At 43.4% G+C, this 144179-nt stretch overlaps 1 protein-coding gene across 3 annotated transcripts; it reads left to right on the top strand.

Annotated features, from left to right (window-relative positions):
- The first annotated feature begins 47781 nt into the window (after nt 1-47781).
- On the top strand, nt 47782-131514 carry WARS2 (tryptophanyl tRNA synthetase 2, mitochondrial). Of its 3 annotated transcripts, XM_043513013.1 has the most exons (7): nt 47818-47929; nt 56923-57108; nt 90819-91076; nt 121358-121438; nt 124507-124592; nt 127767-127885; nt 129569-131514. In XM_043513013.1, exons 3-7 carry the CDS (start codon nt 90828-90830, stop codon nt 130015-130017), a joined length of 984 nt encoding a protein of 327 aa, XP_043368948.1. In that variant the 5' UTR covers nt 47818-47929; nt 56923-57108; nt 90819-90827; the 3' UTR covers nt 130018-131514. The 3 variants fall into 3 exon arrangements, with proteins under 3 accessions (XP_038227852.1, XP_043368948.1, XP_038227858.1); XM_038371924.2 differs by lacking the exon at nt 56923-57108 and having other exon boundaries at nt 47782-47929; XM_038371930.1 differs by lacking the exons at nt 47818-47929; nt 56923-57108 and adding an exon at nt 88323-88382.
- The last annotated feature ends 12665 nt before the right edge of the window (nt 131515-144179 follow it).

The following is a 144179-nucleotide window of genomic DNA, read 5'->3' as shown; positions in this document are numbered from 1 at the left end:
ATGCCTGCCCTGCCGGAAGCAGAGGGGCAGGACAGGAAGTATAAAAGGCAGGCCTTGCAGCTGAGTTGGGCTGGAGGTGCAGGAGGAGAGAGATGCCTCCTGCTGCTGAGGTTTGAACCTGAAGAGGACCTCTGCTGCACTGAGGACTTACCAGAGCTGCCAGACTAGGGCACCAAGGAGCTGCTGAGACTGCTGCTAGCCGTGTACCCCAGAGAGAGAGAGAGGATGATCCTAAGCCACAAGTACACTGCAAGGGGACTGTAGGAAGTAGCCCAGGGACACCCGACAATAGTTTGGTTTTGTTAATGCCTGAATCCAGGTCAGCGTGTTTAAGGCAAATCCTAGCTGACCCAGTGGTGGAACACTCTGCCACTTTTAGGGCCCTGGGCTCAAACCCGGTGGAGTAGGGTGGGCCTGGGGCTCCACTCCTTGTTGCCATCCCCACCTTAGGCCAAGAGGCCTGTGTTTGTCTGCTGTCTGACAGAGCTAGGACATCAGACTGTTTGTGCTCTGTGCTGCCCCAGGGCCTGATCTTCTAGACTGCTGGGTGCTCTGCCATGTCTGATGGCCTGAGTCCATAGACTCTTTATTGCTCTGCCCTGCCTGTGGTCAGGGCCCTGGGCTACCTGCCGCTTGGGCCCACCTAGAGGGTCAGAGTCATAGAGACTGCTAATCTCCCAATAACTCTTGCCTTATTAGGGATCTGAGAGTGAGGGGGCATGGCTTCTCTCTGAGATGGATAGGGAGGGATGGCCATGCACTCCTACAGACAGACACAAATCACCGTCAAGCAAGCTTACACATGGAAAAATTTAGTTCAAAGGGTGGATATTTCAAAAGATTGTGAACAGCTTAAAACAGGGGCTGAATAAGAACATAAGAATGGCCATACTGTATTAGACCAATGGTCCATCTAGCCCAGTATCCTTTCTTCTGACAGTGGTCAATACCAGATGCTTCAGAAGGAAAGAACAGAACAGGGCAATTGTCAAATGATCCATCTTCTGTTGTTCAGTCCCAGCTTCTGGCAGTCAGAGTTTTAGACTCCCAGAACATACGGTAGCATTCCTTACCATCTTGGCTAATAGCCATCAAGGAACTTATCCTCCATGAATTTATCTCATTCTTTTTTAATCCAGTTCACATAACATAAGAACCTGCCCCAATGAAATTAATAGGCAGGAAGTTTAAAACAAGCATAAAGAATTATTTCTCCATACAATATATAGTCAACCTGCTCTCACAAGGAGTTACACAGGTTGACTATGCATTGTATGAAGAAGTACTTCTTTATGTTTGTTTTAAACCTGCTGCCTATTAATTTCATTGGGTGACCCCTGGTTCTTGTGTTATGTGAAAGGCTAAATAACACTTCCTTATTTACTATTTTCACACCATTCATGATTTTTAGGCCTCTATCATGTACCCCCTTAGTCATCTCTTTTACAAGCTGAATAGTCCAAGTCTTTTTAATCTCTCCCAATATGGAAGCTGTTCCATACTCCTAATAGTTTTTGTTGCTCTTCTCCATACCTTTTCCAATTCTAATGTCTTTTCTGAGATGAAGTGACCAGAACTACATGCAGTATTCAAGGTGTGGTCAAACCAAGGATTTATATAGTGGCATTATGTTATCTGAAGATCAAAGCTGTTACGAACTTGTAACTATAGAAAAAAACTCTTTGTGGGATTTGAAGAACTGGCTCCTACCAGATCCCTTATTAGAGCTGGGGTGAGCTCTACCATCCAAGAGAGATGGTGGCAGAGGAGTTGGGTGCCTAGACTGGGTGAGCTTGCTGGACAACAGAGCAGGACTACAGGTGTGGTTGCCAAGAACTGTTGGGAGTAGTCTGTTTGAATAAGGCCTCTTTATGATAAAGCAGCTTCTAAGTTATACTATTTCTCATAACTTCTATAGTACAGAATGCAGAGAGCTCCAATACACCACATTGGTAAAGGCTATTATTATTATTCATTATTTGTATTACTGTATTACTCCCAAGCATGAGGGGCAGCATAGGTGAGAATAGGAATTGATTCAGGGGCTGTGGCTCTGTGATTTCTGAAGAGATGTACAAACTAAAATGTCCTAATGGAAAACAAATAAACCAACATAGTTTTGAATATTGTAGTCAGTGAGACATAAACTACTGGTTTGCCTGCAGGTCAGTGTTAATTATAAGGATATCTGCTTATCATTATAGTTATTTGTGACTGAAGGAAATGGGTTTTCAGCTAATTTACAGATAATAATAAGAAAATGTACTTGTGGTTGATGCTTATTCCAGGTGGACAGAAGTAGTACACATAATGAACTTCTGCTGATTAAAGCATTGAGGTATAAGTTTGCAGCATATGGGTTACTTGAAGGCAAAGTGTCAGATAATCATTCTCAAATTGTTTCTGAGGAATTCGGTAACAAATGCTAAATCTGCTACTTCAACCCAGCAACAAACCAAGAGTCAGCTTCGAATGGGGAAGCAGAATGCTTCATGCAGACACTTATGTGGACATTAGAAGCAAATGAAGTCAGAGCCATGCAACACTGTACTGGAAATGTTATTATATGAGACTACATCACACTCTGCCACTCTGAAAACAGACTGACAGTTACATAGCTAGAAACACAACAAATACAAGCAGTAAGCTGCGGCACTGTAAATCAGTTTCCATGTCTACACTAGGGGGTTTCCCCAGCATAGCCACATCAAAGTAGCTATACTAGTGTAGACAAAGACTGATTCTGGGAAATCCAAGGATTCAGGAAATGCAAAGTTGGGTGAAAACTCAGCCTTAACTCTCCCATCTTGTGCTTCTGAGATTTATGCTTTAACTGAGATTAAATTGTTCTTCAAGAGTACAATTCAGAGAAGGATCGGGATATTATACAGGAGGATCTGGATTACCTTGTAAACTGGAGTAATAGTAATAGGATGAAATTTAATAGTGAGAAGTGTAAGGTTATGCATTTAGGGATTAATAACAAGAATTTTAGCTATAAGTTGGGGACGCATCAATTAGAAATAACGGAAGAGGAGAAGGACCTTGGAGTATTGGTTGATCATAGGATGACTATGAGCTGCCAATGTGATATGGCTGTGAAAAAAGCTAATGCGGTTTTGGGATGCATCAGGAGAGGCATTTCCAGTAGGGATAAGGAGGTTTTAGTACCGTTATACAAGGCACTGGTGAGACCTCACCTAGAATACTGTGTGCAATTCTGGTCTCCCATGTTTAAAAAGGATGAATTCAAACTGGAGCAGGTACAGAGAAGGGCTACTAGGATGATCCGAGGAATGGAAAACTTGTCTTATGAAAGGAGACTTAAGGAGCTTGGCTTGTTTAGCCTAACTAAAAGAAGGTTGAGGGGAGATATGATTGCTCTCTATAAATATATCAGAGGGATAAATACAGGAGAGGGAGAGGAATTATTTCAGCTCAGCACCAATGTGGACACAAGAACAAATGGGTATAAACTGTCCACCAGGAAGTTTAGACTTGAAATCAGACGAAGGTTTTTAACCATCAGAGGAGTGAAGTTTTGGAATAGCCTTCCAAGGGAAGCAGTGGGGGCAAAAGATCTATCTGGCTTTAAGATTCTACTCGATAAGTTTATGGAGGAGATGGTATGATGGGATAATGGGATTTTGGTAAGTAATTGATCTTTAAATATTCAGGGTAAATAGGCCAAATCCCCTGAGATGGGATATTAGATGGATGGGATCTGAGTTACTATAGAAAATTCTTTCCTGGGTATCTGGCTGGTGAATCTTGCCCATATGCTCAGGGTTTAGCTGATTGCCATATTTGGGGTCGGGAAGGAATTTTCCTCCAGGGCAGATTGGAGAGGCCCTGGAGGTTTTTCGCCTTCCTCTGTAGTATGGGGCATGGTTGACTTGAGGGAGGCTTCTCTGCTCCTTGAAGTATTTGAACCATGATTTAAGGACTTCAATAGCTCAGACATGGGTGAGGTTTTTCATAGGAGTGGGTGGGTGAGATTCTGTGGCCTGCGCTGTGCAGGAGGTCGGACTAGATGATCAGAATGGTCCCTTCTGACCTTAGTATCTATGAATCTATGAATCTATGAAAAGCAATCTGATTTGGGGTACAATTTCAAAACTGTCACTGGACTGTAAGCTGTTAACTCCCATCAACTTTAACACAATGCTTTGAACATGTACCCCATTGAGAGGGTGTCTCTGCCTGTACCAGCAGAGTCTTTTCTACCACTTTTATGGCTGGGTGGAATAAAGGGGTATTTTTTTGCTGCAATGAGAGTTAAACAGTGCTCTGATGCTGTTTGACAAGAAGGGAGAAGAAAATGGTGGGAGTTGGGGGGGTGTTAGTAGACTATTGGGCAGTGGGTAGAGTTTCTGTTTGGCTTAAGTAGAAAGGAACATTTTGGGAGAGGGAGTTTTCTTCTTTGCTTTCCCATTTCAGGACTCTAGCTTACTACCTTAGCGTCTGTGATGTGGGGGCTAGGAATGTACAACAAGAAGCCAGTCCTGCTGAGCGAGAGCTCCATGGGGGTTGGGCTGAGAGTGATGGAGGGAAAGAGAATGGAACATAACCCTGCATACAAATTTGGGAGTCCTGTTTGGGACATATGGGGTTGCTGGGATTTGGCCTCTGCTCGCCTAATTGTTTTGAAGGCAGGGAATTATTTACAGTTGGTTTTTTATATTGATGGCATGGCATTGCATTCTACCCTGGAAGTTCTTGCCCTGGAATTTAGCTCTGGCACAGTGCTCATTCAGTGGATACTGTATAATGACTAAGGGTTTGTCTACTCTTACAGTGCTGCAGCTGTGCCACTGTAGTACTTAGTGAAGATGCTACTTATGCTGACGGGAGAGATTCTCCCCTTGGCGTAGGTATTCCACTTCCACAAGAGGCGGTGACTATGTCGATGAGAGAAGTCCTCCTGTCACCATAGTGCTGCCTACGCTGTTGGTTAGATCAATATAACTGTGTCGCTCAGGGTGTGGATTTTCCACACTGCTGAGCAATGTAGTTATACGGACATAAGTTTGTAGTGTAGACCAGGGTTAAGAGAGTTCAATGGTGCTGCTGCAGATTGGGGATGTGGAGCAGCAGGAGGGGGTATTGGCTGTGCAAGCCTGTCATGACAGGAGGCTAAATGAAGTGGAGAGACCTTCTTCTAGATATAAACCAGGTATTGTCATTTAGCATCAGTCCCAATGATCTAGTCAGCAATCCTATCTCTGATCACAGGCCATTGGATCTTGTTATACCTTGTCTGCTAGATTGAAAAGCCCATTATTAAATATTTGTTCCCCCCGTAGGTATTTATATACTGTAATCAAGTCACCTTTAACTTTCTCTTTGTTAAACTAAATAGATTGAGTTCCTTGGCTCTACTCTATCAATATAAGGCATGATGCTTATAATAATCATGCTTGGTTTCAGAGTAGCAGCCGTGTTAGTCTGTATTCGCAAAAAGAAAAGGAGTACTTGTGGCACCTTAGAGACTAACAAATTTATTAGAGCATAAGCTTTCGTGAGCTACAGCTCACTTCATCGGATGCATTTGGTGGAAAAAAAAATAATCATGCTTGTGGCTCTTCTCTGCTTTATCAACATCTCCTCTCCAATTTATCAAAATCCTTCTTGAACTATGGACCCCAGAACAGGACACTGTACTCTAGTAGTGGTCATAGCAATGCCAAACACAGAGATAATGTCATCTCCATACTCAATATTTCCCTGTTTACACATCCAAGCTGCATATTACATATTCCAGGTGCCCTGTGCAGTGTGTGCCTAGTTGCTACACTTAAATACTAGTCTGACTCCCAGTCACCAAACTCCTGTGCATTTCCCCATCCCTGACCCCTAAAAGGACAATAGGCAGTTTTCACACCTCTGCTTGATCAGAGAAATCTTGAATAAATTCCCCTCTTCTGTTCAAGCAAAGGCTCCTGCCTCTATAGCCCGAGCCCAGGGATAATATTACAAATGCTTTCTTGCATGAGAGGTGAACAGAAAGGTTGGGCTTGCTTAAGCCTTTGCTTTTGTAGTTTGTTGAGAAGAGTGAGGTAGACTTAAGTGTCGGGTTTCACAGTGAGATGTCTCAACTCAGTTCATTACCTGCCAATCATGTACCCTTTCTTCTCCACAATAAGTAGCACCACTTCAGCTCCAACATCAGAACATTCCCATTTATCCCAATCTCTCCTTGACTCAAAATAAAGGAGGAAAGAGATAAGCACTTTGTACTTTACTTGTTTTTGTGAAATGACTTAAAGTTGTTAGGTAATGAGGAGGATACTAATCTGGAGTTTCTAGGGGCAGCATTTTTTTGAAATATGGAAATTGTTCCTGTGAACGTAGCTGTCTCTGTGGATAATCTGTGGAGAGAAAAGGGGTCTCTTAGCAGCTTGGGCCAGTCCCATAGGGGGCTTTGAATATCAAGCCCAAACCTTCAATTATTCAGGGGAGCCAGCCAGTCACTCTTGGTGACCTGGGCTGGTAAGTGAGCTACGTATTCTGAGCCAACTGAAGCTTTACCAGAGTCATCAGCATCATTTCTAAGGATAATGAGTTGCAATAAACCTAGCGGTTATGAATCCATGGATTGCCAAAGCCAAATCTGAATCTCAAAGGATGGGTCCCAGTTTTCTCGTCAGCTGCAGATGGGAGATGGCATTATTAGCCTGTCTAGTTTTTTGGGTATTCAGTAGCGTGAAGGGTCCTGAAGAAGTGAGGCTGTAGACTGGCCTGATGGTTAGAAAGCAGATACCCTGGTTGGAGGAATATATTGAGTTTTTAAAAGGATTTCACCCTTCCTCCTAAAATCCCCCCCGTCTTGCCAGGATTCAGCACTGGCTGGCTGTTCTTTGTCCAGGTGCTGATGTCTCCCAAGCATTGGAACTGGTGCTGGTTGCATAGCAGGTGAAAGAAATGTGGAGTTATGTGTCATGCGCATGCTGCTTACACCAGAACCCATGCTGCCTTACAGTCTTGATCTCTAACTTCAAATGTTTAATGGGGCAGGGAAGAGCAATGAGACTTGTAGAACTCCATAGGTGAGAGGCAGAGGAACAGTTCCCCATCATGGCTTTTTGGGATCAGAATGATTTCAGGGCTTTCTTGTTCAGACCTGCTCTGTCTATACAGCATGTGCATTTGTTTTTTGTATGGCATATTATGAAGACATGGCTATAGTGTGACCAGATAGCAAGTGTGAAAAATCAGGACGGGGTGGGGGGTAATAGGAGCCCATATAAAAAAAAGCCTCAAATATTGGGACTGTCCCTATAAAATTGGGACATCTGGTCACCCTACATGGCTGCCATAGCCCCAAAGCCCTGTGTCCTATGCACTATTATAAAGTATGGGTGAAGTATAGGCCCCTTAAATTGACAAGGCTCCAAAGCTCTATGCCTAATCTCTGTGTGCTTTGTTTAAACTGGATGTTTTCTGAGGCCAGGACTGTTTGTCTTGTACAACACAGAGCACACTGATGGTGCTTAACAAATAATAAAATAAATAATCATTCTAAATGGCAAGGAAACACTAACTGTGGAAAGAACAAAACCAGCCTCATTTTCAAAAGTATCCTGACAATGTGTTTTACAGATTTCACGCAGTAGTTGGATGGCTCATAATCGAGGCCTTTTGTCTCTAACTCAGCATTTATCTCTCAGCCCTTTGAAGCTCATCCCAAGTGGAAGAAAATGTTTGTTTGCTGCTGGCATTTGCGATTATGGCAGCAACGTTCACTTTCTGGAGACAAGAGCCCTTTGTGCTACACCACAGTCTGCTGCAGGAAGCAAGTGGGTAAAACTGTACCTCACCTCTTAGCCCAATTTCACACATTGGCTTCACAGCATTAATAAATTGGTTTCGTTTGCCACACATTTGGCAGGAGAATTTTCTAATAACATTTTTATCCCCTTTGAGAACATGAATCACTCACATGCTGAGTATAAAATTACTTCCCTCTCTGACTATTAAAGGTACCGCCCGTTAACAGAGGTCAGACACTCAGCCTCACCAGTGGCAAAGTCAAAAACAGGGGCCATGGCTTGGAGGCACAATTGTAAAGCTCAAAGCTTTTCTTTCCTAGGGAGGGTAGATAACCTATTTAGCACTTGGAATATATGGTTTTCTACAGCTGTCAATCCTACCTGGTTGGGGTACAGATTGAGAAAATGTGTTAGATATACTGCATGGCTCACAGAGCCAAGCCAATAAATAAATAAATAAAATGTGTGCAGCAGATGTTTGCGTGTTCCGTGCCTACACGGACTTGCAGACGCTTCCTGTTTGGAACTGGGAATCTTCAAGGACAGATGGCCTTAGCTAGGACAGGACATAGCACATCAATAGCTGCAAACATGCAAATATCATGCGGCATCCACTCAACTAGCACACATGTAACACTGAAAATAGAACCCAGGACATCTGGCTTCAAAAGCATAGCCCTCCCTGCAATCTGCTAGCTCTTATTTTCTGAGGCCTCTAGCCACAAGGGGGCAGTGAGGGACACACTAGCCAGTCTGTTGCAAATTGTTTTGGAAAAGTAAAATTTGTGTCACAACAGCAGCTGGTAGAAAAAAAATTATTTATTTTTTCTCAACAGAAAAGGGCCTTTTTAATTTCATTTGACTTTTTCGGGGGGTTTTTAATGAAAAAATTAAAACCATAATATTTTCAGTTTTTAAAAACTAAACAATTTTTTTTAAAAATGATTTGGTTTCAGTTTTTCACTGAAATGTTTCATTGGAAAATTTTGAAAAAAAATAATTAAAAAATTTGCCACAAAAAAGCAATTGGCATTTTTGGCCAGCTCTATGATGAGTAAAGGACAAATTCTACTTGTTTTGAATAGTACTGAGCAATGATCACATGCACAGCAGGGGAGCGCAGCATGGAGGAGGAAGGAAACTTAAGAGAGCAATCATGTCACAACATGCACAATTTGCTGAAAGCAACTATATGACTTTCATTGAGAATGTTGTTGTAGCCATGTTTGTTCCAGGATATTAGAGAGACAAGGTGGGTGAGGTAATAGCTTTTACTGGGCCAGCTTCTGCCGGTGAAAGAAACAAGCTTTATAGCTTACACAGAGTTCTTCTTTAGGTCGAGGAAAGGCACTCAGAGCACAACAGCTAAATACAAGGTGAAAAAGATGTTGCAAGAGACCATGCAAGGTGAAGTGGGCAGTTAACACTTCTACAGTCATAGGACAAAGGAAGGTTTGCAGGTTCCAGATTGTTGTAATAAGCCATAAATCCAGTGTGTTTATTAAATCCATGACTTTTGGTGTCTAGCCAAGTGATGAATTTTTGAAGGTGTTGTGCATGTTTCCTTTGAGGATGAGGACTGAGAGGTCAGATATGGAGTGATCATTCTATGAAAAGTGTTCACCCACAGTACTGATTATTGTAACTGAGGAGATATGTTTGCAGGTTTTGCATCTGTTGTTATGGCAGATATGACAGATATGGCAGCCATGATAGATGCAAAACCTACAGACATTTCTCCACTGCTCTAATGATCTATACCCCCCACAACACACCTTTCAAGATCCATAGGTCCTACACATGCCTATCACAACATGCAGCATATCTCATCTGGTACACTAAATGCCCCAGTAATAACTATCTGAGTGAAACCAGACAAGCACTTTGCTCTTAAATGAACTCACACAAAAAAAATGATAAAAGACAACAAACCCATAATACCCCTGAATGAACACTTTTCACAATACAATCACTCTATATCTGACCTCTCAGTCCTTGTCCTCAAAGAAAACTTGAATGACATCTTCAAAAGATAAACCTAGGTTCTTAAATTCATAACTCTGCTTGATATAAAAACTCATGCCTCAATAAAGACACTAGATTTATGGCTCATTACAACAATTTGTAACCCACTAACCCTCCTTTGTCCTATGACTGTAGAGATGTTAACTGCCCACTTCACCTTGCAATGTGTTAACTCCATATCTGTTCCATCTTGTATTTAGCTGTGGCATTCTGAGTACCTTTTCCAAACCTGAAGAAGAGCTCTCTGTGGCTCGAAAACTTGTCTCTTTCACAAACAGAACATAAGAACGACCATATTAGGTCAGACCAAAGGTCCATCTAGACCAGTATCCTGTCTTGGGGAGTGAGGAAAAGGAGCGAGTGATGGGAGCAGGGCCTTGGGGGTGAAGAGGCGGTACAGAGGTGGAGTCTTAGTGGAGAGAGTTGGAAAAGGGGGCAGGGCCTGGCAGAAGAGGTAGAGAAGGGGCAGGACCTCAAGAGAAGAGGCAGAGAAGGCAGGGCCTCGAATGAAGAGGCTGAAAAGGGCGGGGTCTTGGGGGAAGAGGTGGGGTAGGAGTGGGGCTTCAGGGGTCCAGTTACCAGCAATTAGAAATTCCCCATCAGGAATTCTGCACACAAATAGCTCAAAAATTGCAGGATTGCTCTTGTTCAGATATGACTTGTCCTGTAGATCTTATTGAGTACTAAGAAATAAGCCACGGTGAAAGACAATTGGTTCCGTATGTATAAAATTAAGGATAGAAGTTTTGTTCATGCATAGTAGAATATCCTGCAGAGATACAAATCTATTGCTTAATGGCCAAGAGTTTCAAAAATAGGTGTCTGTAGTTAGATTCCAAAATCCATATTTGGACAGCTAAATGAATGCTGATTTTCTAGAGAGTTGGGCACTCAGCTGAGCACTTTTGAAAATCTTTAACCCACTAACCTTCCTTTGTCCTATGATTGCAGAGGTGTTAGCCCACTTCATCTTGAATGGTCTCTTGAAACATGTGTTAACTCCATCTGCTTAACAATCTGTTCCACCTTGTATTTAGTAGTGACACTCTGATTACCTTTCCCAGACATGAAGAAGAGCTCTGTGGAGCTTGAAAGCTTGTATCATAGGTCTGGTCTACACTACACTACACTAGAACCAGCTACTTGGGAATCTCCATGGCATAAAGGGAATTCCACAGTAGTGTTGGCTTTATGTTCCCTCACAGTGCCTGGCAAGGAGTGGTAAAACATGTTGCAGGAGGGACAAAGGGGGGGAAGGAGTGCAGGGCACTCTGACTCTTCTAGTCTGCTACAGTGGCTCATAAAGCTCAGAAGAGCTTAAAGCCTGGTCTGTGCTATCAAGTTAGATCAACATAAATTGCCTTGAATTAACCTATTTGTGTATTAAAATTAATCTCTGGTCAAAAGAAGCAGCCTGTTACAGTGATGCAGTAAAATCACCTCCCCAGAAGTATTGAGCTGCCATTGACCTACTGAGGTCAACGCAGTGCAAGTGTAGACAGTGTGTGACCTATGTTAACCCTAACAGTTCTCAAGCAGCTGTCCCACAATGCCCCATTCCTTGTGATAGTGACCACTCTGGTCACAATTTTAAACACATCTGCCCAGGGGTCACAGAGACAGGAAGCCTCCTTAAAACCCTCCATGTGTTTTTGAAATGCCTTTTTCTAATTGCCTATGTTTGTGAGCACACCTAGCTCATCTTTGTACTGTGCAACTGCCCAACTGGCCATGTCAGCTTCATGCATACAGAGAGACATTAAATGTGATCCTGCCTGAACAGACAGGAAGTTTTGGACCTCGTGGGCCTGTGGGAGATAAGACTATGCAAGCTCAGCTACAGACCAGCTCCAGAAAGGTAGACATCTACAAGCAGATTGCACAGGGGATGTAGGCAAAGGGGTGCAACAGGGATCAGCAGCAGTGCTGCATGAAAGCAAAGGACTTCAACAGGGACACCCCAAGACCAGGGAGCACAGCATTAGATTTGGTGCCAAGCCACTGACCTGCCACTTTTACAACGAGTTAAATGCCATGCTTGGCAGAGACCCCCACCAGCACACTGCAGACCTCTGTGGGTACCTGAGAGGAGCCCAAGACAGATACCCCTCCTATGAACAGTGAGGAGGAGAAGGATAGATCTGCCACAGGGGACTCCAGCCATGCTACCATGGGTGGCGAGTATAATAGGCCAGGGGATGCCCTCCCCTGGGACTGCTGCAGCCTCTGGACCCTTGGTTGTGGAGTTTTGGGGACAATTTTTTTCTTTATTATGCCCCATGCAGGTCCCGGGGTGTCTGAGGAGGCAGGATGTGCTATTTAGCTTCCTGGGTTGATCAGTAATCTGCCTGGACTCCAGAGAGATTACTGAGGAACCCAGGAAGCTGAGTAGCTAAGTACTGCCTCCTCACCCCCCCCCAACCTGCGTGGGGCAATAGCAAAATCTTTTTCACGAGATTGAGAGCTTTTCTCCAGGGCAGCTTGGGGTCTGGGGAGGGGAGGTGCAGTGCAGCTGCGGATGGCCCGTGGCTCCTCCGGACAGGTGGGGTGGGGGGCCTAGGGGCTTTGGCTGGCCAGGGGCTCCTCTGGGGGAGGGGAGGGGCTTGTGGCTCGGGCCATGTGGGTCAGGGATCTTGGCGCTTTGGGTGCAAGGGGGCTCGGGGCTCTGGCCGAGGGGGGACGTTCAGGCCTCTGGCCAGCCAGGGGCTCCTCTGGCCGAGGGCGGGAGGGGCAGAGGGTCTCAGGGCTCTGGCTGTGAGTGGGGGGAGGAAGGGGCAGTGCCGGGGGCCAGCCTCCCCAAAGTGGGGTTCTAGCCATAGGCGCCAACTTTTCCCGGTGCTGGTGGGTACTCGACCCACCCCCGGCCCCACCCCTACTCCACCCCCGCCCTCTCTCATTCCAACTCCTTCCTCAAAAGTCCTCACCCCAACTCCGCCTCCTCCCTGCCCCTATTGGACTCCTTCCCCAAATCCCCAACCCGGCCCCGCCTCTTCCCCGAGAGCACTGTGTTCCCCCTCCTCCCCCCTCCCTCCCAGCCGCTACGAAACAGCTGTTTCACAGCAGGAACCGCTGGGAGCTAAGGGGAGAAGCGGGGAAGAAGCGCTCAGGGGAGGAGGCGGAGGCGGAGCGGAGGCAGAGGTGAGCTGGGGTGGGGCGGGGAACTGCCGGTGGGTGCAGAGAGCACCCACCAATTTTTCCCCCGGATGCTCCAGCCCCGGAGCATCCTCAGAGTCGGCACCTATGGTTCCAGCCACCACCCATGATGCCGCAAACCAGTAACTGTTTGAGATTCTGCCAGAGTCTAGGCAGTTCTGCCTGGCCAGTGCAGATGAGCCTAATGAAGGGAAAAGGAACTCAAGGTAGTGTGTTCATGCATTTTTCCTTACTGTGTTTAAATTTAAAGAAGGAACCTGGCCCATCCCCCCAGTTAGCAAGACAAAGGTACTGACTTTTTACTGTTTTACTCATACAGAAATGTTAGAGGTACAACAAACAGGGGTAGAGTTGGCATCTGCTTTTCATTCTCCTGTTGGGTTGGGGGCGGGGGGCGCATATGGAATACTTTGTCTAAGTGAATAGCGACATCCTTTTTATCCTTCGGAGAGACCCTGAGGAAACTTTCATGGAGACACTCTGCAACCCTCTCCTGAAGGTTTCTAGGGGTGACAGGTTTATTTTTTCCTGTGCAGTAGACACTTTCCCATGCCACCCTGCAATGAGTTCTGTCGGTATCATTGCAGTAAATAGGCTAGTTGCATACAGGCCTGGGCAGCTCTGGGTGCCAGTAGCTGTGTTATCTGTGCCTTTTGTGACCCTCAGGAATGAGATACCAGCTAAAATCACCACTGACTATGGAAAATGGTGCCAATATTCTGTGCCATTGCCCTATATTTGTTGTCCCCATGGAATAGGGACTGAAATTTTACAGCTTTGTGCAACAGAAAATCTTTCCTCCTCCCACCCCTGGTGGGCCATTGCTCACCATGACTGGGGCTGGACAGTGATGCTATCCTGTGACACTCCAAAGCTGAAATGTTAATTAAATATTTCTTATTAAAAGTATGTATGGGAAATAAGAGAAGGGGGTTTTGAAACCTTCCCATGTGACTGTAAATCCAGTGGTACATCTCTCTGTTTTATTTGCAACTGCTTCTGTTGTGGCCTTGCTGGGTTGACCCTCCATGCCCGCAGAACCCCTAACCCTGAGGAGGAGAAAGAAGAGGACATATTCTATGAGATGCAGCAAGCTAGTACAGCACTGGAACATGAACAAAAGGCTTGACAAGCCAGTATGACTGACAGCATGGAGAAAGACAAAGAGGATGGGGGGAAAAAGCCCAGGAGTCCCAGAAGAACAAGAATGGAGAAATGCACCAGGACATAACTCGTCTTCTGCGGCAGCAAACCCAAATGCTGGAGACCCTCTGTCACAGGGCTGGCCCTTTAAAGGAGTCAGATACCTAGCCTGCCTATGATGGTCTCTACTGAAGGGATTAGGGAATGAGCCAATGCAGGCCCACCTGGGGATAGTTAACTGCCTAAGTTGCTGGAAGGCAGTTAATTTAGGAAGGACCACCTGGGCCTAATAAAAAGCTTAGGAGAACACACTTGAAGAAAAAAGTTCCTGAGGAGAAAGGAAGCTGCAGAGGAGGGGAGCTCTGAGGGGACCTGAACTAAGCCAAAACTGTCTAGGCAGGGAGGCCTGGGAGAGTGTGATGGTTCTTGGAGCACTCAAGATCATGAATGGCAAGATGTGGCCTTGCCTTTGGTGGCTGGGTGTCAGCTCCCTGACAGCATCCGCCATTCAAGCATTCTCCTCTGGGATATGATAGCCATAACATCGTCTTGCATATTAACATTAGGGGCATGCTAGTCTCCAAATCCCCTTGAAGTGTCCCCCTGTGATATCCAGCCCCTGAAGCTGGCTACTCACAGAAATCCCAGATCCCCTGCCCCCAAAGGAGCAGTGTACCCCAGTTTGCCAGTTTTCTCTTAAATCACCAGTCCTATAAACCACACAGCACTTTTAATACAACAAAAGTAGGTTTATTTAAGAAAGAATAGAGATTTAACTAGATACAAGAGAGAGTGGTGGAAACAAATGGTTACAAAACAAAACAAAATCATAAAACAGGAACCTGGGTCTACATTTATCATTCCTATCTAACAGAGCAGATTTCAAGTTCTATTTCTAGAGAATCCAATTATCTTTATTAGTGCACAATGAATATTGCAGAATGAATAGCAGTAATCAAGCAAACAGTACTTGGAAGTGCACACCAAGCACCATACAATTCATAACTTCGGGGAAACACACAGCCTTTGTTATAAATATATACCCAACACTGCATAGTTCTTAGCAGAACTCAAAGCTCCAGGCTCATAGAACAGTCCAGCACAGAACATTACTGTGACTGACCATTAAAGTGCTCTTTCAAAGCCTCCCTCAACTACAAAGATCCACATTTGGTTCTTGTAATAGCCTCCGTGTCTGGGTATTCAAAGACAGCAGACAGCCGCTCCACCTTCACCATGGTGGCAGCTTTTCCCCCTTTTGCCTCACAGATATTATGCTGGACCCAACAGGCAGCTATAACCATTTGGGACATAGGCATCGACTTCTGCTTCCGCCGGTGGGTGCTCAACCGGCCTCTGCCCCTGGTCTTGCCCCTACTCCACCCCTTCCATGAGGCCCTGCCCCTTCCCCACCCCCATTCCAATCCCTTTCCCAAAGTCCTTGCCCCAACTCCACCCCCTCCCTGCCCCTATTCCGACTCCTTCCCCAAATCCCCACCCTGGCCCCCCACTTCCCCGCCGCCTCCCCTGAGTGCGCCACGTTCCTGCTCCTCCCCCTCCCTCCCGGAGCAGCCAAACAGCTGTTTGGCAGCTGTTTGGCAGCGGCTGGGCGGGAAACGCTGGGACGTAGGCAGAGGAGTGAGGATGCGTGCACTCAGGAGAGGAGGTAGGGTGGCGGGGAGGGTAGCTTGGCTGCCAGTGGGTGCAGAGCTCCTGTCCTGGAGCGCCCATGGACTCGGCGCCTATGATTTGGGATATTTTTCTCACTGAGATCCCATCTAGAAAGTAAACATCACCAGTGTCCCTTCAGTCTACTAAAAGCACATTCAACAGATTTTCTGCATCTGCTGTGCGGGTAGTCAGATCTTTCCTTGGTGCTATCGAGGTAGCCAGTGTACTGCTTCATGAGTCAGGGGCAGAAGGGGTAGGCTGGTTCTCCCAGAATCACTACTGGCATTTCAATATAGTCAGTGGTCATCTGTGAGTTTGCAAAGAAAATCCCTGCTGGCAGTTTTCTGACCAGTCTTGTGTTCTTAAAGAAGTGAGCATCATGCACCTTCCCTGACCAGCACCCACTGATATCAATGAAGCATTCCCAGTGACCAACCAGTGCTTGCATCACCATAGAAAAGTAGCCATTTCTGTTGATGTACTCTGTGGCAAGTTGGGCTGGTGACAAAATTGGGAACTGCAGTTTGGGAACTCCATTGCTGCGAATCCATCCACTATATCTTGCTTATTGCCAAGAGTCACAGTCCTGCACAGCAGGAGATGATTAATGGCCCTACGAACTTGCATGACAACAGTCCCCACTGAGGATTTTCCAACTCCAAAATGATTTCCTACTGACTGGTAGCAATTTCATGTTCCAATTTTCCAGAGTGTGTTCACCACTCATTTCTCAACTGTCAGTGAAGCTCTCATTCTGGTGTCCATACACTGGAGGGCTGAGGCAAGCTCAGCACACAGATAAAGTTCTGCAGCAATTGCTCATTATCCCAAACCTGCATTATGATATGATCCCACCAGTCAGCGCTCATTTCTTGGGCCTAGAAGCAGCTCTTCACCATCTGCAGTTGCTCCCTGTACACCAGTGGTTCTCAAACTAGGGTCGCCGCTTGTTCAGGGGATGCCCCTGGCAGGCTGGGCTGGTTTGTTTACCTGCTGTGTCCACAGGTTCGGCTGATCGCGGCTCCCACTGGCCATGGTTTGCCGTTCCAGGCCAATGGGGGCTGCAGGAAGGGCGTCCAGCACATCCCTCGGCGCGCGCCACTTCCCGCAGCCCCCATTGGCTTGGAGCGGTGAACCGTGGCCAGTGGGAGCTGCGATCGGCCGAACCTGCAGACGCGGCAGATAAATAAACCGGCCCGGCCCACGAGGGGCTTTCCCTGAACAAATGGCGGCCCTAGTTTGAGAACCACTTCTGTACTTCTTGAATTGTTTTTTGCTATGTCCCTCAGCAAACTCCTCTGGAAGAAATCCTCATGTCCCCCGTTGTTGCAGTACTTCCTGAAAGTCTGTACATAAAGAAGAAGCATACATCCTGTATCTGCAATTGTCATTGGAATACTGCAGAGCTCTGCAAACTCCATGTTTCTGTCAGAGATGACAGAGACCAAAAAGTGCTGTACGGGTTTGTGGGATTTTTTTTACAAGTGGTGTGAAAATTATGGGATATGAATGGCATGGGATGGAGTAAGTTGCATGCTGGGAACTTAACCCATAGTGCCCAGAGATCCCTGGGCAAGTCATTACTATCCCACAAAACATCGCAAAAATATCCCAGAAGGCATTGTGCTAGATGGCAGTGCATGTCACACTGGGATACTTACCCATGGTGCACTGCACTTGACATCGACACAAGTACTCCTGGTGAATATATGCAGCACTGACACAAGCAGGCAAGCATGCATGCACCCAAATGATATAGAAACTTCAGCGCCTATACACTGACATAGCTTGCATTGACCAAAGTTTATAGTGTTGATATGGTCTAAGTTAGAGCAAACTTTGGGCTCTGGGAGAAAAGTTAGAGCAGTCCCAGAATCCATGAAGTGCAAAGGTGGCACTCATTTCTGCAGTTCCAGGACTGATCTCAGCTCACCCAGAATGGAGAATGAGGACCAGAATCTTTGCTGCTGATGCTTGAACCAGAAAGAAGCCAGCTTCTGTCTCTGGTCCCAGGTTAAGTTTGTGGAGGCAGCAGTTAGAAAAAATAGCATTTTACTTGTGGTCTAAACTAATTTGCTCTGGACTCATGAAAGACAATAAACCTGAAGTCCCACAATGATATGTTTACAGTTACCTTCCAGTGTAGAGCTGCACTTTAACCTTATACTGCACAGTACATCCTGTATGTCTGAAAATATACAATGTAATAAACCCAGTGAATCATGGCTGTATTACAGTATGGAGAATAAGGGAGTTAAGTGTATTATTTTTATTAATATCATATGCACCTCAGCTTACTTGTTTGATATTTGCCTGCCTGCCTACATAAATTTAAATCAAAGGAGGTTGTTAGGGGGCAAACAAGCAGGAAACAAAACAATGGCAGAGCTAAGGCTCCTTAAGGGAACAATGGAGGGAACTATTAACTGAGGAATGCCCCTGCCTGGCTCCAACTAGGCTAGCAAGGTTTACTCTTCCCAGGCCCAAGTCTAGGATCAAAGGAGATATTCAGCCATTAAAGAACCCTGGGCCTAGGCAGGAGAGTCGGGTTGAGTGGATGGTCAGCAGCTGCCAGGGGGAGATGCTGAAAGTGACACATGGAAGGAGGAAAACAATGCAGCAGGGCAGTCTGCTTCCCCTGCCCTGAGATGGTAACTGCACTGAATGCACTTACCAAAGCTAGCCAGGAAAAGTTGAGATTTAGGTAAGGGGAAATATCTATACAGGCCTTTGTTTTAACTCTTGTTTCTGACAGCTATATACATATGGGTGAATGAATAAATGCATATTTTCAATAAGTTGGTTTTGGTCACAGTTGGGTTGCCATCTGTCCAGGTTTTCCCAGGATTGTCCCTTCTTTGAAGTAGCAGTCCTGGGAAATCTGTAGTGGTGCTCAGCATACTCTGCCAGCTGTCTAGTTTTATGGGCTGAGACTCATCCAGGATGTCCCTTTATTTCTACATCAGAGATGGCAACCCTGGGTCACAGGCTCCTGGAGGAAACGGGTTTACTGGTGCCAAACATAGCTGGGCCTGTCAGGTTACCTCAGTTGGTTAATAGGGGGGGCTGCAGTCCAGAGATTCATTCTAATTATGCTAGGACTTCTATCCAGAGAAGGGTGAGGGTAGTGAAACCTATCCCCAAAGAGGTGCAATAGAGAGGGACTCAAACGGGTGAAAAGCACTGCCCTGTAACCAAGACATACAGCATTACAGTAATGACACTGTATTCAAGAGTGCAAAGGACAATTCATACTAAAATGCCTCCTTTTCAGATGTAATTACTTCCTTCAAAAAGCTTGAGTGAAAAGCTTTTTGTCTCAGCCACAGGCGAATAGATCTTATTTATTGTAAAGATTTTTTTAAAAATCCATGCAGCCATTTTCAAGTTAAGAAAGCGGGTTGATGGATGAATTGAAAAATAATGTGATGCTCTTTAAATTATTCAGACCTTTTCCCTCTGAACATTCTGACAGCTGATTCTAAAATGACTTAGAATACATGGGAAATGGCTAGTACTAAGAGAGGAATAGTTATTTGATTAGGTATAGGAAAAATGTGAAGACATAAAATTGTAAACAAAACAGAATTGCATGCTGACAGGTGCAATGTCTAATGGTCCCTGTCAATCAAACTACTAATAATGACCTAAAATAACCAGAACCCAGATTGTTTCCCTCCAAACTCCAGCTGGAGGGGATATTCTATGTCTGCATCTGCCCCTGACCTTGTAAGGGGTAGATTAAATATTTTGTGTCACTGTCTCCCCTGCGCTTGGCCCCATAGATGGCTCTCTATCGTGTCAGTGTGTTCGTTGCCGAGGGTGTGAGGGAAGTTCCCACACTTGAGCCATTCTTTTTTTAAGTAACAAATCTGAAGAACTGTCCCAGAATGAGGCATCAATAGAAGAGGTTTTTGAACAAATTGATAAATTAAACAGTAATAACCAAGACCAGATGGTATTCATCCAAGAATTCTGAATAAATTTATATATGAAATTGCAGAACTACTAACTGCGGTATGTAACCTAGTGCTTAAATCAGACTCTGGACCAAATGACTGGTGGATAGCTAATGTCATGCCAATTTTTTAAAAAGGCTCCAGAGGTGATCCTGGCAATTACAGGTCAGTAAACCTAACTTCAGTACCAGCAAATTTTCTGAAACTATTGTTAAGAACAGAATTATCAGATACAGAGATGAACACAATATGTTGGGGAAGAGTCAACATGGCTTTTGTAAAGGGAAATCGTGCCTCACCAATCTATTAGAATTCTTTGAGATGGTCAACAAACATGTGGACAAGGGTGATCGAGCTGGATATAGTGTACTTGGACTTTCAGAAAGCCTTTGACATGCACCCTCACCAAAAGCTTTTAAGCAAAGTAAGCAGTTGTGGGATAAGAGGGAGTGCCTCAAGTGCCTTCTAGTAGCTTAGTCTACAATCTTTTTTCTTCTCCTGGCATCCCCTATAAGTTGCCACCACAGCAAGGTATATAGCAGAACTGAAGCACAAGACAAAAACAAGAAAATGTACTATAGGGAATAATCTTGCATTGGCCTGCAGGAGGTGGACTGAACGATCTAACACAGGGGTTTTCATACATTTGCCTAGACCACATGTTAATAAAACTGTGTTTGTGGACAAACACCCTCCAATTTGCAATCTTGCAATATCGCTAAAATAAAATCATCTAATGTATTATTTACTGTGATTCGCTCTCCTGACTTTTTATGACATTCATAAAAAGGTTAAAATTCAAAAAGTGAGAACCTCCTTTTTGTGAATCCACATATCTCCAAAATACCTCATCTACTATGCCTTAAACATTCCAGAAATGTTCTACTCCAACCTACAACCCTACCTGTGAAATGTCAGCTTTGGTTTGCCCAGATTAGAAGTGTGGTTAGAATCAGGCTTATAATAACTGCCTCAACTGCAGTTATGTAAGAAACTAGCATCTCCTTAATAACAGAGAGTAGAATGTGTTAGATTGAGACATGATTATCAGCTAGGCAAGAAAGGAAGACAGATAGAAATGGGGATGGGCACTATGTTCTCTTTCATTCCAGATTTTAGGTGCCAGCCCCATCAATGGTTGTACAGTGTGAAATGTTCAATATCTGACTCAACCATCCATTCTTCACCAGATCTCAGTGGGAATGCCTAACACTGAAGCTCTGTGTTATTATAACATATCGGTAGATGCACTGCAATATTTTCCTCTCTGCGTGTCATTGTAAAGTCTGGTGGTGGCATTCCATGTTGGCAGATGATTTTCCAGCATCAGTGAGGTGAAAGGTAGCTGCCATTCTCCCCAGCAGCAGCTGGAGAAACCAGTGCTATGTGTAAAGAGTGTCAGAGGTGTCAGAGCTTCAGGGGCAAAAGAGGGAAGGGAATTGCATGACTATAACAGGAACCTTGTCTGCTTGCCTATCTATCTGTCAGCATGGAGTTCTGAGTCAATAAATACTAGTCAAAATGCACAATTCCTGCTGACCCACAGTCCCCTCTCTGTCTCTGGAGAAAATAAACAGGGATCTTGGGTGCTGAGCAGTTCTGCCTTCTTCAGAGCTTCCATTGTATTTGTATTTGAAGTTTTCAGCCAAAAGCACTCGGTAACATTAGTCTGGTAGTCCCAGGAACTTGGAGGGACTCTCCAGTTATTATGAGATGATCCTTTCACCACAAAATGAAAGGTTCTTTACTGTTTCCAAATCCAACAGATGTCGAGGAGTCAGGATGGGCTGGGTGTTTGATCTAACAAGTAAATCCTCTTACTGTTAGCTGAAGTTACCAGCACATTGCGACTCTCCATCCAAATCATCCAACATGGCAAGAAGTTTTAGTGATTCTGTAGGTGGCACTCTTCCTCTGAATCAGAACTGAACGCAATGTCCCCCCAGCATAATGCTAGAGAACCCAGTGCTGCTGGAGGTGCCTCCTTTCAATGGGATGTGGTAATGAGGCCTTGACCACTTGGGCCCCATAGCACTTTTCAAAAACAGCTACACTACTACTTATAGGCTGCTTGCTATTTCCTGACAACAAAACATTCTGTCTCAGGTCATGAAGGGGACAGGACACTGCCCCTAAGGGTAAAGGAACATATTTTATTCTAGATCTTTGCACAACCAATTGTGATTATTATAATTAATTGTTCACCGTAAAACTGTAGTACAGAGTTAGTTATATATCTCCACCCATTGACTGTTATCTCCATTCTCCTCTCCATATTTAACTCCACTCTGCCTCTGGGATGGGACACCCCCCTTGCCAGAGACCCCTGCGGCCCTACTACACCGCACCCCAGGAAGGAGCAGCTAAGGTGGGTCTTCCAGGCCTGACTAGAGAGGCCTTATGGAAGCAGCCAATCAGAGTCCAGCAGACTCAGATAAAAGGAACTGCAGGGGCTGAGCAGGTCACTTCCTGACTGGAGTTGGGGGGGCAGGGGCAGGGGCAGGGGCAGGGGAAGGGGAATCTGCTCTGGGCAATGGAGCTTGGTGAACTGCAATCCTTGGGGCAAGGGGGACCTGAGAGATCTAACCTTAAGGTCACAGGGAGAGGAAAGGAGACCTGTTGGGAAGAGGCTCTGGGAAGTAGCAGTAACTAATTAAAGGGAGCAGTGCATAGCTGCTGTTTATACAGAAAAGCCTCTGTATTAGGAGAGATTTAAAAGACTGGGACTTTTCAGTTTGGAAAAGAGATGACTATGGAAGGATATGATAGAGGTCTATAAAATCTTGACTGATGTGGAGAAAGTAAATACAGAAATGTTATTTACTTCTTCACATAACACAAGAATGAGCAGTTGCCCAATGAAATTGATAGGCAGCAGGTTTAAAACAAACAAAAGGAAGTGTTTCTTCATGCAATGCACAGTCAACTTGTGGAACTCCTTGCCAGGGGATGTTGTGAAGGTCAAAACTATAATAGGGGTCAAAAAAGAAATGGATAAGTTTCTGAAGGATAGGTTAATCAATGGCTATTAGCCAGGATGGGCATGGATGCAACACCATGTCTGGGTGTCCCTAGCCTGTTTGCCAGAAGCTGAAAGTGGATGACAGAGGATGGATTGCTTGATGATTGCCTGTTCTGTTCATTCCCTCTGAAGCACTTGGCATTGGCCCCTGTCAGAAGACCGGATAATGGACTAGATAGGCCATTGGTCTGACGCAGTATGGCCATTCTTACGTTCTTATGAGGCAGGCCTGGGTTCCTCCACTGGCCTCTGGCAAAGTGGCCTAAGCCCTGAGAAGGGGACAAGTCTCCTTTAGAAACTTGAGTGAAGGGCTGATTTTAAAGGATCCAGGGGCAGGGCTGAAGACCCTGGTGGGGGCAGACAGTTTGCTGAACTCTTTGCTACCCAGGAAAGGGTTCATTTGTTACTGTGTGACTTGGCCAGAAGGCTGAACCACTGAATACATACCTAGTGAGGTTGGCAACCTACACAGGGTGTCAGGAGCAGAAAAAAAACTACAGTACCACACCCAGCTGATAGAAGGCACTCAAGAGGTGAGTGTTCTCTGTCGCAACCTCTTTCCAACTTCCCTTCCAGTCTTCAACCTTGGCTGTGCCCTGAATCTACTCCCTCTGTTCCTTCTCCTGTACTACCAAACATCTTGAAAAAAATCCAACAACCATGCTGATTTCCACCTATAAATATGTCTTGTTTGAGTTCTGCTATGTATCTTGCTTTGTTTCTTCTCCTTGAATTGCTCTATGTTCACAAACTTCATTCCTTCTTCTCCTTCAACTGTGTCTTCAAACTCTCTCTTCCCTCTTGGCCTGCACTCTTGCCAGTTTCCTGAAGGACTGACACCATCTGGTACCAGCTCTTCTTCTCCCCTTATCCCATTTGCTCCAATATCTCCCTTCCCATATGCTGAGAAGTCCCTTCTCTTCTCTTGGAAGTACGAATGATATATGGAAAGGAAGGAGAGAGATCCTAGAGGCCAAATTTAGGCTACTAGGTAAGAGATTAAAGTCCAGGACCTGCATGGTAGCATTCTCTGAAACACTTCCAGTTCTATACGCGGGGCCAGTAAGACAAGCAAATCCGTAGGATCTCAATGTATGGATGAATCTATGGTGTTCAGAGGAGGGATTGAGATTTATTAGGAACTGGGCAACCTTTTTGGAAAGGAGGAGCTGATACAAATAGATGGGCTCCACATAAATCAAAACACAACCAGATTACTGGCACGTAAAATGAAAAAGATTGTAAAGGGGTTTTTAAACTAAGGGCTGGGGGAAAGCCAACAGCAATAGTGCAACAGTAAGCTATTTATAGCCAGTAAGTCATACTGGAAAGACACAGGAGGAGCTGTACCGCCCCCAGCCCTTCTACGCAGCAGCATACCTGTATCTCCTGTCCGGGTCTGTTCAGCAGCCCCGTTGGAGGACAGGCTTAGAGCAGGGCTGGGGGTGGTACAGCTGCGCCAGAGGAGCTGTCAGTGTGAGGCCGCCCAGTGGTTCCACATTCTGCTCCTTTTGTCAGTGCCCTTCCCGGGAGAGCCCTGTGGTTTACAGAGGCAAAAGGAGCTGAATCCCACGCTGGCAGCTGCTCCGGTGAGGCTGTACTGCCCCAGTCCCGCCCCCAGCCCTGTCCGCCGATGGGGCTGCTGTACAGACCCCGGACAGGACTCAGGAGACACAGCTGCTTGGAAGGGCTGGGGGTGGTACAGCCGCACCAGAGGAGCTGCTGGCGTGGGGCTCGGTTGCTGGAGAGTCTGGAAAAAAATATTCTCTGCTGTCAGAGGGAGCTGGTTTGAAGCTCTTCTGCTGGCAATTTCCAAAGAGCGGCAGGGTCATGTGAGGAGTCATGGGGGCGGGTGTCACATGAGGAGGTCATGTGCATTTCCCCCCGTGTCCCCCCCAGCTGGTGCAGCATACTGTAAGAAATGAAATTTACTTGCACCACTGGCCGACAGGTGCAGAGGAGAACACAGTTCAGACAGGAGAGAATTTATTAAAGGAGATTTTCTATATCCTAGCAAAGAGGAGAAGATAGAAGTTGATAAAGTATATGTAGGAACTGAAGAAAGACAATCAAACAAGAGTCCCATTCGGTTATATCATATGAAGGCAGACAACTGAATACTGTCCAATTTTATAAGTGCTTGTATACAAATGAAAGTCAAAACACTAAGATGGGTAACCTTGGATGCCTATTATAAAATGACGATATTGATATAACTGCATGCCTGAATAATATGAGTATAGCAGAAGGAATATACTACAGACCGCCAACCAGGATGATTGCGATGATTGTGAAATGTTCGGGAGATTCGAGAGGCTAAAATACCAGAAAACCCAATAATAATGGAAGATTTCAATTATTCCCATATTGATTGGGTCCATGTTACCTCAGGATGGGATGCAGAGATAAAATTTCTAGATACAATTAATGACTGCTTCTCGGATCAGCTAGGCCTGGAAACCACAAAGGGAGAGGCACACAGGAGCTGGTCCAAGACATGACTATATCTGAAACCGCTTGATAATAGCGACCATAATGTAATTAAATTTAACATCCTTGTAGAGGGTAAAATACAAAAAACCCAACACGCATAGCATTTAACTTCAAAAAGGGGAATGACACAAAAATGAGGAAGCTAGTTAAATGGAAATTAAAAAGAACAGTCAGAAGAGTGAAATGTCTGCAAACTGCATGGAAACTTTTTAAAAACATAAGAGCGGCTCAGAATATATGTATATCCAAATAGAAAAAAAAATCAGTAAGAAGACCAAAAAAATGCCACTATGGCTAAACAACAGAATAAAAGAGGCAGTTAGAGACAAAAAGACATCCTTTAAGAACTGGAAGTCAAATCCTACTGAGGAAAAACAGAAAGGAACATAAACTCTGGCAAGTCAAGTGTAAAAGTACAATTAGGCAGGCCAAAAAAGAATTGGAAGAGCATCTAGCAAAGACTCAAAAATGAACAGCAAAAATATTTTTAAGTACATGAGAAGCAGGAAGCCTACCAAACAATCAGTATGTCCACTGGACAACTGAGATGCAAAATGAGCACTCAAGGAAGATAAGGCAATTGGGGAGAAGCTAAATAAATTCTTTGCATCAGTCTTCACTGCAAAAGATATGAGAGAGATTCCCATATCTGAGCCATTCTTTTTAGATAACATATCTGAAGAACTGTCCCAGGTTCAGGTGTCAATAGAGGAGGTTTTGGAACATATTAATTAAACAGTAATAAGTCATCAGGAGCAGACGGTATTCACCTGAGAGTACTGAAGGAACTCGGATGTGAAATTGCAGAACTAACTATCACTTCATCTGGTACAGAGGCTGATTAGGCAGATAGCTAATGTAATTATTTTATTTTATTTTTTAAAAGGCTCCAGAGGCAAACCTGGCAATTACAGGCTGATAAGCCTAACTTCAGTACCAGGCAAATTAGTTGAAACTATAGCAAAGAACAATTATCAGACACATAGATTAACTCAGCATGTCGGGTAAGAGCCAACACAGCTTTTGTAAAGGGAAATCATGCCTCACCAATCTATTAGTTTTCTTTGAGAGGATCATCAAACATATGGACAAAGGTGATTCAGTTGATATAGTTCACTTGGACTTTCAGAAAGTCTCTTACAAGGTCCCTCACCAAAGGTTCCAGAAAAGTAGGCAGTCATGGGATAAGAAGGAAGGTCCTCTCCTGGATCAGTAACTGGTTAAAAGATAACAACAAAGGGTAGCAATAAATGGTCACTTTTCACAGTGGAGAAAGGTCTGCCCCCCCCCACCAAGGATCTGTACTGGGCGCAGTCCTATTTAACATATTCGTAAGTGAGCTGGAAAAAGGGGTAAACAGGTGACAAAGTTTGCAGCTAATACAAAATTACTCAAGATACTTAACTCCAAAGTGACTGCAAAGAGTTACAAAGGGATCTCACAAAACCGGGTGACTGGGCAACAAAATGGCTGATGAAATTCAGTGCTCATGAGTGCAAAGTAATGCACATTCAAAAACATAATTCCAACTATACATACAAAATTATGAGGTCTAAATTAGCTGTTAGCACTCAAGAAATAAATTTTGGAGCCATCATGGATAGTTTTCTGAAAACATCTGCCCAATGTGGAGCGGCAGTCAAAAAAACTAACAAAATGTTAGGAATCATAAGGAAAGGGATAGATAATAAGATAGAAAATATCATAATGCCACTATATAAATCCATGGTATGCCCACATCTTGAATATTGCATGCCGTTCCGGTTGTCCCATCTCAAAAAAAGATACATTAGAATTGAAAAAAGACAGAAAAGGCAACAAAAATGATTAGGGGTATGGAACACCTTCCATATGAGAAGAGATGGAAAAAACTGGGATTTCTCAGTTTAGAAAACAGATGATCAAGTGGGGATATTCTAGAGGTCTATAAGATCATGAATGGTGTGGAGTAAATGAATAAGGAAGTGCTATTTACTCTTCATACAGCACAAGAACCAGGGGTCACCCAATGAAATTAATAGGAAGTAGGCTTAAAACAAACATAAGGAAGTACTTCACACAATGCATAGTCAACCTGTGGAACTCATTGCCAGGGGTTGTTATGAAGGCCAAAAGTATAACTGGGTTAAAAAAGAATTAGATAAGTTCTTGGAGGATAGGTCTGTCAATGGCAATTAGCCAAGAAGATCAGGGATGCAGCCTCATGCTCTGGGTTATCCCTAAACCTCTGACTGCTAAAATCTGGGACTGGATGACGGGAGATGTCTCACTTGATAAATTGCCCTATTCTGTTCATTCCCTCTGAGCACTGTTGGAAAGCAGGATACTGGACTAGATGGACCATTGGTCTGACACAATATGGCTGTTCTTATGATTCAATACTTGACTCCAAGTTTTCACATCTCCTGATCTCCCTTCCATCCCCCTACTCCATGACCCTTCCATTGTACTCATTCTCAATTTTTTTTCATCTGGCTCTTTTCCCTCAGCCTCCAAGAAAGTACCTGCTTCTCCTATTTCCCTACAAACATTCCCTCAATACTTTCTGACTTCCCAACTACAGCACCATCTCCATCCTCCCTTTCATGTCCAAGCCCTTACTCTTGCAGTTTACTCTTGCTCCCTACTAATTCACTCATTGACCCTTTGCACTCTGGCATCACTCTACTGAGGCTGCTCTCATTAAAGTCACTAATGACCTCTTCCTAGCTTCCACCTCTTTTCCTTCTACACCTTTTCTGAGGGAGAGCTCATTCACTTGCATTGCTTCCATCACCTTCCCAACACTAATGACTGCTTCTCTCTGCCCTTCCTGATACCCATCTGTCTCTCTTCCAGTTTAACAAAATGCTGTCAACAAATTCATCTTCCTCACCTGCCACTCTGACCGCATCATATCCCCTTCTGGGCCCGTTCACTAGCTCACATCTCCTTCTGCATCAATGTCAAACTCCTTGGCCTCATTATCAAGGATCTGTCCATTCCTACAAATTATCACTGGTCACCCACCACTCTCCTGACTGGGCTATGCAATCTAACAATTCTTCCTTTTTCATGTTACTTTTGTTCCCTTCTATAGGTGCCTCTGCACAATTTCCCCATGCTGCCCAATGTCTGGAATGTGATCTCTAGGTCTGTGTAATATTTTCCTGCAAATCCCTCCTCAAAACCCCCCTTTTCCCACAATCCCTCAAACAAAGTTTCTCTAATTCCCTATAAATTGTAATAAGTAATTATTTAAAATAAAATCAAGGAACTAACCTGCTGTGCATGATGCTATCGAAGCAGACACACAGGATCATCTCTATATTTCTTCCTTCCTTCCTCTTTTCCCCATCTTGCCTGTCATTTGCTTCCATCCCACACTTCTTTTTCTGTATGTTGTCCATTTAGATTGTAAGCACTTTGAGGCAGGTTCTTCTTTTACCGTGTCTCTAAAGCATCTAGTACAGTTTGGTTGTCATACAAATAGTAGATCATAGAAGATTAGGGTTGCAAGAGATCTCAGGAGGTCATCTAGTCTAACCCCCAACTCACAGAAGGACTAATCCCCAATTTTTGCCCCAGAATCCTAAATGGCCCCTTCAAGGATTGAACTCACAACCCTGGGTTTAGCAGGCCAATGCTTAAACCACTGAGCTATCTCTCCCTTCATTAGGTGTAAGATCATTAGGTGTCTTCTCTCTTAACCTTTTCAGCTATTGCAGTCACCAACATTTATCTGCATGTGTTAACTGGTAAGTTGTCCTACAGCACATAGGGAGCAAGGCCAGGGCTGCTCCACAAAATACAGGGAATGAGCACACCTACCTATGATGGGAAATGAAAAGGCTTGAGATTTTCCTCCTGCTACCTGTCCAAATCCCTTCTCCCTACACACACTCCCCCTACATACATCCTGGTTTAATTAATGACTTGTAAACATTTTAATTTGTGAAGGTGTATTTGGAGTGTTTGCTTGTTTGTTTAAAATCAGAAGAATAGTCACAGACATTGAGTCAATTCTGACAACAGAGAGATTGAAGAATTCAAGAGTTGTTTTCTCTTCAGCCTGTCTTGGCAGGATCTATTTCACTATTCCTCTAATCTATTTGAGGATATCTTTGTGGCTGTGGCTGCTCCATTCATATCACTTGTGGACCTGAACGCTGTATCTACGCCAAATGTCCTGAGACTTTTGAAAGAAGCCCTGCAGGCCTGAGGAATCTCCCAAAAGCCTGAATCTCATGCCAAAAGTCTGAGGTTAGGCTGGTGTAAGGGTGAGAGAGTGGCCTGAGGTGGATGAGCAGTGTTGCAAGATGCAAGGATGAAGCAATGATCTCAGAGAGACCTACGACAAGGGATCAGGAGAGAGGGTACGACCTCTGAGGCATGGGGCAGTAGAGCAGCCATTGAGGATGCCGGAATGGTGCATAATGAATATTGAATGCAGCACATTAAGAAGTTTATCAGATCTTGTAATCAGGGCTCCATGTTTCCCACGATTCCATAACTGGAATTCACCACTTCCTGCAAAATCATGCTCTCGAATCTGAGCTTTCATTTAATATAATGTTTCTAGTCATTAGAGCTGCAGAGAACATGAACCAAGAGTAAATAAATGCAGTGATGTTTGTCTGTTTAGTCTACTGTAAGCCAAAAAACAATACCTCTGAGAGATGTGAGCTGTTCCATTCATTTCAATCAGGGCCTCATGGACTCCATGATTCTGCTGAGATGGGATTCCCCCTCCTATCCCCGATACAACCGAATTCAGCACTTTTACCATTCACCATTTTGCTGCAGCAGGCTCCTGACATTTTTTATTTCAGTCAGCTTGCAGAGAGGGAGATGGGGAAGCTGGTGTGAGCTAGGCAGCCTGAAGAACACTATAGCAGCTAAGACCCAGGATGATTCTATGGAGATGCGCTTCTGAAGCCAGGTACAAGTTCCCTCCTTCCCTGCCCCATGAGGGGAAGAAAGCTCTGAGCCGGGCTACTTGGACTACATTGCTGGATTTGAGGCCCTGGGAATGGATCTGGGCTGCCTGGCAAGCATTGTGAAAGGAACCTTTCTCAAAAATAATAGTTGTTGAAAACAGTCAACAAATGTTACAGCTGAGTGTTTTTCAGCTACAGGCCACAGATATGTGTGTTTGTGTGGAGATAGGGAGACAGAAATAAAGGGTATTTTCTAGTGATCACATCAATTGTTGCCACACAATGTAGTGGTTGTTGCTGAAGTACTTGGCCCCACTGTACCATGGAGTACACAGGCCCCTGCTTATAGAAGGATGCCCTATTGAATCCTATGACTCAGATCCTTAGCTGGTGTAAAGTATTCTATCTCCATTGAAGTCAATGAGCTACTCATGAATCAACTGAAGTCCATGGAGCCACATTAATTATACCAGCTGAGGATCTGGCCCTATATATGTACTATACATTAAGTGAACATTAAGGTTGGAAAGTTCTCAAAAGTAAGAAATGCCCATGCAACCATAATTCAGTCCCCTTTTGTGTATGCATTATGATAGAGTCTTAAATTACATGATCAATGTGATGCTTTCTCAGGGTATCCAGACGTGTAAGTCACCTTGTTGTTCCTCTCTCTCAGTGAGAGAGAGATTTGCTGCTACTAAACGTGTGTGTGCAGCTTGATGTTCCAATACTAAGCAATAACAACAGGGACAGAAATGGTTACAAATAAAACAATGAAAAAAGAAAAGGAGTACTTGTGGCACCTTAGAGACTAACAAATTTATTGGAGCATAAGCTTTCGTGAGCTACAGCTCACTTCATCAGATGAAGTGAACTGTAGCTCACAAAGCTTATGCTCTAATAAATTTGTTAGTCTCTAAGGTGCCACAAGTACTCCTTTTCTTTTTATGGATACAGACTAACACGGCTGCTACTCTGAAATAAAACAATGATATAATCATGCTTCTTAGAGACTAAAACTTAACTCAGCAGGTTATTATCCTTGTCTAAGGTGGTTTTCTCCCTACAGCCACTTCAGTGTCATTAAACTGTGTAGTTGGGTATCCACCATTCATAGTGACAAAGAACACTGGCCTCTTAGTTCCTCAGTGATGTATAGCTATGGCATTCTCTCACCTTCTTCTTATAGTCCAGTAAACCATTGACATGCATTCTTTTGAAGTGTATCCCCAGATAAAGTTCTTTTCCACTGCTGCTTGTGCCCCAGTGAGCTGAAGCCATGCTGCCTTCCTCACCCTTTTCTCAATTTGCTTTTCCTGCTGAGTCAGATGCAAATATAACTTCCATTGTCTCTGGCTTTAGGCTGACTGGTAACTCAACGTTTCTTTGGTGCTGGGACTGCTCCCATCTGGTCCATTTTCCCTGCAGGCTTGAAATCAGACCTCTTACCATCCAGAATCTCCCTTGTTCCAGGGGAACTTTGACTCGCATCACGTTATGGCTGTGCCTAGTTTTCCTCAGCCAGATCAGCAAAGAGTTCTGTTAGTGTGAGTGTGGTCTCATGCTTTATTTACTGCACACTATTCAATCCCTGATCTGAAGACAGAATTATTAATTTTCTCATGGGATTTTTTATGGCCCTTATCACAGTAGGGCCAAGTGCTTCTCAAACATCAGTGAATTTACCTTCACAACACCCCTCTGAGAAAAGGTAATATTATTATTCCCATTTTACAGGTGGATAAATGAGGCATAAAGATGTTGATGTCAACAGTGCCCACAAATTTTGGGTGATCAATTTGAGATGTCTGTGGCCCAATGTTTCAAATAACTTTATTTGAACACAACTCTCATTGCACAGGCAACCCTAATTCTGGAATTTCCTAACTTTTGAGTCCTTACTTTGCAACTTTAATGTTCCTTTATTCTAGGTTTTTGTGTGTAATTTTCTAGGTTTTTTAAAAAAAAGGAAACTGAAAAAATCGGAATTCCATTGCATGGAATCATTTCAACTCCAACATGGTTCATCAGCAGGGTTAGAATCTTTAAATCCATAGCACAGATCTCTGCCACTTGAGGTAAATGGAGTAACTACTAGCAGTAGTAGGTTGTCATCTTCTGTGTGGACCAGCACTAGAAGGAGATAAGACACGCTTTTTGTCAATTGGCTTCACAGGTATTGCTGACAACAAGGGAATCTAGAGACTCAGGAATCCTGGATTATATTCCAGGCTCTCGAGGGAGTGGACTCTACTGGTGTTAGACCCTGTTCTCCCCTCTCCCTCACAAGCCTGGCCACATCTATCCCAGCCATTCCCCCATGTCCCAGTCCCAGTCTCCATTCCACCACATCTTGGCTTCTTGTGTCAGACTCCCTGCCCACCCTAGCACTCCTCCCACTCAGTTCCATGTCCCAATCCCAATCCTCCATACTCCCTGGCTCCATGTCCCTGTCCCCTACTCTGCCTGCCTTGGCTCCTCATCCTGGGCCTTCCTTGCTGTCAATTTGTCATGGCCCCTTAACTCCACATGCCCCCTCTTTGTTTCAGCCTTCCCACTCACAATACCTGATCCTCAACCCTCTGCATTCCAATCACGAAGCTTACTCCTGCTACTCCATGATACCTGAGGCTATGTCTACACTACCGCGGTAAGTCGACCTTCACTATGCAACTCCAGCTACGTGAATAATGTAGCTAGAGTCGATGTACCTTAGGTCAAGTTACTGCCGACTTGCCTTACTCTTCTCATCGGGGGTAAAGTACAATTTACTAGACCTGCTAAATTGACCGCTGGTGTATTTGATCTCAGAGTGTCGATCACGGCTGTAGTGTAGACCTGCCCCGATTGTCAGCAGAGTGTAGTGAAACAGTCTCTCTGCCTCAGTTCCTGCATGTGGAGCAACCATTCGTGGCCTCGTGTAGCCAAGCGCACCAATTTCAGGGAGAGGCCTGATCAGCCCCTACAGTCCTGAGCTGGAGCATGCCCAGCGCAGACAAAATCTTCAGGAAACTTAACTGCAAAACTATAAAGTCTATATTGAGCATGTATGAACTGAGATTTTCAGAGGTTCATAATGCAGCCAAATTTGGGTGGATGTTGATAGGGGTAGGAGAAGGCATGATACCAGGATGTGAACCCTGCCAAATTTCAAGTCCAAACAAGGAGACATTAGACTTTCTCAACAAAACAGTTGTAAGATTTTTTTTTTAACATGAACAAGACAACCATTTTCCTTTTAGCCTCATTCTGAGAAATAGCAGAACTATTTTTGCAGACTTTTTTCTTTTTTGTTGTTGTTTTTTGGTCAGCCTGAGGCAGACATCTGGCATGGGAAATTTCAGCCGAAATAGTTAGTTGGCAAAGTTATAATTAACTGAAAACAGGGTCTTATAATGGAAAGTGTTGGCCAAGCTTAACTATAGGTGTAGCTATCTGTTCTGCCTATAATACCCATCTCACTTAATAAAAACTTAATTATTTTTGATTAAGTGAAAAACAAATTTGCTCTGCATATTATTTTAATAAACTCAGTAATAATTTGGTGATTAAACATAGCAGAGTTCTTCTTAATTATAGCAATTACAGGCCAATTGTATATGTTAACCTTGGTTCTAAAATCTTGCAAAAAGTTTAGCCAAGCAATTGTTAAAAACCCATTTTTACTTTCTCTCTTTTTATCAGATAGATTTAATAAAAATGTTTGGCTCAGATAGTGTGATGAAGTCTGTTCAATTTCATTCCTACAGTAAGTCAGTGGGCTCATTACTGTGTGGGCAGCATCACTGTCTTCCAATGTCAAAAAGGCATTTGACCACCATGAGAAATGGGGCTACCTCATCCAAGCAGTTAGTTGACTTAGTGAAGTGCTAAGCCTCATTAAAGGAACATTTCAATGAAATACAAAAGACCATCTAAACACTACATCTAATTACAAAACAGAATGAATGAAAATGCAAGTGTTCAGAAAAAATAAAAATAACAATGATCAGGTTGCTAGGAAATTGCCACATTAATAGTCTGACAATGCAGGGGAGGACTCGGGCAATAGATAAATATAAATATGAATATGTGAGAAGAGAGAACTTCAAAACTTGCAAGAAAAATTGATCATTTTTTAAATTAACTAAATGGGCCAAATCCATCCCTAGTTAAGTGCTGACTAAGGAGGAACTTGATAATTGTCTTCAATTTGAACAAAGTAAACACCAAGCAATATCAAGAATTGTTTAAAGTTGTTCATGGAATAATGGGATGGAAATGTTTGAAAAATATCTTGATAGTAAAGATCAAATAGCTGCCAGAACTCTCTGCTTGGAGAAGTGGTAGAAGCCACAGTATTTGTAATCTTTAAAACTGGACTGGACAAAGCACTAGATAATACATTGCAGGGAACAATTCTGCTTTGTCCCAACTCTATCTCTTATGATTTTGTGATCAAAATCAGTACTCATTGTCAATCTCAGACTCTCAGCAGAAAACTCGAGGACTGTTTAGTCCATGGAAACTGACTTCCTCTCTCCTCAGAAGGGGGATGGGGGTATGCCTAGGGCATGGGTGATGTGCTTTGGTGAGGGAGCTCAGTAGCTGTGCCCAGGCTGTACCTGTTTTTTGGATAAGTAAAGGACTTCAGTTTCTAAGTCTGTCAATTTGAAACCATTCATGAGAATCAAATGAATAAAAATGTCTTTAAAAAGTGAATAAAAACCATGTTAAAAGTGCTAAGTAGCCAGCGATTGGTAATTTGGAGCCCAGGGATTGATGGTGGAGAGTGAGCAGGGGGTCTCTTTCTCACCTAGGTAATGATTATATGAGCCCCATAAGGACATAGTTAAATCAAATATTAAGAAGACTGCACTTAAGAAGGGGAAAATATGTCAATCACACTTTGCCTTTGACAAAAGGAAATTCCTTGAAACTGAGAATGGAGAGAGAGCGGGAGGGAAAGTGTCTCCTCATGTGGGTGGCCAGGAAATTGGAGGCCAGAAAAGTACGAGAAAGAAAGAAAGTGTAAGAGACAGGAGGAAAAAAATCTACCAGATTGAATTCTAATCCAAATGCTGTGAGGCGTTCACACCAGGCCTTGTGAGAATATTAACAAGGTTACAGAAGAGGGGCCTTTAGCCTCGGGAATTATTAGTGAATATGGAATTATATTTGCACAAACACAACCAGATGCAAGCAGCTAAATGTTCTGCAGATGTGAAAAGGGCTGGAGTGTGTTACATGAAGCTGCCGCCCATTTGGATTTTAACCCTCCTTCTTGGTGCCTTGCTACATGTTACAAAAGGGCTACATTACTCAAATGGCAAAAGTACCAGAGGTATGGGGGTTTCTTTCTTGTCAAAGCTGCATATATGGGTTCCGTTTTGGGATTGTTCTTTTGCAGAGCCCGCAACACTTCCCAAGTGACATAAAGCTGAAGAATGTGTCTTTACTTAATTCTTTTTCATTGTCTGTACTTTTCCTCATACGCATTTTCTACTATTTTAATTTCTTGTTGAATTTTTCAATTTTTTTCTATAACTTCTATGTCCTTCTCATTGTTGTATTATTGCCGTTATTAGTATTACTATTGCGCCTAGAGCCTCAATTGAGAATACAGGTCTATTATTTTAGGCACTGTACAAACATAGTAAGAGGCATGCCCTGCCCTGACTCCATGAGGAGAAAAATCTAATGAGTCTTTAAACATCAGTTTAATCTAATTTGGGTCCACAAACACTAAAGTGCCTTAATCATAACTGTATGGTTTTCGGATGGTGTCATTCTAGGGCAGAATTAAGGATTTTGCTGAAGGAAAAAACCCCTCAGTTATGAAGAATAATGGGAAAAATTACTGTTAATCATAGAAAAATATTCAAGTGTAACCTATGGACGAGAGTTCACTGAGTTTTAATTATATGGGAAGTTTGACAAGTCTGTGACAGGGCCAAATTAAAGTTGTTTGGCAGCCTAACTGTGCATTTGTATACCTTCATATGTTAGGGCTTCTTTTAACTTAACTGTAAATTTCCTGGATTTGTAATGCTTGATTTCAAGATAATTACCTTAAATGTAGTTTACCCTAAATTACAGTTGATATGAGCTCTCAGTCTAAACTTAATTTTGAAGTATATTTGTCTGGGAATATAGACTATGGAGGCATTGTTAGTAATTCCATAGCTACGACTGAGTTGAGTTCTGCACTTAAAGCAGGGGATTTAACCTCTTTGTAATGTAGGAAAAAAATACACTTTCCTCCCCAAAATTGCAACACTATACTTTTTAAGTATAGAATGAATTTTGAGTATTTGTAATGCATTAGTTAATTAGTTTAGAAATAAAAATTAATGAAAAATAGGTCCTTTAAGAAATACATCATCCACTGACATATCTCATTTTTGCCTCTAATAATCTCAGTAGCAGAATAACAGACTCTTTGAACTTCCCACATAGTTAAAAATCACTGAAATCTTATGCATAGACTACATTCAGTTTTGTGTTTGTTTAGAATCACTGTTTATATTGGGGTGGGCAAACTTTTTGGACCAACGGCATCTGGGCATAGAAATTGTATGGCAGGCCATGAATGCTCACAAAATTGGGGTTGGGGCATAGGGGAGTGGCTAGAGGTGCAGGCTCCAGGCAGTGCTTACCTCAAGTGGCTCCCAGAAGCAGAGATATGTCCCCTCTCCAACTCCTATGCAGAGGCGTGTCTGGGTGGCTCTGCTATGCACTGCCCCATCTGCAGGTGCTGTCCCTGCAGCTCTCATTGGCCATGGTTCCTGGCCAATGGGAGCTGCGGGGGTGGTGCTTGGGGTGGGGGCAGCATGCAGAGCTGAGCCCCCTGGCTTTCCTATGTGTAGGAGCCAGAGGGGGACCATGCTGCTGCTTCTGGGAGCTGCGCAGAGTGGCCCCCGACACTGCTCCCCGGCTGGAGCACAGGAGCAGGACAAGCCCCACACCCCACTCAGCAACGGAAGCTTGAGGGCCGGATTAAAATGGCTGGTAGGCCAGATCCGGCCTGTGGGCCGTAATTTGCCCACCCCTGGTTTAGATCATTTTTCAAGTTTTTCTTCATAACTGAATTTTTTTCCTTCAGCAGTGGCTGAAGGATAGAATGGCCTACTACAAAGAATTCCATAAAGAATTGCCCTCTTTCAGATGTCTGCCATGTTCCATTGCTCTCAGTGGGACTGAAGCCACAGTTGCCCCCTGTTGATGTCCATTTTGAGAAGGCGCACTGTCTCTCTTTGTTCTCAATGGGTCTGAATTTCTCTGACTCTTCACAATATAGTCTCTCCATCTTCCCTGAGGGTAGCTGTCAGATTTCAGTTCCATGGGCATTTTGAAAGGAAGCAATTTATGACAGATAAACCTTTAGTTATGAGTAAGAATGGCACATATGATCATTCATCTTAAATATCTTTTCAAAAGCCAGCCATTGCATCAGGTAGGCCATGAGAGAGGGGGAAACTGGAATGTGCCGAGTCCATGCAGGGAAATGTAGGAGGAAAGAAGAAACAGACATGTGAGTGCAGGGTCATGTAGACAAGTGCCAGAGGAAGAGGAAATTTGGAGTGTGTGCGCACAGGATAGATTTGCCAGTTCTGGTAGGATGTATTCCTGGAGGTTTCATCACATGACAATCTTTAATTAAAGATTAATCTTTAATTCCTGGAGGATTGGCAAACCTAGCACAGGGTAATGTAAGAAGGCGCAAGAAGCAGGGGAATTTTGTGTGCACACAAGGTAATGCTGGGAGGTGGAACAAAATGGGTAATCTGAGGGTTCTGAATAGTGGAACGTAGGGAGGTGCAAGAGAGAAGTGGAATTTTTGCCCAGGACAATGCTGGGAGGTACAAGGGGCAGGAGAAATTTGGAGTATGGAAGGCAGGGCTCTGAAACAAAGCAGCCGTAAATCCAGTTTATATGACCCATAAACTCTGGCTGCTTTGTGCTGCTCCAGAGTGGGGTAAAGCAGCCAGAATGTATCAGTGAATCTGGTCATAAAAGTTAAAATTAAAAAAACAGATTTAAGGCTGATACTGCATATCTTCAAATCATTAAAAATATCAAGTGCAACATTCTCTTTGAGTTTCTTATTTAGTGTTCTTCTATTAAATTTTCATTTAAAAAAGAAAGGAAATTCCCAGACAATAACTATGTTAAAATGGTTTTAAAGGTTAGAATAGATTTCAGTATTTAAGGTAAAATCCATATTGTAATTATATATCAAATAAACAAAAAAAACCCCAAATTGTTGTAATCCGAGGAAATTCACAGTTAAGTTTAAGATGAAAAGAAATCCAATCATGTTAAGGTATGGAGAGGCACAAACTAGGGCACTGAAACAATCTTAAATCTGCCTTGTCACAGATTCTTCAAAACTTCTCATATAGTTAGAACTCAGTGAAATGTTATGCATAGGCTACATTTGAATCTATATTTCTTTAGAATTAATGGTTATTTTCCCCCACAAGTCTTCATAGCTAAAAGTTTCTTTCTGCAAAATACCTTAACTCTGCCATGTAAGACAAAACCATATGATTTATTATTATTATTACGGCGTTTTAGTATTTGTGGTCCCAGATTAGAGTAAAATATTTTTTTTAAAACTCACTAGATTTTCTTCATTATTTTCTCCCCATAGTTTACTGCAGGACTGAGTTAAGATTATTTGGGTGCCCTAACTGTGCATTTCCTTACTTTAACAGGTTTGGATTTCTTTAAAATTTAATCTTAACTGAATTTCCTGGGACTATAATGCTTGGCTTTTAGATAATTACAATATACCTGTAATGTATTTTGTACATAACATCAATTAAGCACATATTAAATAGCTTAAAAACTGACAGATTTCCAAAAATAATTGTGATTGGGGAATCAACAGATAAGGGTGTTTTTACGGGTTTTCTGAAGAGATCTGATCTTGCTCTAATGCTCTTGAATGTCTTTTTTCAACAATCTGGAAGAAAATTATTGCGGATAGAGTTTGCAGATGGCTAAAGTTGGTGGATTAGTAAATAACGTAGAGGACCAGACTGTTATACCAAGTGATCAGGATTGCTTGATAAGAAAGACTCAGTCAAACAATTCTTAATACAACTAAGTGCAAGGTCATACTCTAGGAACAAAGAATGTGGGTCATACTTACAGGATGGAACACTGTATCTTGGAAAGCCGTGACTGAAAATGATTTAGAAGATCATGGTGAATAAGCAATTGAAAGTGATCTCCCACTGCTAAATGGTGGCTAATGCTATACTTGGATGTATAAACAGAGGAATATTGAGTAAGCAGGTTGAATTAAGTGAGACTGTTACTGGAATACTCTGCCCTGTTCTGGTGTCCCTGCTTCAAAAAGGATGTTGAAAAATTAGAAAATGATCAGAAAAGAGCTACAAGAATGATTTGAAGTCTGAAAATCCTGATTTAGAGTGAGAAACATAAGAAAAATCTATTAGTTTATCAAAGACAAGATAAAGAACTGACTTGATTATTTGGAGAGAGGATTTCTGAGAACAGAGGGCTCTTGCTGCGATGATTTAGTTGGGGTTGCTCCTGCTTTGAGCAGGGGGTTAGACTAGATGACCTCCTGAGGTCTCTTCCAACCCTAATCTTCTATGATTCTTTAGTTTATTGGACAAAGGCATAATAAGATACAATGGCTGGAAGTTGGAGTGAAATTAGTTCAGACTGGAAACGAGGCACAATTTTTAACAGTGAGAATAACTGGAATAATTTGCCAAAGAGGTTGGGACAGGGGGTGGGAGGCTTCTCTATCACTTGAAGTATTTAAATCAAGACTGAATATCTTTCTAAAAGATATCCTCTAGCTCAACCAGAAGTTATGGGCTTTAGCAGAAATCACTGGATGAATTCTGTGACCTGTGCTATATAAGGTGTCAGTCTAGAGGATCATAATCGTCACTTCGGGACTAAAATCTAGGACTACATGTTCACACATACATGCATGTATTTAACAACATCCCCAGTATGTTTCATGGTAGACTCTACATAGCCAAACCATGAACATGCACAGGATTTAAGATGCCCTCAGCCTTAGGGAGACAGACTAAAGGTTAAAATGGTTGTAAAATGTCCAATAGCTGGTGTGAGGGGAAGATAGGATGGGTGTTGGATACGTTGTTGGTATGTATATGGTGAGATATTGATGTCTTGTCAACGAAGGATGAATTTGAGAATAGTCTATGATCACATTGATGGAACATACTGCACAGCCATCTGTCGTCCCTGGGGTAAGGGCACTGTACTGGAAGTAAAGAGATCTGGGTTGAATTCTTGGGCCCATCACAGACTCCTATGTGACATTGAGTAAATCACTTAATATCTCTGTGCCTCAATCTCACATCTGTAAAATTAGGATAATACTTCTCCATCTCCCAGGTGTCTTGTGAGTAAATTCATTCATTCATGTTCAGAGGGAGGTTCACCCAGGGGCACTGGAACAGTTTTTATAGAGGGGGTGCTAAAAGCCATTGAACGAAACTGTAATAAACCCTGTATATGGTGGAAACCATGGCAAGCCAGGGGTGCAGCAGGCCTCCCCCAGCACCCCTAATTCCAGCACCTTTGGGTTCATCTAACTACATTAGACAGATATTTTTCTCTTATGTTATAAATATATATTACAAACTTAGCACTATTTTAGCATATTTTTTGTTTGGGAATATCACTGTCAGTTTGGATGCTCTGCAGACAGGTTCCATAGATAAGAGCAAAGGAGATAAGGTCTAGTAACTCTCTTTAGAGTAAAATCCTTCAACTCTACTCCATGAATAGTTATTTAAGCAGATGGTTCAGAGTATATTAATTTAATTCAAGAAAATAATATAGGGCCCATTGCAGATGTTTTGCACATATAGAAAAGAGATTGCCATTCCACATGACAGAACCTTTTCAGCACCCAAGAAAAGAATGATGACTCGAGATCTAGTGGAGAGGATGAAGTTTAAATGTTTGCTGTCAGAACTGTACTGATTTATTATAAAGCCTGTTTGATATCTGTGGATCAGTGTAGGGAGGAGTCTGTGACTCTGGTGGAAACTATTTTGGATAATATTTTAATTTGTTAAGCTACATTGGTACCTGGAAGTTTTAAAAGGAAGAAGTGTGTGGGAGGGAGGGGGACAGCAGTTGAGGTGACATCTCAGCCATTCAATCCCCCCACCCCCATACACTTATGGGTCATGTTCTTGTAAGACTGCTGTATAACATGAGGAAATACTGTATATATCTGCCCCCCCCAATAGTTCTCTCTCATATACACACACTCTTCTTCCCTTCCCATCCCTCTCTTGTATTCTGGAAAAGCATATAAAAGTAGGTACCAGATCAGCACTCAAACTTTTCTTCATATTGTCTAATTTGGATATTGATGCAAACTTTTCTTTCAGCCTGGGGAATTCATGTCCTTTTAAGTAAATAGATATTTCCACTATCCCCCTTATTACTAATTCATATTATTATGAGCATCTAAACAGCAACACTGGTACAAACTGAATTTGGGAAGCAGGAGAAATGAAAATGTAATTATTATTTCTGTGGCATCCAAAAATGTGCTAGGCACTTTATGGACATGGGATAAGACAGGGCCCTGCCCTGAATATGATTGGAGCTGTCTTCAGACATTCAGACTGGACAAACTACTGGAAATAATAGCAGACTTCAGCTTTTTTATTTACCATAGTAAAGCAACCTGGTCTAGAAACTCCTTATTGCTACAAACTAAAGGTGTGTGTCTGGGGAGGGAGAGCTTTTCCCCTTGATGTTCCAGGACATGGAAACACAATCCTTTTTCAGACACAGATGTTTGCAATAGAAAACTTTCACCCTGCACTCCTCTGTTTTTAATCTACCCAAAACAGGAAACACAGATTCAAAATGAATGTAAGAACAGAGTCACCACAATGGGTGATAATACAAAAGAACTTGTAGGAAAGATCTCCTTCCCCCAAAATAGTAGAGGGAGAAAACTCCAATAGATTTTAGGTGTATGTATTTCTGCTATGTTATCAATGCAAATGTTTTTCATGTACTTCAGAGAAAATAATCCTTACCAAACGGTGCCATATAGTACTGTGCAAATATCTCTGGTTTCTATGCACAATACACATTTACTGTCTCTGCCAGATAGTCAGCTCTTTTCAAACCGCTAAACTGCTTCATGTGAAAAGCTCTGAGTACAAAACAGAAATATCAGTTGTTAAAGCTTCCTCTTATGTGTGTAAAGTTTTTAATGGAACAGATATGATTATTTGATCCACTCCCTAGCCCCTCAGCCAGTCTCCAGCCCTGCTCTAACTCCTTAGGCCAGGCCTGCTCTCAAACTCTGTACCCACAAAGACATTTCAACATATACTTCTCAAATACATATTCAAACATTCACATGTACAAAGATCATAGAAGTGTAGACTGGAAGGGACCTCAATAGGTCATATAGACCAGACCCCTGCACTCAAGGCAAGACCAAGTAATAACTAGACTAGACCATTCCTAACAGGTGTTTGTCTAAACTGTTCTTAAAAACCTCCAGTGATGGAGATTCCACAGCCTTCCTAGGCAATTTATTCCAGTGCTTAACTATCCTGACAGGAAGTTTTTCCCTAACGTCTAACCTAAATCTCCCTTGCTGCAATTAAGCCCACTGCTTCTTGTCCTATCCTCAGAGGTTAAGGAGAACTATTTTTCATTCTCCTCCTTGTAACAACCTTTTATGTACTTGAAAACTGTCTCCCCCTCAGTCTTCTCTTCTCCAGACCAAAAAAACCCAATTTTTTCAATCTTTCCTCATAGGTCATGTTTCTTTAATCATTTTTGTTACTGTCCTCTGGACATTCTCCAGTTTGTCCACATCTTTCTTGAAATGTGGCACCCAGTACTGGACACAGTGCTCCAGCTGAGGCCATATCAGCGCGGAGTAGAGCAGAACAGTTATTTCTCATGCTTGCTCTCAACACTCCTGCTGATACATCTGAGAATGATGTTCATTTTTTTGCAACAGTGTTACCCTGCTGACTCATGTTTAGCTTGTGATTTACTATAAACCCCAGATCCCTTTCCACAGTACTCCTCCTGAGGCAGTCGTTTCCCATTTTGTATGTGTGCAACTAATTGTTCCTTCCTAGGAGAAGTACTTTGCATTTGTCCTTACTGAAATTCATTCTATTTACTTAAGAAGAACATAAGAGAGGCCATACTTGGTCAGACCAAAGGTCCATCTAGCTCAGTATCCTGTCTCCTGGCAGTAGTCAATGCCTGGTGTCCCAGAGGGAATGAACAGAACAGATAATCATCAAGTGATCCATCCCGTTGCCCATTCCCAGCTTCTGGCAAACAGAGGCTAGGGACACCATCCCTGCCCATCCTGGCTAATAGCCATTGAGGGACCTATCCTCCATGAATTAATCTAGTTCTTTTTTGAACCCTGCTATACTCTTGGCCTTCACAACATCCTCTGGCAAGGAATTCTACAGGTTGACTGTGCATTGTATGAAAAAATACTTCCTTTTGTTTGTTTTAAACCTGCTCCCTATTAATTTCATTTGGTGACCCCTAGTTCTTGTGTTATGAGGAGTAAATAATGCTTCCTTATTTATTTTTTTTTCTCCACACCAGTCATGGTTTTATAGACCTCTATCAAATTCCCCCTTAGTCATCTCTTTTCCAAGCTGAAAAGTCCCAGTCTTATTAATCTTTCCTCATATGGCAGCTGTTCCATACCCCTGATCATTTTTGTTGCCTTTTTATAAACCTTTTCCAATTCCAGTGTCTTTTTTGAGATGGACGACCACATCTGCACACAGTAGTCAAGATGTGGGTGTCCCATAGATTTATATAGAGGCAATATGATATTTTCTGTCATTATCTATCCCTTTCTTAATTATTCCAAACATTCTGTTAGTTTTTTTGACTGCTGTTGCACATTGAGTGGATGTTTTCATAGAACTATCCACAATCACTCCAAGATCTCTTTCTTGAGTAGCAACAGCTAATTTAGACCCCGTCATTTTATATGTAGAGTTGGGACTTCAGACCATTTCTCCATTTTGTCCAGATCATTTTGAATTTTAATCCAATTCTCCAAAGCACTTGCAACTCCTCCCGGCTTGGTATCGTCCACAAAATTTATAAGCATACTCTCTATGCCATTATCTAAATCATTGATGAAGAGAACAGAACCAGACCCAGAACTGATCCCTGCAGGACCCGACTCGATATGCCCTTCCAGCTTGACTGTGAGCCACTGATAACTGGTGAACCCACAGAGTCGGCACCTATGCTGATGTGGTTGTCTCTCAATCTCTCACTGAAGTTGTTCCTCTTTATATGAATTAAATATTAATTTGGGCAGAGAAAGAATGAGTGACTCTATGGCCCAGTGTAAGAGCACTCATTTCAAAGGTGGCAGATCCCTATTCAAATTAGGCATGTAAATACTGTTTTAAAAGTTAACTGTTTAAACAATTAAAAAATATTTCTTTTAAACCGTTAACCAATTAAGCAGTTGAGGCTGATCCTGCCAGCCAGCCAGCATGGCTGGGGCTGCTCCAGCTGGGTGGCATGGCTGGTCCCTGCTCTGGCCAGGCAGTGCAGCTGGCCCCACTCCAGCTGGGCAGTGTGGGGCCAGTGGGGCTAGCCAGTCAGCCCAGGGTTAATGGTTAAGTCGGGTTAACCAGTAAGACTACTACTTACCAGTTAACATTTTACATCCCTAATTCAAATCCCTTCTTATCAGGCAGAGGAGGCTCTCCCACATCCTGGGTGAATACCCTAACCACTGGGCTAAAGTTTATCAGAGCCCCTCCTCTGGCTCCAACTGTTTTATGGAGGCAGCCTCTAAGCAAACCTACTGGATTGGACTCCACATGTGACGTAGGTGGAGGAGCACCTACCTCCTCTAGTTCATGGATTATTAGCAGAGAGAGGCACTTCCCTGCAGCCTGGACCTAGGCACTGAACTCTGAGAGAGTGGAAGGGCTTAGCAGCACCTCCTATTGGCTATCTTAGGCAGCTCCCCGCCTCATATGCTGACTTTGTGAATCACTCTAAGGCACCTATCTTTCCCTGTTTATTGTATTGGAAGTTTAGGAGCCAAACTCAGGCTTTGTGGATCACAGTGTTCCAGTGATTTTTTTTCTAGGTGCCTATAAATTAGACATTGTGATACTCACTGTCCCAAAGTATCTCTGTAGATACACGCCTTAGGCCCTGATTTTTCAGAGTACTTAGTGTTTTTTAAAGCATATTATATATTCAAAGCAAATCTCCAACTAAACCCAACAACTGGAATTAGACCAAGGTATTACAATCCTCAGAGGACTAAAACTATTCATAGATTCTAAGGCCATAAGGGATCTTTGTGATCATCTAGTCTGACCTCCCCTCTATGAAAATAATTCATAGAGCAGATCTTTTGGAAAAACATCCACTCTTAATTTAAAAATTGCCATTGATGGAGAATCCACTATGAACCTTGGTAAATTGTTCTAATGGTTAATTATTGTCACTGTTTAAAAACGTACACCTTATTTCCAGCCTGAAGCTGTTTAGCTTCAACTTCAAGCTATTGGATCATGTTATATTGTTCTCAGCTAGATTGAAGAGCCCATTATTAAATATTTGTTCCCCACTTAGGTACTTATAGAATGTAATCAAGTCACTCCTTAACCTAGTTATTTTGTTAAGCTAAATAGATTGAACTCCAGTCTTTCACTAGAAGGCAGGTTTTCTAATCCTTTAATCATTCTCGTGGCTCTTCTTTGAACTCTCTCCAAATTATCAACATTTTTTTTAAACTGTAGAAACCAGAACTGGACACAGTATTCCTTGCAGCAGTGGCACCATTGCAAAATACAGAAAAAAATAACCTCTCTACAAGTTGAAATTTCCCTGTCTATGCATTCAAGGATTGCAATAACCATTTTGGCCACAGAGTCACACTGGGAGCTGACATTCAGTTGATTATCCACCAATGCCCCCACATTTTTTTCAGTCACTGCTACTCAGGATAGAGTCCCCCCTCCAGTAAATACAACCTACATTCTTTGTTCCTAGGTGTATACATTTAGCTGTATTAAAACACATATTTGCTTGTGCCTAGTTTACCAAGTGATCCAGAGGACTGATGTCACTGACCTGTTCTCTTCATTACATTAACGTTTTAATTAAGTAGATTGCATAAGGATTAATTTTTTCAACAATTTGACTCTACATTAAAGTATTTCTGTGAAAATTAACTTTTAAGCAGTATTGTATGTGTGTTGAATGTCTCTGTTCTAACGTTGGGCTACTAATCTGATCTAACCTGCACTAAAACATAATGTGTGCAGATGACCTGAGGTTGAAAATAAAAGCTGAGCTTCCACTTAAGGTTTCTTTGTAAACTCCATCAAATGGCAGAAATGCCTCATGTTGTGCATCTGTGGGAGCATATTATGGATTGACACCCATACCAGTACGAGCCTGGAATATATTACCCACAGTACTATAGTAGGACGTTGGGGTTAGTACTAAGAAAAGGAGTAGCGGTGGCACCTTAGAGACTAACAAATTTATTAGAGCATAAGCTTTCGTGAGCTACAGCTCACTTCATCGGATGCATTCGGGTTAGTACTGACTCAGAGAAGAGTGCCCCCTCCTGAATTAGTAATGCCGCTCACTTCCTCCAGCCAGAAGTGGATTATGGCTAAACAGTAGCTGGAGCCACCAAAACTGTGGGAGACCCCCTCCCGTGTAGACTGGTCTTCTTGCTCGAAAATTTACAGGCAGCTGGAAGCAATCACCTGTGTGTTACACGCTGTCATCTTCTGCTCTGCCATTGCTCCACTGCTGCATCTGGCTATTCCTAACTGTTGGGCCTGAATTACACAAATCCCGCAATAATCCACCCCTGCTTTTAGCACCGCGCAGGTTCCCAATCCTGGCTCTGAGCCTGCCCATCTCTGTCCAGTTTGAGCTAACTGATCACAAAGCTGTCAGGGAACAAGTCACCTATTCTTTATAACCCCAGGGATGTGTATGGCTCTTGGTTCTGTTATCCTGAGCATCGCGAGGGGACTGGGGTGCAAGATCGTGCTGGATGGATAGGGAGAGGTGATGGCCTGGGGGAGAAGTGGCAGATTTCTGGCAGGGATGGGGCTGGCGGTGCTCTGTGTAGGTGGGGTCTCTTTGGAGTGGGGGGGGGAGGACGAGACTTTGGGGTGGTTCTGGGAGCAGCCTCGGAGGAAGGCCGGGCGGGGAGGTTCAGTCTGACCCTTGGGCTGGGGCTGGGAGGAAGGAGAGCTGCACATCCACTTCTCTGTGCGGGGACATGGCCCTGTGCAGGAGACTGGGTGGGACAGGACGGGGAGGCGCTGGGCGAGGGGAGCTGCGCACGCGCCGGGGCGGGGCGGGCACACACCCCGGGAGGGGGGGGCATAGGGGGAGCTCGGACGCTGCGCGGGAGGGGCGGGGCATGAAAGCCCAGGCTGGGGGACGCTGGGATGACGCAACGGGAGAGGAGGCAACGCGCGCCGGCGGCCGCCTCACTGGGAGGTGGGGGCGGGGGACTCCGACGAACCTGCCGGCCCCGCCCCTGGGCAGGGCGGTAGAGGATGTTCTGGCCCCGCCCCTTGAAGGCGGGTGCCAGGCGCGCAGGCGCTAGCAGTCAGTCGGGCCACGTGCGCAGGCGCAGGCGCAGGCTCCCCGGCTCGCCTCTCCCCGCCCCCAGCCATGGCGGCGCCGCGCGGCGTGATCCGGGCCCTCCACCGCGGGACCCTCACCCAGGTAACGGGCCGGGGCCCCTCCCCTGACCCTCCTGGGCGGGGCCCGCGCGCCTCCTCGCCCCGACCTGGGCCCCCCACCCGGGCACCGGCCCTCGGCCCCACGCCGCCCCGAGCGGGGAGCCTCAGCCAGGGGAGCCGGTGCGTTCGCCAGGGCCAGGGCCAGGGCCAGGGCCAGGGCCCCTCTGCGCGGCTCGGCCCTGCGCCGCCGCTCTCTGCCCCGCATCACACCTCGTCTGGCCCCGGGCCCCGCCCCCAGCTCCTCGCCGCTCCGCCCTGCATCACTTCCCTGCCCCTGCCCCTGCCCCTGCCTCTCTGCAGTGCATCGCATCGCCGCCCCAGCCTTCTGCACCGCGCCGCCCCTTGCCCTGCCTCCCCAGCCTCTGCGTCGCACCACCTCCCGGCCCAGGTCTGCAGCACATCGCCCCGCTCTCTGCGCCACATCCCTGTCCCTCCCTCTGCCCTACACCACGCTGTCGTCTGCCCTGCTGCCCCCCGTTCCCACCCGGCACTGCCCCATCCTCTGCACCACATCAGCGCCCTGTTTGCTCCTCACCACATCCGCGCACCTGCCCTCTGTATTGCCCTGCCCTTCTGCAGCATTGTGCCACATCTCTACGCTGCCATCAACACTGCATCCTTGCTCTGCATCTCCTGCCGGCACCACTCTGCCAGATCACCGCCTTCCTGCTGTGCTGCAGCAATGCACGAGTGTCCTGCCATGTTACCTTGTATTTACTGTAGGAAGAAAAGTCAAATTTAAGTTAGGCTTAGCTGGCACATGTGTGAGCTAAAGCCTACTTTACATTCGCCCACTGTCCCTAGTCAAGACAAAGCCTTTGGTCTTGTCTGAACTAGGGAGAGGTCGTCCAATTTAGTATGTTACAGGAAGGCTACTTTGTCTCAGTGAGACTCTTAAAAGGTAGTTACTAACATCACACTATGAAATCCTTGTCTAGACAGTATTTGGTAATAGTTTTTCTCAGGGTGATGGGGAGCCAGAGCCTGACTTTCTAACCTTTTTTCCATAGTTTACTGTGTTTATATGTGAGTTTTAGAATTTTTCAAAGCAAACCCTTTGGGCTGAAATTTATCAACCTTCTTCTCAGCGAGAGGTGGCATAGTTGGAAAACTGGTAAACTGTTTACAGCAAAGTTATGTGAATCAGGGTGGAAGGGAATAATTCAGTTTATCCAAAAGTATGTAGTGTAATAAGATTTTTTTTTTTACAAATAGTACAAGGTTTTACCAGTCTTCCTCTTGTAGAAGAAATCTTTTTCAAGACAAAGCTCACAAATGTTATGAAGAAATAGGTCCCTGGAGCCAGCTGTATTGGCCGCTACTGGAGCAATCGGTGTAGCTGTCTCCAGGGCTGCCTGAGCAGCTGGCCCCAGTGCCCTTGGATTAGCCACACTGGCTGCTGCAGAAGTCACAGAGGTTGCAGGAAGTCACGGAATCCGTAACTTCCGCAACCTCTGTGACAAACATGGAGCCCTACTTATGCTAAACGGTCTGTTGCATCTTATATTTAGCTGTGACACTCTGGGAGAAGGTCTACACTTAAAATGCATCAGTGCAGCTGCATTGCTATAACGCTTAAGTGAGAGGTCCCCAAAGCAGGGAGAGGAACATGGGGGGGGGGGAACCACCTAGCCCCTCCCTGTCCCTAGGTCTGCTCTGGTCCCAGCCCCCACCGCAGCCTGGGTCTGGCTCTGCTCCTGCCCCCAGCCTCGGCCCCTTGCCACGGCCCTGCTCCCAGCCCCCCCCATTCCCCCACTGTGTTCTCTGCCCCCCCCCCAGCTGCAGCCCCACTTCTGGCTCTGGGGGAGTGGGGGGAGTGCAGAAAGGGGTAAGGGGGGTGTGACCCTCAAAAGTTTGGGGAATGCTACCTTAAGCGAAGACGCTCCTACAGGGAGCAGAGGGGGTTGGATAGGGGGTGGGGTCCTGGGGGGGGCAGTCAGGGGACAGGGAGCGGGGGGGGGGTTGGATAGGGTGCAGAGTCCCGGGGGGGTGGTTAGGGGCTGGGGGTCCTGGGAGGGGGCAGTCGGGACAAGGAACAGAGGAGGTTAGATGGGTTGGGGGTTCTGAGGGGTGCAGTCAGGGGGTGGGAAGTGGGAGGGGGTGGGGGGCCAGGCTCTTTGGGGAGGCACAGCCTTCCCTACGCAGCCCTCCGTACCGTTTTGCAACCCCGATGTGGCCCTCGGGTGAAAAAGTTTGCCCACCCCTGCATTAGAGGGTGGTTCCTATTGAACAAAAATTTTTCACCTCTGAGGAATAATGTTAGAAAAAAGGCCACTAATCATAAAAATCAAAATGTAGCCTATATCTAAGACTGCACTAAGTTTTAGTTATATGGAAAGTTTGAAGAATGTGACAAGGTGGAGTTAAGATTGTTTGGATGCCCTGATTTGTAGTGGACACTACACTGCGGCCTATCTCATTGTTCTTGAGAGTGCAGAGACATGAGGATGATGCAATGTTTCTGGGTGAGATGGAAGTTGGAAGTGGCAAAGGTCTACTTGATCCCAGACCATCTTGTGGGGGCCAGTGCAGGATTGTTTAGTACAGTGTAATTTTCATGGGTTTTGTTTGTTTTTTTTTAGTCCAGTTTTAAATTACTTCAAATGTAGCTTCCATTGCTTCCTTAAAAGACTGTACACAGAAGAGCTGGTACATGATATTCTACCTCAGTTTTCTTTTTTATTACTGTTATCCTTCTCCTAATTTTATGCCTTTGAACTGTTAGTGTTGGGTTTGCTCCTAGGCCTCTCTTACCAGTCTTCTGTTCTGATATAGCGTATTGGGTAGGTTTACAGCCATTTGCTTTAAGGATTGAATATCCCTTTCAGATATCCCTTAGGACAGTGGTGGGCAACCTGTGGCCCGTGGGCTGCACGCGGCCCATCAGGGTAATCAGATGGCGGGCCACCAGACAGTTCATTTACATTTGCACAGTTGCCCGCAGCTCCCAGTGGCCTTCATTCTGGTGTCTTGGCAGGGCTTGGTTAGAGTCCTACCGCTCGTTCTGTCTCTAGCCCGTAATTGAATCTCTTTGTTGAGCCTGATGTTAAACTGGCAGTTCCAGATGCTGAAGTTCTCTGTAAATATCCCCAGAGCAGGTTGTGATTGTCACCATTTCAAGGTTAACTGCTCCTTCTGCCCCTCCCCAACTCCCGGTGATCCTTGAGGACATCCATTTAAGTTTCAGACTCCTGGTAGTCACCTCTCGTGGGCAGAGACCTGTGTCTCTTTCCCTCCAGACTGGGAGATTAGATTAGCAATCCCTCTGCACCTCACTGTGATTTTCTAGGCAGGTGTGACCGGGTTCCAGCACCCGTGGTTAACCTTTCTCCAGTGGCTACAGCAATGTATACCAGTTACCATGCAGCCTTCACAGAGCCAGATACATTCATTCTTAGAATAAAACTATTTTGGAGAAAACATATAAAACAACAATAGAAGTTCCTAGACGCATGCTAAAAGTTTATCCCATTAATCTTATGGGATCCTAGTAAGCCACAGTCCTTCCAACCCTTCTGCAAGGATTGGGGATCCTCCTCCTAGGACAGAGAGTCCTGTCTGTTTACTGGGTCAGAAAGAAGGTCGTGTGTCTCAGGCTTTTGGTATAAACTAGCCTGTTTATACCAAAAGCCTTTTATTTGTTTGAGTCTCTGGAAAACGCAGTGCGAACCAATATATGCAAACCTCTCCAGGGGGTGATACCGCTGTAGAGTAGTTTAGTCTCAGTGACTCACCTTAATCACCCCCCTCACCACACACACCGTTTTTAGTTCCTGAAGGAGCTGTGGTAACCTTCCCATGAAGTAGTACATAGTCGTACATAAAGCATGCATACGTTTAGTATACTGGTCCCCAGAGATACTGCCTGGTGTTGCACTATCTACCTGTCATCATACAACAGGAGACTGGAAGGTTATAAAAGGGCAGGAGCTGCTCTATTCTGCATCTCCAGCCATTTTCACCAGCCAAAGCTGAAGAGAGCTGCTGCTGCAGGAGCCTTGATGAGGCAGGGGGAGACCTGGCTGTCTGAACAGACAGACACTGAAGGGTTGGGTGAGCTGGAGTAAGGGGTGTTGCATTCAGGATGCTTATTTTCTAAATGAATTGTGCTTTCTCTTAAGTAAAGAGTGACTGAGTTAGAAAGACAGTCTTTTGCTATTTGCTTTCCGCAACCAGAAGGCTCACAAGATATTCTGGGGAACGTGCAAGAGCTGCTGGGGAGCCTTGGGGAAGATGGCTCTAGCTTCAGGACCTAGCAACTGGACCATGTGGTCCTCATTGCCAAGAGTGGCCCAAAGAGAGGGACAGTGCCGAAGCTTATCTTGCCGGGGCTGAGCCCATGTTATGTGTCTTCAGTGTTTAGATCCCCTCACAGCTTTCTGGCAAGTCTGCCGTAGGGGGATCTTGGCCAGACCTGTGACAAATACAATGGGGCAGTGGAAAACTTCCTCCAAACTGGCCTGCCCTCAGACAACCACCTCTTGAGGTATCTCAAGAGTAGAGTGTGTAGTCCTGTATTAACTGAATTTAATTGGCAATTTAGTTAACTCAAGTTAACTAAAATATGATTATAAATGCAAGTTGAGACACTCCACAGCTCTTTGTTACAGGACACCAAAATTGTTGGTTTACCCTTGGACTCCAAGGTTAGATGAACAAACACTTGTGGAATTGACTTTGTTCTTCTATTGTAATTCAAGTTCTGACAAACCTGAAGATTGAGGTCAGTTAAGTCTCCTTGGACCATTTAGCCCTTGACCTCAGCTGAGGTTGCATATAAGAGGGCTGATCATGGTGGTTTTTAGTGAGTTGAGCATCTGTTCATTAGGAAATGGGCTGACACCTTTCCCCTCTATTCAGACAGGCCAATGAATAGTCTTCAGGAGCCTCACTTGTTTCCGTTGGGCTTAAAAGATTTACCTAATACCTGTTAGCCAGAACAAACAGGTGTCCAGCTTGAAAGTGCTCCTGAATCTCTGCTGCAAGGAGGAATATTTTCTGTCTTTGATCAGTCTCACACTATTTCTGACTGGCTGCTACAAGGGTTGGGGAGGTCTCTGTTACTCTTAGCCCCCAGCTTCTATTTCTGTGGTTCTTCCAAGGCTTGCTGCTGTTTCTCTGAGCTTTTCTAAGCAGCAGAATGAAGTGGACCAGATTCTTTTTAGTTTCACTGATTCCCGCAGGACTTTGAATAGCAGCAGGGACAGCTTACAGTACTCTGGTCAGTTTTCATGATGTTGCACCTGGTGATTAGCAGCAGAAGTAGAACCTCATCAGTTACAACATTTTGTGTTTAAACAATAAAGGCTATACACTTTTTTTTTATTTAAACGAGAGCTTATAGTTTGTAGGAGTGGAGTTTTCAAGCCCTGAGGGTAATGATTTGCTTTTTATGCAATCTTCACGCTGGGTTTTTTCTGCCTCCCTGAAGAGCTGGGTCTCCTACTATCTAGGGTTGGGCATTTGACCAGTCCAAAAATAGCTAGTCATTTGACCAATTACATATTAGTCACATATTGTCAAATAATGTCAAAAATGGTCAAATATTTTAAAGCATTAATTTATTAGAACAGTAACAATAGTAACAAAGAGTAAGACTTTATGGTCTCCAATATGCTTAGCTTTATGTACTTATGCCTAATAACAAAAAACATTTATGAAACAGAGTTATTTTAATGCAGAAAAATGTGTAACATAATGAAATTAAGATAAAAAATGAAAGAATGATGCGATCAAAAAGGGAGGCAACTGCTTATATCAGGATATTCTTGCTAGAGTATTTGACAATATTTGGCTGTGGTCAAGTAATAGGTGCTCAACAGGCCAGCCAATTGACTGGCTTGCCAAGCCTAATCTGGTCCAATGGTAGCACTTTAGTGTCCCTTGTAAAACAGAGATCCCACTATTTTAGAATTGATACTAATATCTATAATTGTCATACTCAGCACCCTTCCCATGTACACACCTCTTGTTACAGCAAATGCATACTGACATACATAAGGATTTGCACTAGGAGGTTTCTGAGAGTGTAGTGTCTTTTGTGTTGTGGACCATTGTCCAGTAACCTCTAAGGTGAGCGCGCCAGGCCTAAAATAGGATTTGAACTTTCCTCTCCAGAGGCTAGTGCACTTGTCTGTCTGGACTCCAAAATCTGCCACATTTTCCAGTTCAAATGATCTGGAAACTCTTACTTTCAACTTCTGATGTATGACTGTCCCAAAGCTAACGCAGTTCATTGTAACTCCTTTTAACATGCGACTCTGTATAAGCAGGTATACCCCCTCCTCAAGCCATGATGCAGTCACCGATATTTCAAGATGTGCCTTGCTGGGATGAGTCAGCACTTAGACTGGAGAAGTCCAGAGAATATGCATGTCCTGCCTGTTATGGTGTTTGTGATAAGTACAATCTTACTTTGTGAGTCAGTATTGAGCCAATGCTGGAGTGGTACTGGGAAGGACATTGTGCTGCTGGAGGTGCTATCTACTAAATAAGACAAAACTTAGGTCCTTATATGGATTTGGTATTCACTTACTGTCCCAACAGCAGCCATGTTCCACCTCAGAGGTTGCTGAATCATAGTGATTCCTGTGTATATTTTGTGTATAATGTTAAGCTTGTAAATAACTTTGGGATTCTTCAGAATAGAAGTGTAGCTATAAGATAATTAATAATCAGGAGAAAGTGAAAATTTTGGAACATTTATTATTGGGCGGGGGGGGTTAAGATGCTTTCTTGTATCCAGGAGAAGATGCTCAAAAGTAGCTGTATCCATTATACCACCACATAGCTGTGTTGCATTGTCTTTTCCTCCAGGAAGTTAGAGAAAATTATAGCTGGCATTTGGGATACACCTTTGCCACTACTCTAGTAGTGTCTGTCTCAAGGATGCACTACTGGAAAGTCAGCAGTTCAGGGGACATCTGTTTTAATTAAGAGATCACGCTTATACACAGCAATTCATGCTAGAAAGGCTGGATTCAGGAAATGAGGATTTCCTATGTAATATCCTATATTTCTGTATAGCTCCTTTTAACCTGAAGGATTCCAAAAGCACCTTGAGATCTTAAACTGTAATGTACTGCTTAGATTCTTAGACTTAAAATTTTCAAAAGTGCCAAAGTCCCATTTTCAAAAGTGACTTAGTCACTTAGGAACCTAACTCTCATTGAAAATCAATGGAACTAGGGGCTGGCCTACACAATGGAGCTTAAAGCACCTTTCTACTGGTGTAACTCCACACTAGGGGGTTGCATTGCTTTGATTATTGTTTTTTAAACTCATGTTGTTATAGTTGGACAAAAGTTATGCAGACCAGCCCATAGTCCCACTGACTTTCAATGGGACTTGTAGTCCTTAAGACGCTTTTGAAAAGGTATGTCTATCACTGTGGTACCTGAGCATCTTCCTGTAATTATTCTCCATAAAGATCATTGCCATGCTTGAGATGTAATTGGGCATCAATTCTTTGGTGCACAGCAAAACTGTGCAACAGTTTAAGACAGGAAAAGAGGCAGAATTTTGAATCCAGCTGAAACTGCAGGGGGAATTTAGTGAGTCAGGATGTAATATGAGGTGAGATTTCACCAGGATGCTGTTGTTAAGGCCCAAGCCTTACAAAAAGTGCCTTAGGATCTTTAATAACCCAGTGTGGTCAGATTATCAGTTTTGCATCCCCTCTGAGGACTGATTTAAACAAGCTGATTACCATGTTAAGTTAAGAAGAAAAAAGCTTCAAGTGATTTCTTGACTTGTTCAAAGGCTTTTGCTTGTTGTCCAACCCCGCGAGTTGTCTGAGAAGCCAGCATTTCACATCAGTCAAGTGTAGACCTTGAACTGATGAATTTGATCTTTTACCATCTGGATACAGTAGAAGGGATGATATTTTTGCATTGTCTTACTGGATACTATCCAGAAAATAACATGTCTTGGGCATCAAAGAGCTAGATCAGAAGTGGTGCCTATGCTGTGAGATTGCCTTTTTTTAAAAAACATGGTTATGAGACATCCTGGAATGAGATCAGAGTTGCCAAAATTTATGATTTTTCTCTTTTGCCATTCCTAAATATTCACTTATGCATTCAAGCGTATCTTGGAATTAAACCTCATTGTCTCTCTAAATGAGATCACTCCTGCCTGGGAAGCAGAACCAGGAGGAATGGGGTGGGGAGTGGGCTTTGTCTCCTTGTAAACTCATGCACAGCAAGGGATGGGGGGAGAGGTGAGAGTGGGACCAGCTGCTCTAGGGCCTGGGCTCATTCCAGGGAGCTGGAAATGGAGGGATTAGAATGGCCCCGGGAGCAGGTAGGAAACCCTGAGACCCTCCTTCCCAGCCTGGGACCCTCCTTCCTGCCTCCATGCCGGCCAAGTCTTAGTACCTCCCCTCATTCCCTCTCCTGTCCTTCTACTTCTGCCACCTCCTGACTCCTATGCATCCTATGCACTATGCATTTAAACTGTGAACATCTCTGGGGCCTTAAATTTGGTATAATCTAATGATGGATGCCCAAACTTTACCATACTGAGAATTGTTTTGATAATTTGTAATGAACCTATAGGCCAATGGTGGGCAACTTGCAGGCTGCGGGCCACATGTGGCCCTTCAGGGTAATCTACTGGTGGGCTGCGAGACAGTTTGTTTACATTGACCATCCGCAGGCACGGCCGCCCGCAGTTCCCAGTGGCTGCGGTTCACTGTTCCCAGCCAATGGGAGCTGCAGGAAGCAGCGTAGGCTGCTGGGACATGCCAGCCACCACTTCCCGCAGCTCCCATTGGCCAAGAACGGTGAACCGCGGCCACTGGAAGCTGCAGGCGGTCGTGCCTGGTGATGGTCAGTGTAAACAAACTGTCTCGCGGCCCACCAGTGGATTATCCTGACGGGCTGCAGGTTGCCCACAACTCCTATAGGCTATCCATCCACACCATACTTGTATAAAACATGGCAGATTGCAAATGGCCTCTCATCTTTCTTGCAGAGGAGTGGCTCATGAAGACTAAAGACCCAATCATGTGATGCTGCTTGGCTTAAAATAAATAACAAATAAGACTGTGACTTTCATGAGATGCACTTTGGCCACCCTGGTCTTATGGGAAGAGTCCTCTGGATTTTAAATATCTTACAACTCTATTAAGTGGCACACTGCTAAATACCCTGGCACTTGGTAAGGGTGGAATTCACATTTTCACCTGTAAACTAATAGTTTTCTTTTAAGTCTACCCTTAGTCACTGTGACATTAAAGAAAATATGGCTTCCACTTTTGCAGCAGCCATAAAAACAACTGTTAGTTATGCTGGTGTCTGTTAAATATGCTGATATATTAGGTTTCTAGATGTGAGAGGGTGCTAGGTTGAATTGGTAGTTTCTTACAATGTTTTAAGTGAATGCAGCATTGGTGAAAATTCTTGGATATATACAGAAGTAGAGATTGAAAAATTGTCTATCTGAAGAATAGGTCCAACACAGAAAATGAAGGTGAAAGCCTCCCATCTGCCCGATCTCCACTAGGGAGCTTCAACCCCAACCTAGATTGGGCTTCCTGAGTGGGGAATGCAACTTCTATTGCTCATGCAGTCTTTAGTGTGTCTGAAATTTAGGCCTGGTCAAGGTTTAAATCTTAGTTCAGTAATGTTGCAACACAAACTGTGTTGATTAAGTAAAGGTTAAAACAGTTTAAATATGTCTATGTGAGGGGTTCACACTGATTTAATTAGTTCCATTTTAAATCCATTTAAATTGGTATAACTATTCTAATATGAACAAGAAGGGCCAATTGTGTTTTTTGTGATGTGCACATTTGCCCACTAGGAAATGCACCTCATGAGGTTCCTAACTCACACAGACTTCACAGTACCATCAAATGGTGTAAACTTTCATTTCCACCTGAGCTAGATTTGAGCCAGAGACCCGAAAGGGAAAGTTTTTAAACAGGTGTGTTAATTTTGGCGCCATATACAAAGTAGCTAACGTTTCCAGCCTTGAGGCAATTGCCAAACAAAATAACCAATAGAAAAATATATCTTCTGGTTTTTAAGATGTATTATGAACAGTTGAATAATTAAAACACATGTTTTTAAAAAGCCACTCTATAAGTGACTTGATACTGTTTGGTTTCAGAGTAGCAGCCGTGTTAGTCTGTATTCGCAAAAAGAAAAGGAGTACTTGTGGCACCTTAGAGACTAACAAATTTATTAGAGCATAAGCTTTCGTGATCCGATGAAGTGAGCTGTAGCTCACGAAAGCTTATGCTCTAATAAATTTGTTAGTCTCTAAGGTGCCACAAGTACTCCTTTTCTTTTTGATACTGTTTGTCCTTGTTTGTGTTCCTTTGGACCAGTCTTGCTAACATACAACTACACACTTGATCCAAAAGTGCAATAAAATAATAAAAATCCCCTTCACCTGAAGGTCAGAGAAGGAGAAACTGAGATTGTATGTTTGTAAGGGATTTAGATATTACTGTGATGTTTGCAATATAAAAACTTAGCTAGCTAGTTCACTGAGAGGGAAGCAGGCAGTTGGGAATTTGGTTGCCCTCTCCTAAAGAGAGACTGGGAAGTCTTTTTTACAAATAAATGAAATAATTGTTTACATAATTCGGAGATCAGAAAAAGGAGGCATTCAATAAATTAGCTACTAGCCCTTTGTATGTCCAATTGTCATTATTCTTAAAAGGTAATAATTATATACTGTATTTGCATAGTCTGAAAATAAGTTTTTTGCCTCTGTATTGCTTACTCCTCATTTCTAAAATCACTTTTTTTTTTGGAAACAAATCAGACTTCTTTCCAGCAGTCTTATTTGGTGCAAATAAATGGAGGTTTCTTCTATTTCTGAATGATAGTACACACGAGGCTATAATTACTAAATACTAAGCCACATTTCCTTGTTTCCAGAATATCTCTATCAAGGTAGAACACAGAATGGTTGCAAAATTGTCAATGTTCAATTCTTACCTATAATGGGTTTTTATAATCTCTTCCCCAAAACTTGTCAGAATAAGACAGGGTCAGATCACATGATCCATTGAGCCTTGTTGTCATTTCTTGCACAACAGTGGTTTTTTTGGGGGGTCAGAGGGGCTTTATCTACACTGGAAAGTTGCAGTTTTAAAATGACTAGTGTAGTTTAAAACAGTACAACCCTATAGTGTGGACATGGTTATACTAGTGTAAAAGTGCTCTATATCAGTACAATTATTCCCATATGAAAAAGGAAAATTTCCCCTGCTGTAGTATTCGAAGTGTACTATGGCTCCCCCCAACTCCACTTTTCTATCTTCAGTTAGTGGATGTGTTCCTCAAAGCCCATTGGTTACCACCTTCTTCCTCATGGCCCCTGCAGCCCTTCTGGGAGTGTGGAGGGGCTCGGAGGAGAGTAGAATCGGTAGCTGAGTGACAGTGAGGTGTCCCCAGGATGCCACCTCCTATCCCCCTCATTGCCACCACTTCCTCAAAACACAAGAGGAATTCGCTGACTAAAAACTTAGTGCAGAGTTAAGTTTGACCAGCAGAGCATTTTAACCCTCCAGAATGTCAAATGAGCCTATAGTTAAACCTCTGAAAACCAGAAAACATACCATCCCTGCCCTGTAACAATAACTGTGTGTTATCTGTGTGATATACCAGTGCGGCCCTTCCAACAGACATCTGTGAGGACACAGCACGGGAGTGTGATAGGAGGAACTGTCAGAGCATGTCCTCACTAAGGGAAAAGTTGTGTTTAGGGCAGGGTTAGTGGCACCAGGTTACATATGGCTACATCTGTCTTTTGCTCAACTCTTTCACCTGCTTTTCACAAACCATTCCAAAATTACTAGATGATACCATCCTTTGACCCTTGTCCTAAAGGCTCTCTCTGCAACATACTTGCACCAACGTCTGCATTATTATGTATGCTAGCAGACTGCTACAGATCCGCATGGCAAGAATAGATTTTATGCTCCTATGCTTGCACAACCCTCATAACTCAGCACAGAAACGAGGGGTCTGTGATCCCTTTGGGTGCATGTCTCTCTCCTACTATTGCAGTGTTAGTTGTGTCAACCTGCTGCAGGTAATCCCTGCACTACTCAATACTGCTGTCTGTAACAAAGTAAAGTGCAGTTGCAGTGTATGTAGATGAATAAGATAATGCAGTTCTGGCCCATTTACTTCATACATTCAGTACTTGCCCCTCCAGGTTTGGGGCGTGGCTGTTGTGTATCTTAAATCTTTCTTTCCTGGTTTTCAGAGTTTCAAGTATAGGTGCATTTGGCATTTTGGAAGGGTACAAGGCACTGCTGGACAACCTTAACTCTACATTTACTAAGTTTTTGGGCAGTGTATTAATATAGTTTCTTAGTGCATGTCTATATCCAAAAACTTGCACGGAATAAATCTTTAATTTAATTACATCAGTGCAAACCCCTAACTCTAAATGCACTTAAATCAGTTTAAACTGCATTTATACCAGTTTATTTTATTTTGATTACCAGATTAAGCTAAACCAGTTTAAGTACATCTTACATTAGGAGTGTGCATTGATGTAGTTAAATTGATTTAGTTACATCAGCACAAAAAATTGACTTCTAAGCCAGCCCTTGGTTTCCCTGTTCCTTTTAAAAAGAAAGTGAAATAAATGTCTATACTTGATGATGATAGCACTTCAATGGCCCCAGTTAGGTTTTAAAATGTATACCTCAGTTTAATGCGGGGGTTTAATGAGGCAGGGTGAGTTCCTACCTTTCTTACTGCTTCAGACTTTTTTTTTTTTGGTAAGTCTAGGTTAACAGGCCAGCATATCATTTAGAAAACAAAAGCTTTTTATTTGCAAAATATTAATACGGGAAGTAAAAATTATGTGCAGACCCTAAAGATGCAAGAGTTCATATTTATAGCCAGAGAATTTCTCCTGTCCCTGAAAATGAGGTGAGGTTTGGTTTGGTTTTCTTCTCCAACCCGCTCTGGAAGATCTTACTTATGTTTGATCAAAAAGAAAAGAAGTACTTGTGGCACCTTAGAGACTAACAAATTTATTAGAGCATAAGCTTTCGTGAGCTACAGCTCACTTGGCACTTACAATGTCAGGCACTTTTCTTTTGACTGCATTCACTTATATATTGTTCTTTCTTCCTTCTGACACTCTGGTTTTCAGTCTTACATGTTTCTCTTCTTTTGACAAATTTCAAGATGTTTTGGTTGGAAACAACTAGGGCTATGTGAACTGCCTTGGATAAAATAACGATAAAAAGGAGAAAAGTCTGTGAGTGATTCTTCTCTGTTTCCTGAGTCATTCCAGCCCCATTAATCAGTGCTATTGCTGTGGAGGCTGTGTGGTGTGTTATGTCGCCAGCACAGCAGCTCCTCAGTCCCTTTCCCCCACCCCCTGCCTGCCTACACAGTGGGGAAAACTAGAGAGGGAAGCCATCAATCTTTCCCGTCACCACATGCCAACAGTGATTCCCCTCTCCACTTCCTGTTCTCTCTGTCTTGCTCACCACCTGTGTTTAGAATTAGCTCTGATTCTACTAATCTCACTCTCGTCCTTACCTGATCTGCTCCGAGAAAATAGCAAGTGGTCATACTGCTATAGCATTTGTGAGGAGTGACCACTTGAGTTTGGATTGTAAAATAATTTCCCTTATAACAATCTGTTGTGACTCTCTCCATTTTGTGTAACATTCATTCTTACGGTTGAAACTCTGCTTGCTTTCACTTCAGCCCAATGATGAACTTTTGAGAGTTTTAAAAAACTCTAGTTAGCCATTTATTATCTGCAGAGGTTGAAATATATATTATGCATTTTCTTGTGAGAGGACTAAACTAGCTAGAGCAGAGGTGGGCAAACTACGGCCCACAGGCCACATACAGCCTGCGGGACTCTCCGGCTTGGTCCCTGAGTTCCTGGCCTGGGAGGCTAGCCCCCGTCCCTTCCCCTGCTGTTCCCCCTCCCGTGCAGCCTCAGCTCACTGCGCTGCCTGCACAATGCTCTGGGCGGGGGGGCTGCAAGCTCCTGGGGCAGCGCAGCTGCAAAGCCTCTGCCTGACCCAGTGCTCTGTGCTGCAGAGGAGGCAGGGGAGTTGGATAGAGGGCAGGGAAGTTTGAGGGGGTGGTCAGGGGCCAGGGGTGTGGATAGGGGTTGGGGCGGTCAGAGAGTGGGAAACGGGGGTTGAATGGGGGCAGCGATCCCGGGAGGGCAGTCAGGAAGGAGAGGCGGGATTGGATGGGGCGGTGGGGGACAGTCGGGGCGGGGGGGTCCAGGGGCAGTTAGGGGACAGGGAGCAGGGGGTGGTGCATGCGGCAGGAGTCTCGAGGGGACCATCAGGGGACAGGGAACCGGGGTGGGGATTGGATGCGGTAGGAGTCCCAGGGAGGAGGGGGTGGCGGTGAGAAGCAGGGGGGTGTCAGATAGGGGTCAGGGGCCAGGCCATGCCTGGCTGTTTGGGGAGGCACAGCCTCCCCTAACCAGCCCTCCATACAATTTTGGAAACCTGATGTGGCCCTCAAGCCAAAAAATTTGCCCGCTGCTGAGCTAGAGGCAGATACAGCCGGTGAATGGATGAGGGTTGGAGACAGCCTGCAAAGTAAGTCCATAGGCAACAGTTGGGTTAAAAGCCCAGTCTTTATGCTCAGCTACTGGGAGGGTTCTTATCAAAAAGCTTTTATACTCTGTGCTTGGTTTTGATATCTGCATCTCGCTAGTGGGTATTTTGAAAATTAGAAGTTCCATCCCCTCTTTTGGCTACTAATAGATTGGAGCCTCCAGGTTCAACTTCATAATCTCATCAGTTTGTCTCTGTCGAATAATGTGGCCAAGTAAAACCTTTATTCTCACTGTCATGTAGCTTGTAGCCTGATCTAGATTATGAATAAAATTCCCAGCTATCACTTTGAGGGTTGTCAGGTTCTTGTCCAAAGATCAGGCCCATTATTTTTAAAATTATTATATAGTTGGGAACCCTGATGTGCACAGGTGCAGCACTTACACTGTAGGAACTCTTTTATATTTACAAATAAATAATTTATTAATACATTTAGCAAAGTCTCCCACACTCTAACTCCGTAAGATAGATAGAGATAATACAGAAAGTACATCTGAACATCCACACTCACACCATCCCTTGCAAGACTACCTGAAATGTTAGCCATTATCTTCCTCGTCACCATCACCCTCCTCATCTTCATTAGTGGCCATCATTCTGGCCCCTCTCAAGGGCTACATCTCTCCTCACTGCTGCCTTGGAATGCCACTTTTATAATATGTTATGCTGACGTTACCATGTCTAATGCATATTCATTAGGGTTTTTCCCCCGCTTCCTTATGTGTATTTCTTCCCCTTACCCATGTTAAGGTGTCCTTCTTCCACAGGTTAGTGTATTTATGATTTCACCACATTAACATATATGTCAGTTCGTTACTATGGCACTCTTGTTGTCGGATGTTCCGTCCAAAACCTTCCAGAAGCTGGTGTGAGTTCATGAGCTGTGGTTGGCTGATGTCCTTATGGACAAAATTCACCCCTACACTCTACTTCCAGTTCCCCAAAACTTATAAGTTGCCTAAGTTTATCTATGCCAAAGTTCATAGACCTCAAGCCTCATGCTAACTGCTGAAGCGAGTGATTTACAGGATACAAGCCTGTAGGTTCCTTGTATTACTACTGAATATAAAAAGCAGAATATAATGCAAAGCCATGTATATAATAGAGGTAAGCTGGCCCACTGGGCTACAAGCTTGTATATAAATAAACTTTCTAGGCAAAAAAAAATTGTTTATGGCAATGGTAGAGTTAAGGTTGTAAGCAATATGCTTCTCAATTATTTAAAAAGAAAACTCTTACAGGAAAGTTAGTAGTTTTTACAAAACTTCAGCAGCTGTTGGCCTGTCTGTTCAAAGCTGAGATTTTGCTAAAAACAACAAAATATTTGGAAAGAATGGAAATGCCCAGTTAAGGGCATCCAGGTAACCCTAACTCTGCTCTTATCTACTTCCACGCTTCTGTTGCACCTTGAGTGTATGATGGTGATATTCTTATAGACTTCTGGAGGATTTTGGATAGGAACTGAGCTTTAAATCCACTTTATGTGCATAGCTTAAGTTGTCTGAGGAGCAGAGGAACAGTGATACATGTTTGATGTATGTGATCCCGCTATAATCTCGATGTGTAAAACTACTTAATTTGGGGTTCACCCTTTATGAAGTTCATAACCGTAGATATGGTAGCCATGGTCAAAATTTTGCGAAGGTGAGTAGTGATTTTTGGGTCCCTCAATTTGTGGGCGTTCATTGAAGGTGCATTAATTGGCCTAATATTTGTCAGAAGGTGTATCCACAGCACTTCCTGAAAATCAGATCCTTGAAAGGTGTCTTAATGAGCACATACAAACGGAGGCACCCCAAATCAATAGTCACCTTTGAAAATCTCTGGTCCATGTGCCTATACTAACTTTTGTAGTATGACAGCACTCATATTTGAAATTACATAGAATATCATTCAGGATAATTCCTAAAAAGTGTTCACCTCTGGTCAAGAGATTTAAATCTGTTTTTTTTTTTTTTCCAGTGACTGATTGCTTATGGCCTTAAAGAAGGCAGAAGTATTTTGCTGTAGTGATGTAAAGACAGTTGTACTTTGGTTATATGCTACAGCAGTATGCTCAGTTAATCAACAACAGTACAGTAACTTTAGTCACTGACACAATGATTAAATGTGCTTTTGAAGATGGGATTATCTACTGCCTTTCAGTTGTTCTCTGGGTTGAGATACAGGTCAGAGTTATGGTTAGGTTGTCATGGCTGTTTGCTTTTTTGGGTTTTTTTTATGTAATGTGAACTTGGAAGTTCCAAACTAATAATGTTACTGTAATTTGAGAAAACTAAAATGTTGTCAAGCTTTTTCCTTGCAAGAGAGGTATTTACAAACTTATTTAAAGATTAAAGTTTTTGCCCGAGAGTTTTCTTAGATTTTTGAATGCATTTTATTGCCATTTCTGTCACTTGGATATCTGTTAGGGATGTCTAAAAGTTGTGTATACTAATTTGGACATCTGTACAGTTTGGAGAGGCATTAACAAAATAAACTTGTTTGCAGTGTTGTTGTAGCCTCTTTTGGTCCCAGGATATTAGTGAGACAAGATGGGTGAGGTAATATTCTTTATTGAACCAACTTCTGTTGGTGAAAGAGACAAGCTTTCAAGCTTACACAGGGCTCTTCTTCAGTTTGCTGAAATAAACTTGAGTCAGTTGCAAGTCATAGAATGCAATAGAGAAACTTTATTGTGAAACTTTGGCTGCAGCTGTTTACGTCTAATGGAGCATGTGACATGCTACTCTGAATGGTGCACGGAGCATTAGAGATAACATAAAACATAGCACGTATGTCTGCCAGCATCCTAAAGTTTGAATGGCATAGCCATTTAGGTGAGGATTTCAGGCTGCCACACTGGTCAAGAGCTTGGAAGTTTCTTCATGTATATTATGAATGGCACGTGGGGACCATGCCTTATCTTGAAGTATTTGTTTTAGTCCCTATAATAGATAATCCATCTCCAGACTCCTTGGAAACAGCAAAAGGCCCTCTTCCTTGATGTCTAAGCACAGCTCAGGAAAATATACCGGGGGGGTCTGGCCATTTCCTAGAGCAAACCACTTTTTATCTGTGAAGGGATAAAAACAAATGAGGAAACTTTTCATAGTCAAACACTCCATTCATTTTTGGCACTCCTGAATCTTGGAAATGTCTTGCCTTATTTGCTTCAACCTTTTCAGAAAATTTTTGTTCTGGAAGAGGGCCCAGTTTGCAAATGTTTGGGCAAATTAAGTGGACCTTTGAAGTGCCTGGTGTGCAGTGGGTGTTCAAAATCAGCCTGATAATGCTATGAAGAATCTATATGCCATGTGTATGTGTGTGTGTTTTTACACCCCCAACAAAAGTAAATATAAGTGTACCCTTCTAAATAAGAAATATAAGCCAACTGCTAATGCCATTGTGGCTTGAAAAATGCAGTTTATGACAATAGTGCAGGGAACACTCGAATTTTCTGTCCTTGTATCCAGCAATTACAGTACATTCTCCAGTTTCAACAGGTGGATTTCTTATGGAAACCAAGTTTGGAGGCTGAGGAGGAGGTCTAGATACTGTACGCATCCTTATCGTTAACATGGAGGTGTAGCCTCTTGAGAAGCTGGGTCGCTGCATGCAGTGCTCTATCTTGATGCCAAAAAGAAGGCAACATTGCATGCAGGGGCTGGCGGTCTCTAAAGAACACTCTAAAAATGAGTCACACAGTAGAATTTGGTGTGGGCCATGTTTGGTTGTCCTGCAATAAATAGGGCCCTACCAAATTCATGGTCTATCTTGGTCAGTTTCACAGGGGATTTTAAAAATTGTAAATTTCATGATTTCAACTATTTAAATCTGAAATGTCACCGTGTTATAATTATAGGGGTCCTGACCCAAAAAGGAGTTGTGTGGGGGAAGAGGTTGCAGTACTGCTACCCTTCCTTCTGCACTGCTGGTGGTGGTGGCGCTACCTTCAGAGCTGGGCAGCGGCAGAGTGGCAGCTGCTGAACAGGAGCCCAGCTCTGAAGGCAGAGTGTTGCCAGCAGCAGCCCAGAAGGAAGGATGGCATGGGATGGTATTGCCATCCTTGCTTCTGCACTGCTGCGTGCAGAGCTGGACCCTCAGTCAGCAGCTGCCGCTCTCCAGCCCACCCAGCTCTGAAGGCAGCAGCACAGAAGTAAGGGTGGCAGGGTATGGTATTTCTGCGTGCTGCTGGCGGGGTGCTGCCTTCAGAGCTGGGTGCCTAGCCAACAGCTGCCGCTCTCAAGCTGCCCAACTCCGAAGGTCGTGCAGAAGTAAGGGTGGCAATATCGCAACCTCCCTCAAATAATCTTGTGTCCTCCCTGTAACTCCCTTTTTGGTCAGGACCTCCAATTTGAGAAACACTGGTGTCCCCCTATGAAATCTGTATAGTATAGGGTAAAAGCACACAAAACACCAGATTTCATGGGGGAGACCAGATTTCATGGTTCATGCCGCATTTTTCATGGCAGTGAATTTGATTGGGCCCTAGCAATAAGGTAAGCACAGATGTTTTAGTTATGATTAGTCTTGGCAGGATTCAGTTTAAATCAGTAGATGTCAGTAAATGTCATTTTCAGATGACGCACTGAAATCAACAACAACAAAACCCATTGGTAACAGTTGTTGCGAGTGCAGTCTGCCCCTTACACCTTGCAGGTGTCACCGACCCTGCGGCTATGCAGGGAGCCCTCTGCAGTTCTGCTGTCATGGGAGTGAGTGAGCAGGGCTGTGACAGCAGGGTTGTAGAGAGCTCCCTGCGCAGCTACATGGTCAGTGACACCTGATCCCTGCAGGCGCAAGTTGCAGAGGAGCCTGCAGTCCTGGCAGAGAACCCCACAGCCAGGAGGCAGATGAACCCCCTGGCCACAAGGGAGGTCACTCCACTGCTGAATGGCTCCTTGAAGGGATGGGGTGTCATTGGCCCCTCAGTCATGCAGAGAGCCCTCTACAGCTTCGCTGTCACGGACCCACATTCTCACTCACCAGCTTGGAGTGCGAAGGCCATCCCCAGGCAGGAACTGTTCAGCAGTGTGGTTGCCTCCCCCATGACCACTGGCTTCTCCTCCTTGCAGGCCTGGCTAAGGGCCTCTGTTCGTGTAGACCAGGACTGTATCCTTCCCCACACCTTGCACCCAGGGATCTTGAGCCCCTGCACTATGCTGGGAACCCCCTGCAGCACTGCTGTCAGCACTGCCCCACTCCTACCCTCCCTTAAATTCCTGCAACTGTAAAAATAGTTAATTAATATTGATTTTTATTTTTTAATCTTTTTCAAGATTCGGGGAAAAAAATCAAATGGTACCAAGCCTGCTTATGATAATTTAAGAGCAAGAGATATGCAAGTCAGTGGCCTACGCTTTTGCATTTATCAGGAGGGATAGCTGTTCATCTTCTCATGAAAGATAGGATTTGATGAAGGAATAGCTGAACCTTGCCACATTTCTGTGCCAGTTTTATTTAAATGGAGAGACCTATCACCACACCTGGGTTGAGTAGCAAGTTCCAAAGTCTGAGGTTTGGAATTTTTTCCTTTGGGAATGCCAGGGAGTAATAAGTAGTACCGAATGCAGAAGCCTTATTGAAGGAAAATGTGATAAAGGAAATGAAGTGTCTGAAAAGATTCCCCTTTCCTCTGACACACACTGTAGACTCATATATAGATTAATCTGCCACACACTACCCTTATGGACTTACATGCTCACCATGTAGACTTAAACACACACATAACAGACTTTCACACTGCACATACTACAGATGCCTGAGAGAGAACCTGTGGGCTGAGGACACGTGTCTTGTGGCTTTCACTCTGCTCATTGGGAAGTCTTCACTCCTTTCAGTTTTGTCATTTTCTCACCTCTGTACTTTAGAATACACAACTCCTATCCCCTGATCTCACAACTCCATTGAAGCACATTCCAGCCCCGTGATTTTATACTACCAGGCAGGACTCCCCTGCCATGCTGCTATGCTACCTACTAATCCTCACAGGGTGTTCAGACTAGAAACATAAACTGTGTCCAAAGAAGCAATGTTTTCTGTATATTTTTTAGTAGTAGTAATGAATCCGGGATGCATTTAACAGTTTTTATACAGACATTTGCTAACACAGTGGAATATTTCATACTTCCCCTACTTGTGAAACATTTCTTTCTTAATGGATAGAATTGAAGGAGTTAAAGATGAAAGGTTTCTAGTAAGCCGGTCTCTCAGCTGGAAGCCAAAGGAAGATTGTTCCTTGCAATGTATTCTCTAGTGCTGTATTCGGTTCCAGTCTAGTCTAATTCTTATTATTCTGCTTGCTTGGCTTTGTGGCATCTTTTTTGCAACTTTCCCATTTTATGTTGGATAATTGCTGAACTCAGAACCAGTATAGTGTTTCTACCATTTAATTCTCTCATTGACTCCACCATTGTTCATGTACTAAGCAAACCTTGTATCATAGCTATTTACCATTTGTACATACAAACAAAATTAAAAACACTTTTTAAAAAATACTTTTAGCCCATTTTCCATATCTTGTCCATTCACAGATGTGTTGCTATTTGCCACAAATCCCTTAATTCTATCCACAATCCGTATTGTGCTATGCTTGGGCTTTGCCTTGAAGAATATGCTGCCTATTCCACTGCTACACTGTGTAATAGAACGTTAAGCCCATATTTAATTTTGAGCTCATCTGTAATCTTACTCCAAATATTTATATCAATAAATAGCACAGGATCTGTATTTGAATGGGGAATTTACCCTTTAAGATCTCAATATCTTCCAGTATCTATACCACAAGGACCTGTCACATTTATTTGTGGTATGGAGTGATCAATAGTGACTCCATAGTAAAGTCTAGGTTGATTTGCATCGATTGCATGCTTAAATGATTTAATTTAGGGTATGTCTACACTTAAAATGCTCTAGTGGTACATCTACGCCACAGAAGCTGCACCGTTGTAGTGCTTCAGTGTAGGGGGGTTAGGTCGGTTTAACTGCATTGCTCGAGGGGATGGGGGTGCTAGGGAGCAGGCAAAGTGACCATAGCATGGAGAGGCATGAAGTGTTGAGTGGAGGTTAACAGGGAAGAGTGGGAGGCCTGGGAGTGAAGAGATTTGTGGGTAGAGGCGCTGAGTCTGTGGAGGTGAGCCCAGTGTCTTCATGACAAGTCATTGACACTGGAGCTTTTCTTATACTATTGCCACTTCTGCTTCTCTGTGCTCTACGACTCCTGGGGACAGAAACAAACTTCTTTTGATCTCTTAGATCCGGAGCCTTGCTTTTCTGTAGTGCCATTAGTTAGGTTAGTAGTAAAGTGTATTAGAAGCTAGTTATTATTGGCTGCTATGTTATTAAATTTAGTTACTGTTAGAAAAGTGATTTTAATTTTAGTTCCATCAGAGCTGTGGTGGCAGATCTGAAGAACAGAAGAGCAGGCTTCAAGAGACCTGCCTCATGTCTGGCAGTGTTCCTGTCATAAGACTCTCATCTAAGGTGCCTCTCGTATCCTGGTGAAGGATATTGTCCATCCAGATGTTCCATCTGCTACACATTTATTCTAAGAGTGTATAGATGAAATAGGCTACAGGCACCCTTGATTCAAGAGGCTTTGGCAGTACAGCCTATAGGGTTTGACTCCTATCAGAGCATGGAACACAGAGAAGAGACTGCTGTTAGCTTCAGGTTCAGTTCTAAGACTACGTGGACTATGAAGTCTCAGGAATCGGCATAGGACCTAACTCTAGAACCTGCTGTATGCATGGCACACGAGATGTGGGATCTGTTAAAACTGAAAACTCCTGAGGTCCCATCACCACCTGCCTTGTATCCATCAAAGGTCAAGCCATGTGTAAGACCATCAAATCCATGTGGTCTGATTCCAAGGAAGGTGGCTAAGGAAAGAGAAGCCACTGTTAGCAGGGCCGGATCCCAGACGAGAGACTCTTCAGATCAGTCAGGCCATTAGTATCAGTTCCCAGACAGAAAACTAAACAAGGCATTCTGTTAGTGGAACCTGTGATTCATATGGATCCGTAGATTATGGCAAAGGCATGACCAGAACAGATAACAGTGCTGTCTTTGGAACTGAATAGTACTAGGATGGTAGCTGAAATTTACTACATCAGCGGTTCTCAAACTTTGTTGCACTATGACCTCCTTCTGACAATAAAAATTAATACATGACCCCAGGAAGGGGGACCAAAGCTTGAGCTCACCCAAGCCCTGCCATCCTGGGTAGGGGGGGGCCAAAGCCCGAGTCCCATTGCCTCAGGTGGGGGGACCAAAGCCGAAGCCCAACCTGAGCCTTGCTGCCCAGGGCTGAAGTCCTTGGGCTTTGGCTTCGGGCCCGGGCCCCAGTAAGTCTAAGCCAGCCCTGGAAACCCCATTAAAATGGGGTCGCGACCCACTTTGGAGTCCCGACCAACAGTTTGAGAACCGCTGTACTACATCGATCCCCAACTGGAATGATTTACTGATCTGAAAGAGATATCTTCAGGGAAAGGAAGAGAAAAGCTTCTTCAGAGATGTCTGTTGGATCAGTTCCTCTGATAAGTGAGGTAGAGTGGAGGAAATTCTTGCTTTTATCCAAAGTCTTCTCTACCTCCTCCCAAGACACCCTCAGATTCTCTGAATATATGGATGTTCCAGTTTTGATAGTGCCTCCAATTGTCTCAGCTACAAATCCAAGGTTGCATCCACATTGAGGAAAAAAGCAGGAAAGACTTAAACAACCTGAGGCACTGCCTAGCTTCTATTCTACAGGAATGGAATATAATCCAGGATATGATGCCTTTAGACCTACCTACCTTCCTAGTTGTAAGATAGTACTGGATGAGAGGATATTGGTAAGATTGGCCTCCTTGAGCTGCAGGGCTTTCTTGATATTCAGCAAGGGAATTTATGCCATCACCTACGTGTGGTAGAAGAACTTCCCTTCTAATAATGAACCAGGAGGAGACTGTGGAATGGTTTCAAGTTTCCAAGATCAGTCTACCTCCCCTGCCTTCAGGGAACAATCCCAGATGGTAGTACCAGACACTCTGAGGAGGAGGAATGCTTAGCCCCACAGATGGACTTTCAGCATCTTGACGTAGAATTAGAGGCAGATTGATTTGATAAAAACATGGGAATAACTTCATCTTCCTTTCCCTCAGAGACTGCTTTACAATTTCATAAGCTGGTGTATAGAATGTCAGGAATTCTAAAACTGCCTGCTGTGCTAATTGTCTCTTCCCATCCAATTTTTGACATATGGAAAGCATCATCAAAGAGCAAGTTTTCTTTATCCATTTCGGATGAGTTACTACAGCCTGCCAAATACGTTGGGCTGAGAAGCTGGTGTAGACCAATTTCCAGAAAGACTGTTAAGTTATACCACCTTCCCTATGAAGGATTGTCTTATTTTCATTCACATCCTGCTTCTTGTGGAAGCAGCAGCTCTCAGCAGGTGGAAAGTAGACAAGGACATTTCCCACCATATGATAAAAAGGGTTAAAAATTGGATGTTTTCAGAAAGGAAACTTTTTTTGTTTTCTTCACCTTTCTTGGGGATTAGAGTAGTGAACTATCAGGCAGTATCTCGTTACCAATTTCACTTCTGGGAAAAGATGGTTATCTTTATTTAAGTGTGGCCTGGTGGCCACCTCAAACTGCCTGAGGGCCAACTTAAGTTGGCTTATACCATTTTGACAGAGGGACAGAATATGGCTAAACATATGCTAAGAGCGAGGTTTTTTTATGCTTCTAATTTGTTAGAGCAGTAGCCTTGGCTATTATTATAGAAAGGCCTGCCTAGTTAAAATCATCTACTTTTCCTACTGAAATAAGGGTATAAGTAGAGGATCCCCTCTTTGAAGGGGATGGTCGATTTAGCAAACGAGCTGCTAGAAAAACAAACGAGCTGCTAGAAAAACTAGAAGATCCAAAATCTACAGCTTGGTCCCTGGGATTAAGACTATCTGTGTCTACACTTAGATACCACCGTCAATTTTACCTGTCGTTCTCTTTGCCACTCCTTATTCAGAAATGGACTGTCTCACTTTATCAACAGATGGATGTCAATAACATCTGCCAAAAGGATATGGGAAATTATAGAAGAAGAGTATGGAGTTCAATTCAATACTGTACCTCCATCCAGCCCCCTCATCCCCTTTCCTTGTTCTGGGACCCCTCTCACAAGCTTATGATGTTATTGGTCGTACAGTCTCTGCTGCTCTCAGGTGCAATAGAGGAGTTTTCCAAAAGAATTCTGGGGCTTGGATTTTTAATCAAATTACTTTCTCATACCAAAGAAGGAAAGTGACCTTTGTCCTATTCTGGATTTAAGAAAGATCAACACCTTTATCAAAAATTTTTGCTTCTGTTTGTTGACACCTGTGTACATCCCTTTTATTTCCTAGATTGGTTTGCAGCTCTCTACCTCAAGGATGCTTATTTTCACATAGCTATAAGACCAACTCACCTCAAGTACCTCTGGTTTATGGTGGGTCAAAGACACTTTCAATATAGGGTCCTCCTTCTTGGGCTGTTTATGGCCTCCACATTCTTTATGAAATGCCTCTCTGTTGTGGCAACTCACTTGAGAATACAAGACTTGTTTGTCTACCCATAACTAAACAACTGGCTTCTGAAGTCAACATCATGCGCGGGATTCCTCAGAGAAATTCAGTATATCATGTTTCTACTAAAGAACCTGGGTCTCTTCATAAATATAAAGAAATCTCAGTTATGCACCACACAGAGGACTCCACCATAGGTGCAATCCTAAATTCTCTGTAGGGTAGCGCTTTTGTGCCAGATGACAGATTTCTCAGACTTAAACCTTGACAGTGTTCTCAGAAGGCAGTCGTTTTGTCCTAATACTTATCGGCCTAAAGGCATTGGGAATATGTCTCACACACCATGTGCTTGTCTCAAAATGAGGATTCTATAGTACTGGTTATCTCTAAATCACTAACCCAGTTCAGACAGCATACAGAAATTTCCAGCGATACCACAGAATGTACTAAAGTTCTTGACGTGGTGAACTTGAATAAATGTTCCAAGAAAAATTGTATTCAGTCCTGCAACCTAATAAATGACAAGCACTTTGGATGCATCCAGCAATGATTAGGGAGCTTATTTAAATTCCCTGATAGTTCAGAGACATTGGAGCTGTCAGGAGAAGAGACTGCCTATAAATCTACTGGAGCTGAGAGCAATTTAACTGGCTTCTATCAAAGGAAAACTGGTTCTGGTGGTAACTGACCATACAACTGCCATGTACTTTGTGAACAAGCAGGGAGAGGGGCTCACTCATCTCAAGTATGCAGTCAAGCTAGGGGACTGGTGCATTTTCATAGATTCACAGATTCATAGATATTAAGGTCAGAAGGGACCATTATGATCATCTAGTCTGACCTTCTGCACAGTGCAGGCCACAGAATCTCACCCACCCACTCCTGCGATAAACCTCTCACCTATGTCTGAGCTATTGAAGTCCTCAAATCATGGTTTAAAGACTTCAAGGAGCAGAGAATCTTCCAGCAAGTGACACGTGCCCCATGCTACAGAGGACGGTGAAAAACCTCCAGGGCCTCTTCCAATCTGCCCTGGAGGAAAATTCCTTCCCGGCCCCCAAATATGGCGATCAGCTGAACCCTGAGCATATGGGCAAGATTCACTAGCCAGATACCCTGGAAAGAATTCTGTGTAGTAACTAAGATCCCACCCCATCTAACATTCCATTTAGCACAGGATTTATCCGTTAGCCCTGCACCTTGTAGGAGAGGAAAACAACCTGGTGGACCCACTGAGCAGAGAAGCTGTACAGCTGCATGATTGGTCTATAGAGAAGGAAGTGATACATGAGATCTTCAGAATATGGGGTTGTCCAGATATAGACCTGGTTGCAACAAGTCACAACACAAAGTATAGACTCTTCTTTTCCAGGTCAGGAAGCATCTGAAACTCCATATTGGATGTGTTTCTTCTGCACTGGAGAAAAGACCTGCTGTATGCTTTCCTCCCCTTCCATTGTTGTCTGAATGTGGCACTCCAGGCACTCTCTGCCTCAGTTTCCTCCTCCCCAAGGTTTTCTGGTTCACATGGGCCCTCTGGCTGGATCTCTCTGAGTTCAATTCATTTTCGGCATAATAAGTCCAAACAAAAGTCCAAAATAAACAAAAGGTTATTCTGGCCTTTAGGACTTCTCGGAAGCCAGCCTTCTGGGTCCTGTTCCCAGTCCCTCCTGGGTTACCTTTCAATCTCTTTGTCTTTCCTTAAACAGGAGCACTAGCCCTCTTCCTGGAGCTAGATAATTCAGCCAGTTATTACTTTTGTCCTCAAGCCAGGAGTCCCCAAGCTCTCCTCCTTGGAGTTGGGGTGTAATTTAATCCACTGGAGGGCCTTAGCCAGCTTTTCCCTCAATTAATCCTCAGCCTGAGAAGGTTCAGTAGAGCAACATTCTATTGGTTTCTGCCCGGCTATGATGGAGGAGGCAGTATTTGGTCTTCTTCCAGTTCATCCCCAGATGTTTGGGTGATGGGGAGCTTTGTCGTCCCCCCCGCCCGCCTTCTCTTCAAGACTCCTGGCCCTGCGTCCTTAAAGACAATTGACCAGTAGATGTTAGCAGCTTAAATGGTTGAGATTTATGACTTGGATGCGCATCAAACCAGAGCAATCAGAACTGGCTTCTCTTCAATATATTTTAAAGTATTTATTGCATTTGAAGCCTCTGAGGGCCTTTCAGATTCTTCGGAGAGGTTCCCTTAGTGGCTATATTGACAGACCATAATTAGATAATAAATTGGTATTTACACATGGTTCAGTTAAAAGGTTCCTGAAGGGACTTGCAAATCTATATCTACCAGTGAAAGATCCTGTACCTGTATGGGACCTCAGTTTAGTGCTGGGGTACAGTGCTACAGCAGCACTGCTATACCGGTGCAGCTGTGCCACTGTAGCACTTCAATGAAGACACTACTATGCTGGTGAGAGAGCTTCTCACTTCAGTGTAGTGAATCCGTCTCCCGAGAGGTGATAGTTATGTCAACAGGAAAAGTTCTCCTATCTACATAGCGCAGTCTACAGGGGGGAGGGGGCATGGTTAGCTCAGTATAACTACATCACTCAGGCGTGTGGATTTTTCACATCCTGAGTGACATAGTTATACTGATATAGTCTGTAGTATAAACCTGGCCTAATAAACTTGTAATGATAAAGCTTGAACCTTTGGTGGAGTGTTCATTATTTCATTTGTCTGTTAAGGTTGCCTTTGTTATTGCTAGAGTTTCTGCTAGACAAGTTAGTGGATTGCAAGGTAGTTCTCAGGCTATACCCTAGATTGTTACCATAAATTATGTCATTATTCCATGTTAATCAAACTATAAATCTACCGATTTTCTTTCCCAAACTGGTGTTAGGCTTTCCCCGAGAATCAGGCAAGCACAGACAATACTGAAGGGGTTTATTCACAGTACCGGGAAGACTGACAAGCAGCTTCAAAAATATGGTGCCATAATGGCCAGTTACGTACATTCTCTTATCAATTCATTTGCATTTATCTGTACATACAGAGACAGACATTGTTACAAATCAAGGGAGGCCTCTAAACAAAGATAAAAATAGGAACAGTACATAGGTATAGAGGTCATCCTATTGTATCAAGCATCTATAGCTATCTTGCGGGGGACAGAGGTGGGGTGGAAGGGAGGATAGGGATGAGGGCTTACAGACAGACATCCGGTGGGTTGTGAAGGGAGGGTTAGCACTGTTCTAAGAGCTGAGTTACTGGGCGGGCATTGACCATATAAGCTGAGTTAAGTTATCAGGTATTGACAGAAACTATGTCCTTGCTTCTCAGCAGTTTCTGTCTTTTCTGCTGGCTGAATTTTAACTCCTTCCTGTTACTAGGGAATCCATTTTACATGATTTGGATGCTAAAAGAACCCTCGCTTATTATCTTAATAGAACTCAGGAATTTTACAAATCCAGTAAATTGTTTATTTCATGTGTGGACACTCTTCAGAATCAGGCAGTATCATCTCCAACCATTTCCAGATGGATTGAACAATGTATTCAGAAAAGTTATATATAGCAGCACTCTCCTCCCCTCTAGGTATTAGATTGCATGGCCATAGCGTGTTTTAGATGTGTCTGATCAGGAATCATGTAAAAGCTGCCACTTGGAACTCCACATATTTTCACAAAACATTACATGTCAGATCTGACAGTTCAAACTGATGCACAGTTTATTAGAGCTGTACATCAGTCTTTTTTAACCCTCCTCCTGGTTGGAGTGTTACTTGCCAAACTATCCCATAAGCGGGAATATGCAGGAGACTCTTGAAAGAAATGGAGGGTACTAACTTGTAACCAGAGTTCTTAGAAATGAATGCTGCATAGTCACACTCCCCACCAATCTTCCCCTCTTCCTCAGAGGTCTAATGAACGCTTTCTCTGATGAACTATTGGAAAGAACTGAGGCAGAGAAGGGCATCACATTCCTCTCTATAACTTTGCCCCCAGGATGTTTGGGAGCAGAAAAGTAGGAGCGGGGACATAAATGCTGTAACAGGCACTGCTTGGAGGAGGTTCCACGCTCTAGGCTCCAGCTGCTGGCACAACCCGTGAGTGTGAATATGCAGAGTCCAGTTACAAGTAACAGCTTTCCTTTTTCTTGTCAGAGCAGAGCTTCTCTCCCATCCCCTCAACTTTTCAACCCCACAAGTCCCACTTTTTTCTCATGCTCCCTCCACTACTTCCACCTAGCGCACCCATGCTAACCCATCCAGGCCTCCCCCTACAACAACCTCACTCCCACGGTGCATTCCTAGTCTTCAAAAATCAGCTTTAGATCTCTGAAGATTAATTTGTACCAGTGGTGCTAGTGATAATCCAGGGTACATGAAAACATAAATACCTGTTGATACTGACCCACTTATTTTTTTTTAAATCTGGGAAATTCCTACACAGTTTTAACTTTGGGGTAAAGACTACATAATCTATCAGTGCAAGTCACAAAAACCAAGGAATTAAGAGTTAAGTCATTCTAGACTCCAATTCAGATTCAGCCACCTCTCTTCCACTGCCCATAGACCAAGTGCATCTGGAGTTCCAGCTGTGAACTTGCTATGCCAGTGTGCACACATACAGATTTTGTTTAATGACTCCATCATTTCTGGACAATCATAAGCTGGTATTTCACGTAAGAATTCTTGCCTCGCAGGAGAAAATCATAGAATCACAGAAATTTACAACTGGAAGAGACCTTGAGAGGTCATCTACTCCATCTCCCCTCGCTGAGGCAGGATGTTTGTCTAACATATAAAAACTATGACACTAACTAATGTGTGTTTTAACAGTCCTGTTCATGCAGGCTTTCCTAAACATGATAGATAAACAAGTCTCTTGGACACCATTCGCAACCTAACACCATCTCTCTCTCGCTTATGCACACAATACAAAACGAGGTATAGAACTATGTACAGTATGACTTAGAAAGACACGGCAGTGCTGCATTAATGATCCAAACATATAGAAATGTAACTAGTAAACATGGGGAGAGTTAAGACTGCCTGTTCCTTTGTGGTCATTACCCCAGTGATTTCATATGATCTGATAATGGGAGAAGAGATTTGAGCTGTGGGATGGCAGATAAGAGAGAAAGTGTCTACAAGACAAAAATTCCCCCCCAAAAAATTCAACTTTGAAGAGAAATCAGTCCTGGAAAACTTCAGCCCAATAGCTAAAAATTGTGCCAACTTCTGAGTGAATGAAAACAGGGCCATAATGGAAACAGTGCTTGTGTTACCAGAGGCTAGTTGTGTTGGGGAGCTGACCCACAGCAGGCTTCAAACAAGGTTTCCTCATGCTAAGGATCGGTAGTAGCAAAACCTCACAATCCTGGGTACCCCGAGTAGTGTTGCACTACTACATTATTATAGTGGTACAGTATTGTATTGTAGTGGTACATCATGATATCATTTTAAGGGACAACTTTTCTAAGTCCTGTAAAATCAATATGCTCAGTTGGATTTCTTTGAAATTTGGTGTGTCTCACAAAGGTGCAGAGTAGATAATATTTATGGCCCCCATTTGAGGTCATTTGATTGTGGGGTTCTACAGATATAAGCCCTGGAAAAAATAGCCACAATCAGGAACACTATTCCACTGTAACACAGTTGTCCTTTGCTCCAGGTATTGCATGTGAGTTGTGTTATAAGAGAAGGGAAGGAAGGGCAATATAAACATTTGTATACCAGGAGTGAAGACTTCAGGAAGCTGTGGTTCCTGCTTGTGCTGTGGAGGCCATGGCACAGTAGTCGGGGAGGGGCTGGGTAGGAAGGGGAACACATTGCCTGGGTCAAGTGCATGGCTGGAGAAGAGTGCAGAAGCATGGCTGATAGGGCCAGAGAGGTGGGGGGGCCAGGCTGGCTCAGTATGCTAATTGTGAGACATGATCTGTACAGCTGTCTAAATGACTGCTAACTCCTAACAACTATATGTCTAGGAAATTCAATGCCAAAAACCCCAGTGTTAACACAGAGTTAAGGTTGCTTGGTGGTGTGTCATCCCCTTGCAAATCATAGAATCATAGAATATCAGGGTTGGAAGGGACCCCAGAAGGTCATCTAGTCCAACCCCCTGCTCAAAGCAGGACCAAGTCCCAGTTAAATCATCCTAGCCAGGGCTTTGTCAAGCATGACCTTAAAAACCTCTAAGGAAGGAGATTCTACCACCTCCCTAGGTAACGCATTCCAGTGTTTCACCACCCTCTTAGTGAAAAAGTTTTTCCTAATATCCAATCTAAACCTCCCCCATTGCAACTTGAGACCATTACTCCTCGTTCTGTCATCTGCTACCATTGAGAACAGTCTAGAGCCATCCTCTTTGAAACCCCCTTTCAGGTAGTTGAAAGCAGCTATCAAATCCCCCCTCATTCTTCTCTTCTGCAGACTAAACAATCCCAGCTCCCTCAGCCTCTCCTCGTAAGTCATGTGCTCTAGACCCCTAATCATTTTTGTTGCCCTTCGCTGTACTCTTTCCAATTTATCCACATCCTTCTTGTAGTGTGGGGCCCAAAACTGGACACAGTACTCCAGATGAGGCCTCACCAGTGTCGAATAGAGGGGAACGATCACATCCCTCGATCTGCTCGCTATGCCCCTACTTATACATCCCAAAATGCCATTGGCCTTCTTGGCAACAAGGGCACACTGCTGACTCATATCCAGCTTCTCGTCCACTGTCACCCCTAGGTCCTTTTCCGCAGAACTGCTGCCGAGCCATTCGGTCCCTAGTCTGTAGCGGTGCATTGGATTCTTCCATCCTAAGTGCAGGACCCTGCACTTATCCTTATTGAACCTCATTAGATTTCTTTTGGCCCAATCTTCCAATTTGTCTAGGTCCTTCTGTATCCTATCCCTCCCCTCCAGCGTATCTACCACTCCTCCCAGTTTAGTATCATCCGCAAATTTGCTGAGAGTGCAATCCACACCATCCTCCAGATCATTTATGAAGATATTGAACAAAACGGGCCCCAGGACCAACCCCTGGGGCACTCCACTTGACACCGGCTGCCAACTAGACATGGAGCCATTGATCACTACCCGTTGAGCCCGACAATCTAGCCAGCTTTCTACCCACCTTATAGTGCATTCATCCAGCCCATACTTCCTTAACTTGCTGACAAGAATGCTGTGGGAGACCGTGTCAAAAGCTTTGCTAAAGTCAAGAAACAATACATCCACTGCTTTCCCTTCATCCACAGAACCAGTAATCTCATCATAAAAGGCGATTAGATTAGTCAGGCATGACCTTCCCTTGGTGAATCCATGCTGACTGTTCCTGATCACTTTCCTCTCCTCTAAGGAGATCATTGAGTTGAGCAAAATTCAAACTTCGGAAAACCGGGAAATGCAGAGTTCATAGATTCTAAGGCCAGAAGGGACCCTTATGATTATCTAGTCTGATCTCAGTTAAGGTTGCCCGTGCTCAGCTCAGCATTCTTCAAGGGGACTGCTTACCACCACATACCATTAACTCTGCATGAACATAGTTGTTTGCCATTGATAAATTATTTTTGCTTTAGCAAAGTGTCTTGGGATGAAATCATAGAATATTAGGGTTGGAAGAGACCTTAGGAGGTCATCTGGTCCAATCCCCTGCTCAAAGCAGAACCGACACCAACTAAATCATCCCAGCCAAGGCTTTGTCCAGCCGGACCTTAAAAACCTCTAAGGATGGAGATTCCACCACCTCCCTAGGTAACCCATTCCAGTGCTTCACCACCCTCCTACTGAAATAGTGTTTCCTAATATCCAACCTAGACCTCCCCCACTACAATTTGACACCTTTGCTTCTTGTTCTGTCATCTGCTACCACTGAGAACAGCCTAGCTTCATCCTCTTTGGAACCCCCCTTCAGGTAGTTGAAGGCTGCTATCAAATCCCCCCTCACTCTTCTGTTCTGCAGACTAAATAACCCCAGTTCCCTCAGCCTCTCCTCGTAAGTCATGTGCCCCAGCCCCCTAATCATTTTCGTTGCCCTCCAGTGGACCCTTTCCAGTTTGTCCACATCCCTTCTGTAGTGTGGGGCCAAAAACTGGACGCAAAATGTGTTGGGTAAACATAAAATATTAGAGTGGTGCAATTGGGTAGAGTGTACTGTAACATCAGAATAATTGTTTTATTCGCACATTTCCCAGGAAACTGGTTTAATGGTAATTGGGTCAGATTCTGCTAGTATATAGTAGTTTAATTGTGACCAGATGTTAAAGATTGCAGACAAGGCTCCATTAGAAGTCCTGTATATGCTGGCTCTAACTTTAAGTAAGAAAATTGACTTGACCTGAAGAGTGGTAGTTTATTCTGAAGGCAAAGGATAATTTTTTTACCAAAGTAGGAAGAAAATTGTCACTTGTGTCTAGTGTGGGTCACAACTGTGAGAGCCAATATTAGGTCAGACTGTCAAAACTTGGCAGACACTTCCAAACAGGTGGTATATTCTATATTTAGATTTAACCAAACCAGCAATATATGCTTGCTCCTGGGTCAGGCCTGATCTTCACTACAGGGAGATCGACGCTGCTGCAATTGATGCAACAGGGGCCAATTTAGTGGGTCTAGTGAAGACCCGCTAAATCGACTGCAGTGTTCTCTGGTCAACTCCTGTACTGCAACTCCCCGAGAAGAGTAAGGTAAGTCAATGGGAGAGTGTCTCTCATCGACGCAGCACAGTGAAGACACTGGGATAAGTCAGCCTAAGCTCCATCAATTACAGCTACGTTATTCACATAGCTGGAGAAGCATAACTTAGGTCGACTCACCCCGTTAGTGAAGACAAGCCCTCCCTTTATTAGCTCATCATAAAGCACTGACAGTCCACTTCGCTCTCAAGCCTCCATCCAGACAAACTAAACTACTGTGATGAAAGATTATTAAAACCAATAATCACCACACATCAAGTTCTGGCTCCAAAGAGCTAGTCACTTACCACCAGGTCAAGACAATGCTGCCAGCCAGTTACTTCAGTAAATTAACTAAAGTTTTATTAGCTAAGAAAAAAATGAGTTATTTTAGAGGTTTAAGTCAGGTAAAATACATTACAGAGGGATTAGTTTGTCAATCCAAAATTCTAGCAGGGATGTTATATCTGCTAGTTTTCTATAAGTCTGTGGTCTACCCAATAACATTGGGGACCTCAGTCCTTTGTTCAAAATTTCCTTTGTCAGAGTTCAGCAGTCCAGAGATTTGGTAGGAAAGAGGGGGTCAGGAGCCCTTGTTCTCACCTTTTATATCTTGACCCCTCTTCTGGAAAAATCCTGGCTGTGTCATGGAGTCAGATGGCTCCAGTGTTTATGTGCTGGATCAGACAGCTCCACTGGGCCAACAGTTCTTCATATGAATTGCAAATTTTGCTTGCATTTTCTGTGTGGTATATGCTGCTTAAGGTGTCTTTAGAAATGACATGTAGAAACTTTTGTTTATAGCTCATTTGTTATTTCTGAAGGGCTAACCTGTGGGCGTTTCCTAGACTCACATGTTTGAGTTACAAACACATAGCCAGAATTTCATAACTACATATACAGTGTTGATACACACATAATAATGAGATACCAACACACAGCAAATTATAACTTTTCCAGTGATATCTCAGAAAGCATACTTTGTTTAGGAATTATCACAATTTTGTAAAAGTGGTGACCATATTAGTATTATAGAGAGTCACCTTCCCCTTTATGCCGTATCACAATGTTCTTTTGAATTGCTGGTCATTTAAAAAAAAACAAAACAGTACCAATTTGAAATGTTACCTAAAATTTTGTATTTCATTACGCCCATCTAGATTAGAAATGAGTTATTAAAGGGACACAATCAACTTGAAAGCTAGTGAATTAAAAAATTAATTTCAGGTTTTGCAGTTGCCCGAGAGTATCCCCGTTATTTTTTGTGGTTTTACAATCACATTTTTTTCCTATTTAAAAAAAAAAAAAAAAGTCCACACATGTAGGAGAGACCTCCCACAAATGAGAAGCTGACCATCTAACTAGTCATGAAGGGGAAACAATGAAAACTGTTATAAACAAAATGCCATCAAGTCCTCAAAGTAAAACTGGGAGAAATTTTTTCTTGTCTTAATTATAGGAATCTTAGATGTTTCTTGTAACAGTAGTAGTTTTCTCTACCTAAAGGCAGGATAGTTAACCTCCTGCAGGTAAATTCACAAGTCTTCACAGACCTGAAGTTGTTTTTTTTTTACTTAAGAGCAACTAGAGGGGTTTTCTGCCTATTTGCCTGGAGCCAAAGGTGTTAGGGGTTTTTTTTGGATTTTTTCTGTAGGCTGACAATCACTATCAGAGAATATAGGTATCCTATTACAGAACAGGAAAATTTTACAAGCCAAGTTTTGTTTGTTTTATTTCTAACCCTCGGGTGTAAAGTTAATAAAAACCAGAGAGGTAAAGATGCCAGAAACCAAGACACTACACAAATTGGAGTTAGCCAGAATGGAGGCAGCAAAAGAGGCAAAACAACACCAAGAGGCTGCTCACAGGGGAGAAATGGAGGCCAAGGACAAAGAAATGGAGGCAAGGGCCAAAGAACTGGAGGAGAAGGAAAAAAGAGAGGAAGCATGTGGAGGAGGAGAAGGAAAAAGAGAGGAAGCATGCAGTGGAGATGGAGAAGGCAAAGGCTCAGCAGAATATACCAACAAACCCTATCAATCCTTCCCCAGGTACCACTTCCCATCCCAGAAAGTTCCCCACCTACAAGGCAGGCGATGATACCGAGGCCTTCTTAGAAAACTTTGAAAGGGCCTGCTTTGGGTACAGCATCTCTACAGACCAATAAATGGTAGAGCTGAGGCTGCAGCTAAGTGGACCCTTCACTGAGTTGGCGGCTGAAATGCCTAAGGAACGCATGAACCAGTATGAACTGTTTAAAACCAAGGTGAGAGTCAGAATGGGGCTAACCCCCGAGCATTCCCGTCGGCGGTTCAGAGCCCTAAAGTGGAAACCAGACATGTCATTTACCTGACATGCCTACCACATTGTGAAACATTGGGATGCCTGGATATCAGGAGCAAGTGTTAAATCTCCAGCAGATTTGCCCTTCCTAATGCAAATGGAACAGTTCTTAGAGGGTGTTCCTGAAGAAATAGAAAGATACACCCTAAATGGGAAGCCCAAAACTGTAATCGAGGCAGGGGAGATTGGAGCCAAATGAGTGGAGATGGCAGAAAAGAAAAAACTGGTCGCAGTTGGAGCGGATACCAGAAGGGACAACTTCAGACCACCCCCTACTACCGGGGGCCACTCAAGTCCCCACCTACCCCCCAAGGAACCCTCCAGCCACCTTATAGTCCCGCCACACCATTCTCCAGCAACCCACTTCGCCCCAGTGACCCATCAGATGGGCGATGTTTTAAATGTAACAAGCCGGGACATGTGAAGGCCAACTGTCCCAAGAACCCCAACAGATTACAGTTCATTGCACCGGAATCACACCAGAGGTCCTCAGGCCCAGATACCTCCCAGATACCCTTGGAGCGGAGGGAAACTTTGAGTGTGGGCAGGAAGAAGGTCACCGCGTGGAGGGAAACTGGAGCACAGGTGTCGGCTATCCATGCTTCCTTAGTGGACCTCAATTTAATCAACCCAGAGATCCAAGTGACGATTCAAGTCCAACTCTTTCAATTTGCCTACAGCCAAGTTGCCCGTCCAGTACAAGGGCTGGTCAGGAACGTGGACTTTTGCAGTCTATTATGATTATCCCATCCCCATGCTGTTGGGGGAAGACTTGGCCAATCATGTGAAGTCAGCCAAGAGGGTGGAAATGGTCACCCGCAACCAGACTAAACCAGCCATCACGCCTAGCGCTGTTCTGGAAACTTCTGCCAGGACCCGGTCAGAGGTGATGGACCCGGACCCCAGGCCAATGTGTGCAACAGTAGTAGTGGATCCAGTCCCAGAGACCCAGACAGAGCCAGTCCCAGAACCGGAACCAGCGGAACAACCAGCACTAGACCCATTGCCAGCACTGAATCCAATACTTGCAACCCCAACCCCAGAGGGCCCCACCTAACCTGAATCGGCAGCAGCCGATAACCCTGCACAAGAGGCTCAGCCGGAGCCTGAACCCCAACATAGTGCACCAGCGGAGAGCGGTTCACAGTCAACGGAAACAGTCCCATCTCCTACATCACTTCCAGAGGGACCAAGCATAGGTCCACAATCCAATGAGGAACTGATGTCTCCAGCATCAAGGGAACAGTTCCAGGCTGAACAGGAAGTAGGTGAAAGCCTCCAGAGAGCTTGGACGGTGGCACGGAGCAACCCACCACCTCTCAACTCTTCTAATCAATCCAGGTTTGTTGTAGAAAGAGGACTTTTATACAAGGAAACTCTTTCTGGTGGACACCAGGAAGACTGGCATCCTCAGAGACAGTTGGTAGTTCCAACTAAGTACCGGGTCAAGCTCTTGAGCTTAGCCCACGATCATCCTAGTGGCCATGCTGGGGTGAACAGGACCAAAGACCGGTTGGGGAGGTCATTCCACTGGGAGGGAATGGGCAAGGATGTTTCCACCTTGTGAGGTATGCCAAAAAGTGGGAAAACCCCAAGACCAGGTCAAAGTCCCTCTCCAGCCACTCCCCATCATTGAAGTTCCATTTCAGCGAGTAGCTGTGGATATTCTGGGTCCTTTTCCGAAAAAGACACCCAGAGGAAAGCAGTACATACTGACTTTCATGGATTTTGCCACCCGATGGCTGGAAGCAGTAGCTCTAAGCAACACCAGGGCTAAAAGTGTGTGCCAGGCACTAGCAGACATTTTTGCCAGGATAGGTTGGCCCTCTGACATCCTCACAGATGCAGGAACTAATTTCCTGGCAGGAACTATGGAAAGCCTTTGGGAAGCTCATGGGGTAAATCACTTGGTTGCCACTCCTTACCACCATCAAACAAATGGCATGGTGGAGAAGTTTAATGGAACTTTGGGGGCCATGATACGTAAATTCGTAAATTAGCACTCCAATGATTGGGACCTAGTGTTGCAGCAGTTGCTCTTTGCCTACAGAGCTGTACCACATCCCAGTTTAGGGTTTTCACCATTTGAACTTGTATGTGGCCGTGAGATTATGGGGCCATTACAGTTGGTGAAGCAGCAATAGGAGGGTTTTACACCTTTTCCAGGAACTAACATTCTGGACTTTGTAACCAACCTACAAAACACCCTCCGAATCTCTCTAGCCCTTGCTAAAGAAAACCTACAGGATGTTCAAAAAGAGCAAAAAACTTGGTATGATAAACATGCCAGAGAGCTTTCCTTCAAAGTAGGAGACCAGGTTATGGTCTTAAAGGCGCTCCAGACTCATAAAATGCCATTCACGGTCCAGGGCGCCTGGGAGCTGTTAATTACCTCATAGCATTCCCAACCTCCAACCGAAAGCCTACGGTATACCATATTGATTCTCTAAAGCCCTTTTATTCCAGAGAATTAAAAGTTTGTCAGTTTACAGCCCAGGGAGGAGATGATGCTGAGTGGCCTGAAGGTGTCTACTGTGAAGGGAAAAGTGCTGGTGGCGTGGAAGAGGTGAACCTCTCTATGACCCTCGGGCGTATGCAGCGACAGCAGATCCAGGAGCTGTGCACTAGCTACGCACCGATGTTCTCAGCCACCCCAGGACTGACTGAACGGGCATACCACTCCATTGACACAGGTAATGCTCACCCAATTAAAGTCCAACCTTACCGGTTGTCTCCTCAGGCTAAAACTGCTATAGAACGGGAGATCCAGGATATGTTACAGATGGGTGTAATCCGCCCTTCTGGCAGTGCATGGGCATCTCCAGTGGTTCTAGTTCCCAAACCAGATGGGGAGGGATGTTTTTGCGTGGAATACCGTAAGCTAAATGCTGTAACTCGCCCGGACAACTATCCAATGCCATGCACAGATGAACTATTAGAGAAACTGGTACAGGCCCAGTTCATCTCTACCTTGGACTTAACCAAGCGGTACTGGCAGGTAGCACTAGATGAATCCGCCAAGGAAAGGTCAGCCTTCACCACACGTCGGGCTGTATGAATTTAATGTACTTCCTTTCGGGCTGCGGAATGCACCCGCCACCTTCCAAAGACTTGTAGATGGTCTCCTAGCGGGATTAGGAGAATATGCAGTCGCCTACCTTGATGATATGGCCATATTTTCGGATTCCTGGGCAGAACATCTGGAACATCTACAAAAAGTCTTTGAGCGCATAAGGGAGGCAGGACTAACTATTAAGGCTAAGAAGTGTCAAATAGGCCTAAACAGAGTGACTTACCTTGGACACCAGGTGGGTCAAGGAACTATCAACCCCCTGCAGGCCAAAGTGGATGCTATCCAAAAGTGGCCTGTCCCAAAGTCAAAGAAACAGGTTCAATCCTTCTTAGGGTTGGCCGGTTATTACAGACAATTTGTACTGCAATACAGCCAAATTGCCACCCCACTGACAGATCAAACCAAAAAGAAACAGCCAAATGCTGTTCAGTGGACCGAAGCGTGTCAGAAGGCCTTTAACCAGCTTAAAGCGACACTCATGTCTGACCCTCTACTAAGGGCCCCTGACTTTGACAAACCGTTCCTAGTAACCACAGATGCGTTCGAGCGTGGCGTGCGAGCAGTTTTACTGCAGGAAGGACCGTATCAAGAATTCCACCCTGTAGTGTTTCTCAGCAAAAAACTGTCTGAGAGGGAAAGCAACTGGTCAGTCAGTGAAAAAGAATGTTACACCATTGTCTATGCTCTGGAAGAGCTACGCCCATATGTTTGGGGATGGCGTTTCCACCTGCAAACCGACCATGCTGCGCTACAGTGGCTTCATACCGCCACGGGAAATAACAAAAAACTTATTCGGTGGATTTTAGCTCTCCAAGATTTTGATTTTGACATCCAACACATCTCAGGAGCTTCTAACAAAGTGGCTGATGCACTCTCCCATGAAAGTTTCCCAGAATCAACTGGTTAAAATCATCCTTAAGATGTGGAAAATATTGTTAGTCTTTATATACTTGATAGTATATTTAGCGGTGCATGTGTCTTATTAACTCTGTTTTTTCCTAGAGCTCCAGGAAGAAATCCCAGCCAGCGTTTCACCCTATCTATGATTTGGGGGCCCTGTCATAAAAATAAAGGGAATTAAAATCATTAAATTTTATGTCATTAAAATCCCTCCTGGCCAGAGGAAAAACCCTTGCACCTGTAAAGGGTTAAGAAGCTAGGACAACCTCGCTGGCACCTGACCACAGTGACCAATGAGGAGACAAGATACTTTCAAAGCTGGAGTGGGGGAGAAACAAAGGGTCTGGGTCTGTCTGTGTGATGCGTTTGCTGGGGACAGAACAGGAATGGAGTCTTAGAATTTAGTAAGTAATCTAGCTAGATATGCGTTAAATTATGATTTCTTTAAATGGCTGAGAAAATAAGCTGTGCTGAATAGAATGGATATTCCTGTTTTTGTGTCTTTTTGTAACTTAAGGTTTTGCCTATAGGGATTCTCTCTGTTTTGAATCTAATTACCCTGTAAGGTATTTACCATCCTGATTTTACAGAGGTGATTCTTTTTACTGTCTCTTCTATTAAAATTCTTCTTTTAAGAAAACTGAATGCTTTTTCATTGTTCTTAAGATCCAAGGGTTTGGGTCTGTGGTCACCTATGCAAATTGGTGAGGTTTTTTACCAAACCTTCCGTAGGAAGGGGGGTGCAAGGTTTTGGTGAGGATTTTTATCAAGCCTTCCCCAGGCAGGGGGGTGCAAGGTTTTGATGAGGATTTTGGGGGGAAAGACGTTTCCAAACAACTCTTTCCCAGTAACCAGTTAAATGTGTGGTGATGGCAGCAAAAGTCCAAGGGCAAAGGGTAAAATAGTTTGTACCTTGGGGAAGTTTTAACCTAAGCTGGTAAAAGTAAGCTTAGGAGGTTTTCATGCAGGTCCCCACATCTGTACCCTAGAGTTCAGAGTGGGGAAGGAACTTTGACATAGATAATCACACTTCTATGTGAAAGATTTTTTTAATTTGATGTCCTTTTAATATGTAAACTTCCTGTGTTATGAATAATCTTTGTAGTGGTTCCATAGTTAAGATTGAAAGCAGAGTTACACTTGCACACTCTTAACTTTACAAAAAGTATTTTCACATAACATTGTTTAATTATTTTCAAAGTACCCAGGAATTTTTCTGGTAAGTTTGGAGGTAATTGATTAAACCCTGCCAGCTTAAGTTTCTGAGGGTACATCTACAGTGCAAAAGGAAAAAAAAATGTAGTAGCAAGTTACAGAGCCCAGGACTACAGACTTGGGCTTGCCTTACAGCACTAAAAATAGCACTGTGGATGTTTCTGCCTGGGCTGGAGCTCAGTCTCTGAAACTCAGCGATGGGGGTCGGTGTTAGAGCCTGGGCTCCAGTCTGAGTGGAAACATCTCTATAGATCTGGGCTCTAAGACTTGCTGCCACTGGGAGTTTTTTGCAGTGTAGATGTACCCTGAGAGAATGATCAACCTGAGAGCTGGGACAGAGGAAAATGAACTTTTCAAAAATGTTAGTTGTCATTTAACCAAACTGTATATATTAACTCTTTTTAATCTTTCTAATAGAGCACTGCTGTCAATATTTTCCCATCAATAGGGATAAATCTTTTAGTTCACTGGAATGAGAAGTCAGTTTCTTTTGATACTTCGAATATTTTCAGGAGAAATGTCTGGAATTCTCTTCACTGTCATTCTGAGCTTCTGTATCAGAATGGTTAACATGCTAAAAGAAAAATTCCCTTGCCTCTTTTGAAAAGTAGTCATTACAGAATTCAGTTTCAGCCAGTGCATTTGTTTTTATATGTAATCTGACTGGTTTTAAATTATTCTAGATTTCAATATTTATTTGAAGTAAACAATAGGAAGTTTTAATGACTGATCACAATAATTGTTTCTGGGCAATCATGAGCCAGAATTTACTTTATGTAACAATATACGTACCTTGCAGGAGGAAATCATAGATGTCTAAGGTGGGAAATAGACCTCAAGACCTTATCTATTCCTTCTCACTCCCTGCACTGAGCGGTACCAAGTATATCTAGGCCATCCCTGACAGGTATTTGTTTAACCTGTTCTTAAAAACCTACAATGATGGGGATTCCACAGCCTCCCTTGGTAAACTATTTCAGTGCTTATTATCCATGTCTTTCTTAAAGTGTGGTCCCAAAAACTGGACTAATGCCAGTTACAGCAGAACAGTTACCTCCCATGTCTTACGTATGATGGTCCTATTGTTACGTTTCAGAATTATGTGTCTTTTTCTCAGTTGCAGCACAGTGTTGACTTATTTTCAATTTGCGATCTACAACGATCCTTTTCAGCACTACTACTGCTTTTTTCCTATTTTGTATTTGTGCATTTGATTTTTTTCCTTCCTAAGTATAGTACCTTATTGTCTTTATTGAATTTTATCTTAGTAATGTCAGATCAATTAACCAATTTGTCAAGATCATTTTGAATTCTAATCCTGTCCTCCAAAGTGTTTGCAACTCCTCCAACCTAGGCGTTATCCGCAAATTTTATAAGTGTTCTCTCCATTCCATTATTGAAGTCAGTGATAATAATATTTAATAATACCAGACACAGGACAGATCCCTGCAGATCTCCATCATATACATTCTTCCAGTTTGACAGCAAACATTGCAAAATGAAGACTAAGAGGAAATGGGGTATAGGTGAGGCATAACCAATGTCTGAAAAACACTGACAGCCACAAATGAAAGAGGCTGTGAAAAAGCAATGGTGGTATAAATTATTAAATGTTTTCATTACAGAATAGCGGCATGGATCGAATTTTCTCCGGTATTCAACCAACTGGGAAGCTCCACCTTGGCAACTACTTTGGAGCCATCCAGAACTGGGTGAGGCTTCAGGAAGAGTACAACTCCGTGTTATACAGCATTGTAGATCTGCACGCTCTTACAATATCACGGGAGCCAGCAGTCTTGCGTCAAAGCATCTTGGATACTACTGCCACTCTCCTCGCCTGTGGTATCAATGCAGAGAAGTGCCTCCTTTTTCAGCAGTCACAGGTCAGTGTCCCAGTTATTTAAAACTTGATTCTCAGACATGGCCATCTGGTGTTCCCCATGCACTTTGCTGAGTACACATAGCACTGTGCAAGTCTTTTATTCTTTTGTACTGACTGTTCTAGAAATTCTTAGTAGTGTTAGTGAAAGCAGGAGCTTGGAATCTAACTCTCTGCAAAAGTCAAAGACTTGTTCACAAAGTCCATCCTGGGATACATATATTTCCCAAACAGCCTAGGACTTTGTGGATCTTAAGTCAAACCTATTAGAAAACAGTGAGTCTTATTAGAAACAAGTCTCCTGTAAAACTAACAAAAGCTTAGCTGCATAAATTCAGTTTGTGTAATTTACATAAACAAAATTCACTCTGATCTTTTGGTGTCAGTATTTGTCAGCCAAATACTTTTTTTGCCAAATTTGCCAGTTTCTCAGCTTCTTTTGCAGACAATCAACATGGCAAGTCTCATACAGGTCCAACCCTAGATATCTGTCTCTCCTGTCTTCTCTGAGATCAGGTGTTTCCCTTTCTCCCATATGTGTGTCCATTTTTTTCACCTTTCCCACCTTCTAGAGCTCCCCCTTTTCGGAGACTTTCATTGCCCACTTGACCTGATGAGTTGTAAAGGAAATATTTGTTCCCGCTCCAAAGTTCTATCTGGCCCACCTCCTGGGGGACTATTTAACTATCCTTGTTAAATTATTTCTATTTATTCTGTTGTGTGCTCGGAAGCTTCAGAATACAGCTTTGTTCATCTGTCTGGTCCTGTTAATTTTTTATGATTGCATCTATCCTGGGAAAATTTGCATCCATAATTCACCCTGGATACAGCTCCACCCTTGCTAGCAAGAGTGGAAGCTTGTAGTATAGAAGGGCAGAGTCCACTCTTGCAACCACCAGTGGAGCTACAGAGGTGCTGAATAGAGGGTCTGAATTTTATCAGTTGTAGACAAGTCCTAGTTTTCATTATCTTTCTCCTTTAACTTGGTTCTTATCCATGGTTTGTCTGGAGTTTCCTGTGCATCTGTCAAACAGAAGTGCTGCAGAAGACAAACCTTAGAGGACTTCTTAATTTCCTGCCCTTTTGAGTGAGATTCTTAAGTAGGATAGATTTCATATAGCCTTCCTTCGCTAGTACTACTATGACTACTAAAGCCTGCTCTACAATCGAAAATTCCACTGGCTTAACTAAACCGATTTTAAATCCGTCTAGTTAACCCAGTGAAGACTTTTATTGTAGATGCACTTAAACCAGTTCAACTTTTGACTAAACCTGTTTATTTCTATTTGAGAAATTATCTCATGGTTTAAACTTACTGAACCCTTGCTTAAGTGCAGTGGGGCTGGCACCAAGTTCACTAGATTGATTTAAATTGGTGATGAAACTTTTCTAATATAGATATGGATAAACTGTGATCCTTTTGATCCTAAACATGCTAGCCCACCTGTTTATAATATCTGGCGTCCCTCATAAAGGTATGTATGCAGATAACCACCTCCCTAGAGAGACTATTGTCTATCTATTAAATGTCTATTGTGTGTTAGTCATTCTCTTGTTCAGAGATTCTCAACCTTTTTCATTCTGAGCGCCCCCCCCGCCACCTCCCCGCCTCCCCAACAAGCTATAAAAACTCCATGGCCTACCTGTGCCACAATAACTTGTTTTCTGCATGTAAAAGCCAGGGCCAGTGTTAGGGGGTAGCAAGCAGGGCAATTGCCTGGAGCCCTATGCCACAGGGGTTCCTGCGAAGCTACATTGCTCAGGCTTCAGCTTCAGCCCTGGGTGGCAGGGCTCATGGCCTCAGGCTTCAGACCCATGCAGTGGGGCTGGCCCTGCTTGGCAGACCCCCTGAAACCTGCTTGCAGCCCTCCAGGACTGTGGTTGAGAACCACTGCTCTAGTTATTCTCTTTTGGTAAACCAGTTCAGAGGTTCCTTTTTTTCCTTTCTGGTGTGATTATTTTTTATTAGTTAACTTTTCAACCTGCATTTACAGCATACCATCCTCTGGAAATTTGTCTACACACATTTTTTAACTTCCGTTAATTGACTGTTAACTAGCTCAAGTTAGCTAACACATTTGTACATGCTAGTCTGGACAAGTCCACAGGCAGTTTTGTGGAATGTCATTAGCATGTACGTACATGTTTGCCAATGAACTCGCGTTTAAAATTTCCTCCAGTGTAGACCTATCCTGGGTGAATGACTGTTATCAAAAATTAGTTCGGGATGCTAAATAGCTTCAGATGTTTTCTGTCCCTGACCATGGGTGTTGATCAAGAGATATGTCATTGTCTTTTTTTGAGGCAGGTTTTATGTTTTGCCCATGATTCCTTTTTACCAGTATTTCTCCTTTATAGGAAATTTGAATTATTGACAGGCCAGAAACCAGTCTGTCACGAGCCTTCATTTCGCCCAAGTGATTGTATGCATCATAGCTGAACTCTTTTGGGAAGCCAGTGTAGCCGCTGATGAAATCGAATTCATAGTTCTGTGTTAAACCCCAGTGTCCCTAGTGAGTGATTCCAACTCCTGTGTTGCTGCGGTTTTATAACTTATAATGCAAACAAGATTTCTTAATTGTAACTGTGTTCGTAGTCACTGTATTCGTTCTTCGTGTACTCCTAGGGTGTCCCAACTTAGGAGAATTGCTAAGGGTAATTTTCACCCTGTTGATTTTAAAAGTGTAGCAACACAAGAACCAGACTCGCTCACTGGGGACACAGTGGTTTAACACAGAACTATGAATTCAACTATCAATTCAATTTATTGACAAGTATTTTTGAGTGATGAATGTGTGTTAGGTATATAAGCAAGGTAAGGCTGTAATGCAAGGCCTACCGGCTAAGACCTGTAAGATTTCAACTTAGCCATAGGAGGCCTTCAGCCAAAGGAGGCTTGAGATAAGTAGGTGACCCAGGAATAACCCTATGCCAGTAAAGCTACACCAGTTTACATTCCTTTTTCTCAATTTTTAGGTGAAAACTTGAAGCCGGTTCAGTGTTCTCTTGATCTCAAATGTAAAGCAACTAGGATTATGTTTGCAAAAAGTTCCCCTTCACATTTTTATTGTATGAATTTTTGACTTGAATCTCTGCGATTTGGAAGCAGGTGTAAAAATGTTACCTACAGAGCTATAAATGTGAAATTTAAACCAATACATATTTTTATCGTATTTCTCCTTTATAATAAAGATGACTTCATAATGTTATAAGGGTTGTTTGTATTATTTGCATTAAAAATGAATATTGTGTCCTGTCTTCTAACTTTTTATTAGAAGACTTGGGCGGCAACTTGAGGATTGGGTTGATGACATCACAGAAGTCTGAAAGCTGAGCTAATGTGGTTCAGTCTGCCTTGAATTAAGCCTTAGAATGCAATGGAAACATTCTCTTGACTTCAGCTGAGTGTCTGAATAAGGCTCCTAGTCACTAGCTGATGGTGGAAGGCTTTATGCATCTTGCACAACATAAGCAATGCAGAAGTTGATTCTTTCAAAGTCCCTTGAGAAGGTAATTTCCGAGTGCAGTCTGTGAGACACTGAATATTCTGAGCTCCCTTTGCCATCCTTAGGGGTTTAGGATGCTCAGTACCTTGCAGGATCAGACCCTTAGTATTTAGTGTTGTCTTAGTAACTATAGAGATTATACACTACAAACTATCCATTATATTTCATTTATCATTAAGCCAAATTATAAATGATCATAGAATCATAGAATATCAGGATTGGAAGGGACCTCAGGAGATCATCTAGTCCAACCCCCTGCTTAACGCAGGATCAATCCCCAGTTAAATCATCCAACAGATTTTTGCCCCATACCCCTAAATGGCCCCCTCAAGGAGTGAACTCACAATCCTGGGTTTAGCAGGCCAATGTCCAACACCCCCCCCCCCCCCGCGCTCATCCATTTTGGGGTATCAAATTCAAGAAAATTCTAATTGTTATTGCAGAGCCATGGTACAGAGTCAGCATCTTAATAGGAACCTCTGGATTTCAAGAACATTTGACCTTAACAAGGAAGCATTCTCAAACATAAAGTTACTGCCAGCGGTGACTCTTCACATTATGCAGTGGGTAGACTGGCCTAAATTAAATTGATTCTGGTACCTTTGACCTGTGTTATTAATATGCTTCAATTATCCATTGATGGAAAAAACGTTCAAAGTTACCACTGTTTTCTAGGGCTTGTCTGTGTTATTGATCTCAGTAATTTCTAACTGAAGTAGAGGGACAGAACAGCTGAAGCACAAACAATTCGCTGTATCTGGATGTGCTGATTCACATTCTGAATCATTACAGTTTTGCCCATGGCCACGCTTCCGATGTTCAAAACATTTTCAATTGCAGTGCTCCTTGAAAAGTACCTAGTCCATAGTTGCCAGCACAGCTCTCAGAAGCAGTGTATTCTGGGAGATTTTAAAATGCCATCGGAACACTGATGGACAGTAAGAGAGAGAGTATTTGAGTTGTTTGTGCTATCCAGATTGGCACTTAAATGTTTAAACTGAAACAATATTTAGACTTGCTGAAAACAAATGGCATTTGGCAGTCATGTAAACCTAGTGTCATACCGTTGTGTATGTTTCGAGATGTAATACAAAAAAGTGTGTCACAAAAAAGACAAGGAGAATTCATAGTACTGACAAGATCATCATTACACCCTGTTCTGTACCTCTGCAGATTCCAGTGTTCTCAATCTGATAACTTTCATTACTAAATTCACTCAGCAAGGAAGAAATAAAATTCAAGAATGGATAAAATTAATAAATATGTCAGTGCAGTAGCACTGAACGGATTCATTTATAAAGAAATTAAGGCCAATATGTTGCTTAATTTGAGGAAATTAAAGGCTACAAATTTAGGCTTCATTTGTGCACATAAACACACACATGCAGTCCATTTGCACATGAAAATCCAGGGTAGGTTTGGTGAAAACAGGTTTTGTGCATGGAGATTCTGTCATTTGCATGTGCAAGTGATAGTGTGTCAGTTACATGGGTACAAATGGAGGATGGGTTGAGACACTTAAATATTAGGCTTTATGCATGTGCTCAAATAAATTTGTTAGTCTCTAAGGTGCCACAACTACTCCTTTTCTTTTTGCTAATACCAATATAGGTATTGCTATATGAAAATAAAATTTATGTAGGTTGACTAAGTAGTGACTTAAAAGGAGACATAATGATAGTCTACAAGTATTTGAAATTTATAATTATCTAGGATCCCAAATAATTATTTAGGGTGGTGCAAGGGGGTTCGGTATAACTAGCTGTGATAGACTGAAATTAAGCAAAGGAAATTTTTAAGATGACTATCTAGAAAAACTTCTTAGTGTAAAATCTGTTAGACACTAGAATGGAGACTGAAGGAAAGAAGTAAAGTCCCACCATTATTTACAAACCAAGTACTATTAATTACAGCCTGGCCAGGTTAAAGGATTTAATAGGAAAACAACAGGTCTCAGAGGAGTAATAAAAATTCCTGTAAAACAAAAGTGCTTGTTTCAGAATTTACACAAGTTAATAAGTCTTGACATGGAGTCTAGATGTAAATTAATGGCTGGATGACGTCTCTCAATTACAATTAATCATTTTCTAAGATACGGGATAGCATGGTGTTGTCCTTGGTATGTGCTTTTAGTGTCAGTATGTGATGTGCTGTTTACCCTAAAACCAAATCATCTCAAAATATACTTTCAGTAACATTCTTCTCCTCTTATGCTAAAAGATATGTAATGGAGTAATGATGCATACCACATACGATGGAAGTGCCATAAGAAAGATTAAATTAAATATAATTGTGGAAAATGGATTTTTTGTCATTGATAACTTTGTTAGGGCTTCCAGTGAGAGATATATGTGAAATGAAAGACAACTGTCCCCTCTTTCTTCATTAGAATAAAAGTGGAAGAAGACTATCACCAGGAATTGGGAGGTAAGAGGCTGTCCGTCACTTTGCTCTTTGTAGGACTAGTTTCTCCCTTGGTTTGTAAGGATGGAGCCTGCTTTCACTGTGCCTTGTTGTGATGGGCATTCTTGGTGACTAGAGCTATAGATGCTTCCACCTTGGGGCATTCCTACTTTCACTGTGATTTTTGAATATCCAGACCATTAATGGGACAAAAATTTCTGCCCTCCTCATAAAGGTGAGAAGCTGTCTAAAGGGAAAAGCAATTCTAACTCCTAGAAATACTCTCTCTCATAACAACCGAATCAGCTGTAAAATCTTGCCCTGATTCTTCTCCAGAAGGAGCTTTTCCATGTCTTCCTTTTCCTCTATGTCTCCTCTTCTAGAGAATGGACTCCATCTTGGGCAACCCGGTACAGACAGGAACATTCAGGTCAACATTTTTTCCTAGTATAAGTCCTTGGCCATTGACATATACTTTTTGAAGAATATCAGCCCTGTCTCTGCTCTTTTTTCCTCACTTCCTTTCTCCATTATAACTTCTTTGCAGAGAGCTAGATCAGTTCCTCAATTTACTAGGGTAGAAGCGACGTTTGTCGTATAGAATTCTGCTCCCATCCTTGTCCCTCTCCATTTTAGTTTCTTCTCTGATGGAGGATAGACCCTAGACCTGCAAATGTCTCAATCACTAATAAGCAGGTCATTTTTTTCATTCACCAGACAACTTCTGCGCCCTTGCTTCCTGGTCTGGGAAACTGTTGGGAAAGGTTCCACTCAAACTTTGACACCTGATGCCCAGGCTGTTCAGAGAGTATGATTCTGCCGAGAAAACTGCACTTCTTTGCAGGTAGATTTCATGTGTTCAGTTCCTAAGGTCATCTTCACATACTATTAGATTCCTCCCCAGTACGCATCTAATCTCATGTTCATGGTGTGTTTAACTCACTGCTGATAGGATGACCTATCCCTTTAATCTCATCTCAGCCCTAAATCTGCATGGGAGTGGCTGCCAAATTTTGATAAGAAGGTTTTCACATTTATCCCTATCTAAGCATGTGACTGTTCTGGGACAGTTTTGCCCTTTCTTGATAAGCCGGGACAGAATCCATCACTGCCTCTTGAAATGTGGATTCCTTACCAGTTGTGACAGGCTATGCCTGGACTTTTCACAGGCCCTTATTCTCTTTGGTCTAATCTGAAAGACTGTGCAGGTGAGAGTCTTCCTCTGGATGGCTTTGAATCCCACCAAGAAAAGCATTCAGACTGTCTGGGTGAGCTCAGGGAAGACATCAGCCGCTGCAGGTTGCTGCCACTGCAGTCTCCTTCCTGCAGCTTCGTGCTGCCCTGTCTAACCCTCTCCATCACTTTTTTTGCTCTTCAGCCAACGATTTTACCACAATCTTTAGAGTCCGGTATTCTACCAAAAACGCTAAGCTGGCTTCATATGTCTTTAGGGAACAAGAAAAGTTAGTGCCAATGAAGATTAATCCCCCCTTTACAGATCAAATCTGTAGTGCAGGTTTCCAAACTGTGATCCACAGAGCACTTGCTCAGGAAGGTGACTGATTGTGTGGTGCTGCCTGGTCCTTATTTCCAGCTGCTAAACTGCATTAAAGAAGCTAAAAATATATTAAATACTTCCACATATCAACACTTGCTCCAAGGTTTTTTTGTAGCTGTACAGACCACCTCTCCCCATATTCACAATCTCTGTATCAAAATGTTGTCCACACTATGAAAAAGTTTGAGAGCTCCTGTTCTATAGGATGTGAGATCAACTGCTCACGCTAAAGCTCTCCTTAGTGCCACACAGAGTTGGTTAAATACTTATGAATTCACAATTTGTATGAAATTTTTCATCAAAATTTTGCATTTTGGTTAAACAATTTTTTGAGAATTTTAATGAAAATTTCTACCTATTTTTCAACCAGTCTAGTGTAATCATGAGCATGACATTTGTTCAGACTTATTTTATTGACTTATAAAGTAGAGGTTGTTGTTCAGCTCTGAAATTTGAGGCCCAGATAATCAGAAAAACAAAACTGTTCCCAATTATTTGGATGAGAACAAGCAACTCAGAGCAGGCTATGTCTGCATTTCATCTCCAGTTACACAAGGATAATGATCGCCCCTCAAGTGAATCATGAGTATCAATTGCCTTGAACTCATGGCCATTGTCCTAGTTTGCATTAAAATGCAGAATTCCCAATTAACCTGTTATATTCCAGTGAGATGACACAATTAACCTGTCACATTCTACTCAGATGACACAACATCATGGGCTATGTAAATAATGAAGTGGGGAACAAAATTACAAATGTTCTGTCGAATCTAGCTGATGGACCATTTTACACCAAGAAACAATCACAAGGTTGGACAGGGTGGTCCAGGGAAAGCTATGTTTCAGCTTTGTCAAAACATGGTAATCTGGAAAATCAAGGAGGAAGCCAATATACTTCTCATTGCACCTCACAAGTCATGGAGTCCCTGTTTTTTCAAACTTTACTGTCCTAAGATCAGAATTAATGGGAATTTAATAAGATCAGACTCATTTATCTAGCATCTGATCTTTCTCCGTGAGCCAGGAAGACGTGTCTAGCATCTTGAAATCTTAAAGGGGGAAGACGGACCTAGCAAGGGTACTCCAAAATGGCCATTTGAAACGGCTATGACACCCAGACAGGACTCAACCAATATATTACTTTCCAGGCTACTAAAATTACTACTAAAATTAATACATTGGGGTTCAAATGAGCAGATTATATCAATATAATATAATAATCACTTATTATAATGTATTCAAAATTGATTATTAGGGATAAACCTAATTACTTGTAGGGCTTTGTCTCAGTAATTGCCAATATAATTGGATGAGACAGACCAGTGCATATCTTTCTATTCCCCCTGTAAGAAAATTGTCAAAGGCAGCATCTCTGCAGTCCATAACTTGTTCAAAGTCTGGAGCCTTAACTCTGCTCTTGGAGCCCTAACCCTTTCATCATTTTGACACCTGAGCTCAATTTCCTTATTTTCTTTTTCCATTAAAGCAGCCTTTTTGCACAGTGATCACTTGTTAGAAGAATTTCAAAACTCGTGACTCTAGACATAGTCCCATTGTTGCACTTACAGTAAAAACAACATGATTTTATGGACTAATCCTGCCTTTGTTCCCAAGCCAAATATTGTTCGGAGATCTTAGGATATCTTACTGAAAGATCAGTCTACCCAGCTGTCGAAGTGGATGCATGATGTCTAAAGAGCAATCAACGCTTTTATTGAAAGGTTGGATTCAGCAGGTACTGACTGGTGTCATAGCACCACTTCTCTGAGAGCTCGATCGGTATCTGCAGTTTCTAAAGAGAATTAAGTTTCTAGCCCTTCTGGTTGTGGTAGACCTTTGAATGTAACTGGACGCACTCTTGCAATCCACAGGTAAATTAAAGTAGAACTCAGAAGGTGGAAATTTACCTATTCCTCTCAGTGGGGTCTCAATTCTGAAGCCAAAAGATGACAGTTTAAATGATAACACAAACTACTTCACTGCTGATCATTTTCAGAAACATAATTTGTAACTTCTAAATCTATTAAAATATACTCAACTGGCATGGGCCAAGAAAGACTATATTTAATAAGAAGAAATATGTGAATAGTTATTTTAATTCAGATAATTGTCCCTCCCTAGGCTATTCACAGCAGTTTATACCACAAAGTGGAACTGAAAGTTGTGGTTAAACGGGAGAGGGATTTTTTTCTCTTATTATCCATGTCTGTCAGTCCAGCTCCCCCATAAATTATCTGGGCACATTGGAAGGGCATTTGAATTAATATTGCAGTTTGGAGTAATTTCATAGTTCTTCGAGGAATGCCCTTGTGGGGCTCCATTTCAGGTGATGGTATGTCCCTGCGAGGAGGACCGCGCAGGCGCAACCAGATGGGCACTGCTGCTGAAAGGCACAGGACACGCCATCACCTGAAGTGAAGCACCCACAGGGACACCCATCTCAAAGAACCTCAGTTACTGCGTAGGGTGAGTAATCTTCTCTTCTCCTTTAAATATTCTATGGCATTTTTGTAAAAGAGGAGAGAGAGAAAAACACTATCTGCACCTGATTATTCTGATCTTTCACTTGTTTAAATGCTACAAGCCTCTCCTAAACATTAGGTGAACATAAATTATAAAATTAGGCAAATATTTTTCTCTTTCCTCTGCTAAGTAATAACAAGTAATCCCTGTGGCAATCCACAAGCCATCTTCCCCAACTCAATACTTCGCTCTTTATTTTTGGTCCTTCAGCTAGTCTACTGTCCATCCAACAATGATCGTATTCAAGCCAACTTGTATTAATTTCATGAGCAAGAATTTGAGATACCATATCAAGTTTCCTAAAATCCAGATAGTACTACTATTGGTTCCCTCTCATCCAGTAACTTTTGTGAATTTATCAAAAGAAGCGATCTGACTTGCTACTTATTGTTCATGGTTCTGTTTTTCTTTGTACACTAGTGATTTTTCTCTATTTGTTTATTATATGGAGGTGCATTATCAGCAACCTTGTCAATGTTGCCTCAGGCTTTAGGCTTTGACAGAACCGTACCCCTCTTTGTAGTTCAGCCTAAAAATGGAAAACGCTCTTAGAGGTCTCTTAAATTTTTTGAGAGTATTGGGAGCACTAGCAGGTGCTCCTGAAATATGTATAAACCCTCAAATCTTTCCCTTTTTTGAAACTTAGGACAGTCTCACCTTTATTTGTGTGTCTTCAGTTACACAATCCCAACCCCTAAATATTCCAGACTGCCCACACAGACACATTTTATTTTGTAATCTTTGATGTTAAGTGACCATCTATCAGAGTCAAGCTTCTCTGGGTGGCGAGATAGATTGGAATGCCCAAGGGGACTCTGTCACCATGCTACAGCTGTGTAGTGCCTGAGGAGTTTACACTTGTTACTTGGTTGGTGAAATCTATGTATAGAATGCACAACAAGTTTGGGGTTTGTGCTTGCTTCTTAACAATCTGTCCTGAGATTAGTATTCTCGCTCATGAGCTACTCCAGACAGTGTGACATTGGTGTAATCTTGGCCCAAATCATATGCCACTGGTCAGTTGTGTTTATAGATCATAACTGTTATCATAACCAGTGCTGTTAAAAGTTTAAGCTTGATATTGAGAGTTTTAAGGATTAAAGAATAGACACAGTAAGTGGGCCACCGTTATATGATGGTCTTGTCACAAAAGACCTTGAACAGTCATGCACGGAGAGGGGAATATCTTTTAAAAGGAAAGCCCCAAATCTGGAACTAAGAGCTTTGCTCATAAGTTTTGACCAGGCATCCAAGGACCCTGCTGCTCCAGATACTGTTGGGGAACTGGCCTGATTGTAATACTTGGTAGCCTAGAAAGAATGTAAGCACAAGAGAATGATGGTAGAGCTGCGGATCAGGGAGACTGAGGCAATCCAAGCATCAGTCAAAGCCAGTAAAAAGGTTGAGGAGAGAGCCCACCAAAGATGCATAGCGAACAAACAGGTCAAGGAGAAAGCCCACTGAACAGCTAGAAGCTGAGGAGAGGGCACACCAGAAACAGATGGAAGTTCACACATTGCAGGTCAAAGTACTGGAGCAGCAAAAGGAGTTTCCTCAGCCAGTGATTACACCCTCTCCCTCCTCCTCAGTAGCAAAGAGACTAATTGCATAGAAGAGTTCCTGTGACACTCCACCAGAAAAGTAGATCGCATCCTGGAATGGGCCACCCAAATACCCCAAGAGAATCTGCTTCAATACAGAAATAAAACAGTCTCTGACCACACACCACTAGTTATCACCCTGCCATCCACACTGGAATCCATATGGGGTATCATCAAATAAATTCATGGAGGATAGCCATCAATGGCTATTAGCCAGGATAGGCAGCGATGGTGCTCCTAGCCTCTGTTTGCCTGAAGCTGGGAGTGAGTGACAGGGGATGGATCACTTGATGATTACCTGTTCTGTTCATTCCCCCTGAAGTACCTGGCATTGGCCACTGTTGGAAGACAGGATACTAGGCTAGATGGACATTTGGTCTGACCCAGTATGGTCGTTCTTATGTTAATTACAACTCATACTCATTGGGGACCCCATTCTGAAAGACATCTTCCCTGAACCTGCACTTCTGGCCTTCAGACAACCCCTGACCTCTCCAGACTTCTCATAAGAAGACATCTCCCCACAGACCAGGACACATCAACTCAAAGCGGCACCAGACCCTGCCAGAACAACAGATGCAAAACCTGCAGATATATCTCCACAACTGCAATGATCAACACACCTTTTCAAGAACTATGGATCCAACATTTGCCTATCACTACATTTGGTATACCTCATTCACTGCACTAAGTGCCCCAAAAACAGCTGTGTGCGTGAAACCGGACAATCGCTATGCTCTTGAATGAACTCGCAGGAAAATTATGAGAGAAAAACAACATATCACCTGTGGGAGAACACTTTTCACAAAGTGATCATTCTATATGTCAACAATCAGTCCTCATCTGCAAAGGAAATCTGCACAACACTTTTAAAAGACAAGCCTGGGAACTTAAATTCATAACTGCTAGACACTAAAAATCATGCACTTAATTAAAACACTGGATTTATGGCTTATTACAACAATCTGTAACCCACTGTCCCCACTTTTTGTCCTATGACTACAGGGGTGTTAGCACATATTCTAAGGCAGGGGTCGGCAACCTTTCAGAAGTGGTGTGCCGAGTCTTCATTTATTCACTCTATTTTAAGGTTTCGCATGCCAGTAATACATTTTAAAGTTTTTAGAAGGTCTCTTTCTATAAGTCTATAATATATAACTGAACTATTGTTGAATGTAAAGTAAATAAGGTTTTTTAAATGTTTAAGAAGCTTCATTTAAAATTAAATTAAAATGCAGAACCCCCTGGATCAGTGGCCAGGACCCAGGCAGTGTGAGTGCTACTGAAAATCAGCTAGCGTGTCACAGGTTGCCTAACCCTGTTCTAAGGGACCATTGTTAACTACTTACGCTGAACTATCTGTTCGATCTTGTATTTAGCTGTGACCCTCTGAGTACCTTTCCCACACCTGAAGAACAGCTCTGTGTAGCTCAAAAGCTTGTCTCTCTCACCCACAGAAGTTGTGCAAATAAAAGATATTACCTGACCTACTTTGTCACTCTAGAAGAGTTCCTGTTGACCTCTGAGAGACTGTGTGGAATCCACAAGATCCCAAAGGATAAGTGGATGCCTGTCCTGTTCACCAGATTAACTGGGATAGTGAGACATGTTTTTAATTATATGGAGGAGGCGGATGCTATGGTGTGTAAGAAATTTAAAGAAAATGTATGGAAAAAATTAAAGATCACCCCTGAGACGTATCGACTGAAGTATAGAAATCTTAAAACTGTTTGACAGTATTACTCATGTTGAATATATACACAAAATGTCTAATTTTATGAGAAAATGGATAATGGGGGTAAGGGCTGAAGGTAATTATGAAAAACTGTTTGATCTGAGTGTTATGGGTAGTTACAGAAGAGGTAAAGGTAGCCATCTGTGACAAAAAAAACCTTCCATAGACTATAGAAATTTCTGATGAATATATTGAATCAAGGGTCCATGGAGGATGCAAATTCCAGGGGAAGGGAAATTCCCTGTCACCCCAGTTAAGAGGGAGGAGGGAATTGGAAGTAAACATAAACCCAGTGTTGATAAGAAACCCCAGTGGAGCCAGCTTTTAAAACCCTCTACCCTAAGGGAAGGCAGGTAATCTGCCATCACTGCGGGGCTCCTGGCCATATAAAATCAACTTGCCCAAAACGCAAGGTAATCCTATGGTCCACAACCTCCATTGTGATGCCTCTACAATGCTACCAGAGACAGCAGTAGAGAAGGTGCAGGACCCAGTGAACTATGTAAGGACTGAGTCTTGGGAAGGCAGTGAAGATTTATTAAGGATGCTGAGGTAAATAGCGTAGATCATAAGGGCTTGAGGGACACAGCATCCCAAGTCACTTTGGTCAAGGAAAGTTTGGTAAGGGAGAAAGACAGACACTCTGGTAAGAGTTTAAATATATTAGTTTTGGCTGAATGCTCTGTAGCTGTGCCTCTGGCTAAGATCCACCTTGAGTGGGAGGATTTTAAGGGTGATGATATTGTGGGCATTAGAAATCTGCTCCCTGCTGATATTTTAATAGATAATAACATTTTAGCCATGTCTAAGCAAGTTGATATTATAACTCGCAGCCAGAAAGAGTATAGCTCTAGCACTCCTGCTTTGTCTGTGGACAGCAGGAGGGGCTGCAATAGGAGGGAAATGCCCTCAGTCCTTTGTCAGCTGAGAGCAGCAGTTTTTGTCTTCAGAGGAGGAATTTGAAAATTCCACTGCTTTTCCAGAGTCTGCTGTGAATGTAAGTGAGACTACAAAGGACTTTACTGAGGCTTAACAGGCTGATCCTTCCCTGGACCAGGAGAGGGTTGCGGCTCAGAATAATATTCCAGGTGGAGAAGGAAAGGGTAGATTTTTATCTTTAAGGAGTTGTGTTGTGCCAAGAGGATTCCATAGGAAAAAAGAGGTATGCTGTTGAGGTTTGCAAGCAGGTGCTTGTACCTGATAAATACAGGACAGAATTTCTGCAGTTAAGCCATGATTTTTTTAAGCTGGACATTAAGGAGTAAAAGGAACCGGTGACAGGCTTAAACAGAATTTCTATTGGCCTCATGTGTGAGACAATAAAAAATTACTGTAAGAGCTGTGACTTGTGTTAGAAGCATGAGAAATTAAAAGGACTTTGCAAGGCACCTTTGCAGCCATTGTCCATCATTAACGTGGTGTTTGCCAGAGTGTCTCTGGATATTGTGTGGCCTGTGTCCAAAGCGTCCAGGATTGGAAAGAAATACATTCTTGTTGTGGTGGATTCTGCCACCAGGTACCCTGAAGCCACAGCTCTATCTAATATAGAAGCTGAGACCATGGTCACTGTCCTATTCAGCATTTTAACAGAGTAAGTTTTCCCAGAGATACTTTGTCAGACCACAGTGCAAACTTTAATTGTGTGCAGTGAGACTTATGAAGGCTGCTCTCATCCAGAAACTAATGGTCTGATGGAAAGAGTTAATGGGACTTTGAAAGCTATGCTGAAGATGTGTTATCAGGCAAGCAAAACACTGGGATGTGTTACTCTCGTATGTGTTATTTGCACACGGAAGTGTACCGCAGGAATTACTGGCTTTGCCCCCTTTGATCTCCTTTATGGAAGACATGTGAGGGGATGATTTGAGGCTCTTGGGAGGGTAGTACAAAGGAGACAAGACAGCCTATAGGGGAGTATGTCATTCATTTTAAAGAGAATTTAAAGGCTATGATGGATTTAATACAGCAAAACCTTGAAAGAAATCAGGTGACTCAAAAAGCTTGATATGGCAGGCATGCTGAAGAGAGATCTTTTGACATAGGTGATTTGATATTGGTGTTGATTCCAGGGAGGAGGAACAAAATGCAGGATTGTGGGGAAGGACCTTTTGAGTTGGTAAGTGACCTCATTCACTCTATAATGTAAGGAACCCCTGTGGCAGGGGAGCTGTGCAAACAGTACATGTTGCTAGAATGAAGGCTTACCATAAAAGGGAGAAGGGAGTGAATATGATTAGTTGTGCTGATCAGGGAATGTTAAGTGCCCCTTTAATCGATTTGGGAGAGTAAGAAAGAAATCCCTCTGGAGAGCCTTGATATATGGGAGGGTTTGAAACCCACCCAAAAGCAGGAGACATTGGCCTTTCTACAACACCACAGGTGGCAGGTATTTTCCAACTGGCCAGGTTTAACTGACAAAATCATACATTCCGCTGAAACTACAAGGGTAGTGATCAGAGGAGTGCAGCAGTCAGCTGGTAGAAGAGAGCTAGAGTCTAGGAGAGAAGTTGTCGCACAGGAGAAGCTCTAGGAACAGTCAAGCTTTGGGATAAGGTTTGGGTCTCAATTTGTTAGTTTATTAATAAAGTCAAATATCAAAAAGAGGGTGGAATTGACCCTATATAGTATTGTGACTTTATTAGAGCAGCATGGGAATTGCAAATGATCACAGAATCCTAAGGTGTAGAGAGAAGAGTAGACAACTGAAAAACCATTTGTCGGTATGGAGGGACAAACTGGGCAGCAAACCAGCACAAGTTTCCTTTGGATGAAAGAAGGGAAACATATGCTGGAGTTCCAGGGATGTGCTTGGATCATCCACATGTAACCATGTTTGCTGTAAATGTCACTGAAGTTTTTAAAAGTCTGAAAACAGATTAAACATAGGCCAAATGTGATCCCCGCAGGAAAAAGGTCCAATAGTTTGCACTGGAAATAACTTTTATCTGTGATCAGCAGGAAGTACTCTCGTGTTGCTGTGCTGATTTGATGCAATCAAGATTGAAGGTGCGGGGACATGAAACCTCTACATCACTGTTAAGAGTAGGGAGGCGACAGTCTCAACCTGATGAGAGGTGTTAAGAAGTTTTTTGGCTTGTGAAAGATTTGGAAAGATGTGGGAGAAGAGAAACAGGAAGACTTGAACTTGACCACACAAACATACAGAACAGACCAACAGCACAAACTTGATGTATTTAGCAAAGGCGTGATCTCGGTGGCCAAATAGAGGGATTCATCATGTGGATGTGAAAACTACTAAATGAGAGAGAGCTAGTTTCCTAAGGGAAACAATAAATAGGGGATTTGTAAGTCTTCAAAATATCTTGAGCCAAGCTGCAGGAAGTATTTTTTGATATTTATATCCTTCAGGACACAAAAGCAGCTGGAGCTGACGTGCAGGATTTAATGGATTAGATTAGATAACTGCAAGTTAGGGTTTCTAATAGTGATGTTCTAGTAGGTTGACTTGACATGCAGTCAGTGACATCTCCTAAATTGCGGTTTTGCTCATTGCAGAAGAAATCCTTGAGCGCTGCTTTGGGAGTTGGAAGATATTCACTTGCTTTGCTCCATGAATGGACTTTTTTTGGTTTTTCTTTATCTCCATCCAGCACACACATCTGCTGACTGCTCCTTCATGCAGTTGCTTGAACTCTAGTTATATTGGCTTGTTAAAATAGTCTGCAAGACTTGTGGAAAGCTTAGAGAAGATTTTACTCTTTCCTATTAAATTTAGCAATTTGCAAGAATGCCCTTTGAACCGCCATTCTCTTCCCATAATTTCTGATCAATTTACATCACCTTGTGCATATGTAATCTCTTATGAATTTTGCTATAAGCAGCGCTGACAGTTACATCTCTAGTTAACTTTGCCAAACACTTTCTCTCATAAGAACCTGTTTTCAGTTGCTTACCATTTTGCACAACTTTAATCATTGGAGTTGAAATTTTTCATTCCAGATGCCTGATTTTTATTTTTAATTTAAGCATCGGTCATTCTTGGTAATGCAATTTGGGAAAAATAGGTGGTTTTGCAAATGTTAAATTTCACAACCATTAATTGTGAAGATCTAGTTCCTTACTGCTTCAGAGCAGAGTCTTGAAATTCGGAGTGTGTATGAGGCGGGGGGTGGTGGAGAGGGGTGTTGTCACCTAGGGTGAGAGAAGTGCCTTTTTGCTATCCCCATGAAATCCATCCATATCTGGCCAAGTTACAAGGCTCTGAAAATCACTATTTATACATGCTCAATAGAGGTTTGTTTAGTTTGACATCTAAACTACCTGAAGATTGTCTGCACTCAGCATGCTCCAGCCCACAGCTGTAGAGGCTGAGCAGAACTTTCCCTATGGTTGTACCTCTTGGTTCCTGGGGCCCACTGTGGTACCTGGTGCTGGAACTAATAGCAAAGAGATTGTCTTGCCTGTGATCAGGGCTTCCCATGCTGATGCTGAGGCAAAGTGGAGGAGGAAGCAGCCTGATTCAAATTTAGAAGAGTGACAGAGGCAGGCTGTGGGGATAGAATCACTAGAGCACATTCCTCTCCACAACCTGGAATAGAATTTAGGATTCCAGATGTTATACTTATAAGAAGCACACGGGATCTTTTTTAGGGAAAAAAGGCAATACGCCTCATTGATTGAGAATACAGCAGTTAGCGTATGCTTTTCAGTCACACACACACATGCACACACACCCACACACATCATGCACACAGTCCTGCCAGTTGATGTTTATAGGTACCAGTCCAGAGTCTGGATCAATCTAGTGGCCAGCCAGATTGGTCGCAGAGGGGAGCCAGGCTCTGTTGGTCACATCCGATGCTCCTGGAGTTGAGGCGAGATGAACCCAAAGTCCCATGTCCAAGTACCCTGTTTTTATAGTCTTTTTTTCTCTGTTGAAGTCTGTGGATTTTGCTGTCTGTGTTACAGATTACTACGGTTACTCCTTAATTGGTCTTATCTTTTGATGTTAATATTTCAAAACACCTCCGAGAGGGTCATCCTGTCCTGGTTTCGATTTAATCAATTGTCTTGTCTTTAGGGGTGCCAGCCTTCACCTTAGGGTTGTCAATCTGCCCTTCCTCAATCATGCATGCGTGTTGATGGTTCTCCAGTGTCCTTAAGTCTCTTCACTCCTTCTTCCTTGACCATCTGGCTATAACAATGGCCTTCACACTTTATTTTTTCTTGATGCATACATTCCTCATTCACACAGTCTTTTACAGAGACCTTTAAAGGTATACAGCAGTTTTTATGTTGAGCAAGAAAGGCATTGTAAATTAAACCTTACTAAATCTTGTAATCAAAACAGTTCACATTATGGCCCGGGCCTTCAACATTACTCTAATCTTATTAACATAGACACAATACAAGATTCTGTCTTTTACTTACTAAACCTTAAAACAAAGAAATGTATAACTAGAGTGCCTAATTTATAATACATATAGGAAGCCATAGTAGACATTATAACTTATCCTAAAACAAAAGGGTGACCATAATCAGTCATAAGGATTGTTCTGGTCTGTTCCTGCCTTAACATCAGTACAGACACTGGCAGTCTGTCAGATGTGTTTCTACCAATGTCCCAGAGGGTCATTCTTTTCTGCTATTCGAAAAGGCTGGCTGGTAGGATGATCAAATTGTACATTAATTCTTATAGTACAAATATAAAATCCTGCTCCTACACAGAGTGCCAGTGTTTCCTCTGTTCAGCAAATATCTGTGAAACTAGCTGGTCCCCATATTGGTTAACAGCCTACAACTGCTATCAGTTACTCTGTTATACAAAATGGCTCCTAATCTAGCAGAAAAAGGCAAGATAACAAGAACCAATAGTTGGAAACTGAAGCCAGACAAATTCAAATGAGAAATTAAGTATATTTTTTTACCGTGATAGTGATTAGCCGCTGGAAGAAACTACCAAGGGAACTGGTAGATTCTCCATCTCCTGATATCTTCACATCAAAACTGGATGGTTGCCTTTCTAAAAGATCTGATTTAGCCAAATACAAGTTATATTTTCATCAAATAAAAGTTATTGGGCTAACTAGGTAAAGTTTATTGGCCTATGATATACAGGAGGGTCAGACTAGATAGTGTAACTGTCCCTTATGGCCTTAAACTCTATGAATGAGCTCTAGTGGTAGAGGTCTGTGATGTGAATCTGAGGGTATGTCTAAACTTCAAGCTGGGGGTATGATGCCCATCTCAAGGAAACATACTTGCACTAGCTCTTATCCAGCTATATGCTAAAAATAGAATGTAGCTGCAACGGTGTGACCGGCAAGAGGGACTAACCACTCCGACTGCGTACCTGTTCAAGACCTTAGGTATGTACTCAGGGCAGCTAGCCCCTCCCACCAGTCGCATGGTCATGACTACTCTGTTTTTAGCAGGCTTGATCTGATTGAGCTAGCCCAAATATGTCTCCTTGAGCTGGGCTTCACACTCCCAGCTCAAAGTGTAGACTTTACCTAAAGATTTCAACACTACCAGTCAATAGACATGGGAGTCAGTGTAGTTCTACATGATGGAATTTCTGTTTTTAAGTTTGCTTTTTTTTAAAACTTGAGAAACTTCATACAAAACTACATTTTAAAAAGTTAATATTGCAAAATTAAGCACTCAAAAGTTAGGAAATACCAATTTTAAGGTTACCTGTGCAACATTAATTCAGCCCCTTTGTGCATATGCATTATGATAGTCTTTTAATTACTATTTTGCCTGCAGCACACCTGCATCATTCTGTGCACAAGATAGATGGTGCTTGGGGAATGAATCAGAACTATCTGGTTAATAAAGCTAGCATTTATGGGACCCCCACTTCATCTGTTGAAGAAGTTAGTAGGTGTGTAGTGAATGAGGCAGAGCATTCCAGGAAGAGAAAGGATGGTTTCATGGTTAAGGCAGTTGAATGCCACCTTGGAGAATTGGATTCTCCCCACCTCTGCCACAGAGTTCCTGTGTGATGCTGGGCAAGTCACTTAGACCAGACTTTTCACAAGTGGTCACTTATTGCATGTTCCTTCATTTTCTGGATAGGAAATGCCAGAATTAAGGTTGCCCCTGTAGCCTTCATTTGGCCCCATTTCGTGTATGCAATCTTAATTCTAGCATTTCCTAAGCTTTGAGTGTTTGATTTTACAACCTTAACTTATCTCTTACATAACTGCTAATGAGTGTGTGTGTGTGTGTGTGTGTGTGTGTGTGTGTGTGTGTGTGTGTGTGTGTGTAAATGTATCTTTACACTTTAGAAGAGAAAACTGACAAAAATTCACCATGTGGAATTATATTGACCCTCTACGTGGATCATCAGCAAGGTTGGAACTTTTAGTTCTCCGAGTGGCTTCTGTGTGTTCTCACTTCTGGGATTATCACCTCCTGGCGTTGAGCTGTGAAATCTTTCTAGAGAGCAGTGTCCATTGGGGCCACTTTGCCTCTCCTCCCGTTTGGTTCAAAGAGGATTCAGAGGCTGTAAAAGGGAAGTGCCCTAACTACCTTTCACTTCCTTTTTTTAACCACCAAAGGTACAGCAAGCTCAGATATCAAGCAGTGCCTGTAACACTGCTCATCAGTTTCTTTGTTTTTCTTAGTGCAGTTTTTCTTTTATTAGAAGAACAAATTGAAAATGGTACCCCTTGGGCACAGGTATCATCTGAATGACCTTCAGGAACAAGAGGGCTTCCTCTCCTCTACCTATGTCATGTGTTTTTCAGGCCCAGTCAACTTATTCTTGCAGTATCTAAATCCAGCATCAACTTCGTCTGGACATTGCTAGCCTAAGTTACTGTGCTCAACTTAAGCAATGTCTGCCTCCCTGGTCTTATCTGGGTGAGCCTGGCACCATCAATGCAATGCCAAGGTCCCTGGATCCCTCTGTGTTGATCTAATTGGGCACTGACTTCCCAGCACTAAGGTCCTTGGATCCTTATAGGTTGACCTTATGTGTTCCTGAGGTTCCCACACTGTAGACTTCCCTGGATCCATCCAGGCTGACTGAGTTCAGTGCTTAGGATCTAAAATCATGACCTGGTGATCTACTTAATGAAGTGGCCTGGTTCCAATTTATGGGTCACTGTAACTGGCACTGAGGTCGACCTTAGTTGAAGTAAAAAGAAAAGGAGTATTTGTGGCACCTTAGAGACTAACAAATTTATTAGAGCATAAGCTTTCGTGAGCTACAGCTCACTTCATCGGATGCATCGGATGCATTAGTTGAAGTGGTTCTGTACTCAGCTCAGGTGACAATAGGATCCATGGATTCATCTGAACAACATAGCTGGCAAAGATTCAGCACCATTAGCTTGGATAAGCCATCAGTCAAAGTTGTTGTTTGTCCCATGTCTGCAGTACTCAGGGCTGTGGTGCTCAGGTCAACTGGGTCCAATGCTGAAAGTCTCTGAAATGACATTTATTAGGAGAGTATTAGATTGTATGTCAGTATCACCAAGGTTCCTGATTTGTCAAGATCAGATGAGTGTGATGCCAAAGGCCCCGCACCTTTTTTTATTCCATCAATGCTGCTTAGCAGATCAGTGGTGAGGATCCAGAACCACAGGTTCAGAGTGAATCACATACTGTGATGTTCTATATTTAGTATAAGTGGCTCACAAGCCCCAAAACTTAATTCAGTAGACTGAGTCTGGTGCTGAGCGAAATTGACTCTGTTTATCTAGGTGGCTCCATAGTCTCCTGATCCTTTGAGCCCTACTTCATCGACACCCCTAAATCTGGATCTACTATCATAGAGCCTTTCCGTAGCCAGATGCTTAGTCTCAAGTACGCATTACTGATAGATGATGTCTACTGAGGGCTTACACCCAGAGCTTGCAAGAATAGTCAGCTGAAACTGTAGGAATTCCTTTTGTGGGAGCCCTTCCAGGGGAAACGAGTAGAACTGTTCACATATCATGCTGGGGTTCTGCATACAACCTGAAATGGCCTTCATTGGCTCCTAAACCCTTCAGCTGGGTTCCCTATCTGAGGCGCCCTTGAGTGCTAAGACACCCTCAGCACTGAAACCTTGGAAACCTGTTCCCAGGCCTGGGTTGAGGTAGCTTCAGTACCTGAGTCTCCATTCTGTGCCACATATGGGCTCTGAAAATGACTTTGAAAACATCCAAGGCCGTGATTACCTGGAGACATCTAGGTTCCCAACACCTGTATCAGTGCTTTATTTCTGAGTCCTGGAGTCCACTCCTTATCTACTAATGTTGGATTACTGGATCTGCATGTTTGTCTTTTTTATGTATGCAGTGTTATAGCCATGTCAGTCCCCGGATACTAGAGAAAGTGCGTGAGGTAATATCTTTTACTGGACCAACTTGACAAGCAAGTGTATATTGACATTTCCAAGTCTTTGAGTGAATAACAATTTTAAAGAAATTTTTTAAAGGAAATCTTGGCATCCCCTCCTGCTTTGGTACAAAAGGTTTTTATGATCAGATTGGGCCCTCCAGTGCCACATCTCCAGTGCTTTTGTTCTGGAACCTATTCTTACAGCAGTGCCAGGAAGAGCTTGGACTTATATTCTCCGTTTGGGTTTAGCAAACAATCTGTTTCAGGTGCACATGCCTCAGAAATGTTCTTACGTTCTTTTAAATTTACCTGAACCTGACTGCTTACGCAAGTAACAGTGCCCAGTGGGAAAGAATTTAACTTGTAAATCTGGGATTCGCAGCTGAGTTTAAGAACATAATTTGCTTAGAATTGTTAGTGCTATTCCTTGACCACACAGTACATGAAAATTGCTACTTATAAGGTGACATTGACATTGTATCACCTCTTCACAGGACAAACACCAGAGCCTGCTATACCAGTCCACCTCGTTGCAAGTATCTATTAAATGCTTTTCTTTTAAGCAGCACATAAATGAGAGAGCGGGAACCCTGCTTTCTTGACTTGATCTGTCTCAATCAACAGGGCACTCATCTAGACTTGGGTCCACAGACAGGTTCCATAACAGCGTAAATGGTGCTACATTTACTCAGGCTATGCCTGTAGCTCCATAAGATTGATTACAAAAGAAATCTTGATACTTACACCTGAGCTATTTATTTATTAAGTCATTCAAAATACTGAAGGTGAAGATAACGTGCTTATTAAGGAATTTCCTTCTCTCCTTTCTTACAATCTACAGTAATATTTCTAGATGGGATGTTCACCTTGTTTCCCAGCCCTTTTGAGATTTATGGATTCTGCAAGAGATAAAAGCTCCACATAAGGATTTGGAGTTGAAATCTGTTTGTTTAGCTAGTGAATCTTTCTCTCTTTTGATCAGAACTTACCGATACCCTGGCAAATTCTTTTAACAGTTTTCATACAACAGCATAAATGTCTTACCTCTGGCTGATATTATGTGTTATGCAACTGGAGACCCAACCAGGTCTCTTTATTACCAGGGTGAACATCTATTGTCTCCAGTTCTGCTTCAGAGTCAAGCAAGACCATTGTCATTGGCAGAGTCTCCTTTTTTGAATTGGAATCAGGAATTCTATATGTTCCCTCTGATTTCCATTGGTTCAGGAAATCTGTCTGCAGATCATTTGGGATGGAGCCAAGATGATGTTAGTAGCCATAACCAGGTCTTGTAGGATGTTTGAAGACAAATCTGCCATCTGTTGTTAGCATTACTTTACAATGTACTGGATCTTCTACCCCTGCATCTTCTCAGACTGACATCTGGACTTCTGGATTGCCAACAGGCTTGATGAGAGAGTTTGTTGAAAGTTTAATGGTTCTTATCAAAAAAGCAGCAATCTTTGACCAAACAAATCTCTTGCTTTTACCATTGCTGTTTATTACACTTTGAACATTCAGAACTGTGTTTTGAGTTCTATCAAGCTTTCTGGGTGATGATTTCAGTTTCCACCCTCACGTGCTTAGGTTAGTAGTGCTCACACACCTGCAACACCATACTTTGTAGAAAGGCTGCACTGTGCACCACTAAGATTTCTGGAGATAATTGCTTTGTCCTTCACGCCTGTGTCCAAGGAATCTTTTTACAGGATTTATTTTACAGCAGCACATTTGTTTGTACTGCGAATACCACAAGGGAGACATACTCACTTAGCCGCCCCAGGAGTGTTCTCTCTAGTGCATATATTTCTTTTGATTTGGGGTTAGAGTCTTGTTTCACCAAGCTCTTGTCTGTTTTGCTGGAGTTTGTTGGAAGGAAGAGGACATTCCTCATAGGTGTAGCTACATACTAGACTTTGAGATACCAGCCTAATGGCCAGTCTTCTATAAACAGTAGGCCATGTGATAAGTGTGATATGATCAGTGTTCTCATTCCCATTTCCAGTCTCAAGTCCTCTCCATTTCTGCTAACCAGCCTATTTCTGCAATCTTTTTTACACCCATGCTTAAGACTTGTCAGATGTTTATTCGCCTGGATATATCAAAAAGTATTCAGCTAATCCAAAGAAACATCCCCGTAGGCTCCTGTCTTCATAGAATTTGAAAAGCTGTTGCTTGAAGCTCTATATGTACTTAAAGCATCAAAAAAATAAACTAAATAAAATATTGTCCCTTGCGTTCTGATCTGGGAGAACAAAGCTGTGGTCCCTTCTGATATCTCTTGACTTGCCATCCAGAGCTGATGCTCACTTTGGCAATTCTGAGTCCTTGTTCACTTAGAACTCAGCCCATGTTTCAAGGTCGTGGGGGGAAGGGTACTGCTCACTAATCTCCCACAGGTGGGAATATGTGGAAGCCACTGTAAGGAAAGAGGCTACTTAAAACTAACTGTTGGTCTTTGAATGCACTGCCTCTGCATATTCATTCTTCCCCCCACCCTCACCACTTCTTCAGAGTCTAAGATAAATAATTCCAAAATTAGGGAAGGAGCTGAAAGGTGGTTAGGGTCTTTGGTTGCCCCTTTAATAACTTCTGAATCCTCCACAAGGGAAGAGTAGAGAGAGGCAGTTGACCCCAATACACACTACTCTCTAGAAAGATTCCACAGCAAATATGCAGGTGCAATACACTTGAAGAATGCCAGTTACTGGTAAGGAACCTCTCTATCACCAGCACAGATGTATATCACTTTGAACTGATGGAATAACTGGTAGCTGTATTAGGCTGCTGTCCTCTATGTGGACTGGCTCCTAGAGGCAGATGAGACGTATGCTTTTTCAGTAGGTTTCATGTATGTAAAATGTCAGGAACCAGGACGTGGGCAGTCTGGCCTAGTGGTCAGAGCAGGAGTCATGTCTAGTGGGCAGAGCAGGTATCCAGGTCAGAGAACAGAAGTGCGTGGGAGAGTTGGGGTCAACTGCTAAGTACCAGAGCCAGGGAGCTGAACCAGAGTCAGGACCAGGAGTCAAAGCTGAGGATTGGAGCTGGGGTTAGATACCAAATGCCAGAGCAAAGGATTGAGCCAGAGTTTGAGTCTGTCATAAATACAAAGGGAAGGGTAAACACCTTTAAAATCCCTCCTGGCCAGAGGAAAAACCCTTTCACCTGTAAAGGGTTAAGAAGCTAGGATAACCTCGCTGGCACCTGACCAAAATGACCAATGAGGAGACAAGATACTTTCAAAGCTGGAGGGGGGGAGAAACAAAGGTTCTCTCTGTCTGTGTGATGCTTTTGCCGGGAGCAGAAAGGAATGGAGTCTTAGAACTTAGTAAGTAATCTAGCTAGATATGCGTTAGATTCTGTTTTGTTTAAATGGCTGAGAAAATAAGCTGTGGTGAATGGAATGTTTTATTCCTGTTTTTGTGTCTTTTTGTAACTTAAGGTTTTGCCTAGAGAGATTCTCTATGTTTTGAATCTGATTACCCTGTAAGGTATTTACCATCTTGATTTTACAGAGGTGATTCTTTTACTTTTTCTTCTATTAAAATTCTTCTTTTAAGAACCTGATTGCTTTTTTCATTGTTCTTGAGATCCAAGAGTTTGGGTCTGTGGTCACCTATGCAAATTGGTGAGGATTTTTATCAAGCCTTCCCCAGGAAAGGGAGTGTAGGGTTTGGGAGGATTTTGGGGGGAAAGACGTTTCCAAGCGGGCTTTCCCTGTTGTATATATTTGTTAGACTCTTGGTGGTGTCAGCAAAAAAGTCCAAGGGCAAAAGGTAAAATAGTTTGTACCTGGGGAAGTTTTAACCTAAGCTGGTAAAAATAAGCTTAGGGGGTTTTCATGCAGGTCCCCACATCTGTACCCTAGAGTTCAGAGTGGGGAAGGAACCTTGACAGAGTCAGAACTGGGATGTAGAGCCAAGATTGATAGCCAATGGCAGGAGCAAAGTGAAAGGACAGGGACCAGAGAGAGGCAAGGATCAGGCATGGAGCAGGAGCAAGGCAGGAGTTAGGAGCGAGAGGATCAGGTCAGGAGCAGAGCATGAATCAGGAACTTGGTGGGATCACGACTGCAGGAGGTAGGTGAGAGCAGGGTCAAATGTAGCAGCAGCAGGAATTCTACACAGTTGCTTGGACAGCCCACCTGCATCACTTCCTGGCTTAAGGAGCAGGTATGAGCCATTCAGGTGGCTGCAGGCCTTGGGTGCTCCGATAGAATGTTCTCTGGGGCCTGACCTTCAAGTTTAGCAAGATGGTGCTTTGGTGTTTCACTTGGTGGTGACGAGGCAGTATCAGAGATCCAGTACTCCTGCAGCCCTGGATTCTAGACCTCTGCTCTCAGATTCTACCAAAATAATGGAGCCATAGTTAAGGTAGAGATCCATTCCTCTGTTGAAGGGGCATATCAAGCTGCCTGTTACTGAAAAGTAAAAAACAACCCTGGGCCTGTTTTTTTTTAAAAAGCAAAACAGATAATCACTCATATTTGTAGAATAAAATTAGAATTGTGGGGAAATACTTCAAATGGCTTAGGAGTTCCTAAAAGTTGAAATAATAATACTACCTAGCTCTTATATAGTGTGCTTCATCCATAGCTCTCAAAGCACTTTACAAAGGAAGTCAGTATCACTATCCCCATTTTGCAGATGGCAGAACTGAGGCACAGGGAGGGAAGTGACTTGCCTGAGGTTACCTAGGAATAAAAGTGGCAAAGCTGGGATGTGAACCCAGGTCTCCTTAAAATTTAGAACGAGTTAAACTAACTCGTGCCACTTGAAGAATTAGGTTGTAATTAAAATTGTCTAACTGTTACAGTTATAGACAGGGTCTTGTCAGTAGCTCAGGTCAGGTGATGATGTGACAGAGAATGGGATGCCAACCTTCCATCACCTCCTCCCCAAATTCCACCATCTTACCTCCACCGCAGACAGGCCATACTCCCTCAGTCCCTACGCCATCCCTTTTCTGCAGTTCTGTAAAGTTGCATACAGTCAAGTGTGTGGAGAAAGCACTGCTGGAAATCTGACATCCAAGCTGGGACAGAGTTACAGTTGTGGTACATTCTCTTAAGCAGATGATAGACTTAACTTTCCATGTCATTTTATTTTTTTTATTTTATTGGGGTTGTTGATTAATCGCAGTTAACCCATGCGATTAACTGAAAAAAATTAATCATGATTTTAAAAATTAATTGCAGTTAAATGTAGTTTTAATCGCACTGTTAAACAATAAAATTCCAATTGAAATTTATTAAATATTTTAGGATTTTTTCTACATTGTCAACTATCTTGATTTCAATTACAAGACAGAATACAAAGTAGACAATGCTTACTTTATATTATTATTTTTATTACAAATATTTGCACTGTAAAAATGATAAAAGAAATAGTATTTTTCAATTCACGTCATACTAATATTTTAGTGCAATCTCTTTATCATGAAACTGCAATTTACAGATGTAGATTATTTTTTGTTACATAACTGCATTCAAAAACAAAACAATGTAAAACTTTAGAGCCTACAGGTCCACTCAGTCCTACTTCTTGTTCAGCCAATCGCTAAGACAGTCAGTTTTCTTTACATTTACGGGAGATAACGCTGCCCGCTTCTTGTTTACAATGTCATCTGAAAGTGAGAACAGGCCTTCGCATGGCACTTTTGCAGCCAACATTGCAAGGTATTTATGTGCCAGATATGCTAAACATTTGTATACCCCTTCATGCTTCGGCCACCATTCCAGAGGACATGCTTCCATGCTGATGACTCTCGTTAAAAAAAAATGTGTTAATTAAATTTGTGACTGAACTCCTTAGGGAGAATTTGTATGTCTCCTGCTCTGTTTTACCCACATTCTGCCATGTATTTCATGTTATAGCAGTCTCGGATGATGACCCTGTTGTTCGTTTTAAGAACACTTTCACTTTGGTATCTTCTTTGCGTTTTGTCAAATCTAATGTGAGATTTCTACAGATAGCTACAGCACTTGACCCAAGGTTTAAGAATCTGAAGTACCTTCCAAAATCTGAGAGGGACGAGGTGTGGAGCGTGCTTTCAGAAGTCTTAAAAGAGTAACACTGCAATGTGGAAGCTAAAGAACCCGAACCACCAAAAAAGAAAATCGACCTTCTACTGGTGGCATCTGACTCAGATTATTAAAATGAACATGTGTTGGTCCGCACTGCTTTGGATTTTTATCGAGCAGAACCCATCATCAGCATGGACGCATGTCCTCTGGAATGGCGGTTGAAGCATGAAGGGACATATGAATCTTTAGCGCATCTGGCAAGTAAATATCTTGAGACGCCAGCTACAACAGTGCCATGCGAATGCTTGTTCTCACTTTCAAGTGACATTGTAAACAAGAAGTGGGCAACATTATCTCCTGCAAATGTAACAAACTTGTTTGAGCCATTGGCTGAACAAGAAGTAGGACTGAGTGGACTTATAGGCTCTAAAGTTTTACATTGTTTTATTTTTGAATGCAATTTTTTTGTACATAATTCTACATTTGTAAGTTCAACTTTCATGATAAAGCAATTGCATTACAGTACTTTTATTAAGTGAATTGAAAAATACTATTTTTGTTTTTACAGTGCAAATATTTGTAATAAAAATAAATATAAAGTGAGCACTGTACAATCTGTGTTGTAATTGAAATCAATATATTTGAAAATGGAGTTAAGATTGAGAGTACACATCAGTGATTCATGGTGGGATTTTTTAATACAGCAATGTTATAATTATTTCCAGAACATGCATTATAAACCCAGGTAATTCAGAATTAAGCTTAAACTTTAACAGGAATCCTAACATATTAAGGTGTAGAAATATGAGGGCACCCAACAACCTTAACTCTGCCCTGTAGTGAATGACACCATTAGGAAAGAAAAAAAATCTAAAATATATTTAAAAATCATCTAATCTAGTCTTACAAACGCTAAAATTTGTTAATCATTTAATTTCCTGAAGGCATTTCGGTGGTTGCAGTCTCCCACATTAGATTTGGCATCCTGGCTCTCTGCCCATGCATCCTTCCCTAAGTAAGTGGATATTTTGAGTCATTTGTAAAACATCTCCTGCCTTTGGTGCTGCAGAACAGGCAGGCTGATTAACCCAAAATGTAGAACATTCCACAAAATCCAGAATACTTAAGAGGTCTAGGTGTTCCCATTTTACAGACAGGACAATTGAAGCACAGAGAGGCGTTTGACTCCCACAGCAAATTAATGTTGGAGCTGGGACTAGAAGCAAGGGGATCTGACTAACAGTCCTGCGCTGTACCCCAGCCCACTGCCTCAAGGTACTTGGCATTCTCAGCGTAAAGGCCAAGATCTGAATGAACATGAAAATTAAACACCCGTCTCATGTCTGCAGTTTTCTTTCTTGGTCAGTTAGGACAGGCTGACCAGTAGGGTGGGGAAGCTTGTACTGCTGTTGCAGGAGCTGTACTTGTACTATGGATCAATATAGGTTCTTCAGTCACTGGGGCTCTCTGTTACTTCTCACCAGCACTAAACTCACTGAAAAAATGTTAGCCAAAAATAAACTAATCTTATTAATCCCTGGTTTGATAGCCTTTACTGGCTGTACTTTCTCTAGACGTGATGCGTGCAGGTGAAAATACATTAAACCTATTCTGATTTCTTATGGCTTTTCTTTTAGGTGCCTGAACATGCAGAACTCGGTTGGATTCTTGGGTGCTTAACTAGTATGCCACGTATACAAAGCTTTCCCCAATGGAAGGTAAGGTTTATATGATCAGCATATTAAACTAAAAGGAGATTTAAGGGGATTTTAATAAAAACAGTATTGTCCTTGTAAAACTTTTTGTTGCCTGTGGACCATAAACACTGGGCCAGTCATTCTTACTAAAAGGTGACGGAGTCACTTCAGGAAGAGGAAAGAAAACAACCCCATACAATACTATTACTATAGGAGACATAACTGTATATTGTGAGTCAGTGAGGCTGCTGCTCTGGGAGGTTACAAAGTAACATACCTGTATAAGCAGAGAATACAGAGGCAGTTAAAGAAGGTTTTCAATTATAGACTGGTATTTTTAATCATTTATCAAAATGCCTAAAGTTCTTATTAATAATAATAACCATAATAAAATGCAATGACTACAGCACAACATTAAGGCTAAAAAATCAAGCAGTCACAAGTAAGGAAATTCCATAAGTAAGTCTTCTGCAACATTAGTTGGCCATTCTGTGTGTCGTATGGTATGGGATATATTAATGTTTACATTTTAAAAGGGATACAGAAATAAACATTACTAAAGATGACTGTGGCTGAGTTGATGTTTTGAAAAATCTTCCCTTTTGCCATTCATGACATACGTGCTTAATTTCTTAGTATTACATCAACACTGTTTTTTGCATTTAATTTCCATGAGTTTTCTTTAACAAGAAGAGAAATCAGATGTGTGCTGGGATGTGTAAACCCCACGCTGACAGGGAAGGGGCTAGGGAGGTTCAGTGCTAAGGTAGCCCCACCTCTCTGGCCCTTCCAACCATGCATAGTAGGGTGGAAGGCATTCAAAGGAGGAAGCTGCAATCAGCAAGGGGGAAGCCCAGAGAATGGAGCAGCTGGAGAGTCTCCAGAAGCAGCAGGAGGAACCTCCACCATGCAAGTGAGCCCCAGAAGCAAGCCTGACAGGGAGAGCGTGATTGGGCTATCTAGCGCAAAGGACTCCAGTAAAGCTGCTACCCAGGCATCTCTGAAGTAAGGGGTGCCACTGGCCTTTTTTTGTTGTTGTTGGCCCCTGGAAGGGCTTCTTTATTGACTTTGAACTCTGCAAGGGCGAGGCCCACTGCAAGGGCTAAGAGGCTGTGGTCTTGACTGGGCTGACCCTGTGGTGGTAACTGGGCATGGCAAGGGGCCCTGACCGAGCTAGAGAAGTGCGCCAGAAAGAATCTCTTAAAAGTGGTGGAGAATGCGGGCACTTGGTCAGCTCTGCTGAAAGGGAGAGGAAAAGGGGGCAGGAAGTGGGGAAAAGAAGAAAAGAGGTTTGAGGTTGAGAAAATCCTGACAGAAACAACCTTGTAATGGATCTGGAATGGCTGTTAAAATGGGTCACAGAAAACCAGCAGCACCAGGCCACCCTGCAACAAAAACAGCAGCAGCTGCTTCAATAGTTTGCAATCCAGCAACAGCTGGGGCAGCAGTAGCAATAGCTGATAGGGAATTAGCCACATGCCAACAGCAAAAACAGAACCTGGAGCAACAGATGCTGTCAGTTCTCCGACCTCTAGGGTCACCTAGGGCTGTAGTGACCACTAACCCTGGGCCTCCCAGCTCAACACCCATCCCTGGGGAAGCTGTCTAAGATGGGCACCACCAATGACTCCAAGGCATTTCTCACTATTTTTGAGCGGGTGGCATCTGCCATGATGTGGTCCTCAGAGCACTGGACCATGTTACTGGTGCCATCTGTCAGGACCAGCTCAAGCTGAATGCCATGTACTTGATTTGGCAACAGCCCAGGATTATAGGAGGGTCAGAGAGGCCTTACTTGACTGTTTAGATATCACCACCTCTGTGGGAAGAGTCCAGTGAACCCCAGAGGCAAGCCTGGCAGGGAGAGAGTGATTGGGCTACGTGGCTGGAAGGACTCCAGTAAACCTGTTTTCTAGGCAACCCTGAAGTAAGGTGGTGTCACTGACATGACAGAAGGGGCTTCTCTGTTGAGTTTGAACTTCTGCTTTTCCCCGCCCATAAACAAAGTAAGAAGGCCTACAAGGATGGCGTGGTGGGGTCCACTGCAAGGGCTAAGAGGCTGGGGTCTGGACTGGGCTGCCCCTGTGGTGGTATTGGGGTGTGGCAAGGGGCCCCGAACCCGAAAGACGGTTTTACGAGGAGTCAGAAGAGAGACAAACAATGAGAAGAAAAAAAAAGTCCAGAGCAATTTGGTTCGCAGAGTTCACAACTGGAGAGGGCTAAATACCTCCAGATGTTTGTGAGTGTTTTTTCTCCCTTCCTGTTTTTTCTTCTTAATTAAATAAACCCATTTAAATTTAAATGCAACAAATAGTGTTAATGCAAAACTTAGATTAAAGCCAAGCTTTTCAAACCTGTGTTTCTCAAGTTAGACTTGTAAAGCGAAATTTAGACATCTAAGTATAAGTGGTTGGACTTTTAAAACCCACAAATAGGAATTGCAGGTGCTTGGCATCAGGCCCCTCGTATTTAAGAGCCTAGAGATGGAGACAGGAGAGTGTGATCTGGATGACGGGGAGAGTAAAAAGATATAGGAAAATATGAAGAAGTCTGGACAGATTTTAAGGATTTTTTTTAATGTAGCTACAGTTAAAACAAAAAGCAGGAAACTAGATACTTGAACATCTACAAACCAGCTGGTCCAGATGATATGCATCTAGGGTGTTAAAGGAATTAGGTATTGAACTTCTGAACCTCTGATAACTATTTACAAAAAGGTTGGTTAATCGGGAGGGTATCAGGACTTTGGATAAAAACAAGTGCTGCATACCAGTCTTCTAACAAACAACAAAAAGCACGAGTTTGGCAGTTACCGTCCCACACATCTAATATCTCTCCCTTGTAAAATAATAGAATAATATTATGAGACGAGATCTATAAATATCTCTAGAAAATAACTGATCCATGAGCAGTAAGTAGCACTGGGCATCGAAAAAGCACGAATTCTGTTAGGCTTGCTTCTTTGCTAGAATGACACAGTCAGTGAACGAAGTGGACTCAGTAAGTAAAACTTACAACCAAAAAAATCAAAATCAGGTATTGATATCAGCCAAATGGATGATTTCCGTATGTCTCTCTTTTGCAAACAGGTAAAGAATGCCAGCCAGAATTATGAAGGAACCGTTGGTCTATTCACCTACCCTGTGCTTCAAGCTGCAGATATTCTGCTGTACAAGTAAGAGACAGAAAGTGAGCCCACAGGCAATGTCTGTTCAACTGCTGTAAGACGAAAGTTCTTTGGGTCAACATGTTAAATATCAAGGGGCGTGAATAGCTGAGAGGATTGGGAATGGATGACACACTTTCATCTTTCAGTCACTGATTAAAATCTTGCTCAGGTTGATAGTGGTTAAATATCAGGCCACTGGAAAACCATTGGATGGTATTGTCTAAGAAGAGTTGGTCACCTCAGAACAATTTAGTGCATGTCCCTAAAATCACCAATAAAACTAACACCAATTGACCCATTCAGCAGTTGCATTGGATTGATTGACTGAATGGGCCACAGAGATTAAACTAACTGTGGCTCCTCAAGGTCAGGACTGAGTCATGTTGTTACTTCCCATGATGGACCTTCTGTGAAACTAGAGAGATTTAGTGTCCAGACCTTTCAGTTGGGCACTTTACACCACTGTTAAATTCACTTAAATTTTTTTCAAGTTCTGATGTAGATTATGCTATGTCAATGGGTGAAGAGTTTTCTGCACAAAGGGGAAGCCAAACTTCATGTGTTGCCTCCATGAGAAAGTTGAGACCCATTACAAAAGCATAGTTCTATACTAGTCAATTATCTTGGATGTAAGATTAGCAGATGTACCAGCTTTGACATGAAGTGTAATGACTGGCACCATCAGGATGTTATGTAGCCATATGGCACAGTGTTTGAAGAAATCTTCTGCAAATTGGGAAACTGTCAAGTCGCTCCCCCCCCCCCCCATTTTAACTTTTTTACATCCCTGAGGGGACGTTTACTATACTGAAGAAATGTAGACAATATCCTTCTTTCAGTTACTCGTTCTTTTTTTCCTGGTTCTTCCCGCATGTATCTTGTAAACCTAATCCCTCTTCTTCTCCCTGCCCATCCACCCCGTGCTAGCAGCCTGACTCCATGCTTATATCACTCCACTCCAGCAGCTTGATGGTTCCACTCCACATTCCTGTTCTCCCCATACATGGCTGATTTACCAGCCCTTTATTAGTTCCTAGGCTGACTGATGAGGCTGAGATCAAGAGCTGGTAATGTGGAGGAAGGTTGTATCTGTGAATGAAGCATAGTTAAGTCGGGTAATGTGTAAAATCTTAATTAATGAATCTCAAGAGATAGTAAATAGTACATTATGTTTGCAGATTATATTGAGTTGTGTGGGTTCATCAACTTCTGTGAAGACAGAGAAATGATACAAAAGGGCATGGAGGGTTTGGGAATATAGAGTAGGTGGGAATAACAAGGCTTCTACCTGGAAAAATACATCTTGGGTAAAATAATCCAAAGCATAGAGTCAATAGGAGGGGAAACAGTCATGTCAAAAGACTTAGGGATGATATTGCTAATTTATATGCATCATAATTAGGAATATAGGGGTCAAAGTAGAGGGAAAATGTAATTTGAATATTAAAAAAAATTCTTAACTGAGATTTGTTTGATTGTTGAATAGTTCCCCAAGGGGAATAATAGAAGCCCCATCAATTAAAGTAATTTTAATAAACAAAACACTGGCAACTTCACTATCAGAAACCATTCTGCACTGGGCCCTGGGATGGACTGAACTACCTAGATCTTTCCCATCTCTATGTAATAAGATTCTGTACTTTTATTATCGGTGCTCATTTTAGCTCAACTTTTGCATATTAAGTGCTGGCTGACTGGAAACAGATGACAAAATAAGGAGGTGTCAGAGAGAGAGAGAGCACATATATTAAAAGATATATATTTAACAAGAGATATCTTTTATATTAAAATGGATAGGAAATGGGACAAGAAGCAAGAGAAAATGGATAATTAGGAAAGGAGCAGCAGTCATAGAAGGAAGAGCAGGAAAAGCAGACGCTGAAATAGTACAAAGCAAAACTAACTGCAGAAATAAGAACACATAAAAGTGGCAGAAAAGATTCAGTAAATAAAATACCACAAACAAAATAAATGAATTAGGAGAAGGAAGCGAGGGAGAAATAAAACCAACTGAAGTGACCTTTGGGGAGAAAAAAGAGGATTAGGAAGAAGAAAAAAAAGTTAATTAATAGAAGGTAAATTAAATAGCATGTGAGAAGCAGGAGCAAAGACAGCAAGAAAACTAACATAAGAAAGAAAGAAAGAGAAAGAAAGAAAGAATCATGCAGAGGCATTTATAGAAACACAATATGTTTTCAGGTCAGTGGGATAACTTTGTGATTCTGGAACCATTTTGGCATATGGAAATGTTCCTTTTGGCCTGCTTAAGTGTATTGATTAAGGTAACTGTTTTTTCTGTGTTGTACAACACTGTGATTTCCTGTGGGTTACTGTAACAGTTTCTAGCTTGTCTTGCTTATTCTTTGGTAGATAGAGGGGTGAAGAGATTGACCCCCTGTAATTTAGGATCATAAGTAAAGAATACCATATTGAATTGAGATTGTCTGGGTATTTAGAGATGCGGAATTTGAATTAAATTAGAATTTGGCCAGGACTTGATTTATCATACACCAGCTCTTTAAAAGTGCATTGGAAGCTTTAATAAACAAAAGAGAACATGATTTCAAGTCTATATCTCATCTAAAAAATCACAGATTAACAGTGAGGGCAATTAATCATAGGGAAAAAACCACAAGGGAAAGTGATGGACTCTCCATCCCTCAAAGTCTTCAAATCAAGGCTGGATGCCATTCTGGAAGATATGCATTAGCCAAACACAAGTTATTGGGCTTCAACACAGTAGTAACTGGATAAATTTGTATGACCTATGTTATACAAGAAATCAGACTAGATGATCTAACAGTCCCTTCTATCCTTAAAATCCATGAATGAATAGAAGACAGTGGGTAGTAGAAATTTTACGGAAAGTGGGAGATGCTTGCAGAACACAAGTGTACGTGCCAGTATTGTTACTTTTTCTGATATATTTCCCGTTTATGTTCAAACTTTGGTAAAACTTTTGCTGCTGAATCTGCATTTCATCCCATCAGACACAGCAGATCCGTATTAGACAGGATCCGTCTGGAATCTTGTTCACCCAGAAGAGAGTGAGTTAGCTGTGATTGAACATTTGGCTCCATCTGGCCCTCAACTATGGCAGGAGCTGTGACAGTCTCAGGTAACATTTCAATAGAACCAGAGAATTTTGCTGAGTTTCCTGTATCTGTCTTTTATTAAAAGGTCAACACATGTTCCTGTTGGAGAAGATCAAGTCCTGCACCTGGAACTGGCTCGAGATATAGCACAGCACTTCAACAAGAAATATGGAAACTTTTTTCCTGTGCCCAAAGCCATTTTAAGTGAGTAGGGAGACATGTGGTTAAATACTGGATTGCAGTGAGTTATTAAGGGTTGTGGTTTGACTTACAGGTAGGGTGAATCTATGTGGGAACAACTGGAAAGGGGGCAAACTGATGGCAAAGTAGATTAATAGAAAAGAATGAATATGGGGCTTTGAAAACCCCCAGAAAGGAATGTGTACAGTGTCTGCTATTCCAGTCCTGGGGCCCCCCACAATGCTCTGCTACTACCTTTCAATCCTGCTTGGTTGCAGCCCCTGTCTGTTCTTGCAGGCATGGGCCTCTCATGAGGAGAGAGCATGTTCGATGGTGCCAATTAAGGAGCAATTTTTGATGCCCATTAAGGCGTGGAATAAGAGACCACCAACCAGCATAACGCTATAGTGTTTGCTTGTAGTAAACGCTGTAATTGAAGTTGCAAAGCAGTTTCTATTTTATTACCTTCATTACCATAGCACCCAAAAGTTCACTAGGTGCTTTGACATATGCTTGTAAATTTCAAGAAGGCTCTTCATTGGCGCTAAACTTTCCATTCTTGGTCACAGCCTAAAGCTTAGGAGATTTTGAGGAAAATGTGTTCAGCCATTTTTTGCATTACGAGTCCATGAAAAATTTCTGAATCTTTCTGTAGAGCAAATGGCACATGTGGCAGGAAACATGAGCAGCTGAGTACAGAAAAAGTGTGGTATCTTTGCATTAGTTCATAATCTAGAGGAATGTGCAGCCCTCAGGGGCAGGGAGTTCTCCCCTTAGAAAAGATTACGCTGCCAGGGTATCATTAGTAGCCCTCTTTCCACTTGAAAGCCCCAGTTAAAAATGAGAGGTCACCCATCAGAATACTGGGTGTTACAAACCTTGATGCAGTGTCTTGTGAGCAGTTTGAGCACCAATACTGTGATGTCTATGCAACAGTGATTCTGTGCTATGCGATTCTAGTCATTAGCTCAATGGCTCACATTGCATTTTGTGTATAATAATAACAATGGGAAGAGACTGTGAATTAATGGAGTGGTGTAACTAGATGAATGTTGCCATGTGCTTTATAATACTGGTATCCTGTCTCGCATGCATGCATGTGTCTCAGTTATTTCTAAGGCACCTATCACCCTGCCAAAATCTAAGCAATGTTTTCCCCCTGCCTAGTTTTTGGGTAGATAACACCTGGGAGGGAGCAATTTCTAAGAAGCTCTAGGAGAGCTTCAGGGGCTTCTTGTGTGGGGCAGCTTCTCATGGTGAGGAGGCTGGTCATTTTGGGATCCTGGAGTGTGATCTGACCCAGCTCCCCACTGTTACGGGATCCCTCACACACTTCTAGTTTGTGCTCCACTTCTAGTTTGTTACTCGCCTCGCCAATACCAGGTTCCTAGAGGAGGAGGTGAATTGGTAGGGAAATCAACATAGAGCCATAGCAGGCTGGAATCATCCCAGAAGCAGTAGGTAACTGGGGAGAAAGGGGAACTAGGTTCAGGTTCTTTGGGTGATTATGGGGAGAAAGGAGAATGGCTGGGGTGCTTTTGGTGGGAGACAATGAAGATTAAAGATGAGTATATTTTGTAATGCTTGAGAAAGTAATTGTTAAAGCAAGGCAAGCAGCCAGGGCAACCTGCTATAGGCTGTAGTATTCTCCTAAGAAAAGTGCCAAATAAGCATGAATAGAAAACCATTATCTGTTTGTCTTTTTAGGTACAACAAAGAAGATAAAGTCTCTCAGGGATCCAACAGCCAAGATGTCCAAGTCAGACCCTCAGAAATTAGGCACAGTCAATATCACAGACAGTCCAGAGGAGATAGTTCTGAAATTCCGCAAGGCTGTGACTGACTTCACCTCCGAGGTGACTTATGACCCAGACTCTCGTCCTGGTGTCTCCAATCTGGTGACCATTCATGCTGCAGTAACAGGACTCAGCATAAAGGAAGTGGTGCAACAGTGTATTGGTCTTGACACTGCACACTACAAAGGGATAGTGGCAGAGGCAGTTATTCAGAAATTTGCGCCAATTGGGAACGAAATTAAGAGGCTCCAGGAGGACAAATCCCACTTGGAGAAGGTTTTACAGGCTGGAGCAGAGAAAGCCAAAGAACTAGCTTCCCTTGTATATCAAGAAATAAGGAGATTAGTGGGGTTTCAATAGAACCTACTGAATAGTTGCAAATTTTCTTATTTCCTGCGATAGCTCTTGTTCATCATCTCCTATCTCAGAGTCTGAGAGAGAATTTTTTTTCTCCTGGAATATCAGACAAGAACAATCAGAGATGATTTTTTCATGTGATTATGATACTATCCAATAGGAGCCATTCTGGATGGCCAAAGGAAGGACACACAATTTCCAAAGAACTCACAAAACCAGAACAGTGAAGCTGACCAAATGAACTGCCTGTTTTCATAGAGCAACATAAAAAGTTGAAATAGAAGCCACGGTCATTGGGATGACAGAGTTGCTGCATTCCTGATTACTCCAGAAGGAGAGGAAGTCACAAGCTTCATAAAATCCTCCCCTATTACACACGCAACCCCACAGAGAAAGACAGTTACACTATGCTGAATGTGATGGCAGAATGTGCTTCTGGATAACCAGAATAAAAATACATACCAGAGACCTGGAATGCCCAGGACATTGGTAGTAGGAAAGAGAGCCTTTCACCTCAAAATTCCCAGTTCAAATGCAGCCTAGTTTGGTAATGACATGTAGTCTGTATGAAATGAGTTGGGCTCTTAGTCCATTTCCTGATATATAAATGTCCATATTACAGAAACCACCATGACCATTGAAACTCGGCTTCTTTTTGGCAGTCTCAGTAAAGAATTCATGGAGAGAATGGAACCTGTACCCTCTATCCTGAACTCCCCTTTCACTTCTAAGTCATCTTAGTAGGTCAGGGCTAAGATACATTGGCAGGGGACTGTCTGTGTTGGGAAGCTTGCTCTGCAGCTGTCCATTTTGCAGCTATTCTGTAGAGAAGTAAAGGCTCCAGCACTGTCAGTCCAGCACCAATTACAGGATTCATTTTAGAATCTCTGTCCAGCAGGGAAATGACTTTTGGCTGGGAAACCAGAGAACTGGCTGTAAAATTAACAAAAACTTTTTGTGTAAGTGAATAGCTGAATACAAAGCCATGGTTATGATCAAAGCATTTTTCTCAAAATGAATAGGCCTAATAATGAGAGCTGCACTCAGCTCCACAGATCTTACTCCTTCCAAGCCCCAGTGAGAGAGCCCAGAATGAGTGAGCTGCTGCTGAGGAGCAGAAGGAAAGGGAGAAACTGGCAAAAAGGAATAAATTATTCTAATGGCAATGGAATGGAGAGGGTAGAGAAGTGTTTAAAGCAATGGAAAAGCAATTATTGTATTGTTGCGGAGAATTTTGCTGCATCAGTGTGTTGATGCTTCACATTTGAAACCACTGTATTAAAACTTAAACTAAGTTTATAGTACCACAACCATAGCAGGTACTGCAAAGAGGAAAACGCAAATTTAAAAGTGTCTGAAACATGTCTTCACTGTTTCTTTCTCCTGAGTTGGAAAAGGTGGAAGTTATATCAAGAAACTAGAGCAACTTTATACTTGTGAGTCAACATGAACTGATCTTTTTTCTGTGTAATACAGACCAATAAAAAGCTGATGAATTTGTTTATTGGTTGGAGTGAAATGGTGAGTGTTCACTGACTCAGAATCCTTTAGCTCCTGTATATTGCAAAACAAGAAATTCACAATTGGACGTCCCTACCATCCAAGCTAAGACCCGGGTTTATATATAAAGGATCTGTAGAAAGAGGACAATGGGATGAGAATTTTCAGGTAAGACAGTTACTAAAGCTAGTCAAGACTAGAGAAGGTATATGAATGGACACAAGGATGTCAGTTAGAAAACAAGTGCAAGGTAATGTACATTGGAAGGATTAATTGCATCTATTCATACACATTGCTGGTTTCTAAATTAACACACAGGGAAAGACATGGGTGTCATGGACAGCTCATTGAAAATCTCTGCTCAATGGCCAGCAGCAGACCAGAAAGCAATTGTTAGGTTTCATGAAGAATAGGATAGAACAGGGATTGGCAACCTTTGGCACACAGCCCACCAGGGCAAGCTCCATAGCGGGCCGGGCCAGTTTGTTTACCTGCTACGTCCGCAGGTTTGGCCGATCGCAGCTCCCACTGGCCGCGGTTCGCCGCTCCAGGCCAATGGGGGCTGCGGGAAGTGGCAGCCAGCACATCCCTCAGCCTGCGCCATTTCCCGCAGCCCCCATTGGCCTGGAGCGGCGAACTGCGGCCAGTGGGAGTTGCGATCGGCCGAACCTGTGGACACAGCAGGTAAACAAACCGGCCCGGCCCACCAGGAGGCTTACCCTGGCGGGCCGCGGGCCAAAGGTTACCGATCCCTGGGATAGAAAGTACTACTGAAAATATTGTAACACCACTATAAATTGATAATACTCAAGATAAAGACATACTGTTCATTTCTGGATGCCCCAGGTTAAAAAGTTATAGCAGAAATAGAAGATGGTCAAAAGGAAAGGAATAAAAATTAGAGACAAAGAGATTGAAAAGATTAGGACTGTCTTCTTTACAAGGAAAAGAAGAGGGAGCCATGATAGAGGTATATATAATAAACATTATAAAGAGAAGGTAGATTACATATGTACATTGTCCTATAATATCAGAAGAAGAAGTGTCCAATGAAATTTAAAAGACGACAAACTTAAAAATTGATTTTTTTTTAAATTGTTTTACAGAATGTATGGCTAACCTATGGAACTCATTCACACAAGATATTAAAGTGCAAGTATTTAGCAGGATTCAGAAAAACTTGCACATATATGAATAAAGAATATAAACCTATATGCTTCAAAGTATTAGACATGGACTATAAGCAATTGACTGATTATGTTTAAGAAGAAACTTATACTGTGGGCTCGTTATTCCATATCTGTTCATTGTGAGGATTTTTGTACCTTCATCTTGAAGCATTTGGTGCTTAGATGGACAACTAGTCTCATCCAGAATGGCAATTTCTGTATTTCTAAGGGAATTCTGTGCAACAAAATTCTGGTTTGGGACTATCTGAAGCAATTAGCTCACAGTTTAAATCTATTTCTGTTTCTACACAGACACAATTCAGTTCAAATCCACCCAGTTTTATCAGGAAAGCATTGGGAGGGTCTTGGACCTGACACTAACTGAAGCAGCTTAGATTAACCAAGCTGCCCATCACTAGACACTGTGATCAGGCTCATTACAGATCTTCAGTTATCACAGATATAGCCATACAGTCACATATGGAGATGTTTCTCACTGGTACAAAATAACTTATGGGCTCTGAATTGTTCAAACTGAACTGGCCAGTCTTAAAATGACCTATAAAAGAAAACAAAAATGTTGTATCCTTTTTGTTTCTTAATGATGTATGCAGAAGGCCCACAGGTATTTTTTTAATGTTTTTCCCTGCTTGTTTTTTACATTAGAAATTCAGCTCTCATCTGCTGTATTTTTCCTACGGGACAACATGGAAGACTGGAGAACTCATATGGTTACAAATGACATCAGAGGTACCAGGAAGATAAACCTGATTAATTGGCAAGGGAAGGGATTTTTATTCAGCCTGTTTAAAACACTCTCTTGATTTCTGTTGACACCTGTTTAATTCAAATGCCCAACAAACACTTTGGTAAAATATATTTGTTAAAAATTGTGTACTGTACCACATCAGATAAGATTAAAGGCTCCCAATACATTTCTTCCTCTTTCAAAGGGGGATCTCCAGCAAAATCAAGAAAGCCAAGACAAATCTTGATATTCCTAGGGTTTGGTTTCGTGTTTTAATCTTTAGGTTGTTTGTTTTTTAAGAGAGATTTCAGAGCTCTGAGATATCTGAGCATACAAATTCACAGAAGCACTACATGTCACAGACTGCAGCCACACTGCATTGTGTTATGAATGTTGTTGAATTATTTTGCTTTAGCTCCATATGGGCTTGGGGTTCAACATTCCTCCCTTTCAAGCAAAGAAATAGGAGCAAGTATGCTCTTAAAATAGAAATCTTTCGTACTAGTAAAATAAGGAAGGAGGACAGGGACAAAAGAGAGAAACTCCTGGCATGTTGGAAGAATGGACTGTGAACAGAATGTTTCTAACATTTTCCAAGAGGTGTCATTGAGATTTTTCTGAGAAGCCAAAAAATGTGCTTGGGGCAGGGAGAGTGATTCTTATGAAGATCTCTCGCTAATGTAATTTGGCTTTATTACATTTAAGGGTTTACCACTGTTTCCAGAAAATTTTCTTCTTTCTTTCCTTTTGTTTGCATTTAAGAGTATTTATTTTTCCTTTTTATTTCTTTATTTTATTTTTCTTCCCTTAAACAAATTTTACACTTTTACCACATTTTTATAGAGCATATTGATCATTTTATTTCTTTGGGACAACCTAAAAGTTTGATAAAAATCTGGGGGGTGGTTTTGTTTGGGGGCTGGAGGTAGATATTTTATATTTCACACGTGCGAAGTTCAGAAGAGAAATCATTAAGTATGATGTCCACCCTAGCACAGGCCAAATGTGCAGCAAATATAACCAATGCAGTTTAGTCCACACATGGATTTAAAAAATAACCAGGAAGGAAGTGTGAACTGTCCCATTCATCTCAATAGGTTTGTTTACTCTGAAACCTAATGTTAACTGTCAACATTATTTACTGTTTCACTGCTGATCAAAGTACACACACACACAAAGGAAGAGCCTATTATGAATGTTTGCCCAGTCTACTGTGAATGGGATTCATTTCCATGGACGAAACTGGAGAATACTACAGAGAGTGCTCAACTGTACCAGATTGTGCAGAATGTTCCACAATGGAGCTATCAGGCTGCTTGTTGTAAGAGAGACTTTTCATTTAATTACTGTAGTGTATAAAGGAAGATTTACTGAGCTAGGAGCCATGAGTTGTGGTTTCAGTTCTAGTGATTGCTGTTTATGCTTCAGCATACTTCCTAGCCCCTATCACTGAACAAAGCTTTGTACCCCAACCCTAGAAGGCAATCATATTTTAGTCCATTCTCTATTTTACATATAGGTTTGCAACAAAATTGTATGATGTCATTTCAAACCGACTGAAAATTGAACCCCTGCTCTCTAATACAGCAGAGCTAAACTTCATCAGGTTATCCATGCTTCCTTTCATACTGCATGAATCAAATCTATGTGCTGTGGTTATCCTATCTGTAACCACTCCACCACGCTCCCTGCCCGCATCTAAGGATAGAACCTGGGATTCTTGATCTCCAGTGTGCTGCTGCTGTCATCAAAGAGTTGTGTAACCCACTGGAAGGCGTATGTCAAATCTCCCTGTAATATTTGGTCCGCATAAGGCTAGCAATTTCCCCAGTAGCTCAACTAGTTCAGCAATCTGTGATGCGGATTTAGAGGTCCAGGATTTGGATTCTGTTGTGGGCTGTGGTTTCACAGAAGATGGGCTTGTTTTTCCGGGGTAGGTTGGTTTGTTTGCTTGTATGTTTGTTAATGATTTATTTAATTCACACAGTGAAATAATATCCTTTAAATAGGCTTTATAGTTAAAAAAAATCATCATCTGTCAGTTACAGCGTAACACACAAGATACAATAGCAGTCAACATGCTCATTTGTCACACATCTTGCTGGTATCGCACTGACAAGTTTGATGGTCAAAGAACCACCTTTTTATTTATTTTTAACCTAGCTGATCTTTGGCTCCTAAACCTAACTACTTTCAAGCTGCTTTTGAAGGAAGAGGTTAGCTGAAGTGGCAATGTCTTTGTGATTTAGGAGAAAGTTTTAGTGGCTGATGTGTGGGCTGCCACTCAGGATTTTGAGTGGACTGGGGAGATTTTATGGATACTGGGACATTTGATGTGTTTTTTAACAAAATCTCCATAGGGCCTGGAGCAAAAGAAAAGTCTGATAAATTGTAGTAAATAAAGAACAAATTCTCCCTTCAGGATACACTCCTGCAACTGCACAAAAAACAACTGCATTAGTGTAAGGGCAGAGTTTTATCCCTGGTGTATAATGGCTCTTTATTACATGCCATGGTTCCCTGCTCCTTGAATTGAATTGTATTCTGGAGGAAGGAAGTTTGATCTTGTTAAAGCACAGGACTAGGAGTCTGAATACCTGGCTTTGCATATGTTTCCTGTGTGACCTTGGGCAAGTTATTTAGCCCTCTGTGCCTCAGTTTCCTCAGCTGTAAAATGAGGCTAATAAGCCTTCCTTGCCTCACAGAGGTAAACTACTGTTTGTCAGCCTAGAGGTGTAGCGCTTCAACCTGAGACACTGTTAGTGGAGTGCATGCCATAGACCAACAATGAAACATGCTGGGGGGAGGGGGGGAGGGAGACATTTCAGTCTTGCTTAATAAATAAGGAAGCCAATGAAAGCATTACGCCTTTGGGTCTTTTAGAAACCTACAGGTCTGGCCTTCCTACCTCGGTTTTCTTGCTCTCCCCTGCAAGGGCTCAGCTGGCCTGAAAGAAACTTGCATGGCCCTGCACTATTGCAGCCCCTTCATCTTTCCTCTCTCCTGGCAGCTTGAAAGGGAGGGCCTCCACTGAGGATCTAATATCAAAAGGGAAAGGGTAAAATGCCACTTCATGGAGGGGGGAATAATTACCAAATTTCCTGAATAGTAAACAGCTTTAAAACCCCTGAACGCTTTCTAGCTGGGCCCTAGCGGATGCCTGCACACTTATATCATCCATCTGCCTGCTGCAATTTGGGCTATTGTTGCAGCTTCCCACCCCCAGCCCCAGCCCCCCAAAAGTTTGATTTTAAAAGTATCATAAACGTTAATAGCGGTGGGCCTGGCAGGACAGATTGAATGAATGCTTCGAAGTCCGTGGGCAGGAGGGAGTTTCTCCAGTGCGGCTCCCCCTTCTCTGCAGGGAATTACAGCGGCCCCGTGGAGAACTGGGGCCGCACACGCCGGGAGTTCAAAGGGAGAGAACGGGCCGGGGGGGAGGAGGAGCTCGGGACGGTCAGCAGGGGGCAGCGTGGTGACTTCGGGCGGGCGCCGCCGCGGGGTGAGTCTGGGCGGGGGGGCGGCCGGGGGGGCGCGCGGTGAGTGTGGGCGGGGGCCGGGGGGCCGCGCGGTGAGTGTGGGCGGGGGGCGGCCGGGGGGCGCGCGGTGAGTGTGGGTGGGGGGGCGGCCGGGGGGCGGGCTATGAGTTTGGGCGGGGGTGGCCGGGGGGGCGCGCAGTGAGTGTGGGTGGGCGGGGGCCGGGGGGGCGGCCGGGGGGGCTCGCGGTGAGTGTGGGCGGGGCCGGGGGGCGCGCGGTGAGTGTGGGGGGGCGGGGCCGGGGGGCGCGCGGTGAGTGTGGGCGGGGGGCGGCCGGGGGGGCTCGCGGTGAGTGTGGGCGGGGCCGGGGGGCGCGCGGTGAGTGTGGGGGGGCGGGGCCGGGGGGCCGCTTGGTGAGTGTGGGCGGGGCGGGGCCGGGGGGCCGCTTGGTGAGTGTGGGGGGGCGGGGCCGGGGGGCGCGCGGTGAGTGTGGGGGGGCGGGGCCGGGGGGCGCGCGGTGAGTGTGGGCGGGGCGGGGCCGGGGGGCCGCGCGGTGAGTGTGGGCGGGGCGGGGCCGGGGCGCGCGGTGAGTGTGGGCGGGGCGGGGCCGGGGGGCCGCGCGGTGAGTGTGGGGGGCGGGGCCGGGGGCCGCGCGGTGAGTGTGGGCGGGGCGGGGCCGGGGGGCCGCGCGGTGAGTGTGGGCGGGGCGGGGCCGGGGGGCGCGCGATGAGTGTGGGGGGGCGGGGCCGGGGGGCGCGCGGTGAGTGTGGGGGGGCGGGGCCGGGGGGCCGCGCGGTGAGTGTGGGGGGGCGGGGCCGGGGGCCGCGCGGTGAGTGTGGGCGGGGCCGGGGGTACTCTCGGCAGGGGAGCGGGAAGAAAGGGATGGGGCGGGGAAAGCGCGGCCCGGGAGCGGCTGAGTCCGCTTTCTCGGGGCACAGATCGCTCCCGTCCCACGCGCATCCCCCCAGCCCGGCGCTGCGTCCCGCCGCTGCGCTGTGCGAGGCGAAAAGCCAGCCGGGCTAGAGGCTAGGGCGCAGCTCCGGCTCCCCAGAGGAGCCCAGCCTGGCTTTGCCGGCGGTGGGTGATGTTCCGCGGGGGCCCGCGGCGCTGGGGGGCAGCCCTCCAAAGCGCCAACCCACGACGTGGCCCTAGCGCCCGGGGGGGAGCAGAGGCGGGAGGCGGGGCCCAGCAGCACCACCCCTGTTCTGTGCCGGGGCAAAGCCCGCTCTCAAGCTGTCTGCTCCCTGGCCGGCCAGAAAGCAGGTCCCCGGCCCCACCCGGCTCTTCCGCCGCTTTCTGGGAGGCCCCCGGGGGTCCCGCCGCCGCTGGGAAGGTCCCGGACCAATAAAGGCAGGTGTCGCTTGAGATCAAGTTGCATGAAACTCCCCTTGGCCGCGGGGGGAGCAGCGCCGGAGCGAGGAGCGACGGATCGGGCCCAGTTTCAGCTCCGTGGAGGCCGAGGAACACGTTAGGATCCGGGTGTTGGGGGTGAGGGTGGAGGGGGGTCCCCTCCTGCAGCACGGAAATATTACACGCCGTGGCCTGCCCCCTTACCTTGTCGATTTCAGAGCAGAGATGTCTAGGGCACTCTCCCGCTCCCTTGGCTGGAGGAGGTTTGACACTTGGATCAGGCAACCTAAGGCGGTCAAGCGAGCCTGTGCCCTAAAGCAAAAGTGAGTTTAATACAGGGTGCGAGACGCGTGTTGCTCTTTGGAGCAGAGACGCTAAGGCACAGATGAGATTAAAACGGCGCCCCAACCGCTCTGCTTTTCTTGAACACGCACAAAACGCGAGAGGGGCCAAGGATCAGCTTGGGCCGCAGGGCCTCCCTGAATGTCTATCGCACGTAGGGGGGGACACATGCTCCATGTCACTGGTAACTTTTAAATATTCCGTTAAGGTATTTCCCGCATGCATCTTGCTAACCACGGTTGGAAACCCAACCCCGTGAATAAAGCCATACATAAAGGACCGTTACTTGGATGTGTCACTTAAGTACGTTACCCGGCTCTTGGTTTGTCTTTGATTTCAGTTCTTCGCCTTGATCTATACCAGCGGTTATGAGAGGATGGCTAAACATATTCCACCTTCAAAAGAGACTGCTGATCCTCAGAGAGAAGCAAAGGCAGTCGCCCAAACTGCGGGCTCTTCCTCTCTGCACTTGCCTGTTCAATGCTGCTAAGGGCTCTGCATCCCGCAGGGTGAGATGCGTTTAGTCGCTGCCACGCGTTTAGTAACCACGTCTCCAAACAATTGCCATTGAGCGAATGAGGGTGGCGGAGGCTGGTAGCAGCCGCGGGGGGCGGGGGGCAGCATTTTCTGTAACCTTTCATCTATAAAGTCCTCCTGGGGCTGCAGATCTAGATCAGGACTGGGTAGGTGGGAAATGCAGAATTGTTGCACCCACCCTAATTGCATCGTTATGCCAGTGGCTTTTAGGAGAGAATTGGCTTAAGTGAGTCTGCTTCAGGCTGATCCTAATTCGACCGAAGTGTGTATGTTTTCGGAAGGACAAAGAATAGCCTGTAAACTGCGAAATACCCCAAAATGTAACATTTCCAGCCCTGGCACATTCGAACCATTTTGGCTGAGCACGACGTCAACTTTAACCTTACATAAAAACACATCAGGGAAACACACCAAGCGTTGGAGCTGGCAGGCAGAAACACTTTTGCCTGAAGTGCAAGGGTCCTCGTTTTCCAAGCGTCTCAGAGGGGGGAATGAAAGTGATTTCACAAGGAAGGCAAAAAAGTTTAAAAGAAACATAAAAGCACAAAACAATGACAGATCTGATTTCCTTAAAGAAATTAAATCCCAGACTCCTGACAAAATTCCCTGCATGGAGTCCCTTAGTTCTCTGTTAATGCCCTCCCCCTTCCCCCCAGCCCCGGTGAAGATTTACAGAGCCATGCATGCAAAAAAGGACTTCACCAAAGACTCTCATTTGAACACTAGAAGTCAGCGTCTAGAACATTGCACAACAGCGGACACTGAATGCTGATACAGTCCTAGTCAGCTCCCTCGCCTGTCTTCCCGTTGTTATGAAGTCTGGGCAAGGAGCTCTCTGGCCCCACACATTTCTGGGATTTCAGCATTCATAAAATATCCTTTTTATATGAGGGGGGGGGGGGTTTCGGAGCGAATAAATCCGTGATTCAGTTTAAAAAATCCTGGGTCCCAAATTCTTTTAAAGAATATTGCAAATTCCCTTACTTGCCGGTTTTTCTGAACAAACATTTCTCTTCAAAATATGGACAGATTCCTTTTTATTTACTCGCTGTGCATTTCTTTATCTTGTAGTGCAATGCGGTGTTTGGTCTTGTACGTATGTGCTTTAGGGTCCCCCCCCTTTAATTCTTGAGAGCCGGGCATCTTTGAATTAGGAAATGAGTATTTATACGTGTCTGACTGTTTCCACATTCTAGCACAATACAATGTATATTGCGCCTTTGGAGAGCCATCTGGATACAGTCCTATTCAAACACACGTGAAAGAGGATTTCAGAGAGGAGATTCTGTATTTAAGGCATAAAACTCTGCATAGAAAATACAGCATGTGGATGCATAGTCCGTGGGAATATGCATTTTGTATGGGTGTACAAAGAGACAGATTGCATACAGGAGATTTGGTGTGTAAAGCATAAGCGAATAATAAATAACACAGTGGGAAACAGCTACACATTGTCCGATTGTCAGAAAGTGACACACACGCGGTCTTTCTCTCTGTAAATACTGCCTGTCCTTAGGTACCTCTACCTCGCCAAAGCAGTCATTTCTCAGCCCGGTAACTCTCTTAACTCATTGAGACTACTCTCTGAAATAAATACTATTTCAGGCTCTGGAGCCATGGTTCCGTGGGTCTCGTGCAGGTCTTCTCCTCCCTCCTTATCGAGCAGGGTGCACACGATGAAGTAAGAACCTTAATGTTTTGAAATGCAATGTTGAAAACCCCGCGAAATTGATCTTTTCACTAGTTGCAAAATATTTTGGGGACTTCCTCCAAACCCCTCTGGGAAAGGAAGGTGCTTTTCAAACACCCCCTTAGCCACCGCAGATGGGGAGGGACCCCTTTGAGTGCAGGCGCTGCAGATATTCTGGAACCCTGGAGGGCCCCACCTTTCTTGATGTCTGATATCTTGGGGCTTCCTATCCAGTGGCAGTCAAGTCACCCTGTCTTCATGCTCTCTCTGGGGCGCAACTTGCTCTGTGCGTGGTTTGGTGTATGCGTGTGTGTTAGCTTGCGTGTTTCCAGTGTTTCCGTGAACTTTACGCTCTGTAAGTTTGAAGGGTATCTCTGATTTCTCTCTGGCTTTCACAGCCCCCTGTGGGCAGCTGGAGTCCCTGAGTATTAATGGCGCAGCCCCATGGCTCTGACCTTCTCTTCCCAAAATAAGGGAGCTCCGCTTAAATTCCCCATCCAATGGCTGGATGTTGAAGCTAGACAAATTCAGACTGGGAATAAGGGGTACATTTTTAAGGGTGAATGTAATTAATCTCTGGAACAATTTACCGAGGATCCCGGTGGATTCTGCATCACTGACCATTTTTACATCAAGTTCGGATGTTTTGCTAACAGATCTGTTCTAGGAATTACTTTGGGGATGTTCTGTGTCCTGTGTTATACAGGGGGTCAGACTAGATAATCACAAAGATCCTGCTAGCCTTGGAATCTAGGAATATCTGCGTTTCTAACCCGTTCTACTCTGGGGGGGGGGGGGGGAGAATCTTCAACTTTTCAGCAACACTTTATTCTCAGCTCTCCTCCCTGTCCTGAACTTGTAGGGAGGCAACAGAAAGATGTTGGTGAAACGTTGTGTTCTGTGGGAAGTGATGATTTCAAGAGATCCATACAATTGAGCCTCCCACCCAAATAAATACATAAAAGTCACACCTATTCTCTAAAGTCTCCTCTCCTTTCCAAGGTGAACTCTTGCCCCTTTTCTAACTTGCAGATCTACGTAACTATCATTATAAATTAGATAGATAGATACAATAGGTTAGGTTCGATATAAATGATAATGTGCCCCTCACTTCAGTATCTAGTTTTCCTTGGCTGGTCTGTTTGTTGTGCAAGGAATTTAAAAAACAAAAACAAAACCAAACAAAACAATTCAAGACGTTTAAAAGAAAACCCCACCATCACCAGCCAGAAAAGCAAGGGACTTTGACTGATCGAGATTTCTATGAAGGAAATGTATTTATCAGACTTGACTATAGCAAAATCGTACAAACTCTCAGGCCATCAAAACTATTCCAATGCATAAAACAGGAATAACTGTATAGGAAAAAAGATAAAATTCAGCTCTCATCAAAGTCCTCTCACAGTCTATTGCTACTTTTCAAGCATAAACATGATTTTTAAAATGTAAAACCCAAAGAGTTCTGATTTTCTTAATAATTTTCCTTTCAGATTTTCAACTCTTCTATTTTTTTAACTGCTCTTCCTTAGAAAACAAGGGAATCAGCAATGGTGGAGTCTTGCCTTCCGATGAAAATGTGAAGAGATAATGCCTACAACCCATTTTTGTTACTAGAGGGCGGCATTCGTTGGAAAATGGCAATAAAATTATAAAAATCATTAAAAGTGAGCCCCAAAGTGAACACATGAGCAGAACACCGTTGTGAATCTAGAAACTAAACAGGTCCCGATCCTGCAACTTTTGCTATCTAAAATGTCAAAATTATTCCCTACTGGAGCCAATAGACACACTGAGTGAGGAGGTTGCAGGATCTAGAGTTCACCGAGGAACTGCTGAACCGACGATTTATGGATAGGGACCTTCGAAGGCTTTAAACAAAAAAACCCAGCGGATTTAATGTCTTGGATTCGGAATGGCTGCATTTTGGGAGTATTTTGCAGCAACTGCCCATGATCCATATTGTATCGTTCAGGTGTCCTCCCCCAGGCTACTTCTACCACCTGTGGTCAATTTCTCTCGTGATCTCTTGGGGGGGGGGGGGAGTAGTTTGCTAAATGGTCTCCCAAAAAAATTAAAGAAACTTTTTAACCAAGGCTTTTTTTTTTTTTTTTTTTTTTTTTTGCAGCCCTGAAAATTCACAGTCCCCAGGGGACCAATTATGAAACCTGAAGCCGGTACAGGTAACCTGAAAATCCTGCGGTGGAAGAGAAGGAGGACTCGTGTAGCATAAGCTGGTCAGTACTGTGCTGAGTCTTGTGTTTAAAGAATAATAAGGGAGATAAATATGGTAACTACAGTAAGGAAGCTGCTAAGAAAAACGCAAAATCTGGCATAGAGAGGGATTTGCAAAATCTGGTTTGCGCGTGTCAGCCTGCATGGCTAAGCGTATGTTTATGCAGAAGAAAGGGGAAAGAAAAGGACGGGTGCCAGGTTTGACAGACATTGTTTTCTGCATTGCTGTGTGGAAGAACAGTTGTGTCCCTTCTGCGCTTCTCTTTAGTGTAACGAAGCGGGTCAGTCGAGCATCCCAGCTAGGGCGGAAGTAAAGGCGAGGTGATGGGCAGGAGGATGGGTTTGATCGCTCCGTGAGACTTCTAGCGCTCTGTACCCGGGGATGTTTGCGGGAGGAGCCCGATGAGGACACACACCGGCCACCCGGGATACACACAAGGCAGCAACGAAGGGTGACCAGGGCATACAACTGCGCCAAGGGCGTTTGTTTGCAGTAGCAAGGATCCCCCGCCCCCCTCGCCCAAAAGTGTAGTCGCAACACTATCTTTAGGGGGATTGAATCCGTATTATTCGTGGCACGTTTGTCGTCTGTTTCGCAGCCAGATAGTTGTTCCGCCAGCCCGCAAGGTACCGGTCACAGCGTTAATCCTGCAAAATCTGCTCCATCGAGTAGGCTCGCCTGCTCACACGAGTGAGGGGCTACAGGCCAGGTTGGGGCCTTTATTTTGCGGCGAAAACCCTTTTAGATCCATGCCTGGGCCAAGAGCTCAGAACGAAGCCAGCGGTCCAAACAACGGGCTGGAGTGACCCTTCTCCCTCTGCTCCCATCGCCTCCTCCTGCCTGGGGGCTGGGAGAGCAAAGGCCCAGATCACAGCCAGAGTCTGCCTGATATTTGCGGTGTTCAGCCATTAACGAGGAGCAATCTGTGAAGACAATTCTTTAGATAAGGAACGTCCACAACAGGGACCTGCGGCGGGGGGCCCAGACCTCTCCCCCGAAATCTGACCGATGCCGCCTTCTCTGCTGTCCCCCTTGGATGGCTTGGAGGAAGGGCTGTAAACTGCTTGTTATTCCGCAGTCAGTTGGGCGCTGTCATTTCTCCTCCGCAGTCCAGCCAGG

The sequence above is a fragment of the Dermochelys coriacea genome, chromosome 1 (assembly GCF_009764565.3).
Source record: "Dermochelys coriacea isolate rDerCor1 chromosome 1, rDerCor1.pri.v4, whole genome shotgun sequence".
Classification (NCBI taxonomy): Eukaryota; Metazoa; Chordata; order Testudines; family Dermochelyidae; genus Dermochelys; species Dermochelys coriacea.
The sequence above is the reverse complement of the archived record's forward strand: the minus strand, read 5'-3'. Positions and strand labels throughout refer to the sequence as shown.

What these genes read in the sequence shown, in the direction of transcription:
- WARS2 (XM_038371924.2), top strand. Translation starts at nt 47,876, where the DNA reads ATGGCGGCGCCGCGCGGCGTGATCCGGGCCCTCCACCGCGGGACCCTC. An exon ending in ACCGCGGGACCCTCACCCAG is followed by an intron (nt 47,930 to 90,818) that starts GTAACGGGCCGG and finishes TTTTCATTACAG; the next exon opens with AATAGCGGCATGGATCGAAT. An exon ending in TCCTTTTTCAGCAGTCACAG is followed by an intron (nt 91,077 to 121,357) that starts GTCAGTGTCCCA and finishes CTTTTCTTTTAG; the next exon opens with GTGCCTGAACATGCAGAACT.